This window comes from Caloenas nicobarica, chromosome 2 (genome assembly GCF_036013445.1).
Source record: "Caloenas nicobarica isolate bCalNic1 chromosome 2, bCalNic1.hap1, whole genome shotgun sequence".
NCBI lineage: Eukaryota > Metazoa > Chordata > Aves > Columbiformes > Columbidae > Caloenas > Caloenas nicobarica.
In genome coordinates, this window is record NC_088246.1 from 117,312,760 (window position 1) to 117,456,938 (window position 144,179).

A 144,179-nucleotide genomic window follows, 5' to 3' on the forward strand; every position below is an offset into this window, starting at 1 on the left:
TTCCCACTGGAGCTGAGCTGGATCCCAAGTCTGTCAACCCTGGACTTTATTAAGAGGGAGAAGAAAATGCAGAACATAAGATAGAAAAGAGTGCCTTCAACCTGCCAAACAAGGCTAAAACACAAATCTAGTGGTTATGTTAAACAGTTAAAATGAAAATTATCCAAATGTACAGGATTATAGGAGAAGAAAGAAAACAGACAACTCGAAAGAGATGATGAAAAATGGGTTAAGGGAGAAGGAAGATATAGAAGACGGGAAAACAAATGGGAAAATCCACTCTGGGATGAGGGAGAGGCCAAAGAAGATGTGAAAGCAGGTGACAAATGGAGGAACATCTGTGTGAAACACAGGAGGTCCTGGGTAGAGGGATGGACACAGGGACTTTGACATCAGAGTCTGAGCTCAACTAGTGATGCGAAGAGACTTCTCTGAAGAACACTTACACCTCCAGAGAGGCGGGAAACTGTCCGAGCTGTCTGTGGTCTCTGGGAAAAGACATCAGGGTAATGGGGCACAGAAGGAACAGAGCAAGGTCCCCTTGTCCTGCCCACCCTGCTTGGTGTGCCCGAGGGTCCAAGCCTGGGCAGGTGCTGCAGGACCCTCTGTTTTTTCCTGAGGGGCTGTGGGGCTTCCCACAGGACCAAGGAGCACAGGGCAGGGGCATGTGGCACGGCAGAAAGGGCTGGCTCAGTTCACTCCTCCACCACAACCCACCTACCCTAACACACACATGTGCAACCCTCTTTGCAGTACCCTGCTCCCTCTTTGCAGTACCCTGCTGCTCCCAGCCTCTGAGCCAGCAGCAGGAGTTTCCCCAGGTCCTGCTGTGGGTACCTCAAGCACCAAGGCGTACTTCAGGTGGCCAAGGGAATGCATGACTGCTGTGGTGTGCCACTGCTACGCATCGAAGTTCTTTAAAAAAAAAATGTCAATCCATGGGTCTATAAATAAAAGAGTGCTGAAAATTGTTTAGCCTGGAGAGAGAAGGCTCTGGGGAGACTTTATTTCAGCCTTTCAGTACTTAAAAGAGGCCCATAAGAAAGATAAGGACAAACTTTTTAGTGTTGTGATAGGACTGTTGTGATAGGACAAAGGGTAATGGTTTTAAACTAAAGGTGGGGAGATTCAGGAGATTCATAAGGAACAAATTTTTCACAGTGAGGTTGGTGAAACACTGGCCCAGGTTGCCCAGGGAGGTGGTAGATGCCCCATCTCTGGAGACATTCCAGGCCAGGCTGGACGGGGCTCTGAGCAACCTGATCTGGTTGAAGATGCCCTGCTCATTGCAGGGCGATTGGACTAGATGACCTTTGAAGGTCCCTTCTAACCCAAACTATTCTGTGATTCTACAGTGGATATTTGGGAGCCAGAGAGCTTGAGAGGTTGCTGAGTTAACTCAGGAGGGTGGCTGTCTCCACAGACCCAACCTAGCAACTGCTGGGCAGCTCAGAGATGGCTCTTTGGCCACCAGGTTTTAAACTGGGCCCGCGAATATGAAGTTTTGACCTCTCCTCCTGTTCCTGTTCCTGTCCTTCCCCCTGTGCACGGAAATTTTTGGCTACAGCTTGGCCAGGGTCCCAGCAGCAGAGCAACATATTCCCCCCACTCCCTACTTCTCCCTCTCTTTGGTGAAATACTTGCCAGCACACCACTTCAGTGAGGTGATGAGTGCCTCAGGTTCAGCAAAAACATTTTGGACTTTTAAGAAGAGCGAAATGAGGCAGCTGCCCATTGTGGGCAATTTAGCTTAATGTGATACTGAATTCAGCTGTTTAATACACCCAGATGCCCCAGCAGTGAGTGTATTAAAAAAATCTTCAATAAATAATGGAGATGTGAATAGGGGTTTTTTTTGTTTGTTTCCTTTTTTAATGAAAATGGCAAAACCAGTAATTTGCTACTGTACATCTGTATCAGTTATTTAATGTGACATCTTGCTGTAGTAATAATCCATCAACATCCAGCATTACATACAGATTCATAAAATGTTTGTGCTTGTGTTGGTGCATTTGCTGTCTGCCAAACCCGATTATGTACATTTTACAATAAATTGTACACATTGAACTGAGAACTTGCTGTGTTAATTGCTAATATTTTTATAGGGGAAAAATGTGGTCATGGAGTTATTTTTTTAAGTGTATTGAGAACATGGCAGAACAAGATGCTATGTCTTCAGTTTTTTAGAGCTTGAAAATCAATATTTGTCCCTATAATCAGTAAAACAAACAAAAGGTCAGGAAGAATGAGCTTTGAGGAAGCTTTCTCTGGTGTCTTCTGGCCCTTCTTTCCTTGAGGCATCTGTGTCTTAGCTTGGTGAGGTGTGGAAATATATGTACAATACATGCACAAATACTGTGAGCGTCCCGTTGAAATGAAGACTAAACTTCCACTGTACTGATGGCTAAGGACACCCTGAAATGCCTTCCCAAATGGGGGCCCCACAAGGGAGCTCTGAGCAGCACTGGCTCTACCTTTCTCAAAGCAGTGCTGTTCATTTGTTTGTTCTTCAGCAACAATGTCATATAATTATGAGCTGCAGCTTCACTGTTCACAGACGTTCTATGAGTAATGCTTTAAATATAGTTTATTACATCAAGCTCAGCCCTGGCACCCAATGGCTTTCAACCCCCATTAGGACTCAATCCCCATTCCATTCCCTACTGAAAAAAAAAGTTGCAAAAGCTCTGTCTCGATTGAAAAAAAATGAGAGGACAGGACGAAAACCCCTGATAGTACAACAAGGGAAGGAAAGCAGAATGATGTCTCACTTCTAAGAAAATGCAAGACAATTGTGATGCTTAGAAATAAACAGTGCTTCTTAAGAGAGACACTTGGAGGAAGAAATGCATTTGTGGCCTCTCTGGATCTCTGAGAAGAGCCAGGAAGCATGAAAGCCCTTTCCCTGCTGTTTTTTTTTATTTTTGAGGCAACGCATGCAGACTATTCTGTTTCTGATGCTGCTCAAAAGGCTCTGGTTTTATTTATGCTTGTTTAATGAGAGTTCCCAGTTGTCGTTCGGGAGAAGAGCTCTTTCTGCAAGCAAGTGTCAACTTTATCCCAATGTGTGGAGCAGAATTCTCCTTTCTTGCTCTTTCCGAAGCAAAACTTTACTCAGGCTCTGCCCTGCCCAATTAAACGCCAAGGTGGGGGAATGGACAGACACAGAGTGCATATTCATTTTTAAGGAAACAGTCATGTGTTAGTGTAAATAATGATTGCTTCTTGGAAAAAAATTACATATTGTTTCTATTTCTTTTGATGAACTTTCTTACAGTCCATAGCACAGGTCGAGCGAGACAGAAAGAACTGATGGCCAGGCAGAAGGTTGACTTTATAATTAATGTATAGATGGTGGAAGGAGAAAGTAATAAGAACATCATCTGTAACAGAACGGACTTTTTCAGTACGTCTCTTTTTTTTGCCCAGCATAAGGTGGCTGGCCTGCCTTTTTTGATGCAGTAACAGATGTAACTGTGGGTTTTCTTCTTTAAAGAATGAAACTGATAAGGGTCGCTTTCTACTCTACATGTTTTCACTGAGATTACTGTCCTTCTCTCACGCTGGCATGCTAAGGAAAAAGTATGTGCTAATCACTTCCTCACATGCATGTTTTACTTGCCCTCACCATTTATCATTCCCATGTTTTGCCACCGCTAGCCTGAATTAACAAGCAGCATACAAAATACAGACCTAATGCCAGAGTTGCCAGTGATCCTAAATGCTTCTTCTGTGACATTGCTGTTAACGATTTTTGATGACTTACAGCTTTGTTTTCCCACATTAAGACCCTTCCTTGTTTACATAGTGTTCTTCCTTTAATACACTATTTCCCGCCATGCAGAGCTGAGCTTGCACCGCAGAGCGGCAGGACTGGGACCCAGGGTGCTGAGCTCTTCATCCAGTTAACTACTCAAGCATGCACTAGTTGTCACCCAGGGACACAGCTGGCCCATCCCAGTAATGCCCTGCTCGCACCCCTACGTGCTTTGCCAGCACGCTCAGCCCCCAGGAGGCCCCAGTGCCTTCCCATGTTTCTGGGAACAACAGAAAGACAGAGTAGTTGAGGTTGGAAGGGACCTCTGCCCGCTCAAGTAGGGCCACCTAGAGCTGGTTGCCCAGAACTGTGTCCAGATGGCTTTTGAGTATCTCCAGGGGACCTGGAGGATCTGCCCTGAGGGTGGAGCAGGGATTGGGCCAGCCAGGACACTCCGCTGCCAGCAGCATCCTTCCCACCTCTGCAGCCTGGACAGTCCCTAACAGCGGGTGCAGTATCTGCCCCTTACTGCAGCCACTGCAACTTTTGGGTGGTTTCTCGTCACTGGTGCTGCTCTTGCAGCACTCACTCACACAGCAAGGCCCAGAGACCTGGGGAGGGCACTGTTAAAAGGGAGCCCTTGGTTACCCACGTCCATCACTCACCACAACTTCTGCGCAGAGCACCAGATGAGACTGGACCAGCTGAGATTGCTGCAACAAAAATAAAGCCAAGTCAAACACTGAGGACAAGTAAATGCCCTAATTTTTAATGACATGCATCAAAAGAGGTGGTTCATCTTGTGTTGCAGCTGTTACCAGGTCAATGAGAAAGACAATAACAAAAAGCAACAACCAAGGATGTGGCTAAATCTCTCCAGTTAATAAATACCTGTATATTTTAAGTGAAGGCATACTAGCTAAAAGGTGCTAGAGAAAGACAAAGAGTAGCATTTACTATGAATATATGCAGAAACATCTTTTTTCTCAGCTTCTCATCACAATATGGCCCCATATCATGTCTTTGCTAGCTCTCATGGAAGAGATTAGAAAAAGACCTATACCATGCACAACAGGGCACAGGAAAGAGGCGTTTCATAAACACTTTGAGAAATGTGGTTTTTTTCCCTACCAAAACAAACTATATCCTAGTCTGATTGATTTATTATCTCAGCAGTGCCCTTTGGGCTGCTCAGTGGATGTATTAATATTAAGCAGGTAAATACTTAAGAATAATATAACATAGAGCTTGCAGCAGCATCACCGATTAGACTGATTTCTTCTGTTGTATGGTGGAAAAAAAAAAAAAAAAAAGAAAAACATGCTCTATTAAATTCAGGGGAAAAGACAGTTGTGTTTAAGTGTGTCATTGAGAAGGCGGTGGGACTGTATGTGGCAGTTAGCTCACTGTCAAAGCCAGAGCACGACCAACATGGTGCAATTGGTTTGGTCTCACAGAGAAGGTTCTTCCTCTGAGCCCGATGTTCATTCACTTTCCAAAGAGCTACTGGAGGATTTTTTTCACTTTCAGAAAGTGGCAGATCAATCAGGAATGGACTTGAAATGCATGAAACATGTTGAGCACACCGAGTTACATGCACTGTATTTGATTTTTCTTGAGCATTGTTTCTTTGTACTTCCTCGCTAGCCTTCAAAGTACTCCAAGTACTCTGCTCATGCAATATCTGGTTTCAGGCAACCAGTGTGGCAGTTTGCCTGAGCTGAGAAAATATGCTTGAAGTCTGCATTCACAGGCGGTTTCAACATCCTAAGGAAAATGCTTTGTTTTTGTAGCCTGAAAGTATGTCACAAACACGGATAGAATTATACGCTCACTCTCCCTCGCCCTCAATCCTTTCTACCTTAGGAAAAAATTATACACTTCCAATTACAGGGCCAGTAAAAATCAATACAAAGGTGGGAGAAAACAGATCATTTCTCTTATGGAAGTAACTGTTTTCATTAATTTTTCATTAGTCCTGCTTTTGTTGTGCTATCCATCACTGAAGGAGCTGGTATGCAGTAGATTACATTTAGGTTATCTTACATGCTTCCAGGATTTAGTAGATATTGCCTGATAAAGCTGCGAGCTTTATGGCTTTAACTTACATCTATCAATAATGCATCAGAAGAGAATTTTTTCTGTGGAACAGCTGTCCCTGAGCCAAGCAGCTTTCTCCTGGAATAGCTGCACTGGTTATGGTTGAGGCGATAGTACAGCTTTTAAACTACTCATCTAAAGGCTACAACTGTGAGAAAAAGGAGCAGATGCTTAAGGAGGAAGATAATCCGTGAGGGTTTAAGACCTAGTTTCCCACTGTTGTCATTTTTATTTTGGAGGGTTTGAAGCTGGGACCCAGCTGTGCCTTGCCCCATCTCAGCAACCACATCTGAAAAATGTTCCTGCCATCGACCCGTCTGGAGTGCTTCAGGATTTTGTTGTGACCACTACATGAACGACCAAAGCTCTTTGACAAATTTCAATGAAGCTTTTTGTAGTGATTTCTCCCCCCGCCACCTCCTGTAATGCCTGAGTTCTGTGATAAGGAACTGAAACATCATAAACTGAAAATTATAGTTGCTACTGAAATGCTGAATCAGAGGAAGGAGATGAAGACATCAGTAGACCCTACTTAAAACATGAAAGGTGAAGGGAATTTTATTTCATTTGTTTTTCTCTCACTTGAGAAGGAATTGGAAGGAAAAAAAAAAAAATTCCCCAAAGTATATCAAGCCTAACATGGTTGTAGCGTTCCTTCTTAAGCTTATTCAGATATCTCAGGGATGCCCTGTATTTGCTTGAATAGATTGCAAGTCTCACCTTTAGACAACCGTATGTCACAGCAGCTCACTGACTCCAGCCTCTTTCTATTCTGCAAGAGGGGTTGTGAAAGGTGGTGGCAGCTGAGCATGACTCTTGAGGCGCAGTTTGCCACCCGGGTGGGTGGAAGCCAAACCTCTTCAACCTCCCCAGTTGCAAGATGAGCTTATTGCTACCTTCTTCCCCTTACAGGTAGAGAGATGTTTAATTGAAGGTTTGTACAATGCTTTGAAGAGACCAAGTACTGTGTTTAGGGCCAAAACTATTACTCTTGAGCTGCCCAGGCACAGCCCCAAGCAGGAGAAAAACAAACCTCCTGAACTGGAGAAAGCAAGGGAAAGAGATGCAGAGCTACTTTTGTTACTTATCTGGCAATAAATGTGAGCCACCTGGAGCTGAAGTATTTATTCAGAAGCGGCGGGGATTAGTGAAATCACAGCTACAGAGCTTCAGAACTAGTGTTCACGCTCTGGCTGTTTTATCTTTTGTTTTTGCATTGAGTGTAATTGCTTGCAGGTTAATCGAATGAAGTATCAACCATCCATTGGTGATCCCCGCTAAGCGCCCTTGTTTGAACTAAAGCCAGAATGAGTGCAGTAGATGAGATTTGGGGACTTCAGCATGTGTAGTTTTTGTTTCAAGTCAATGCCCAAAGTGAGGTACACACTCGAGAGGTCACTGCCCTGCGCTTCAGACTGCATCCTAATGGCGAGCAGGCAAGGCCAGCCAGCCCACACTACGCGCTTTCCTCGGGAAAATTAATAACAACACTGACAAGCTACATAATAGAACAGAAGCTAGAAGACAGTTTGGAGCTATAGATGAGATCATTTATCAGTCCAGACTCTGGAATACAGAGACAAATCTCTCCCTGGACCGGCAAGCCAGAGCTGTGCTCCAAGGACCAGGGCTTGCTGGGCTGGGTGAGGACACCAACACCCCACGCTCCCCAAGGAGCACAAACCCAGCCCGTTCACACCAGCAATGGGTTCTCTGGAGAGAATAGCTCATGGACATACAGTTTCAATAGGGCTGAGAGAGAAGAGTCTGATCAAACCACGTTTCCTCTGACCTGCAATGGAAAAAAATGTATTTTTTAGAAGCGACATGCAAGAGACAACGTACAATTGCTTTCAATGCAACAGTACCAACAGCCAATCACCGTGCTGCGTATTTTCTTACAATCCCCAAACTACACCAATCTGTAACCAGAATACAGAGGGCAGAAGACAGGATCTGGTCCATAAAATCTGACATCAGTTGCAAAATAATACACTCTTGATTATTTTAGGGGACTCAGTAACATACCAAGACCCTAGGCCAACACATATGTAGAAAAATCTGCACATTCAAGGAAAAGTGGACTTCTCCCCAACCATCAGAGGCCACCTTCATTTCTGGAGTTTATCCTTGTACAAAGAGAGGATGCTTCGGCAGGTTGGCACTAGAGTTTCCCCTCAGCAAGGATGCTAGAAGCCTGGTTTTGAGCTAGCAGGGATAACTCAGTTTAAAAGAGGATGAACTTCTGTGCTATGGGCCTGCACCTTTTTTTTGAAAAGGGATAGCGATGTGATTTTAGCAGTTTCAGTCTCAAATAAAGGATCCCAAATGCTATGTGAATTTTGAATAACCAGATCAATGAGATGGCAGCCAAATCCAACACAGAGACCTGATGCAACGTATTGATTTTTGGTGGTGATCATCCCTCCAGACCCTCAAGAAATAATAAACCACTCAAACTGAAGTCTGAGAAAAAGCAACTGGTCTGCAGGCCCTGAGGATGTCTTGGTTTCATTTCCACTGTAAATAAACCTCGGGCAGGAAGAATGCCTACATACAAATACCAGTCGTCCCTAGAAATAATTCATAACATAGAATTCTGCAGTCAAGCAATGACAAATGGAAATAAATGTTTTTATTTCTCTGAAAAACTGATCATTGGGCAACAAAATTGATTTTCTCACCCACCAAAATCAAACCCTTCCTTCCCCAAGTCCTCAAAAATGTGAACATTAAAGAAAAACACACTTGACAAGTCATTTGGGTGACAGTAAAAACCCTGTACTTAGTATAGCAATCAATTTTTAAAGGTTGCTGCAAAAAATTATGCTCATGAACAAAATGTTTCTCTTCAAATTGAAATCAGTGCCTGTTCAGCATACAAAAAAATAACTGAATGGGTGGCCCAACTTTCATGTTTTCAGACAGTACTAGGTTGTCCCCATTGGATTTTGTTATGGATTATATTTGGCATTAAAAAACAATGCCTCAACTATAACTGCTTGTGCTAGTCAAGCACTGAAATGAGCAGCTTGCTCCCAGACATGTAGCAACAGAGAGGAAAAACATTTGCCCGGTCAGGCTACCTGGCCAATAAATACTTAGAGAATAAATTAGCAGCACCTATTTACAAGTAGTGCTTCTGGAAAGAAAGATTAACTTAGTGACTAAGTGAGACTTCACTTTCTTTGGAGCAGGGTAAATTGACTCAGTCTTCAATGGGACACTCATGGTCTAAAGGTTCATCCAAGAGTGTCAGGATCTATATTCACATAATGTAGCTGTTTGGTATGTTGAGGCAATAGGGGAAGAACTAAACCCTGGGACAATGGTTATCACAGAAATTCAGCATTTGTGTTGCTGAAAAAAAGGGTGAAGACCCTGTTCCTCTGCCTGTGTCTCGTGGGAAGGGGTGTTATGTGGCATCGGCAATCTCTGCATGCCCACAGCAGTTCTCTGGGCAGCTGCTGAAGTACGATGTTGATAGCTACTCTTCACTGCAGCTCTTCCTCTTGTTATTAAATACAGCACCACTGATAGCACGGAGTCATACTTTTTAATAAAAAAATTAGATAAATTTGAACTACTGTACATGTCAAAATTACTAACCTCCAGAAGACAGCTGACCGTAATCTGGTCCTTCTTGGTTCCCCCCACCCTGCCCTTCCTGGATATATTGCTCATTTGTCTGTTGATTAGTTTTTTCTAAAGAACATTCTAAATACACGTGGTTACAAGCCTCAACTACAAACAGGGCCAATCTCATCTGCTCTCTGAAAATCTACATCTAGTTTACTCCTGCATACATTTTCCATTAGCCATCACTTTGTTTATTCATGACCGCTCACTCCCTGACCACATTGTAATGACAGCAACAGTTACATTCAGGGTCTCAGAGTGGTTTTTGACTCCATCAACAATGAACGTGGGCTTGGTGGGAGGGTGACCAGGTGGATGGGGATTTGGGAGGAGCACGAAGGTATCCTTGCTGTTGTTGAGTTGGACAGGTATGAGCTGAGCAAGCAAAACCACTGGCTGAGCACGACCTGTAAGCTTTGGGAGCAACGCAGTGAATAGGATCAGTGGCAAAGCTCCTCGCCTCCCACACCCGGCCTGGGAAAAGGCCACAGGCAGCGTGGATGCTGCCATAGCTGCAGCAGGCCCTGGGGGACCAATTTTGGGGCTGCTGATGCTCCTGGCCAGGCAGGCTTGGGATACCTCCTTCACCAAGCAGCAGAGAAAGGAGCTACACCTCCCTGGCTCCAACCTCCACGGGAGCATATGCCTTTATGTAAACACAGTGGCTAGCAGGACAGGTCTAGATTTGACAGTACCTTTGGGCTTAACAAACAGTGTAAACATGTCCATGGGTACACTATGGAGGCCCCAGAAAGTGATGCTCCACCTGGAAGCACAGGGATGGCTTCTGCAGCAAACAGTCTCTGAAACATCACATCATCTTGTACTGGTACTCGTGTACACTCAGCCCATGGGGATTGGCATCTTTTTTGACATGCAAATTTCATACCACTTCCAACAGTTTGAAGATCTGTTAAAAATATTTATTTCCCAGGGTTTTAGCCTTTCAACTTCTATGCAAACTAACAACCAAATTGTGGGCAGTAAGAGCAAGCATTTGTTTATTTTGTAAGAGGACTACTTGCTGCTAATTGAAAACAAACATTTTCAATGAGGCAGCTGTTTCAGTACTGTGAATAGACAAATAAGCATCACATTGAAGATCTAATAACCCGTTAACGAACCTTAATTTTTGGAGTCCCTCCCCCCCCCCACCCCACCCCATTCCACATTTCAATAATTTCAAAACCATTGATATGTGCTGCCAGAGAGTTATTTACGTGCACCCTCTGACATTTTTTAATAAAAACCAGAAAAATGGTGGCTTTTGAGTTATCAGACTATATTAAAAACCTTGTTACATGTATTTAACAAGCTCTTTTTTTCTTTTCTTAAATAAATAGCAAAGTGTCACCAAAATGAATGGAACGCCGGCAGCATTGCATCAATAGAAACTTCCGTACTAGGATGAATACACAGTCATATTCTGGAATATTGCATAAAAAGATACTTTGGAGGAAAGGTGGTGGTTGCTGGTGCATCTTAGGTGGTGAAAGCATCAATTCATGAACGGTCTTGTGCAGTGGTATCGTGACGTGGCACCTTTGCAAAAATCTCACCGGCCTGAACCAGGTAGCTGCAGAGGCGGCCTCGGTGAGACTCTGCTAGAGAACAACTCGCAGGACATCTAATGCGGGACATGGACTTACCGATGCCATCAAGAGCAACGTAGCCGATGGCATAACACGAGGGACTGACTGTCTCACTCCCTAGGCAGAACACTAGCTTTAAACGGGGGAAACAAACAACATTGAAAAGAAACAGGCTGACTAACACTCAGCAGGGCAAGGTCTTGGAGAGCTGAAGCTTCCAACTCCTTAGTCAAGGGGGAAGGATGCAGCTATTCACTGTCACATCGAAGGCTACAGAAGCAGGTATCATTTTTTGACGGTCATTTCTGGGCTGAGCTGGTGTTATTAAATCTGATCAAAAGCCTCTCTTCAAACCGGCACAAAGCTCAAAACACAGTGCTGGAGGAAGACAAGCAGCCCGCAACAGCATCTGCTGCCTTTAGCTCGCTCCGCCGTACACGGGCAGCGCTGCCTGCCCGAGCGGCCACCACTCCACATGCACAGTGAGCTAAATCCCACCTCTCTGCTTCTCTTGGCTTAAACCAGACCCTTGTTATTTTAAACAGAGTTTATTGTATTTAATACATTATAAAATTTGAAAAAATTGTAGGAAAGCAGCAGATTCAAACCAGAGCATCTCTATCAAATATTAATTATTCTGGCCCCCTTTGAAAAAAAAAAACAACCACAAAACAAAAACAACAACAAAAAAACCTCATTCAAAAGAAAAGTTAACCTTTCACATCTGTGAGGGCAGACAAAAGGTGTGCGACTTCTGTACAAACTACATTTAAAATTTCAGTTGACTAGCTTTCCAATGCAATGGATGGTCGTCTCCTGAACACCTGCCCATCCACCTCTAAAAAAGACAGACATAAACTTCCATATGCAAATAAAGTTGAGTCAAGGTGTGTACACATGAAAAAGTCGATGGCCGTTTGGCAATGGAAAGTGGGTACAGAGTAGTCTCTGAATCCCCCAATGGTAATGGCTTGTACACCGTTAAGTGGGCCCGAGTGAGGCCTAGGACACTTAATGGCAGTCACAGCACCAACCTCAGCTACCACTTTTTTGTTGTTGCATTTCCTACCCTTTAACATATACATACATATATATATGTACATACATACATATACATACATATTTTATATATGTGTGTGTGTGTTTTCTTTTACACTTTGAGGTTATTATTATTACTACTATTCCAAATGTTCCCATATGAATTCAGGTGTGGTCTCTATATTTGATATAAATGTGTCTTTTATTCAATTTTAGTTCCAGGACTTGTTTGGAGTCCAAACTGCACATGAAACGTCCCCCTTTTTTTTTTTTTTTTTCCTCTCTTTGCCTTTTTTTTTTTTTTTTTTTTTTGCATAAAGAAACATGTCCATTTTAGTCCAGAGGCTCTTGCTTTATTCGAATGACGGAGGGTGCACGAGATGTCCTTCTGAGTTCTCGTCTCAGTACGTATTCACTGAATTGGGAAGAGTCCACCCCACCTCCACATGAGCCAACGATCTCAAACCCTCTTTGCTGCAACCTCTCAAGTACCTGCAAAAAAACCGAAACAAACACTGATATATAAGTAAATAAATAGATTGTTGTCTGAGGATGATAACTTCTGTTTTTAAATGGATCCAGCTAGGAAACAAAAGTGGTTACACAGACCCACTAATGTGAGGTAACACTAATCCCCTAAGCTTCATTGTACTGGACTAATTTCTACTGACTTTGGCCACTGAGCAATAAGAAGAAAAATGAAGAAAAATACATTTTCTAGTACTGTCAACAAATCCAGTATGCTTCTAGCCACAGAAACACATCTGGGAAATCACATTCTCTGCTTAACAAAATTTACACTACAAAAGGGCAAATACAGCAGACACTGGGGGATGCTGAGCAAACATCTCAACTAAGTGGTGACAATACAGATACTGCAGTCATAATTTCAGAAAAGTTACCATCATATTTTCTGGACACTTAAAAACCAACCATGATCACAAAGATCTGTGGCTACAGTTACCTGTGGTAAAACCTGGGACTTTTTGACTTTAATTATGGGACTAACGAGTTCTGCCTCTTCACGTTCTTTTCTCCCTTTTCACAACCTGAACGTTGTTTCCAGTGGGAAATACAGCGGCAAAAAGAAAAGAAAAAAAAGGGGAAGAGTCAGGCAGGGCTCCTGGGGCAGCAGGGGGATGTACTCAAGGAGCAATGGTGCAAAGACCTCAGCTCCCAGCACCAACTCCAGGCTGCTACAAGCATGGTCTGCTTCCACGTCACTATTCCACAATTTTTTAGTTACCTGTGTTCATGATGTCTTACTGTAACTGCAGGGCTTCACCACAGGGTCAGCTGTGATGGCCACCAGTGCCAAGCGGGGACTGATGCTCCTACACCTCACAGGATGTGGGATCTTCTGTCCAGCATGACTGGACCTCACTGGGGCTGTACTGGCAGCAGGTGCCTACCAAGTCTTTCCCAGCTCTTTCACTAGTTAGCAAATTGGCTTGCATGTGTGCTGGGACAGCAAGGGCAAGCAGAGCAGCAGAAGGTTGTAGAGGACTGGGATTTGGGGAGAAGTGCGCTGTGGTTTGAAAACACCTACAACAAGACATGCCATATCTTCACACGCATTGCTTTAGGTTGGCAAATGTCTTTCCAAAATACCTGAGCATGGCTAACCACACAGCAGACAAATCTCAAAAATGAGGAGGTGGGAGAAGAGACTCTGAAGCAACCACCAAAACATCTGTGCAATTTTTGTTTATCCTGATCTTCAGCTTTTAACAACATAAGCCAAAATACCTTGGTATGTCTCAGTACAAGCCACTGAAAAATAGAGCAGGAGAACTTAGGTCCTGAGAAACAATGCAATGGTAGCAACTGGTCAGGAAACTCACCCAGTCTTGGGCAAATCATGAAGTCTCCACTTCACTCTCTAGGTCTATTGGTTGTCCCTGTCCCACTCCACGTGGTTATTAGGACTGGGAGATGCTTATGTCCCCCCAAAATAGCAGATGCAGCATTATCAACACGGGGTCACCATCCCTCTTGAAGCCTGTGCATCTTTTGTCACTCTGACTTGGGTTCTTCACATCAGTAAATATGCTTGGTAATTATTATTTGTGTGACAAAAAAGTAAACATCAGGATAAGAGATAAACTGCTAAAGGATACAACTGCTTTGACAGTTATCATATGACATATGGCTAAATAACCCTCCTTGAGAGTTCTATCCGTTTTCAGTTGTAATTTTACGTGTAGGGCTGTTCTAAATTTGCATTAGTCATTATGACAAAACAACTTTGATGTTTCAGCATGACATAAAGGCCAATAAGAGATACAACTGTTCAAGCATAACATGGGTTAACCATATCTAGAAAGGTCTATCCAGACTCCTGTGTGAAGTGCTAGCCTATCTGCTCAGCTCCTTTCCTCCGGGGAAGGAGCAGAGCAGAACTTCTCTACCTGGACAGCAGAACCTGACAGATGGAAAAATGTCAAGCTCAGCTTGCCAGTTTCTGCTGTGTAAGAACTCACTCATGAGTCTGCAGCATTTGGGAGGTGTATCTAAACAGAACAGCATCAATTGTGCTAGTGACAACTCCAGATGTGAAGAAGTGCTCTCGCTCCAAAGTGCTGGCTGAGCAGGATGTGCCAACTAGATGGAAAAAGGTGTATGAGGTTCTTTTTAACCCACAGAGGATTAAAAAAATGACACCATAACTTCTAAGTTCAGTATGATTCTTCCAGAAATTACCTGCGTTTGTCTCCCACATTTTTTCTTATCCATTTCATAACAGCTACTGATTTTAGATATTGCTACATGCTTTACTATGCACAGAAACAGATGGTTCCCTATTTGCAATAAGCAGGCACGCTTTTTGTTACCTCAGCAAGGAGGAGGACTGAACACGTCTTCATCCAAAGTAAAAAGTATATGGTGATTTATTCAAGAAGTATTAGGGAGGTCTTTATCAAATACAAGAGACCTGGGTAACACTAGAAAAATGACACGCTACCTTTTAACCACACCTGTGATAACTTCCCCCTACTGTACCCTTCACATTGAGGAGGTCAAAGCCCCTCTAGGACATCCCAGTTTGAGGGACTGCAGAGGGAGCTGAGCCAAAGCTCCCTCTCTGAAGGTAAGACTCAACAGATGCCTTCTCCTGTGGCTGCAGGCTGCTCGCTTCCCCAGAAATACCCGGTCCTGTTTCAGCAGGAAGGAGGAGGCAGCTGGCTGTGTTCTCCCTCGGTGGAAGTGTGGCTCTCCTTTCAGCAGCTGGCCAATGCTACTGTCCAGTCCTTTCATATCAACTCCCCTTTCCCATCACTTCCCCAGATTAAGAGACCGGGGCTTCACCTTTTTCCTCCTTTGCTCTTATTTAGTTTTGGAGCTCCTGTGGACTCCAGTAAATGAGAGCATCTCCACCATCTTTCTCAGGTGAAGCGACAGCCCAATACCCTCAAAACAGCTAAGTGAGGATGTGGCACCTTCCCTCCCTAGCTTGAGATGTCACTGTGCCCTCTCATCAATCCAGAAAACAATTTATAACAAGCAGCGCAAGGGACTGGAAGCAGGCTTGAATGGTTGCCTTATAATTCAAAAGTAAAAAAAATGTTTCTCCAAATATACAATGTCTTTATATTGAGGCAAACATGTACCTCCTAAAGCAGGTTTTTAACACCACTGTAGCTTGTTTTGCAAAGAGATTCAGCGATCATATGTGTGAATTGAGAAAGCAGCCCTCACCCACAGAAGTAAGTAACTCGCTCAAAGCCTCTAGCTGATTTTGTTCATCAAAATACTCCAGGGAACACGGTCAACCCACTGACACCTGGCCAGCAGGCTCCCTTCCAAAAAATGCATTTGTGACTTCCTACCTGAACTGAGTTGAGGTGACAGTATCCATTCAGTGGAAATCGGATGACATGCGTCGAGTCGTGATTCCAGCCAGCATTGACAGAATTACACATCACGTCACCGATTTCTGGAAACACTTCTTCTATCAATGACTTATCGCCACTCAGTGTAATCCTCTCTCCAAGATCTGGGGCAACTCGTACCACCAGGCACTCACAAGACTTTGAGAAGCGGCCACTCTCCCGGTCCTGTTTCCACCTTTCCATCTCTCCTAGCATGGGCTGAAGCTGGAAATACTTTGCTTCTTCATATAACAAACTGTAGTCCTGAAAGACACATATATTATTGTGCACAGTTAAGAAAGAGGCATTGCTAACGTACTGTTTAATCTATATGGTTATTCAGGCTAACGTTGCTCTAGATCTGGAACCCTTTGGACATAGTTCATAATTACTGTGTAAGAAGGTGTAATAAAATAACAGTGCAAGCAAAAAATAACCATCAGCCACTTGAAACAGACTGGGTACAGCAGCGTTTGGGAGGGGAGAGTGAAGCTATACTTGCTCAACTCCCTCCTGCTACAGAATAACCCAGGCAAAAATCCCATGTTTTCCCATATTTTATCCCCACGGTGATGTCATAGAATAATGACCTCATTGAACAGATGGAACAGAATTCAATCAGGATTCAGAAAATTCATCACTAGGATCCATCGCGTCTTACAGCAATACTAGCAGGCATTGTAACAGGTATAAGAATGTAAATGAGGGAGCCTGCGATGGTTCTAAGTGTAAAATGATTCAGATATTTGCATAATGAATTGCACATATTACTGCATTTTAAAAATTAAGTATTTTTTAATACCTCCCCATTTTGCCAACAGTATTGTTTACTACATTGCTTCAAATGCCAGAGCAGAGAGAATGCATTTCAAAGCACAGCCAATACAGAAGTAATTTAAAACTGATGATCTGGAGTCTGTCTACTGCCATTTTTTAAACAAAAACAAAAAACAAAAAACAAATAAAAATCTTGTTTTTCTAGGTTTAAGAGTGTAAGACCATTTGGAAAATATTTATACAGAGAAAAGCAATACATGAGAATTAGGAAACAGGATGACAACAAAGGAAGACTGCTAACAGTCAATACGGCTCTGAATTTGAGCTACAGACAGAATGCTTTATGAGAATGGGACACCTAAATCAGGCTCAAAATACTGCTTACGTTTATTGTGCAAGAAAAAAGCCACCTAATCTACATGTTTCTAAAACACAAGGACCTCTGTTCATTTTAAGCACCTATCTTTTGGACGCCTTAAAGCATAACTGGAAAAGACACTCCTTTTGAACATCATGTTGGTTGGGTGAACTTGCCAGGAGTTACATTTTTAATTTCAGCACAGTTACAGTATATTTATGTATTTAAAAGGCTCTGCATATATAACTTCTTAATACCGCATGGAAGGTGGCTCTTCCTTTTTTTCTGTATTTTCGATTACCCTCAGGACAAGTGCCGAGAGCAGCACAAAGCCATGCTAAGGCTTCAAAAGAGGGATGTGATGCTTATCAGCTAGTTCCAAACCCCCACATTATTCAGGTACGGCTAACCCTTGTCACGCCTGGGAGAAGTAAGGATGCGTCTATAGCAGGTGATTCAATGGTTGCTGCAATACGGCTCCTGAACTCAACCTCATGCCTATTATGCCCCAAACACCTGAAAATCTGTCCCAGATGTGATGGATAATAGATTGCACGGTGCGAACTGCTCCAACCCTCCCCTCATCACCTCTCCTGTTCAATCTGAGTTGCTGTGTTTCCTATGGTGAACTAATGGCACTGCCAGCTATGCAGCTCTGCATTCATTAGGTAACGATAAAGATCTGTTCTGTTTGCAGCTGCGGTCTCCAGCGCTCTCTTTGCTGACACCACATATACGCCCACATATCTACAAGTGGGTAAACACAGAACATCACATGGAGTCTGAAGCTCTGCCTCTGGAGGCTAATGTCTAACATGGTGAACTACCACAAATTTAATTTGTTATTAAAAAGAAAGAAAAAGAAAAAGGGCTCTTTATTCAAGTTTAAATAATAAACATGGAACTATTCATCCCTGACTTCTCTAAAACTCCAAAATTAAACTTTCAGTGTGCATACGAGAGTCTGAGGAAGAAAATATTTTATGACTTAATTCTCAAATATTACCATGTGTGCAGTTTATTTTGTCAGTACTGTGATTCCTACACCATTCTCTGAATTTCAGCGTGGGAGTGGAAGCTGGAGCTGCTGTAATCAGAGGGGAAGCATAAGAGTGGATGAGAGGACAAGTAATCAGCAAAGCTCATGAGCAGTCAGTTCCAGATAGAAACATCCTTTCTGTTTCTATCAGCATCCCACCATACTTAATTTCCCTAGGTAAAACATGGCAAGGTTGCTCCATAATGTTAGAGCCAGGAGGTGGAAATTTAGTATTGATGCCACTCTAAGAAAGGCTGATAGATGCCACTTTAGCAAGGCCATGCTTACTTTTGCCACGCACCTGAAATAAAGCAACATGCTCTACAAGCCCGCCTGTCTGGGGCTCTGTTTTGACTACATGCCAGATACTTGCTTTACCAACGTACAGGCAAAACACCCAAATCCCTTGAAATCTCACCTTGAAATCATCAGGAATGAGGAGTTTCGATGTCCTTAAAAAATTCAAGATATATCTGAACATCTGCCCATCTCTGTCGATGAAATAATGCTGCTTGAGACTGTCCAGGACAATGGGCTCCGTGCCATCGAAAAGCCGGCCGATTCTGGAGAGGAAACAAGAGGCGAGTGGCAGAGTCACACCAAGCTCAGCTCAAACAGCCCAATGCTGCAAAATCACCTCACAATGACTTCACCGAAGCAGCTCCGTGGCTTCACTTTGTAAGAAAGGAGCTGGTTTCAAACCACAATTTAAGCTGCGTGTTTTCCAGCACAGCCTCAGAAACTCCTAAGTAGCACAGCTGGGGAGGTGGTGGGGAAGCAGCCGGGGCAGGAGCCCCTCACACCAGCCTCGCTGCCCAAATCCATGTCTCATGGGATGACAGCCCCTCGATTATTTTGGACATGTCTCTTGATAGTCCACATCAGCAGGCGTCATCCCGCCAGATGCACCAACCCTCTTGGTTGATTTCATTCTGCTGTCCCGGGGACTGCATGATGAACCTGATTAGTTCGGAAGTTGCTCTTAGGAAATTGTTGTTGTTTGCTTGTTTTTGGCTTGTTTTTAAAGTCAGCTCATTTTTTGGATGCCATTTACTGCAACCAACACTCAGACAGGCACAGCTGAGGGGGCAGCACATTGTGGGAATAAGTAGCTGGGGATACAAAGGTTATAACATTTCAATGCAAGATAATGATTTCATAGCAAAAATTAACTGTTTGTGGCAGGTATGAATTAGCATACTCTAAAATAATCAGGAAAAGTGCCTCCGTTTTTAGAGTCGACCCGCCAGAACCGTGCAGACATTGCTTGCCAACAGTTCTTGCAACTTCAGTGCTGGGTGCACACAAGTTTTCTAGACATGGGCCCCACAAACCAGCTTTAGCTAGAGCAGTAGGAAGGGCTGAAAACTCCAAACAAAACCCTGGCCAGAGTAACACGAAATATACTTTGCGTTTCTGCACTGGGTTTGCAAAATGTTCCTGCGTCACTGGTGGTTTCCCAGTGAAATCAGCAGGAATGATTGATTTTATGTACGTGTTTATACTGTAGGTGCAATGTGGAAGTATTTTTTGATTCTTTCCAACATCTGAACTGTAAACAAAATGGCCTGGAAATAGCTTGCTTGCCATACGTCACATGGACACTGTGTGAGATACTACTGACAATTTCAGAGCCTTGTCACAACCTGTTACATTCTGCAATATTCTGCAGGCACTGTGTTTTCATTATTTTAATGAAAAGGCTCATTTGTATGTAGCTTTTGTTCCAAAAGAACCAATCTGTTTTGGGAACCAGCACAGTATAATGTCTGCAGGTTACTAAAGAGTGTATAGTAGTATCGCTGGACATCAGCATGGAGCTAGGGGACTGATAGGCACTTTTATGCCCTGACGACAGATGTAGGATAAGGTACAAGTCTGTTTTCTCATGAAAAGGATAGAATGAAGAGTCATGGCACACTATTTTTGTTTTAAAAAAAGTGAAGAAATGACCATTCCTCACCGCCAGCAGAAAAAAAAAACCCCTCAGAGGTGACAAGACCTCTTGGCTGCATGAAGCATCCCAGGCTGAGAGACACCCCCATCCATCAGCCAGCAGATGGGGATCTCCAGAAAAGCTTCAAGAGGCAAATGGCAGAAGTGGTTCCCAAAGAGGGGGAGAGGGCAGGGCCTGCAGTGGGGTCTTGGGGAACTGCAGAGGGATGGGGCTCCGGGTGACCACACATCGGGGTCACACCCAGAGCCAGACACCCTCTCTTTGAAAAAGGCACGGCCAACCCAAATGGGGTTTGGAGTGATGTTTGTCAGGGACCTCGGTAGTACACAAGCTGTGAACAGAACCCAAGTCTCTCACCAGTGGTAAGAGAGGAAGACCAGGAAAGAAACAAAACCCCATTAACCTCAGCTGCTCATTTACAATTCTGTAGGAAATGCCTGAATCAATTCAAGTCACATGAAATCTGTAACATGTAAGGAACTAAATATATTTTGCTGCATGGTGAGGTACAAAATATTTTTTTTCAAAAACATCCCTTAGAACTATCCAAGCTTTCTTCCTCCGATACTTGTTACTGCCTGCCCTGCTGCTCCGAATGTATGCTGTGACTGGCCATACAATAGAGGTTCCTGTTCACGAGGTGGATGAGCAATACTTATGTCTAATATGGATGCACTCAGCATTTAGAATTAATTTTCCCCTATATTTGAGCATGTCCTCTTGGAATCTGTTGTGGAATTCACACACAAAACATATATATTTGGCCAAGTCAGTCATTACTGAAATGTATAATTGTAATTGGTTTCTGCAGCATTTTCCTAGTTCTAAATTACTACTATAATTACACATTTTAAACCTCTAGGCCTTTTGTCTTCATTTTATTAATTGTTTAGGAGAAGAACAAGATAGTATCAGAGGACGGAGCCTTCTGACAAAACCGTAATGCTGACAAGAGCACACAACCATCGACGGGGACTACCTGGGACCTGAAACTCGTTGGGTCTGGGCTGCAAGAGTTAACAGAAAGCACTGCCTTAATGCACTGCTGCTTTGCAGCAGCAGAAAAAAAAAACAACAAACTAAACCAAACCAAACAAAAACCCCACAAAAATAAAAAACCAAAAAAACCCTCAAAAAACCAACAAACCACCAAACAAACAACAACCAAGGAATTGCAAAGTCCAAATTCCCTTCCCAAGATCACTTTGAAATACACAACTGCACTTTCACATGTTAAAACAGTTTTGGAAGGGTAGACCCCCAGCAGAAAGACTTCTGTAAACAGCATTAAAGCCTTTTCGCCTTTTCATATGGCAAAATGTAGATACCAGCTTCCTTCACACGGCCTCCAGGGACAGACTTGAGATGATACATGACCCAAATCCAGCAGCATGGTCCTTCTCCTAAGCTGCATTTGCTACACCCATCGGGAGAGGAGCCTGGGCCATGCCAGGATCTGGGGAGCGACCAACGCCTTCGCCCTCCAGCCTTCCCCTGTTCTCTCGGGTTCCTGGAAACACAGCGGCAAGCTCTCTGCCGTGCCTCGCTTGGCAACTTTTCTGTACAATAATATTTGAGTAACCACCCTCCCCATCACCCACAGGTCCACTGTTCGTCCCGCTTGGTCGCACACTGTAATTATAAACGCTTAAGAGGCATCAATCCGCTGGCGAGGGAAGGGATGGTTAAGTAACGTTTATTATAGTTTCACTTCCCAAGAAAACCTGAAAGATGTTTTTCCCCATCTCCCTCTTGACAACGCCGGCCGACGATTGGCAAAGACGACTTCTTTTTTTTTCTTTTTTTTTTTTTTTTAATGACAAATACATAACAACTGAATGGATTTCCAAACAGGAAAGTGCTTTGAAGGAGGCTTGCAAAATAAGCTGATAATTATATGCAGAATTAGCCAAATATCAAGGGTAAAGAATAAGTAACTGTAGTCCATTTACAAGAAAATGTATGTCTGAAATATTTAATTAAAACTAACAGGCTGGAATTTTCTGTGTATCAGGAAAATTAATGTCCCATGGGTTGAAAGTGCAACCTCCAGTGGGTAATAATTAATGTCTATGGCTTTAAGTATCATATTCCACTGTCAGAAATTGAATGCTTCAAGGGTTGAAAATATAACCAGTGGAAAACTCAGCTTCTGTCAGAGAATTTGGTTTTACTTTAAAGACACAAAACAGGTACAGCCACAAGCCTGGTTTTAGCAGGGAAAAAGCAACACGACATGGAACAGATCAGCGTTTTAACTCCAAAAAATAGTACGGAGACGGACTCTTCTCCCCACAGACCAGCACTCCCATAGCAGCATTTCTAGAACACAAATCTAGCACAGGAAGATGACGTTACTTACAGGATTTTGCAAATTCTTCTAAAACAAGTCCTGTTTGTATAAAAATATACTCAGTCTGCAGCAAAACCGTATATATAGAGGAAGCGGTTATGACCTTGCTCTCTCAGTGTATAAGTATTTATACATATTATTATACACATAAAGAAAAATATTTTCCTTTAATATTTTCTGCCTCAGTGGAGAATTTTGGAAAGCAGCAATAGTTAGGAACAAGATGGCCAATATTAATAAGTCAACTATTGCACGACTTAACAGTAAGAAAACTTACACAGTTCTGTGGATTGTTTTCACAGATTCAGTGAACAGAGCTAAAATTCTTCCCTTTTGTAATCAAAAGTATACAAGGAACATAGAAAAGCTGCAAGCCTTGATGCCTGCAAGCATGCAGAATATTGCATTACTTTCAATCTAAGGTAGGAACAGAACTTTTTTCCTGAGGAAACACAGATTCCTTATTATTTAATTTATTCAGTATATTATTTCTCATATTATTATAATTATCAGAGGACACAACCTCAAAACTGATTTTTTTTTTTCAATATAGTATTTTCAAGAGTTCTAAGCTGTCAGCTTTCCCAAAAAGGGAGAACTCTTGGTGTTCAGTAACCCAGCAGAGGGAACTGTGCAGCAGGAGAAGCACTGGTGATACCCTGGCACCCGTAATCCCCTGCTAATGCCAGGGCAAGTAACTGCCTGGGACTCCACTGAGGTCAGATATTCAGTGGCTGGCAAGGGGCAAAGCGCTCACGGAAACACATCTCTCTCCCTCCCTCCAGTAATGAATGACATGCCAAAGGAAAAGTATTTTTGTTGAAATCTTACCCACCTGGTTGGAGCCGCTGTGGCAAATTGAGTAGGGGGTTGACCCTTAAACGGACAAGTGAATGCAAGTTTTATTATAACACCATTATATTTTTGTGGCTAATGGGAATGCTTATTTAACACTCTGGGGTGTGCAGAGAGCAAGCTGGAATAAGCTTTTACTTTTTTTTTTTCTCTGTGACTTTTTAGTCCGCGTTGTCCTTATTAATTTCTTTTACTGAGTGCTCAAAGGCAATTTGCATAAGAGCCCATTATAAATTAGATCTGCCTAATGGTATGCTCATCTCATGGCTATTTAATTTTACTTCCTCGTATGTCTAAATTATATAATTTTGTACTGTCCCCTAGAACGTAGTACATTTGAAGAGGTATCCACACCAGGGAGAAATGCTGTCCTACCCAAGTGGAGAATGATGAGGTTTCTATTCTGTTTTCAGAGGACCAATTTGCAGTAACAACCTACTCTTCTCTTTTGAATATCTCACATCATTTGAATCCGCAGTGACTGAATACATAGCAACCTTTGTAAGTCTGCATAACAAAAGTTGGCTCGTAAACGTGATAGAATACATTTGCAACTTTCAGGAACATATATTATGAAAACCACATTTTAACCAAATACCCTGTTGTAATCTCTTGCTCTCAGTCCTATTATAATTTGTTCTTATCTCTTCCTCCTTACATTTAATTTAAGGTTTCATGTCCATGAGTCTCAGGAATTCCTTGGCATAGACAGTTCCTACATTATCAGAAGAGGCACGAATACAATGATTAGAAAGCAAAGGTAACAGGGGAAAAATGTATTAAAACCTAAAGTCTCATTAAACCTTCTACAGAAAAGGTATTTATATAGAAGCCAAGATGATAGAGCAAGAAAGATGTACAGGAGGAGGTATTAAAACACTTGTTCTCATGAGATTTAAAAGAAAATGTTATATGCCGTTTTAAAGAACAGATAAATCCCAGATACTGAGTAGAAGGACGTCAAAGCTTTGTGGAAATATTTGCTAAAGATTAAAAAAGTGTATCACTTACATGGAGATCATTTCAAACATCTTAAGATTGTTACTCAAGCACGGAAGCAAAAGTAAAGGTAAGGGCAAGCTCAGAGGACTAATAAAACCTTTAGAAGAAATCGAGATAGACAAGAAGTGGTGAATAGTCTTAAATGCAGAATAAAGCATGTGAGGAGCAGATGGGAAGGATCTGAAACGATGAGTGAGGTGGTATCAAAAAGCGTTTGCTATAACCTGCCTGATCAGAGGCAGCACCAGCAAAAGAGACGAAAGAAAATCAGACATTATTACAAAATGAACTCATAGTTGTTGGATCTAACCCACATGGACAAATGGACACATTAACTGGAAAAGAATAAACTGTGCAACAGCACGTAGTCATGTTGCAGGAATGCTACTTACACGAGAGCAAGCTATGGCTTTCTACACTGCAGATGAGCACAGAGATGATGAGACATGCAATTAAATGACAGCTGAACAAAAGAGGAAACATTGGGGTGAACTAAAAAATGGATGGCTACAGCTTCTGATGTCAATAGCAACATCCTAATCTCTGTTTGCCAGAAAAGGAGGTTTTTCCAAGAAAAGTTATAACTCGTATTCTCTTGCTAAACAGGTGATCTAAAACCCGTGAGATTCACACCAGAAGTAATGATTACACTACGAAATACAGCTAATTCAGGAACTCCCCCGTTGTACCTAACATACTGGTTGACAGCCTTATGGTAGGTGTTTGGTGCCCGAACGCCCAACAGAAACATGCCAAAACCCACAGGCTCTGTCACAGCCTTCTCCTGGAATGCTCTGCCTGCCCATTCCCAAATTCAAGACCATCGTTCACCCAGACCCAAATCACACTTGTAGAAGCGCTGACATTTTAAAAAAGAAAGGAATAAGTAGCTGGGATGGAATGTCAAGAGCTGGTGACTCCCGGCTAGAAAGCCATCTATGTGGGCTGATGGAAACCATCTCCCACATCGCACGACGGCAGCGAGGGTGAGGCCAGGGGAGCACAGTCCCCAGACTGCAGATGATGGGCCAGGGAGTTTCTGCTTACCAGACACCTTCTGCCTCTGCTCTGGTGCACCAAAGAGATGCAGACAGATAAGAAGAACAGGCTGCAACCCAAATCCGCATATTTTCACACAAGGCTAGGCAGGTAAGCATTTTTAAAGCAATTTCAATACCATGGCAGCCAAACCTCCTGAACCTCTTAGGTTGTGTTACAGGCTTCAGATGTGGCTGAGAGGGGCCTGTCCTCTGCTCTCCAGCTGTTTCCCCACCCCAAACCAGGATCCTCTCCTCCACAATCCACATCATTTTTGGCAAAGTGAGGTTCCTCCACCTGACATACACGGAAGTTGCTGACACTCCCCAAGACGTCCTGTCTGTCCTTGACCCTCACAGTTCTGCCTGTCTCCAGATACCGAACACTCCCTTTATTCCCTTTTTCTACCATACGGACCCATCTCCAGAAAATTTAAGTCTTGCAATCCCAAAACAGGCTGTCCCACCAGTCAAAGCACTATCTACAGAGCACTACCACGGCCCCTAGGGCCCTGAGACACCTTCCTGAGCGGCCGCTGTTCCGACGGACCCACGCCACGTGCCAAGTCAAGGAGACCCGGAGCAGGGGCTGCAGATACCTGCCACCATCCCTCTCTCATCACGAGAGGTGTTTTGCTTCAGCCAGTTGTCAGGACGTCAGGCAAAGAGCAGCGACATGCAACGTCTCACCTGCACGCCCACTGCTCCATAGCCTGACCACCAATGTCTTATGCTTTACAACGCCGTCTCTCCTTGCTATTTTCAGGCTCACTCGTGCCCTGGATCCACTGAAGAGCCTTCTGCAAGCCTTTAAGCCCCACACCTCCTACAGTGTTTGGTATCTTGCAAAATAGGTCCTTAAAAACTTTTTGTTTTCCAGCGCATTTCAAAAGCAGTTTTCCTAAAATCACTTAAGCCAATGAAATGTTAAATCAATTTTTCATGGAAATACTTTTGCCATCTCTGTTTTTTGTAACCAACTTTTCTTGGCAATGATAACATTTCACAGAAAAATTAACAAATATTCTCTTTCCTTGCCAAGATAATTTTACTAAGCTCGAATCCGATTTCATTGAGGTACGTTATTTATGTTTTATCTTGAGGGAAGCTGCCTATTAAGTTAGTAGCAACCGTGTCCTTTTGCTTATGATACGGTTATTACTAAGTTATCAGGAGTACCTTTAAGTTATTAGGGTGCAATGGCAAATTAAGTACTTTGCGTCATAATTACCTAATAACTTTTGGATTATATTTTAATCATGTTTAAGATGGTCAGGTTTGCTGTGAGTACAGATAATGGAGGATAGGAGCAGAACTGGAGTGTTTATCTTTCAATACCAAGAGCTGGAAAGTAGCTAAACCAGTGAATGCACAACATCCCAAAGGCCATGATAATCTGTATATTCAGAACACTGAACCCCCTTTGCAGGCAGCAACATAATAAAGTAGAACTTGTGTCTTGGGATCATGTTTAAGTAAAAAGCAAAAATATATTAGTTCCTACCCACTCTTCTTTAAGCCTTTCAATTTTTCTTAAAAGAGACATGTCAGCAAAACTCATCTTCAAATCCCTATTGATAAACCTGCAAATGCAGATTCCACAAAGGCAGAAACCTGCTAAAGTAACTTTAAAAAGGCTACTAGAGCCATTTCCCTTTCAAAAATCTGGATGCTGAAAAAAACAACAACAACAACAAAAACAACCAAGAACAAAAACTTCTCAGAATGGTGGAAATTCTTTGATGTAGTCCTTTGTACAATTTGCCTCTCAGCTCTCATGAATTTCATTCAAGCCACTGTTAGCCACTGTTAGCTCTCAGAATTTTCTCTGTACCCTTGAGAAGGCTCACCATCAAAATTCCACATACAAATCACTGGAAATTAGGAAGCACTCACATTCTCCATGAAATCCCTTAGAAAAATATGAGCAAAACAAGCTCTGAGTCCAAAACCAACAGATATCCCAGTTAAGCACATATATACTGTGTAAGCAGCGCTATGATACCACTAGTTCTGCCCCTTTCCAGGGTGTTACCATGGGAACCCGGCATCGTGCTTCATGTGCCCCTGTAAACAACAATCACTGCAATGGAACCATGACGAAGCAAGCTTTCCAAGATCTTCACAACTCTGCCTACTCAGCCAGAAATCCTGCCTATGTTGTTTTGTTAACTGCTGCCTCCTCTACGAGAAAGGAAAACAGGTTTCCATAGGCAGGACAAGAACACATTTGCCCTTCCCTTCACAAGAGCTGCACAAATGTTGCAGCCCATAAAGGCAAGAGATTGTACAGCCAACTTCTGCATGCTGTATGGGGGATCCTACGGGGAGTGCTTCTCAAGAGAGAAAGAGGCCACTTCTACATTACAGCCTAAGAAAACCCTTCTCATTAATGAATACAATTCCGAGAGAGGAATTTCTTCTAAAACCTTTAGCTGTTAACTATGGTGCGCATGTATCCCTAGGAAACACTGTCCTCCAGAGCCCAGAATGGAATAAAGTATTCCCAAACATCCTCTCTCCTCTGCTCTCAATAAACCCATGAAAGTCACTTGCAAAGTTCGTAACATCCTTCTCAAGTGCAGTTCACACAGAGGACAACAATGTGCTGCGGCTAGCTTCTGCAGCAGAAACCTGTGAAAGATTAACAGGTTTCAGCCCTGCTGCTGAACTTGGGCTCAGACTGTCACAAGACGAGTATGCCAGGGAAGGTGGAAAGGATGTTCAGCCTGCTTTTTTAAAGCCCTGCGAGAACAGACAAAGGAATAAAATACTCACACAAAGAACGTTATTACAGGTAGTCAAAAACAGCTTCACAAGTTATGTCAAATATTAGAGATGCTTCTGCAACTTTTCATTTGCAGACTTCCCTCTGAACTTTAGACTTGGTCTTCAATGACCTACTGTTTTCCCACAGCATCCTCCATCCGCACGATCTGGGGGGAAGCCAGGGTTGTAAAGCGTATCAGACTGCTGCCCATGGGACCCCAGCTTCACCTGTTGGAGTAGTAAGAGAAGGTCTAATGGATAAGGAAGGAGCTTCAGAAAGGGAACACAGGTAAGGCTGGGGCTGCCCTGGAGAAACGAACTGTCCAAGCATGTGCCAGACTTCCTGCACGATGCTCCCACTAAGCATGCCTGTCTGATTTTTTGAGTTCCTTTGAGTGAAGCAAGAAGGTACTGGACTAAAGAATGCTGCAAAGAAAGCATGCAAGAATAACTCTTCAGAACAGAACTTGAATAACGTGCAGAAAATACAGCCCAAGGACACATGCTGAACTGTGTGGAGGAACAGGAGCTGGTGCTGACCTGTTTATTAATTAAGCATCACATTTCTCTGTGCACAGCAGCAGGCAATCATGTATTGGAGATGGTATTACTACAAGATACACCATGAAAATGACAAACTAAGGTTTCCCTGGCTGCCTCAATGATGTTTTTTTCCCATAAAGCTGACTTAAATCGTAACAAGAAAAGCTGAAAGGTCAGCTACACAATAGCAAATTTATTACACCTCCTTTGAACACTTGTGTTTTGCTTTACCACTTAGCTCAACTGCTCATATGTTCCTCTACCTGGACTGAAAATAGTAATTCCAGGTTAACATCATAGATTATAAATTCTTTGAGAAAGGCAATCTGGATAGCATGAGAGCATACACAACAGAGGCAAACGAGATACGGGTGTTATCACCACAGAATTTAGTATGAGAAACACAAGACCATACGCTGCCCTTGTTTTGATTAACTCTAAATTTTATGCATTTACAATTACATCGCTGTGATTCCTGGTGTGGACACAGACATGTGCCTACATAGAGAGACCTGTTTATACCTGAATAACTCACTCCCATACATTTACATGTTTAACTGCTTCCATGCTAGAGGTTGAAATGATTTAAGCAGTTCAGTAACGAGGAAACTCACACTATTAACCAAATCAGTTCACACAAAACCTGTGTGCTAATCAGTTAAGAGGACAGGAAAGTCCACCTAAAACAGCTTAGACAGTGGCTCTGAGCAATAAATAATGCTTAATGCATAGGTTAGAAACACTGAAGCCACGCCTGCAACATTCTGCTGGTAGTGGAGGTGATAAAAAACACACAGATAACATTATTTCCATTGACAAACTTTACATAAACAAAACAGTGGCTTTATTGTTTATTAAATTAGATGCTGTCATGGTGTAATCATCCCTGCAGCCATACCAAAACCAACAGTGTGTCAGATGTATTTTTGTGGAGGAGGCAGAGAAAGAAGAAAGGAAGAGAACTGAGATAGAGCACAGAAGCAATACAGCCCCATAAATAGTGGCGTAAGGAATAATTAATCCACATATGTGAAAACAGACACTATAATTGCAGCCAGTGAAATCCTCAAAAATACCACATGATAAAACTGTTACATCACGGTGCCTTTAATACAACACAGCCAGGATGCAACTCAGCTGCCTAAACACAGGTGTCTGGTGCCACTCGAGATGCTCTACTCCTGCATTTATACAGTCCTAAAATTATATTCGTCCCTTTTAAGGCAACCACGAGGTTGACGTGGCCCCTGGTGAAAATGAGTTTGACGCCCCTGCTCTAGGGCATCTCTGGGACTTCCAAAGGGCTGGGAGATGGCAGGGGGACACTCTTGTGCCCTCCTGGAGCAGCCACAGGAGTCCAGGCAGGAATCCTGCACAGGTGCTACCTGCTCATGTTAAGGCAAACATATTCCACTCACAAAATGACCAGAAACCAACTGTACTGAAATCCACATATTAAACGCAGTCTAAAACTATTCTTCCTAGATACTCATTTCAATAGAAAACCAGGCCTTATTAAATAAAAAGTAACTCATTTATATGATATGAAGTTGCGAGCAACAGTTTGCAGTGCTCCTAAAATATGTAGGAATTTGTAACCTTTTAAATCTAAGTGCTGTTTTACCCTGCAGTTCAAGTTACACGGTGGAGCCGACTGTTCTCCAGCTTCTTCCAGAGACACAGCTTTACCAGAGGAAACTCTTCTGTAGAGTGCCGTCCGAAGTCATATTATACCACAAGTGTGTTAGGATCCTCAGTTCCTAAATGCAGGCAGTCTGACAGGCTCAAGTATTTCAGCAGGGTGCTGCAGTGAGCTGACTCTAGGATGGAGCTACAGCCGGCGGACAGACAGACAGACACAGACCATCCAGCCCAGCCCACCTACACAGGACTGGATCTCATTCCATGTACACCTCCTGCACCGCTTCAGTGGTGATCACACGGTTGAAAAATTATGACAGCTCTGTCACGTAGCCACTAATAAGTTCTGAATGCAGGCAAACGAGTGGGAAACAAGCTGTGGAGAGACAGTCAAATAAGCATAACTCCATCAGTCTGGAGGATTTACAATAGTGAGGATACAGATCTTACGTCTTTTGTGATCTTCCTGGTAGAAACCAGCACAGTGGCAATTCCAGGCTGCTAATCAACCAGGTTGCCTACCAAGCTGACCACTGCTTTTAAACTAGCAGAAAGATGTTGATCATTGAGCAGCCTACTGCTTGAGTTCGTACCTTTTCATTACTTTGTTGACTTAATTTTTGAAGACTTTCTCTAAAAAGACAGAATGAAATTTAACTACAGTTGGATTAAAAAACAGAACAAAAAAGCCATTGCCTAAATATCTTTCTATACTGCATCTGCACCTGTCCCCAGACACTGGTACCACCGCATGACTCTTGTATCAATAGATTTAAGTTGCAGCTTGCTCTAACTAACAACACAGGTATATATGCCAAAAGGCTATGATTCCCTTAACAAACTGATTTAAAAAACAAACAAACAAACAAACTACCAATTCAGTGAGAAAAATCCTGAATTTCAAACCTACAGTTTTTCAGAATAATGCCAGTTCCAATACAGGTATGCTCAGGAGGGAAAAAAATGTTTCAAACAGTCCCCTTCCTCTCTGTGCCTGCTGAAAATAAAATATGTTACAACAACCTTGCATTATCCCCTCCACTTGTGTAGATACTTAATGCCAATACTTTTTGCTCTATATCTGAATGTAATAAAATTTTAATTTAGCAGAAATCCAAGTGTTTTGGTAGATTTCTGATTTTTTTCTCTTGCATCACCAAAAGGCATAGATATAACTGTTTTCTACTATCTTTACAGGAGATCTACAGAACCACATTATTGAAAGGTGCAGAAGCCTGAAGATAAGTTTCGGGGTAATCAAGAGCTGCACTGTTTCATCAAAGCCCTCCACCCCCATCTCTCCACAAGCCACCACTGTTACAATATACAGTCTGGGGCTATGGGGAGATGATGATGATTTTCCATTATCTTTCTAAAAAACTACTTTTCGAGAATTTACTGGCAGGCAGAAACCAATTAACACAATGAAAGGAAGGGATATGGAAAAAGATAATGTCTTAAAACAACCAACTCTGACTATGGAGCCAGACCATGAAAGTATATTCTCTTGCTAACCATCACATGCATGAAAGTCTGTGTTCCTTTGCATTAACCAAGCAGTCCTGTGATGGAAATCTATGGTGTGGTCCTTTGCCACTCACTTTTGCATAGCTTTTCTTCCCCCAGTGTATACCACAAGACGCCTACCAAAAATATCACAGGAGGCAAAATGGCCCCAGGTGCCCAGCTGTGAAGCAGAAGGCAGAACCTGCTGCTGAGCACCAGCTTCGTGATGGGTTTTAACAGGAGGGAGAAGGTACCTGAGGTCAGATCCAGCTCTGTGGTATTACCACTGACATTGCAGCAATACAGTCAATAGAAAAGCAGCAAGAGGATTGAGATTTGCTTGCCGCTGCCCCTGTCAGATCCTTGCCCCGAGCCCAACTGGTCCATCCCTGCATCCAGCAGCCCAGGCAGAGCTCCAGATGCAGCGGGCAGCAGTGGTGCAGGCACACAAGCGATCCGTGCCACCTCTAATCGCCACTGGCCCATACCCACCTGCTTTGACGTTAAAAGACCTCTGGCAGGGATATGCCCCAGGGATTTACACTGCTGTAAGGAAGGAAGGAGTCCGCCACATCTGCACCAGTAATGCACAGGCAGCTAGCGACAGCTCTGCAGGGATCAGTGAGAGCTGTTGACGACGACTTGAACCTCATAACAGGCTGTCAAAAGGAAGGGGTATTTCTCCACTGTGCTTCAAGGGCTGGTTGATCTTTGTGGAAAATCCTCTGCCAAACAATACTGAGAGGTACAGAAACAGCCACTGTGTGACTGCAGAGAGCAGCTCAGGCTTCTTTGCAGGATGAGTCAGACAAGACACGTTCGCTCCCTAGAGTCTGTGAACACAGGCAAAATTCAATTCCACACGTACTTTCGGGAGCACATCACTAGCTTATTATTTATTACCAGTGTACACTTAGACAAGACAAAGAAGGGGGTTCATCTCAACCTGTGAAGCAGGGAAAGCCGACAGGAACACATTCCTGCCAGCTGAACCATGCGGAGTCACTTCTTACCAGGAACACCGGCTCTGCCCTACCCGCCCTCCCAGCGCGCTCCCTCGCCACCCTGCTGGCAAACGTTTCGTTACTACGGCAGAATAACATTAGGACAGCGATGGGGAAAACAAACTCTCTCTGCTATGATGGATGTGCCCTCATTTCAGATGTACATTTAGTCAGCAACGTGCCACAATAAACGATCTTTATCAGGACTAGATTTCACTGACCCTGTTTTGGTTTTTTGGTTTTGTGTGTGGTTGGTTGGTTTGTTTTGTTGTGGTTTGGTTGTTTTTTTTTTGGGGGGGGGGGGGCACACACACACACACACCTCACCTCATTTATTTTGTTCTGTCTGCAGACTCTGCAATTTCCAGTTGATAAAGCTTTCACCTTTCCCAGTGGAAGCATGCTGCAAGAAAAATATTCAGGTATGCAAAGCCGAGGGACGGAGTGGTGCTTCATAACAACAGAAAGAGCCCTTGGAAGAGATGCTCCCAGAGGAGCTGCAGCCAAGCTCTCCTGCTTGGGAATGGCCCAGCATGCCCCAGCAGAGCTTCTGCAGGCTGGAGGACAGGTGTGGAGAACAACACGACTAATTCTTCCCTCTTTGAATGAGAACTGCAATACCAGTTTTACACTTTTTGTCTGGTACAGAAGCCTGGTACATGCTCCTCATCACTCCCAGGGCCCTTTGCGTTTGTCATATTTTCAGGACTTCATTAATAAGGAAGAAGGATTCACGCCTCTGATTTAACTACTTAGCATTTTAATAGGAAATAAAGTGACCCACATGGAAGCTAAATGCAAGTTGCAGCCATATCACCTGTTTCTATTTTTAAACCAATGCTTCGTGCCTTGTAATGATACCAGACAAGCAGTAACTTCCAACAGCACCCTTTTCACCCTTCCTTTTGTTGAGCCTACTGAAGAGAGGAGCATGAAACATACTTGATTAGGGCTTTTATTTCTGCTTCCCAAGCAGGGAATTAAACGCTCACCTGGAACCAGACCTCTGTGGTCCAGAGAGCAGCATCCATTCAGTTTTGGAGAGCTACGCCATTAATCCAAAGCAGAAGCGGGAAAGCACAATTGTAGCTCTGCTGATGAGTTTATCGAGGTTAGCTACTAAGCAGGAAAAGGCCGGCATGAAAGGCATGGCCCAAGGCCCAGCTTTATGAGACAACAACATTAGAAGCCAGGAAAATGAGAATGCTTGATAAAAAGCAGAGCCTCTAAATAGCTACAAAAAAGCAGCAGTTTTTCTCCTCTCCCTTTCCCCATGAGTTAGGTCTTCCATGGGGGAAATACAAGCAGCGAGGCATCTTTCCGGCCACCATTCCCCCAGCTTACACCTTCCAAGAATAACATTTACCACCACTTCCCTCCTGGTGCATCCCCCTTGAGCCAAAAAGTTGGGCACTGTGACAGGGCTTTCCCCTGCAGCAGCACGCTGGGGCCGACATGACTCCCTGCAGCGGGGCTGGACCCTGCCCTGAGCAGGGGTATGGCACAACATCATCAGATTTTGAGAGGCCAGAGGAAAGACTAATGTTCAGGGGAGCTTACTCACAAAGTAAAGTAAAATTACACGTTAATATTCTGCAAAGGATGAGGACATTGTTTTTGAGAACTTAAGCAAGACATGACAAAAATCCATTTAAAAAGACACTGGGATACCGGGAGCCAATCACGATGGGCAGCAGAATGTTTCGAAAACACTGAAGAGGAAAATAAATACGGTCTACGTGTTTGAAAAGTATACATGCTAACTGTCTGCTTTTCATATGCTTGATGGTGACTTCAGTCATATGTGGCTGTACTCACAGCACTAGGAGAACAAACAAATCATCTCATTGTTTCAAACAGAACATGAGCAGTTTCATGTGACGAGCTCCAAGCACAAAACGCCCCCCCAAAATTCTAAACTCTGAAATGATACTGCAAGTAAATCAGAATTTAATAGCAAAAGTGAATAAACAATAGCTTTTGAGGCTGGAGAAATTACCAGCATGGTGTTATCTAGTCCCTCCCCAGAAGTCAAGAATTATGACTAAACCCTTCCAACATAGATATAGCCTGGAATTCTATGTCAGAAGTATGTCCAATTGCATTTGGCAACCCTTAGTCAGGAGAGAGGCTGACTATAATGGGATGAATATTTGATGTGCTTCATTATTCATGTAGGAAGGCTAGGTAAAAAGTGTTTTGCAGTCCCAAGACACTGGAGGGTGTGAGTTATTGGGTAATAACAAATTAGGAATGTTGACAGCACTCTGCCTTTAGGATCACCCTATCCAACAAAGGACTTGGGTGTATGTTGTTGTGCAAAAGCACACACCCACTGCCTACCACTCAGTTTATTTAAGCAAACCTTTCACCAAAGGAAATGGAGGACACCCCAAAGGATGTGTTTGACAGCTCAGCTGCATTCTAAAATACTTCTTCATTCTTCCCTTTGCCCTCCAAAATATTTTTTTAATAGCACTTCTGAATTTTTGATACTAGTCACTCTCGAAAACAAATCTGATTTCTTCTTTGTTTTATTGCACATAAGCAACAAAAGAGCAACATCCTTATTATTTGCAGTAAGGAAACACTAACAGCAAAAAAATCAGCTCCTAACCACATAATCTGGTAAGAAAACACCACTTTGCCATTAGGTAAATACCACAAACTCAGAACAGCAGAAATCAAAGATCTTTCTTTCATGGTAGTCTAAGAAAAACATACAAATCATTAATACAGGCATGCAAGAGATGTCAAAACTTCAGTGTTTAAAAACTAACAGTTGTGACACACTCACTCACAAGCACCAGAAATTCAACATGAATCTAGCTCATGATAGTGCTGCCCAGTCCTTTCACAACCTCCCCAAACAAGGCTAGAATGCACTGATGGTAAAAACACTGATTTTTCTTTCTTTTCTTATTTTATCATTATAATGCAAAAAGTCTGAAAGAAAGTTTGTATTCAGATCGAAACCAAAGCAATCATTGTAAGAGATGCCCAATAGGACTTTCATACCTACAGAATAAACATTCAAAACTTTTCCTGAACGATTTGTTTCAAACATGTAAAATATGAAATCAATTTGTTACAAGGAGCAACCTATCAGTTTTTCTGCAGCTCTCATTTTCTGGCTTGTATCCTATTTAGCCTGTCCTGTGGCACTGAGAGCACCGCAGCATTTTCTCTGAAATGCCCCGAATGCCACCTCACCCTCTCTCCCATGTATCACCAAGATGATGATGTTTTGATGAAGCATCACACACGAGCCCTCGAGATAATGCATTCAATGGAATACACTTAAAAGATCATTTTTCTCTTTTGTATTGACTGCTTGCGCTGCTCTAAGACAGGAAGGGCTTTCTCATTTTTTATGTAAGCTGGAAGACCCTGAGGGCCCTCTAAACTGTTTAAGAGGGATCAATTTTCAGATGGGTGGAAGGGGCCCAGCAGACCTTCACGGTTTGGAACACCTTCTTCCCCTCGGATCGCCGGCAAGTTCGGGCAAACCTAAAACCAGCTCCCAGCACAGCCGCTCTCTGCCATGGCAGGGTTCCTGCTGTTTAGGATTTGTGGTTAGCATTCGCACAGAACTATAATTTATAGTATGCATATGAGCAACAAAACAAGAAAAAAAAGTTTTGCAGAAGCAAAATAATCACTACTGCTGATGGAGATAAACAGTAATAGAGCTGCTAAGCAAAGCAGTTCTTGGCACTGGGGCAGTGGCAGGAAACCATTACCCTGTACCCAGGCTTAATACACTGACATTGTTGCAACTACATCCAAGCAACCTAACAAAACAAATTCATTGTAGGCCAAAAAAATATTCCAATTCAACATTGCAACATTTATTTTTTAATCACAGCACAAGGAACACTTTTGGGGTGTGGAAGGATGTAATCCATCATTTGCTCTGAAGTGACACACTTATGGCAAATGCTGTGTCTTACAACTTTCTATGCCACTATAAGTAACTACAAGCGATTTCTTAGGCAAGGAATGCAAAGGGTTTGGGTGTGGACCTGGGAGATGGTGCTTATCCCTCCATCTCCCTCCATGCCAGTGGGAGCTGAAGGCGAACCACATGTTGCTGCCCTGGGACTTCAATCACTCCTCCCGTTTCACGTGGTGTCACACAGCTTGTGACAGCTCTCTACCTGCAACGCGCCTCATGTGGAAAGAGGTTTTGCCATTCAAATATGGCCTGTGTGAGAACACAAATACAATTTTTAATTAAAAGGAATGGGATTTTAATAGGTCACTTAAAGAACAATTATGTCTACCATTTGACTGACAGGCATGTCACATTTTAACATGAAAACCCCACTGGGGTCTAAGAGGTAGAATTAATCTTTATAAATTGGCAAACTACTGAATTATACCCCATTGCATTTAACACTGCTATGCTCAACCATCTCATGAACAAAAGCCCTGCATCTTTCTATCACTCTCACCTTTCACCTTTTTTAATCCTTCACGAACAGAATTTTTTTTTTTATTTTCATGGAAACCGAACTGTCAGTGTTGCTCACCTTCACCGAGTGCCTGTTCTGCAAAACGCAGCAGCATGTAGAAATATAAAAGATAGGTCTGCAGTAATTAGCTTGGGTACCAGACGCGGCACAGCTGAGTTAGCTGGAAGCAGGATAAACGAGTCCAGGTGGAGCATTGCGCTATATCGCTTCGAGCACCTGAGCCAGCCCAAGTGTCTGCACACACGGCACTGCACAGTGGCAGGACTGGGTGGGAAGGTGACCGTGAGCTCACTGCTTTCCTCAAGGCGTGCCCCTACAAAGCGTGCCACAAGAAGTAGCTACAAGCTCAGCTTAGGTGCTTTCAAACTGTTGCAGGAGCCCCTTGGTTCCCTGAAGCAAGCACAAAGGGCCTTGAAAGTGCCTAGAAAATTGTCCAAATGAGGTGGAGAAACAATTGTGCTGGAAGAGTGCTACAGATGCAAGCTAATGTACACATCACAGCTGGAAACAGTTTATTTGATTATCAATTCAAAGACTCAAAAAAAGAGATGGATATCCACGAGCCTCAGAGCACCCTTTCAACTGATGTCACTAAGAGTGAAAGCATTATCTGAGATATCTATAAAATATGCTGGCTGCTTAACTACTCAAAGGAAGCTCAGCATTAACAGAAGCCAGAACACCAAGGACGTGTGGGGAGAAAGGGACAAGTAAGCAAGCAGCGTGCCTTGATCTGGTCAGGTAAAGATCACTTGTGATCCGTGTGATCTCTGACTCCTTCCAACAGAGATAGAAAAGCGTAGATGAAAAAAAATTTAAGACAAAGCAATGAGGGAATTCAGATGATAAAAATAGGGTGGATGCTCAGAGAAGAATGGGGACAGAACACAGATACTGAAGGGCAGGAGTTAAAGAGACAGCGACATGCAGGGAAAGAAAGACTGAGAATGAATAACAAAGGAGAAATAAAGCTTGCCAGATGACAGTTGTCTCATTAAGATATGACTACATTTGAATAAACTGCAAACCAGTTAAGTTAGAAGACACATTCACGTAACAGGAACCGGTGACATTCCCCAGGTCAACACAGCATTTATGCATTATTTGCACAAAAATCAGTGCAGATAAACATTGAGTCCTAAATAGTTTTCACCATTTCCTAGGGAAACTTTGCAAATACATCCCCAAATGGCAAACAGACTTGTACCTGTGAAACCCAGTCAGAAGGCTGATCATTACCAGAAAGAAGTAAGCCAGAAATTGGAATCTATATCCTAAAGCTCCAAACACACCCAAGAGGTAGCCGCGTGTTGACGGTAAAACTGGAAGCCAAATGTTTACTTCTGCAGTTACGTATGTACTAGATGCCAATTTGCTTAGCAACTACATTGCGATTTATGAAAGACAAATGAAGTACAAACAGTTCATGGGCGAGCAGGATGAGAACCTAGTGCTAACACACAGAGGCTCCTGAGTGCAAGGACTGAGTACAGCAAGAGGCAAAACAAACCACTGAACCTCAAGACTGGTTCAAACCTGGACCCTATCAGAAGTGATGCATAAGCAGAATACTTCGGTGACACCTCAAGTTTCTAATAGGCTTTTCCTTACCAGACCAGCAAGACCCATAGACTCAGCACTCCTTTCTTCCTCCCCAAGTATTTTCTTGGTCAGTTAGAATGAGAAATACTGCTTGGGTGCCTTCAGCTTGGTTTAATAAGCCACATGACTGAGTAGAAAAGTGCAAACACTACCACAGCAAACTATTTCTCACTGACAAATTTCCATCCATGGAGCTGATATCAAGCAGCCTTTGCAGTGAAAGGGTTTCTCGGAGCACAGACCCTTCAACTAGTTATTGACAACCTGTTACTTCACAGGACTACTAGTCTGAGAAATAAGGAGCTGAAGCCTTTAGCTTTGTAGCACTCCTGAAAGTAGAAATTTATTCCCCTGAATATTTCTTTCCACGCTGTCATAGCCACGCAGCCACAGTTAAGTGTGTCATGAACCCCTGCCACATCAAGTCTGCACAACTGCTTTCCCTGGGTCTGCATATGTGAAAGTACTCTAACAATCCACTATCTTGACTTTGCAGTCATTTTACACATTTGAGTGCAAAAGTATTGAACAAGTACAAACCCCTGCTTTTTATCCTCCAAATAAACAATACACAAAAGCACTTTTACTGACACTCAGAAGAGGAAGACACAGACTCCATGGTTCCTTTCGGTGATGACTCACCACCAGTTACTGACCACATGATGTGAGAACCTGCTAATCTGATCATGCTATTTCTTTCACCTAGTCATCAGCTACAAGCAACAGCAACGACTTGCTGAGCTTGCAAGTCAGACATATTATAGGACTAAGATTCAGAAAATATTCACTTTTACTGAGGTGAGAGTGATGACTGACCAGTGGTGGTCATTAATTGAGGCAAAATGATGTCAATATGTACCCTAAGTTCAATATGCACACCTAGAGACACAATTAATCTTGGTTCAGCCAGGACCAGACAATACCCCTCTGAGCTGTTTATTGACAGATGTGTGTTACAAAAGATTTCTCTTCACAATATCAGTTGCATAAATTCTCTGAATTTCTTGAAACAGGTATAAAGCATACTATCATTCCAACCGAAACTGCTGTACTGCCTAACTGTATTGAGAGTCTGGTCCTCACAAATCAACATTTTATTTTTTATTAATACACATTGCTGATGATACTGACATCATCAACTGTTTATATCTCAGTTACTGGCATCTATAAATATTTACAGTTGGAGATAGTAATCTTTTACACATTCAATCATCATCCCAAAGCATTTTACAAATTCCTTTTTTGTTAACCTTGGTAGGAAGCAACCAAAGCTCAAAGTAAAATCAGTTATCTTGGGTCACAGAACAGGTCAGTGAGAGCGTCAATGTATTTCCCTGTTTCAAGCCCTCCCTTTCTCTTGCCGCAAGACTATGCAGTGATCAAATGATGAAATATAAAAGGTGAATAACTAGATGAGAAAGCCATTGATAGGTAACGAAGATTAAACTGAGCTTCTGCCAACCTCTTCTGCCTATTCCCCCCTGCCAGGAATATTACAAAATGTTAAAAATCTGCAACCTGGACCATCTAATCTAACACAGCAGACTGAGCTAGTGTACAGCAGCATCGAAAACTCTCAAGGAAGCTTGATCTTTAAACACTTAAAACACAATGTTTGTTCTCAAAAAGTGCAAGCCTACTGTAGTCTAGCTACTGCAGTGTCACGGTGATTTAAGAACTACCACCTTATCAGACTTTACATGTTGCTACTCTAGAGTGATGACAAAATACCTCCACAGGTAGAGATGTGCCTTTCAGGAAGATGAATCCAAATAAGGAGAGTGGAAATAAATATACAGCAACACCCACTCTGTCAGTATTTCCTTAAAAAAAAAAAATCCTCAAATTCTGATTGTTACGAATATTTGGATTTATTTCTTCAAACAATTAGCATCGGTTGGATAGTATCTCTCAAACTGCTCTAAGGTGAGTAGGAAACGTGCGATGGGGCTGCTGTCATGGAGGTATTGCGGAGGGAGCCCCACCATAACAGATCTCCTACCAAAACAGAAGTCTCCAGCATGGTGTTGCAACCTGCAGAAGTTTAAACTAAGGGCCAGGCTGGTGTCTTATTTTGGAAACAGGCACAGTCCACAGACAACAGAAATTGCCAAAGCTCTGAAGAAGGTGGACGGTGCTAACCTGCCTAATTCATAGCATGTCCTTGGAAGTCCACCTACGTAACTTAGGAAGGGTAAGTCTTGTTCGCAAACTGTCAAAAAAGGCCAAGGACAGTCTGGGCATTCTCCTAAGTAATTCTGTGTTCTTGATGTAAAAAGAAACCTTTACCAACCCAAAAAATCCCAGTGTCCTAACTGGATCCAAGTGTGTGAAATTTAATTTCCCTGAGGGCTGAGAGTGAAGATTGGGTAAGAAAACTGGGACACGAATGGATTGGTTCATATGAAAACTGAAACAGCCCTGGGCAGAAATTTGGCAGTATTGTGAAATACTATATAAGAATCCATCTTCATACACAGGGAGTAACTCAAGATGGGAGATGTAGCAATGCAAACAGATACCCTGAAAGGTTCTACCAAGAAATATATACAAGGTTTTAAATGAAATCATCCCATTCTATGGTGGCAATACAGGATGTGGCAACCCAATGCCATGGTGTTATGCAAATATTTGTACCAGGTGACTTGGGCAGAACTAATTAAAACTCCAGATGCTTTGAACTTCCGAGATAGTCAATGCTGCTGATATTGCTGATATCATACAGCTGATGCTCATATGATCAGAGTTAAACATCTTCTCATTTTGTTCTGATAGTTGAGGTTGTCTTAGCCTGGTGCTCAGGAACTTTTGGTAGATACTATACAGGCAGCATTAAGGCTGAGAGATGTAGGAATGCTGACTCCATGCAAAGAGTTCAATGCTACTGCAAGACGATAATGCACTGAAAGAAGGAGTAGGCTGCTCAGCTTCAAATTTCAGAACTAACACACTTGTGCTTCCTCTACTCATACTCATAAATCCTAAAACCCCAACCCATTTTCCTCAGACTTTCTGGTGACCATAGGGAACAATGGGAAAGCATGCATGTGCCTCAGCTCTCAGAGGAGAAAGCCTCCTTTAGCAGATCCACATCTTGTGTCCATCTTCCCTGGAACAAAAAATATGAGGTGTTTTTTTTTTTCTTGGCAGTGGAAAGCAGACCTATTTTTAAAAAATTTTCACTTATAAAAACAAAATAATAACAAATTTAGTGCACTCAAATCTTTAACAGATAATTTAGTGTTGCCAGATAGAACCCTGCAGATCCGGTAGCTTCAAGTAAACCAGAGGTTGTTGAGGGGAGCATGTTCTAGTTAAAAACAGAACAAATTCCAAAACCATAAGACTCTTCACAGAGTAGAAACAATTTGCTTGGTCCATTCACATGGACATATGAATAACCATCAGTCATCAACTCAAAAACAGGAGGAATAATCTGTATATGGGGGAATGCATCAAGGTCTACAGTCCTGGTGAAGAGAGCTGCACAAAAGGACACCTTCCCCCTTCTCAGACATTTAAAGAAAATCACTATTTCATTCAGAAGACTGACTTTACATTAAGCCTTCTTGGTAGATATACTGATTCAAATTGCCTCTTCTTGAAGCTTAAGTCTGGCAAACTGTATTATTCAGCTACAATATTATGTCTGAGGCATGGTCTCACTGGTGGCTTGGGAGAACCTGAAGCCTGTTGGTGAGATAAAATTATCATATGGGATCTTTCTTGTGAAAACAGTAGGTTCTCTCTGGTCTGGAGTATAACTGGACTCCTTTGAATTCTATGCTACTGGATTTTAAAACTAATTTGGGTGGTTTTTAGCATTATTTCAGTTTCAGAATTTAAAATTCTAGGATTACTCAATTCAAAACATCTGTTAGACAAGCTGCTTGTCTGCTGGATTGCTTCACTGTGTCAGTCTTTGGTCAAAACACTAGCAGGCTCCGATTCCTTGGGTTTTTCCATCACAAGAACATTTGAGAGAAGCCATCAATGGTCTTTCCATACCAAAAAGCAGGGACTCAGCAACCATAGCAAGATGCTTTTATAGTCTCACCTGGGTTTCTTTGGAGGAATTAATAGATACCTGTCAGTAGGTTTTTTATATATCAAATCACAAACTAGTTTGGAGGATCTAACAAAAGAATTATGGAAAATGAGCCCTGAGAGCTACAAGTCTTTACCTGATATCATTTAAAGAATACTCTTTACAGTACTCTTTCCAATTCCTACTCTACTGTCCAAGAAGGAAAAAACAGAGGCACAAGCTGAGATGCTACTGAACCCAAATGGAGAAGGATGAGTACACCTGCTCCAAAGCAGAGACTGCTCTATCAGGATAGGTCTCCTTCACACCAGCAACTCACAGTGACTCCAAAGCTGCTGGTTTGGATATCACCCTTTCAGTCGCTCAAAGAAAGATGACTCTGGTACCTGGCCCACAGATGAAAGGTTCATTTTAGGCTTCTGGCCCTTAGACTACATGTAATACGACTCAGAAGCCTAATGACTTTCATGTCTCAACCTGTTAGATGCTGGAGCCTGCAACCGATGCCTTGACTCATCCCTGGAGCAGTGCTCTTTCAGGCAAGATAATCAAGACCTTATTTTTCATAGACAATACCTCATACAACAGTAAGCCTCAGGAGGCTTCAACTGGCCCAAAGATATCTATGAGAACCTACCTTAGTTTTGATCTCATTCGCACTCGTGATATTGGGAGAAAAACATACTAGCAATGTTGACTAAAACCTTGGATTAACTAACAAAGTTAGACTGTAGATGTAGACTGACCAGGTCAGGCTCCCATGAACAATTTCTATAAAGGTCCAAATATTACTTGATAATTTGTACCCGGCACTCACCATATATATATATGTAGATAGGTAGATACATACACACACTATCCCCTCCATTGGAAAAAAAGTAAAATCTCACAGACAAAAACCAAACCACTATGTCGTGTTTGCCAGCTTATTGCTTCATGCCATTGTCTTTACATCCAAATGAGTTTAGTAATTGCTCTTTTGAAGCTGCTAATGTTTAAAAAAAAAAATCTCAAGTTCTCGAAGTGGCTGGGAATTCCAGGTTCTAACAGCTACACTGGAAATATTCACTCATCAAGGGGTTCAAAAGACATTTACTGTCAGAACTGAAACACAAACACGTCAGAACGACTTGAAACGGAATGACTGTAACTCAGAGTTTGGGTTTTCTTTAAATTATGTTTGAAGTGCTTTAAAATGTTTAATTTATTAAACTGGCTTTGATAGTACAGCCATAGCTTTCACTTTCAAGTGCTATAATGGCTCAATTGAACACAGAATACATTAAGCTTAAATTCCACTGCCACCATACACTCTTATGAAAGACATTTTAGCGTTTCTTCACTTCAAGTAATATGCTGTCCCTGTGAATTTGACACGGAAAGAGAAGCTGCATGTATTAATAGCAGCAGGCTCTCATACTGCACACATAACATTTTCAAACACCATCACTACTCCAACTACTGAAAAAAGCTATGTAATCACAACTCTTAGTAGCTAGATACAAGCAGGTCCTAATAAAAGTTCTCCAAAACAACAGATTTGGTTTTTGAAGAACAGTTCAAGTTTTTCCAAACATTGCTTCAATGTCTCCTGGTGGGCCTGTGCTTTGGCGTGGCTTCTATTACTTCCCTCTGCCTGGCCTTCCTTGCGGAGGTTGTCACAAGAAAGGCCATGTGCCCACGTCTTTCTCTTTTGTATGCCTTTATTTACTGTTCTCTTCCTCTAGCCCTGTCTAGCACTACTCCAGTCCCACCTAAAATTACGTAGGCAACGCTGCAGGGGCAGTAGCACCAGTGAAACCCACACTACAAACAAAATCACACCCCATGAAGTATGCTTTGTATACTTTTGGAAAGTCAAGTCAGAGTTGCGGCACCAAGAAACTCACAAGCCCTCCGCGAGTGGAAAGACCACAAAGGTAACACCACCTTCCTTCTACAGCAGGATCAGGTGGTGAAGGACAAGGTACAGACTAATGCTGTAGACACAATTAAACATCTGCTAACTAATAACCTACTCTTAGAATTACAATATCACTACAGTGTTTATCTGCCATCAGCACCATGTGACATCCACACATACTGTGCTCAATGCACTGTTGTTTTCTTAAAGCTTTCTTACTTCATCTACTCTACATACACCACTTGCTCATGCATGCAGAAGCTTTCCTAACTGCTTAATACCAGTAAGCTACCAGAGTCACAAATGTTTCATTCAGAAGGCATGTGAGAGTTAAGAATCTAATTATTTGAAAAGTCCTAAGACTCTATAAAAAGTGTTCTGTTAATGCCGTTCTATATTTTGTTACATACAACCTTGCCTTTACCCCAAGTGACACATCTGAGATTACATGTTGATAGTACAGGAAAGTGGTTACTGCTCCAAAAGAAAAACAAATACCACAACACCCCCACCTTTGGACTTAAATGCAGTATTGCTACAGTTTTTGAATGTAATAAACCACAGAACGGGTGCGCTGGCATAAAACCAGAATTCTAGGTGGTAGAAAGTAACTGCTCTTTACCATTGGCTTGCTTTCAGTACAAACACATAGGGATTTGCAGAAGTGCCATTTGTCTGAAACATAGTAGAACAGGGAAAGAAAAGTCAGTCTCTAACCTCCTACGAACAAAGAAACCTAATTTAATTTTGAAACAAAAGGAACTAAGTTTATCATTCTAAGACAGCCCCAGGATGTCCAAGCATGAAATGGAAGAAAAGGAGTTGCCAAAGACATGCAGAACAAGCTTTTTAAAGTTACCTGGAATCGGGATATTTTGTAAGCGTGGCCAAGCTGCTGGTATACATGTGCCCACCCACATCAATGTGAACTGGTGCGTTGGATTTTGTGAGCTGTGCTGGAGTGGGGATGCCTTGATTGTTCAATGGAGATGCAGGGGATCTAGTGATCAGAGGTCTTGACATATTGGGCCGACTGTCCTGTGAAGAGATAGACCTGGGTTAATGATCTCCTTAAAAACCTCGCAGAAACCCACAGTCTTGAATCCATAGCACTGTCTCATAGGCTCAGCTTATGATTTTTATCTTATTAAAGCACAGACAAATATTTCGCAGTTTTTAAAATCAATCCAGCGCGAAGAGTCTTACTAGCTATGTTTTAAATAAGTGGGGCGAAATGCAGTGATAAAACCCACAGAGCAGAAATCACGTTCAATAAAACAAGTCCTTCCTGAACACTGCTCGTGACAGAAAACCCATACCAAAAAGAAAGGTCATTCTCATATTTAGGAACTGACGAAGGCTTTGACAGAAAGAGGTACAGACAGAAAGGTCAAGAGCAATTACTGTTTTTCTTAAATAAGATGACCCCAGGTAGACTTTCTGTTGCTTCCCAAGCCCACTGCCGCACAGTCAGAACAGAAATACAAACCCTCAACTCCTCCATCCTGCACACTCTTCTCTCGAACTCCCAATTCACATAGCACGGAAACAGAAGCAGAAACACCTGGACTAGTCAAGTGCTCATGGACTGCAGACCACTGGACATCGACAGCCTTTGAGAAAGACATTTTCCATTTAAAAGTTAAACGTATGGCGACAGGTGCCCCCGCGTGCCCCGCATAGGCCGGCAGGTCCGAGCGGCTTTCCCGGGGGGAGGCGGGTGGGCTCCGAGAGCCGAGTGGGAGCCGGCGCTTTGCTGATGAAACCGAGTTTTAGTCACAAAGGCAGCGATGTTAACGCCGGCGAGGAGCAGCCGCAGCCCGGGTGCGCGGCGGGCGGGGCAGGGCGGGGTAGGCCGATGTGCTGGAGCCAGTAAGGCAGGCGGCATTCAAAGTCGGGGATTAAAACAGACACGTATTCGAGAGCGGTTTTTTGAGACAACCCCGCGTTGGACTGGAGGAAAAAGCTCCATAGGCGGTGGAATCTTGCAGGGATGCCTTGAGAACTAGGAGCCTTTGCAAATCACTAGCTTTACATTTAAAAGGTAAGCAAAGCAGCGAGAAGTCAGGTACACTTCATCACAAAACTCTCTTTGTTTTTTCGACACGTCTTTCAGCCCTGAAAGGTAATGGATTCCTTGTAAACATCCCCGCAGAGCCGGGCAGCAAACCTTGCAGAAGCAGAGCACGGTCACGGGAGAGAGTTACACGGTATCTGGACTAGCAAAGTCCTTCGCTGCCGAAAATGTAATTTCTCCATTTTTCATGGCTGTTAAAAGATTCAAACCATAAAGGCAACACGAGCCAGGTAAATGTCTAACTGAAATGATTTACAGGCCGATGTTGCACAATAAATCCAAGTAATATTTAACAAAAGGCATCTATAAACCACAAGGTACTTAACTAATTTTCTTTCATACGCAAAAGCAAGCTTAGGTCAAATACTGATAAAAACGAATGGGATGGAGAAAAACAACTAGTCTAGATGTTGGGGGGAAGGTTGGGTTTTCTTCTCTTTCTTTATAAGCAGAAGTTAATATAAATCTGCAGAAATACCATACTTAATGACTACAATTGCTTGAGGAGTTGCCTGCAGCACAATGAAGACAAGTCCAGACAAAATAAGGTACACACGCTATGCAAAACTAATGTCTGCTATAAATGCTATGTGGTACAACCACCACCCAAGATGCTACTGATCTGCACCACGATATTTAGTAAAATAATGAAGAAAAAATTTAAAACAACAACTGGAAAGGTGAAAGTAAGAAGGCAAGGAGTGATACAAACTGGAGGTGGGGGGGAGCACACATTGGACGATTAGTAGGAGGAAAGCAGTGGATGTGAGGAAGGGAACACATTTCAGTGTTTAAAAGTAGACAAACAGTTCGAAAAAAATGAAATCATCAAGGAAGGCTGAAACTAAAATTCTGTAACTTGTATGAGACAGGCACTACTACCTCCCTTAGCAGGATCCTCTCTGGCAGGAAAAACACAGCCCTGTTGCAATTTAGCACACTGCAGCACCACCGAGCTTGTAATAGTTTTTCAATTGGACACATTCTCCTGTATACCCTGCCTGGGGCTGCTCAGGAGAAAATGAACAGATTTGCAGGGTTAATATTGTAGTTAGACTGGGACCTCATTCAGCATAGCTGCGATAGTGCCGGCTGCATGAAACGGTAGAAGAATGTGTAGTATAAACATCACTGCCAGGATGGGAGACAGGTCAAAGGACTGTGGACATTTTACAAGGCAATTAAAAAAAAAAAGGGAACCAGTTTCCAAAAATGAGACATAACGAAGCTGCCATTTATACAGTTTACCTACTAAAATTCCCAAGAAATAAAACCACTTTATAACAAAACCTTATTCTCTCTTATTTTACCCTCCGCCTTCTCAACACTCTCCCTTCAAGTTACCTGTGTTTATTGTGCCTCAAGAAGCAATGCCCATCTGCTCAATGTTTAAATACAATAATGGTAGCCTTGCTCCAGCCTTAGCTCACAAAGCACATTTCCCCAGATAAAACCAGTTCACTGCTGTTTTGGAGACCACTTTGAAATTAGGCAATGGTATTTCTACTGCAGTTGCCCCCGAGAAATTAAAGCAGAAATTAGATTCTGAGAAGCGAGTGCTTAAAACTCAATTTCTTTTATGTAGCACAACCACAGCACAGAAGATCACCATCCAACGGGTACCACATTAAGACCACTGATATTTGTTTAACAGATCAAAGTTAAATCATTGTATTAGTTAACTCATTGTATTGGTTCAGCTACAGAAAGGATAACACCAGGGCAGTTTCTCTGAAGAAATACGCTGCTTGCGCTGGATTACTGCAAACATGGAAGTGAACAAGCTTAGGTAAAGAGTGGCTAGAACAAGGCACTGCTGGTAAACTAAGCTTCCACTACCTAAAATAATTAGAAATATAATTCCTTAGAAACAATTACGGGAGGAAAGAAGGGAGTCATAGAAACTGAACTCAATGGGATCCAGCAAGCTATCTGGAAGAGCTGATGGCAAGAAGGATCACAAAGCTCTTTGGAAGCCTTCCTTGGTGTGCTTGGTGTCAGGCAGGTGAGACCTGCACCCTGGCAGGGTTTATAGCTCAGCCATGGCTGTTCCCACAGGGGACGTCACAGAGGTTGTAGTCTGCCTCAGGAACTGCCCTGACTTTAACCACGAGTGGGACACAGCGCACGGCGAGAGGCTGTGCAGCCTGGATGGGCAGCAACCTGTCTGATCTGTCAACAGCCTGTTTGTCACCTCGTACCTTTTCCTGCCAATTATTTGAATATTCACTCTACAAAAAATTAAGCACAGGAAATCCCAGGTTTTACAATGCTTCCCATGGACCAAAATACTTGAAATACCCTGTGAGACATTTGTCATTAATACTTAAAGGTTTCTTCCCCCAACAACTTTTCAAAAGAACAAGTTCTGATTTCAAATCAGAATAAATTTATTACTGAAACTATGTACTCAAAAGTGCTAAAATCTATGTGCTAGTCAAGTTAAAGACATTTATATCTTACAAAACATTTCAGTTTTGGTTCAGCACACAAACACACTGCTCTACTAGAGCATTTTGGTGCTCCAGCTCTAAACAGCTTGGGGCTTCTCCACTTTCTTGCTGATATTTGGAGTCTTTCAACAAGCAGTTGGTATGTCAGGTCTTTTGAGTACATCTGAACCTGCTTCTCATTTTCTGCCCTAGGCAAACCTTCCCTTAGGCTCAACAGAAGAAAAAGCAGCCCTGTCTGAACTCCTCCTCCCTGGGATTACAAAAGACTGTAGGACTTAGAAGTCTTCCTACCAAAGGAGACTGAGGATCACAGGGGACAGCTTTCAGATCTGTTCTCCTCCCTGCCTTTTTCTTCTATACCACCTTCTCCCCAACTCCATTCAAGTATATTGCTAAAGAATAAGAATTTACATCTGGGCTGAAAAAACACAATAGCTGTATGGCTGAGCTGTGCACCCATACAATTGGTCTACCAAAGAACAACACAGGAACCATGTCAATCTTCTGGTAGCAAGTGGAGGAAATAAGAGATATCTGAAGAATGTGAGTTATTACAACATGCTGCTAAGTGTACAAAAAATCAAAGAGATAGGAGGCTTCCTCCTCCCCTCAAAATGTTTGCTCATTTTTGGCTGCTATGATGAGCAGTGGTTTCAGAAGCGTTATTTACACCCTGTGGTCTTGAGTAAAGTCATTCCAGTTCCCTTCCTGAGCCAGAAACCTTGACAAAAACTATACTACTACAAGTCAAGCCAAGCTCACTTACTGGAGGACTGACATTCAAGCACAAAACATCCACTTGACTCAGGACTGTGGGGATCATTTTAGGTTGCAGGTCAAGGCACTGCTGGCTAGGGTTATTGTAGCAAATATATTCCCTGTGAGCCAGCCCAGCTTAAGCAGGAATGTATGCATGCTTCTCAATGTAGTGTACCTCTAGCCTTTGTATCAAATTCTAAAATTACCAGATGCTCCCTGTCACAGCCCAAGCAACTAGCACTGCAGAGAAACTCAAAGCTATATATTTCAAACTCTCTTGGATTTTTTGGAGGGAGGTGAGGACAAACTTGCCTTATCTAGTCTAGACATTAGAAAGTATAATCATACAGTAGTTTATTCTAAAGCATCAAATCTGCCTGTATTCATTATCTCTTTGGGTTTTTTTTCTTCACAACAGCAAGCCACGAGGGAGGTGTTGCTCCTCTCAAAAGCTTGGTGCCCAGGAACAGCTGGCAACACCAGTCAGCACACCCACATCAGCCATCTCTGGCAGAAAAGTCTCCTCTGAACACATGAACTGTATGGAGAATGATCCGAAACAGTGAACAGACTTTAGAAGCTGGAGACACAAATCCCTTTTCTTTCAGTACAAAGCAGAAATCACTCAAGTGTCATAGACAGCTATGTACCCAACTCCAAAATAAACAGCAGGCTGATGCTTAGGGGTGCCTGTGGGATGTGGCAAAGCACAGTTTAAGTCCCTCATCCTAACCAGGAACATTAAGACACCTCTCAGATTTGGCTCCTGTTCAAGTGTCCCCACTTGGAGGACGCACTTTTTCAAAACAAACATTTCATTAAAGGTTAAAAAAAAATTAATCATGATCGTGTCTCACCACAATGTTTAAACAAGTACCCCCCGCTTTTTTTCAATTCAGCAAAAACAGTCACCACAACGAAGAGGCTGGAGAAAGCATTTATTCAATATAAACAGTATCAGTACAAACAGCACTTTTGGAAGGTGTAGCAAGCAGGCAGAGATACAGAGCTACATGTCCAGGAAGCCCAGGTACTCGTCTCTGCTGGAACGGGAAAGCCTGAGCCTGGGCATCTCTGTGGGCTGGCGACGTCCTGACACCAAACTCTCTGGCTATGGCAGTGGTACGCTGCATCCACAGATGTCACCAGGTTGTGCTGACCCCTCAGACAGAGCCCTGCAAGGTGGTCAAAGATGACCACATGCAGAGCACGGAGCTTGCAAGCTGCATTTCAGTCTCTTAAGGTGTGCATGCCATTGTGGTGCCTTCTCTTCACCTTTGCTCTGAAGAGCCCATAAGCACAAAAACATTGCGCAGATCTTTGGCAAAAAAGTCTTTACACCTGAGCACATCCATGCCATTTCTTCTCCTTCTTCACCCTTAACACCAACTGTGTAGCTGTCTGAGGAGATGGTTGGACTGTACTGGTGTTACTGGGCCTGCAAAACAAAGAAATAGTGCATCATTTCCCCCACCAAAAATATGCCAATTGCACTGTCATGTTTTGCCTTTCATCAATATAATCCGATTGCTCTTTCCCTCACAGATGTGAGCTTTAGGATTGCTGACTCTGAACTTTACGAATTATGTTTATAACGCAAAACTCTAAAACAATTGTGTTTGAGTGCTGCATGAGAAACAGACCCAAAACACTATCAGCTGCAATTTAATGCCACTGTAAGCAGAGATACCAGGTCCCCTAAGACTCAGCAGTATTACCAGAATTATTATTTTAGACGTCTGGAGGAAAAGTCTCATTTTATATCCTGAATGTCTGTCAACATGTGACAGAAGGTCAAATTTTCCTGTACAAGAGTCAAATACAATGGAGAGCTTGAGAAGTCAGGAAGGCTTTCTCGAGATGCTGAAGCATCCAAGCACAGCAGAAGATGTACTGCTATACCAAGCAGCTTCTCACTCCTCCCCACTGGCAGTGCCATGTTTGCAGCACTCAGTATTATTTGCAGAAATACAAGCAGCATTGCATTTTAGAAAGGTGGATGCCAGAAGGCTTCCCAAGGGAGAGGACAGAGATACTCAGAGGGGTCCATCATAGCCAGGGCGTAAGGTATAGGCCACAATGAAACAAAGCCTTGGCTCAAACCCTCCCCTGGAGATGCCAGGACAGATTTTCAAACTGTGTTAGACTGTCTTCTGTATCCTGCAATAGCACAAATACAGATTAAGACTACAAAGGCGATGATGGACCTCCTGTGGCACCAGGGTGGCTGCAACATTGTTAATTGGAGCACTTACCTGACAGGACAGTTTTAAGTGCTACATCCTCCTCGTCCCAGAGGCACTGGCCCCGGGGTAGAGCACCGATCCTGCCCCTCGAGACGAAGCTCCGTTGCTGCACATCCCGCACGCAGGCTGCTCAGAGCTCAAAGCCTCCTCCTCGAGATGCCGGCAATGCTGAGCATGTAAGTGCTGGGGAGATTGTGATTGCCTTTCCTTGGTAAAACGAGTCTTCCAGGGATTTCGGAGCTGATCAGGACCTAGAATAAATGCCACAGGTGCAGAGAACCAAATGCAAGGCGAGGGGCGAGATGTTTGTGCCGGATGGAGAGCTGCCTCCCTGGAGACTCAGGACAGTTAAAAATGCCCTTGGACAAGAGCTCAAAGTCACTCTAAGAATCCCAGTGCCCAGCGACCGAGCCTGAAGCACACAACTAACTTCAGCAGAATGGCTCTAATCACACCTTCATCAGGAACTGGCCACTGAGAGCTTATGAAACATCTCTAATTAAGTGGAGAAAAAGGATTCCGGGATAAGTGCAGGAGTCAAATGTGCTTATACCAGTACTGCAGTAAAGGCAAGTCCAAAATCTAGTAAAGGTCAAGTTTACAGAGACAGGATATATCTTCTCAAGTGCTTATAAACTTCTCTGAAGATTCCCCTAAGCCTTGAAACTACAGACAAAAGTTTAAAAGTTTAATACCTCCCTCAAGATATTCTATAAATTCATACTCTTTATGAAAGATTAACTCAGCCCCTTGCTTGTTTAGGTAAGCACTGCTGAGGCTAGCCCAAGTGTTTTCATTTATTACATTCTTCTGCACTACCTGCCCATTTCTTGCTGTGCACACCCTCTACGCTTTGGTCAAGCAAGTGGTAAATGTGGCTGACACAGGACTTAAGCCCGTAACACAAGCAGCATCTTCTGCATATATCCAACCCACTACACTGTTGACAAAAGTTCCACATATAACTTGGGGGTCCAGCCCAGATTCACTACCCCAGACACATGCGCTTCTACTAGCCACTTTTGCTTTCATAATGGAAGTAGATGACTTCTACGGTCTTCAGACATGCTGCTGATTTGATTCTTACTCAGGAAAAGCAGCAATTTAATTTACAAGCAAAACCGGATTTGAAAGCTGCTCTCAATTACTGCACAGTGCACCATTGCCCACCTGACATTGTATAATCACAGGGTGTTTACCCCGGGATGCAGCAGGCAAAAACACCCCCTAACCATGCCAGAGGATGCAGTGTTTAGACACAGGAGGACATCTGACCAAAGGTCAATAGACCTGCTGTTCTGCTTCTAATGGCATCCTGTGAGAGAAGCAAACTGGATACCTGGTATTTCAAGCCACTTGCTCCACAAGGAGCTTGTCTGTTCTGCAACAACTTCTACTCAAACTAGCAATAAAATTGATTTAGGAGTGACCAAAAGGAAGCATAATTCCCCGTCCTGAGCCTTCTCTAAATAGAGATGCCCAAGCCGAAATACTTCACAAGGTGCATAGCGAGGCACCTCAGTGATCTTCACTCAGCCTTCTTTATGCTCACAGGCAAAGAGGGATCGTACCAGATACTGCACAAACTATTCCAAGTCAGTAAGTGCCAACAGATCACTCAGTCTCAGCAGAGGAAGGCTGCAGTCACCCTGGACACTTTAAAACAACCAACCAACCAACTCCCAAAACAAACAAAAAAGTAACCCATCCCAATGGTATTAAAAAGATGTGCACTCCCTGGGAAAGAGGCTGCCAAGTCTGCAGAGCCTTTAGCAGCCTGGCAGCCCTGCCCACAACACTACAGCTGATACTGAAGTCTCTGCTTCTGCTGCCCTGAGGCCAGTTTCATTTACTTTCCTTTAAACCTGGAAAATAGGTCGCTTTTCTTCTCTTACTTCCATCAAACCTCAGGTAGCAGAGACAATGCGAATTTACTTGTACTTCACAGGAAAGCAAGCACACAAAGGGAGTTTCACCTTTTGGCAAAGGGCAGAGACTACAGACCAGTTCTCCTCCACACAAGGCGCCATTCATTCCAGCGAGCAGCATTGATCCAAATACCTCGGACCACTTCATCCCTGCTGCAAGAGGCGTAGCCTGCCAGTGCCTTTGCAGATAACATCCCAACGTACTCCATCCAGTGTCCATATCTCCTCCCTGAAAGAGGCAGCCACTCGGGCAGCTCTCCCCAGTCCCTGGGAACAGCCCAGCATGGAGCAGCCAAGAGCTCCTGCTGCTGCCATGAGGGACGAAGCATCTCCTAGATCATCTCCTGCACCACTGAAGACAGACGTGGAACAACCACCCCCACCCCGTGCATGTACACGGGGTTTGGACAAGGGACGGACATTGGAGGGGATATGGGAGCTCTGAACACTGGAATCCATCTGCCAGCTGTTCCCAGGTGGCTGCCTCGTAGGTTGACCTACATTAATAACGTAATTTTTAGTCAGACTTCTCGCTCAACTGTCGTTGCCTTTTATCCACTTCTAGCAGGCACTCTGTGCATATTTTTTAAGAGTATTTGCATAAGAAAAGGACAAAAAACAACCCACAAACAAACCAAACAACAAAACACACTCCCTCCTGCGTTTAGATGGAAAGGACTTCTGTTTGCCAGAACCATGCTGGTACATTTGAATGCAAAGTTAAACAAATCCTTAAAGATGGTGTCAAAATTTGAGTGGGAAAGAAACCAACTGGTTACATTCTTCTCAGACCGAGTTTGCAATTTGTCCAATAATCTTCTGGTGAGAAGCAACACCAAAAACTAAGCATTGCTAAAATCTGTCTGTTTTGTTTGCAAGTTAAGATACTATCAGTAATACATGAATAAAGATTAACATCTTGAATTGCAGTTATATCTGAAGAGTTTAAAGACCCATAAAAATGCAGACTTCAGTGGGATAAATGGAAGATCATAATAAACTGTCAGAATTTGAGAAATGGGTTTTTCTGCTTTAGATTTGACTCACAAACTGAACAAAAATTAGCCCGTACTGCCTTATTTGAAGTTAATTTACACTCCAGTTTGAATAGCACCTGCCCTTGGGTATGTTCCAGAAGAACATCTACCTCTCCACAAAGGCAGGTTAACACCCATTGTAAAACTTCCAGAGGCACATTAGATGTCTGTTCACCCCCAAGCAATTTCACCCTTAGAAGTAGAAGGAACGCTGCCAGTTACAGCCTGTGCTGAGGAAACACAAGGTATAATTTTACCCTGGGAAAATTGCTGAACTAGGAGCTTCTGGTGTGGCATAGGTCTTGCCTTTGCAATCCAATGGTTCTTTTGATTCAGAGAGGCTTTGAAAGGGTGGTGATGAAAAACATAGCCTCTCCCGTTGAATCAGCCAGCTGTCTGCTTTCCTCTGCACTTTTAAAATTTAGTTTATTAATTTGCCTAGGAGCAGAAAGAGATAATATGGACCCATCTAGAAAAGATGTGGGTTTGGACATACCAATAGAACATTATCTACTTCAGACTGAACATGAAAACAGCAAAAACCCACCTTTGGACCATCTGAACAATTTAATATCTGGAATCACCTTAACAGAATTAAGAAATCCACAAAAAGCCTCTATTAACTCTTCCTGCCACATGAAGAGGAAAAAGGAAAGGGACAAATCATATGGATCCAGTAAAACCATGTGTTTGAAACGCTTGAACACACAAGAGCTCTAAGCACTCTCCAGATGTTTCTTGCAGCTACCAATAATAAAATATTCTCAGACAATCGTAATTTTGAAGACATTGCATCTACTTAGTAATTACGAGACTAGACAATAAAACAGATAGATAGCTTCATCTATAACCTCACTGCAGAAAAAAAGGCACAGAAGGGCTTTAAAGCCATACATTCATAATTATCTAATTTACGATGAAGATGTAAACAGAACTGCAATTTTGACAGTTACAGTTCAGGCTGGTAGATAATTCGAAATACGGTGTGGAATTGTAATCTTGAATTATACATTCCTCGCTTCAGTATCGATGCAACACAACCCTATGAGCAAAAAGGACCAACTTTTAGGAGTCCTGTGTCATTGCTGGGTTTTCCTCCTCTCTCCTGTCCACCTCCCCTCCCAGCAGGTCTCTGAAGCTGAACTTAGCAAAGCAATGATCCCATCTCTTAAAAAAGATAATCTACTGAAACCCCACCAGTCAGACACTGCCAAGAGGGAGGACAGTGCAAGGAAAGGATAAAAGCTGAACTTACTGAAACAAGAAGATTTTTGGGAGTCCTTGTTAAGTTGGACTGCAATAGAGAGCATTTACTCAGCTCTACAATGATTCCATGCATTTCCAGGGCTGGCTGGGACTTTTTACTCTCCTCTATAACTCCCATTAAAATTATCAGCCTACAGATTTCATAACAAGCAGGAGAATGAAAAAGCCCAAACACTATCATGATGGAAATCATATTATCATGTTATTTCAAAACGCACGTGGGTTACTTAACACCTCAGGACAGGTGGCACAATATCACCTAGGTGCTCCCAGACAGGAAACAGCCTCCCGCTAAAAATACGTGTATAAGGCAGCACGCAGTGACGGGGGCCTTCCCAGAGCTCCCAAAATAGGCTATGCACGTGGCACATGGGACCTGAACTGAAAACCATCAGTGACCCAGATACTTCTCTGCCTCCGCCTCATACTAAAATCTGTCCATCTTTGGATATTAAATCCCTCAGAGGAGTAGGTATGCTTTTTGGTGGTTGGTACAAAGGGGCTGATGTCCCAAAACAGGCTAAATACAGCTGTGGTTAAATTCAAAACGCTTCTTCAATGCAGTAGTGCATGAAGGTTTTTAGTTGGTTTTACCTCTTTTCTGGTGTTTGAAGTTTTCTTAAATGCTGGGAAAGCATTTAGGGACAAAGGGAGAAAAGGAACGGTGGGCATAAGACTATGAGGGTCAAGCAGTAATTTCTTTTGGTTGGTGTATGGGGCAGGATTTGAGGAAAGGAGAACACAGGAGTTTTCTCTGGAAAGCAGGAAGAGTGCTTGGTAAGACAATGACAATACGGCATATGAACAAAGCATATTTTAGATTTGGTTCATTTGATTCCATTATGTGTAAAAGATAATTTAGGATCCAAGGCTAAGAAATAGAATTTTGATTATTATTGGTTTTAGACTGTAGGGATTTTTCCAAGTAGTCATTGTAGCTTGTATGATAAAAACATTCATTTGGCAGCTAACTTTGGACCACAAGGATAAATTAACCCCAAATCTCTATAACCATGTGCTATATGCTAACAGAAGTCATCATTGCCCCTGCTAACCTCCACTACCTAGTTGTAGACAGAATGACCTCTGCTAACTAGCTCAGCAAACTCTTAATTTTATATTAAAAGCCTTTTACTTGACCTGAGATCACAACAGACCATGCACATAACCTTAGGATATTGAAATCTTATACACTATACATTTCTCTGGATTGCACGGCCTGCTTCTAAGTCTGCTTTTGTGCTTCTCTGGTCATTACCAACACATAAGGCACCAGCGCTTGGACAACAAAAGGATCTGAAAATGTTTAAAGAAGCAGTAAATACTATGTCTATCAACCAACAAGAAATGCCCTCTCACTTTCTCCAGCTATTGGCTTTTATTGCCTCCAACATACAATGCACATTTTAATAAAACTGAAAAGCAATAAATAAATACACATTAATATAAACTGATAGGACACGCTGCTGTGTTATGACACAGAAACCAGCACCAGAGAAGAATCACATAATTTGATAAATCTGAGGGACAGCTCAAAATTAAAAAGGCAACCAGCACCTCCACCAAGAAAATGAAAGCTAAGCAGTTATTTTTAAAACATAGAGAAGTTAAGTGAGACAACTTAAGACACACACTATCACTTGCCACAGCTGGATCAACCACCATGGGCTAAGTATGTAAGTATGAAATTTCTCTTCTGGTAGACTGTTCTGTAATGGGACTCTACTGATGAGGCAGTAACCTATATGTGAAGTTATTCTCATTCAAAATAATACTTGAAGAGTACTTATGTTGGGATGGGGGAAAGATATGTCTTGAGTGGTGATAACCACTAAGATCATGTTGATAAGGGGAAACATCCTCTATAGGTCCAAACTGACAACTCTGAACTATACGTGGCTTCTGCAATAGAGAAAAAACAACTTGAACGAAGGATCAAGAAAGACTACAAGATCTGGAAGTATCTTAAAAAAATCAAAACAACAAACAAACAAAACCCCAAAAAATTCAAACACATAACCAAAAAACAACTTTAAAAGGCTAGTTTGAGTATGAAAAGTAGGAGAAGGTGTCAGAGACAACCATCAACTACGATGAAATAATAATTTTTTTAAATGCATGCCAAAACCCCACTACATTTCAATAGAGACCTGAAAAGTGGAAGAAATGATCACAAGGGGAGGACTCAACAGGTAAGTGGGCAGATAAGGGGATAGTCACACACAGTGACACATCTTTAAAGACACATCTTTAAAAGACTAATTCCAGATAAAGTCTGGAAGACAATCTGCAAAAGATTTTATCTGGAACTAGGCACGTTTGAGGGAAACATCAGGAAGGCCTTGCAGCTTATATCTTATGTGATGCTTGCCTCCTGCCCGGAGGAGTGGTGCAGGAAACCACCAGCTCCCTCCTCAGCATGGAAAGGGAGGAAAGCAGAGAGGCTGAAGTACCAAAGCATCGCTGTTCCTGCAAGAGGCAAGGAAAAGAGGCAGAAACACAAAGCACGTGTTGGGAGTGAGGAACCGAAGCATCCCCTGTTGGAACAACAAAGCCCTGCAAGAAAAAGACAAGGGCAGGCAGAAGAAGGAGGAGGCATTTAATCAGTAAGAGGAGGGAAGAGAGTGATGAAGTTAAAAACAAACAAACAAAACACTGCACACAAAAAAATCCCAATCAAAAAAACCCCACCCCACACATTTAAGTTGACAGTCTTTCGTCTCCCCTCTGGAATAAATACTCGAAAATCTTGCCTTCAGGAACAGATGAACTGTAATGTCAGAAATAAAAGAGCATTTGAAACAAACAGGCAAGGTTCCAGGGGTCTTGGGTGATCATCTAGTAGAGGGTGACAGAAATGCAGCAACAGTTCCTAAATTACAGATTTGTCTCACGGCAGCCATTTTCTGTCCCATTAGAGATGTGCTTGACTGAGTGTTTGATTTCGGCTGACCATCACCCTGAAGAACCACAGGGGATTAGTTTGGGGAGAGGTTTTTCTGGGGGAGGAGGGAGTGAAAGGGTGTGTGGCAAGATTCTTTTGTTTTTCAGCAGAAACACTGAATCTTATGATTTCCACCTGCACCACTTTGCACAGCGAACAGAGCTTCAATCCAGAAGACAACAACTGGCGAGAGTACGTATGTGCCTTATTCCACATATTTGCCAAGCAGTGTGGAATGAGGTGTGGCGAGTGGAATTCGTAACTCCAGCCCTGGCCGGGAACAGTGTCTGGATGCCAACCACGCCATAAACGTCCCATCATTTACACTTCAAGTAAGGTCCTGAGGATCCCAATGTTTTCTCATATTGAGGTGTGCCACAGTCACAGAAAAAAAAAAAAAAATACATTGCAGCCATGGGCTTTGATAGCCACAGGAGTCTAACCTGCCGCACACTTGCTTTAACAAAACCTCTTAACCCACCTCCCCTTGACGAGCCTTATGAAGTGCTCAGCACCAAGTAGCTTCACCGAGAATAATATATTCCTGCCAAGAGCAACGTCTCTTGACCACAAGCAAGTCTGGGAGTTTCTAGGAAGCTGAATCTGTGGGAGCTCATGGAAGGCATCTAGCAATAAGGATGGAGGTTCACCTAGTTGGGGCAAAATGAAGCAAACCAGGAGATTCATCCTTGGGACTACAAAACCCAGAAGAAATGTGAACACATGGCTGACCTTAAGCAGTAGCAGTTACCTTAGAAATGGTTTTAAATACAAAAAGGGAACTGAAGACAACCATAATAACTGTAATACTCACGTGCAAATTACAATCGATGATGACAATTGATTTTTATAAAGGGCCTAATGACAGACTGCAAACTAATTCCTCCCATCCAAAGCCTGGCACCATTTGATATCTTTAATTCACAAAAACCCTGAGTGCCTTTTTTCTTCCTCTCCTTCCTCTGGCCCTTTTGCCATGCTGATGCTTGTTTGCATTACATCTATTTTGAGCTAAATTAAATAGGAGAAGCAGAGTTTGATTCAGTAGTAGCAATAAATGGGGTTAGCCTGGCATTGATCTGTGTAAAGGGGCCAAAACTAGGACTGCCAGAAGCAAAACATGGTCAGTGAACTCTACAGCACCAAGAGTGACCCTGCAGCTGAATTCCTAGCCCTGATTACAACAGAAAGAGACTTGCTTTCCTGAACAAAGAGTATTTCAGGCAGCAGATTAGCAGGAGAAAGTCTACTTTCAACAGCAGACCTAGGAAACAGACCAAAAATAAGAACCACAGCACACTTCAGACGATTTTAGAAAGCTTCTGAACAGCGCAAAACAAATGCCTTCCCTGTTCTACATTTATTGTAAGACAGCATTACGTCCAATGCTGAAGAAACGGTATTTTTCTTTTGCATCTCAGTTAAATAGCTTTAATAAGTAAGCGTGCAGCAGGAAAGATGACCCAAAACCATGTTAAGGACAGCACACTGAAAAAGTTACCTTGCAGACTAAGAACATTCGTCTCGCAGCTACACAGAAAGGGAAATCATGGTTACTATAAGAGCACAGGTCCCTTTTATAAATCACGCTTAAATTCAGCCAGCAAATTTATACAGAAGGCAGATTTCACAATCCTTAGGAAACACGGATCAAATTCGCTCGCTCTCTGGGCGTTTGTGCTGTTGTGCAATTCAAAACGGCGAGAGCACAGCAGCAAACCTGGCCTCGCGACTACTGAGTTTAGTCGGAGTGTATCTACGACGGAGAACAAAGCGCCTGTTATTCCTGCTGCACCGTGATCCCACCGGATCTCAGGCCAGGCAGGGCCTGTTTGGGCCAGCGTTCGGCTGGAGGCCAGCAGAGCACTGGAACTGGCCATTCCGAGGCCGAAGCAAGCTCACGCCTCGCTCCCAGCATGGCCACTGCACACGGTAGGAGCTCACGAGGTGCTGGGTGCTCACAGACACCTCTATCAGCACCTCCAACCACCGGTCCCACCGCTTCGGCAGCTCCGGTGGCTATTCACAAGTCCGGGACGCAACAAGAAGCTGTGGAGAAGCACAGCCCTGCCAAGAGATCCAATCTATCTTTGTTTCTTAATCCAGGACATTTGCGCGGCACCAGGCTGAGTATCCAGAGCTCGCCCTTGCTGGAAACCCTGAGACGGGCCAGTGGCCCAGCAGTGCGGCCCTGCTCCTCGTACTGGCTTCAGCAGGAGCAGTGGAGACCTCAGCCCCTTGGCGCTGAGAGAGGAAAATACGAGAATCACTCATCATCACTACTCGACTTTCAGCATATTTCTTCCCCATATCTCACAATAAACGCTCACTAATGCGTTTCCTTAAAAACGAGGATCACAAAATACCGAGCCATGTCAAATACTTATGAACAAGCCATTAAAGGTTCTCAGCCTACTTCCTCCTCCGCAAAGTCCCATAACGGATTTTTTGCTTGCTGTTTTACCAAGTAGCAAGGGGCAAGGTAGGGACACGCAGAGGAAAGGGAGGGCAATTTGAAGAGTCTGTCAGTGCACTGACAGCTTGCAAAAAATTAGGTCAGAAATCTGCAAGACAGCACCCTGTTTTGTTTTAATGCCATTCGTTTGGCTTGCCACTCTTATTAGGGGTTGATTGCACCCTTCACTTGAGTTTTGCGGTAGATGCAATGTCAGAGCATGGGACATGTGGTTGTCATGACTGGGAACTTGCTGACTGATTTATGGGAACTTACAAACCCACAAAACCAAAAGATATTTGTTATTCACTTACATTCTGAATGCTCCTTTCACCTCTTATTGAATAAATCTCAGGCAAGTGAAAGTTTATTTCTAGTTCAAAATTCAGTTTCCCTTCTGTAGAAGGGAGCCTACGCATAACATACCTTTGCTAGGGAAATCGCCCCACAATATCCCTCCTGAACAGCTTGAGGTCAATATACCTACATTGGTAACAGCATCTGGAAATTAAGCTGTCATTTTAACTGTTTAGTGGGCATTGAGACATCTCAAATAGATTGCTTCATTATTAGAAGCAGCAATTATTGTAAATTACACTCTTCACAAGAACAACTGTCTAAGCTTTAAATACATTGTGATACCTGCCTGACCATTCCCTTTAAATGAGGACAGCTGAGGGCTCAGAATCACCATCATGCAGCAAATAGCTACGCAATTTAGGACTACTCTCTTTTAACCTCTCCTCTCCCCAAGGCTACCATCCCGGGAGCAGAGCTGGCAAAACAGACCACATGCCCATGGCTCCCGTGTTCCAGTTCACAGACCCAACACGGCAACTCGAATTGCTGGTGACGATGACAGCACCCAAGAAATAATAATCCCTTGACCAAGGTTTGCTGTAGCTGCTGAAGTGCAAGCACACGGTACCTTTTGCTGACTCTGCAAGGGAGCAAAAGCCTGCAAAGCAGGAGGGCAGCCGAGGGCAGTAGCATCAAGCTAAGATTTGCCAGGGCTTGTCTGTCAGAGCATGGAGTCTTGCATTTTAACCATTTTTTGGCACATTTCACAGTCGGTGTTTTCAGGAGCTTTCTAGGATGTTTATGAAAAAACTGCAAGGTAGGCAACTAAATTGATGGTGGCACAAAGAATGCCTTCCCGCATTCCTCTCCCCTGCTCTGCTGTCAAAGTAAATGAAGATGTAGTTTATGTTTCTGTAATTACAGTTTGTTAAAAGGAGAACAGGTTAAGTTATGGTAAGGAGTCCATGAGCCCGTAACCTGCTTTAAATACCACAGCGATGTAGATTTTGCTGAACAAAAAGACCAGTCAAAACATTAGTCAGAAGGAATCCACGCTCTGATATCATCTAGCATAACTAGTCACATTAATCAAACCAATCATTGGAAATTGTTCTTATGAGAGCTATTTTAACATAGGTGACATTCAGAACACTGTCGAGTTTCAGTCATTTAATATTAAATACCAAAAAGGTAATATTACACATTTGGTTTATGACATTTTTGTACTATATATCATCTGCTGTTTGCTTTTAATCCTGCATTTCCCCCATTAAATACTTACAGTATTTATATAGCCTTGTAAAACTCCAGCACAAAAGAATAAGCAACAAGAACTTTTCCCCATACATTACTTACCAACTTAATTATGTAATGTAATGTGAAAGGTTTACGTACACCAGCTGGATCTCATTACGGCTAAGTTTTTGTCTTTTTAAAGTGTACTTTATCTGGAATACTGAAGTCACTAAGAATTTCACTTAAAAATATGCAGAAGTTTATACTGCAGGACACAAACTCATTAAATAGGTCCACAATAAGTCAAGTTTGTGGTCACTTTTCTGAAGTTTAAAATGCATTGGCCGAATTTAACTACTTAAATATTTGAAGCCAACCATAGCCAACTATTAACTGAATACCTCAGCCTAATTCAGTCTTCCCCCTCCTAAGCATCACAGCAATCAGAGAGATGCTACTCTTGGTACAATAAGAAAACTAGCAAGAAAAGCAAGAAAGGAAAAGTTTCGAGAGATCACTGGTATCACTTCCCTGCTAATCAGTACTAAGACTCAGACGTGCACCAGCTTTATATACCAAGATCCATCTAAAAAGCAGCAGTTTCAGAGCTGTGAAGAATTCAATAGTGAGATCAAAGATGTTATTAAAACACCCAGCTGAACCGAAGCAAACTTGTTACACACTTTGGTATTACCAGCTGAGAGATTCCTGTTCAATCATGAGGCAAGAATTGTGGTTTAATAAATGCAGAGAACAAAACCAAGCATAAGAAAAAATCATGTGCAGTGATTTTATTTTTGTTGTATATTTGACTGTAATTACTGTCTTAAGTACTTTAATTGCCTGGCATCTCCTCAAGTGCCTTGCCTGTGGGGAGGGAAGGCAGTGCAGTTTATAGTTTGTTATTAATGAATAAAGTACAAACAAGTTTACCTTGTCTGTAATCAACATTCCCATCAAAACAGTTTGAGAAGAAAATACAAAAGGGGTCCAATCCATCCCACAGACCCAACGTGACTGTATTAATATCTGCTCTCTAATAATTAATGTCCTTCTGCCACATCACTTACACCTCAGAGGGGGATGCAGCAAACACCTTTTTAAGACCTGCATGAGAAGCATCACCTACTCACCCATTCCTGTTCTCTTCTACAGACATCTGCTCTTGGTCACTGATCTGGGGATGAGGTACGGGAACAGACACCCTTCAGGCCTGGCCCCATATGACCTTTCTTGCATGCATGGTAGGTGAGAAAAGGGGGTGTGCACCAAGGGGAAATATGTTCTGCCTTTTCCAAGCGAATCTGTAGGGTCATTTACAATTGCTCTGGAATGACACGCATCCAGCCCCTCTCAGCTGGAAGTAATTTTTGCCTGGAGTGGAAATGGAGTGGAGGGAAACAAGAATAAGTAACAAAAAGAAGCCCATGCAGGATAAAAAAAATATACTTGCCCGCTTCATTAAGAAATGATTAAGCACAAAAAGCCATCAGTAAAAGTCAGTGCAGTTATATGAAGAAGATGGTAAAGCGAGGAGGATAGAGAAGCAAACTGCTATTTTTCATGATTAGTGAAAAGCACGGAGAGTACAAATTTAGCCGTTAGTCTAAACTGGTACAGGAGCCCGCTACTTTTAGGTAACATCACATTCACAGTCCAGCAGACCATCCAGCCAGCAAATGCACCGCTGGCAAAGCCAGCACCCTCACCCGGCCACCAGCCCATCCTGAGGGTGAGGAATTCACCTCGGGGACGAGGGCAGTGATTTCCCCACCTCACCACTCCGGCTGCCAACTGGAGTGACAGTCAGTGTCAGTTCTGATGGCCTCCACTGCAAGGACACTTGTCCGCTGGGATCCAGACCGAGACTGCTAATTTTCACACCAAAAAACGTGCTCTAAGAACAGCTAACAACTTTCCGTTTGTACAGATGAGGACTTTCTTCCCCGCCCCCGTTTTGGGCTAGATTGCTGCTGCAACTAGATTAACATCTCTTATCAACTTTCTCAGCCGTGTAGCCTGTCTCCTCCTTGGAGCCTCTAATCAGGTGAGGCACCAACACCTCCATCTCCTACCTCCTGAAGCACAACCTCTCTCTAGGACATCATCCCGCTGGCACACAGACAGAATGCTTCTCGCTCCAGGGAGGTTTTATGTTTTGGTGGTCACTTCTCATGTACTTCCACAGTAAAACACAAAGCTTCAATTTGTAAGTCGCAACAAAGCCAGCACATTTGACAGTTTCTCCAAAACACAATACTACTGCTTTTACAACAGTGCTCAAAGCATCCCCCTGCCATTGCCAACAAGTAGATATTGCTGATCACATGAACGCTTCTCCTTGAATTAGTTTCTTCTAAAGTGCATAACCATGTACCCTGATACAGCTGAATATATAAAGCAAAGAAGCAGATGCTGTAAATGCTGATCTGACATCTCCCACATATAAGATGCATAGGCAGAAAGTTGATGGGAGATCTGAAAAGAGCCTGTATAGAAGTTTAAAATATATTTACGAAAAAAGTGGAGTACAGTATGATAGCAGCTTAACTTCTTCTCAAGAATGGCTTGCTGAAAGCTAGCATCCAGCCATCTGCCACCAGAACCAACAAGAAATCCCTGACTTTTCAGAGCTATGATCCTATATCTGTTTCCTTAGGGGGGGGGAGAAAAAAACCGAGTGTACCACTAGGGCATTTAAGGTTGCTATACATAACATGAACTGACTACGCAACAACAATACAGGCATTAACACACACAGAACAGACTACCATACACAAGTCATTTTGGATGCAGACAGCTACTCATGGAAATAATTCAACAATGCTAGTATTCCACTAGGAAACTGCGCAACAGATAAACACGGGAAAACAAGGCTCTCCCACTGCCTCCTCTCCTCTAGACCCCAGCAGCCTCCCGCCTGCCCTCCCATCACACGGTGGAGCTGCTCCCTCTCTGTTCGGCATCCAGGTGGGACGAAGCTGTCTTTGAAAACAGGAACCCACCAGGGTTCTTCTCAGGAATTTTATGAAGTAGCTTAAAGAGTAATGGAGCAGATTAATAGTTTATACAGCGCTTTGATCAAATAAATGTTTTCCCAACTTCCTCGTGGAGTTTTAATAAGATGTGAATGAGAAACTGATCCGGACACTTACAAGGAGTGTTTGAAGTAGCTTGAGGAAACTAGTTTATTGTCCATTAGGCATGAACACAAACACAACACTTACAGGCCATTTTGGCACTGACAGTGGATTTCTTTTGAGATATATGCCCAAGAACTGACACTCTGACACAAAACTTTATAGGAAACCACTGATTTAAATGTCATATTTTTTGAGGTTAAGGAAAAAAAAAATTAGATTTTAGACTCTGTAAGAGGCAATAATACAATGTATTAAAATCAAGTCATACTCATTTTAACTAACTTTAAAATTGAGAAAAAGCAAGACTTCTTCCCCACTTCACTGTTGTTTCACATTTTCCTCTAGGATTTCTACTTTAAAAAAAAAAAGTACAATTCTGCTTTGCCATCCCTTTGGGTCTATCTTTTCCTGAAGCAAGATTTGACCAAGTGCACCTACATTTGTTATTTAGCATTAGGAGAGAAAGAATTTTTTTAAATTCTAGTTTATTACTCCAATTTTAGCCCCCATCCAAACAGAAGCATTATCTCCCATCCCTTGAATCCATATAAACTAATCCAGCAGAAGCACACTGGTATACAGAAATTAATCTCGTTTCCACACTGATGTGCTGCAACGAGCGGTAACATCTTCTCACCCTGCTTTTCCTCTTCTCTTTATTTTCCATTTCAACTTATTTCCAGACCTTTTTCTTCTCAAAAAATTATCATGTACTGCCTTCAAAATCTTGCTAGCACAGTTATTTAACCCCTGCTTTCTGACCTCCAGACAAGTTGCTAAGCTCATCTCTGCACGGCTCCCCTCCTAAGAAAAAACTAGTCCCTTTGGATAAAGGAGGTAACATCTATTTCAGACCACTGTCATTAACGTTAAATAGAATAAAAAGGTTTTTCAGATTGGGGCTGGGTTTGGAGCTTTTTGGTTTTACAAAGAGGCGGGGGGAGGAGGGCAGGGGGGGAAAAAAAAAAAAAAGGCGGCATTTCATTTTTTCCTTATAGTATTAGTTTCATTTTTTTTCAGGAAAGCCTGAGAAGACCCAAGGAGCCTGGAGCCACAGGCTGCCAGCAGCAGTGCCCAGCATCCCAGTGCCCAGCCCAAACTGCGTCCTCGCAGGGAGGACAGGGCCACCCCACAGGCTGGGGAAGGTGCCGCTGCTGCGACGGCTGGGCAGTCACTGTGGTTCTGTCGCTGGAAATCTTTACAGAACAATGCCAGAAAATCACCACCCCTGAGCATCTTACAGCAACTAACATTGGTAAGATCACAACCCTGTAGAAAAACAAGCAAACAAACAAAAAACAACAAAACTGTCCAGTGGAATCAGTCCAGCACTTTACAGAAACGCTTTAACGAGTTAGAGCATTCATCAGCTAGTTCACAAGCACAAAAGTAGGACGAGGGTGTTTTGCTTTTTTAGCAAAAGTTTGGACATGGGCCTTTGTGAAATCTAAAAAGAAATACATTATTTGTCAGCTATTTTATCTTTTCCTGGAAAGATATGGATTTGGCCCGATGCTTTGGTATCTCGCAACAATTGAAATACCACACATAAGCTTCTGAAAGTGTCCATTGTATGTTTTACATGACTGCAACGATTACTACCATATAATTATCCCATACTGCAAATCTAGCCTACTATTATATTCATGATCCTGAATATATCTATCAGCAGTTTGGAAATGAATATACCATACCAAGGAAAACTGACTGGTTAAAATTCCACATTAGCACAGGCGTGAGGAACCCTTTCCTAATGAATTACCATAGTAAACTTCAAAAAAGAAGTGCTGAATTATCCGCCTCTGTACCATGGGGATACTTTTACCATTTACATAGTAGTGCAGCACTACTTCCATACAGCAGTACCATGCACTAGCATCTCAATTAACACTACATTTAGCATTGGGTCACTGTACATTTTAAACTCGATACCCATTTCGACACATTTGTACTTGCTAGTTACAACGATCCTGGCTTTTCCTGAGCACTTTTTTTTTGCATTCCTTACTTTTGATACTTTTCAATGCCTAAAAGTGAAGGGAACAGCCGGTAGCTAATAGTAATTTCAGTGGAAACATTCATATCCAGGCCCTACTTAAGAAATATCAAAAAGCCTCACAATATTTTGAGACCAGCTGGCAAATGCAGGTGCATTTCTAAAATAGTACATTTTACAATCTCCCCAAAAAAGGGTAACTTGCAAAGACTTGTAAAGAGAAAAAAAAACCAGAAATAAGGCTGCTTTAGAAGTATGTCAAATACTCCAAGAAGGTGGCAAAACTACAGAGTTCTGATAGGGTATTAAAGTTGTTTCTGCTTTTGAAAAAAAAAAAAATCACACCGTAACTGTGTTACTCATCCTGCTTTGAACTGGCAGCAACTTCAGAAAGCCCGTTTTGAAGCAGTTTAAGTCTGACACTGAAACCATGTTAGTCCCAACTCTGCCTGTTGTATTTTCAAACGGTACTTGAGCAAACGAACCCGAGTCAAAGGCTGAGGGATTTGCATTGCCACCCCTGCTAAAGAACATGAAGTGTTTGTGCTGTGAAGAAATAATATTCCTACTAACATCAGTCAGTTTGAGAGAACCTAGTTCTCACATGGCTTGCATTACCTCTTTTGCCTCCAAGAACAGCTACTTTTCCAATCCCGAGCTTGCCAGTCACCGATTAGTGTGCATTTTCAGAGTCTGCGGGTTTTTTCCAGATAAACTGTATTTTCAAAGAGAGATAATCAGCAAGATACACACTTCAGCATTACCAAAATAAAATACAAGAGAAAGTGTAAAATGTAATAAAAGGCTAAACAGTTTTTTTCTGAGCTGGTTATTTGCCAAAACCCGCATGCTTAGAGCATCCTTTTTTCTTCCTCCTCTAAAAAGCATTTAAAAGAATCAGTAGAAATGTGAACATGGTCTTGCAATGGTGTAGTGGGAGCTTCCAGAAACTAATGGCATGATGACAGGAAAAAGACAACATGTTCTCTAAACCCGATAGAGAAACTAGTACTGATAAACTTGATAAAAGCCTACACAAAGCATCATCTCCCAATCACCACAAATATGATCTGTAATAATTTTATAGCTAACTCCTGTGATAAACAGCTGCAGCCAGTATCACTGTCGTGTCTGAGATGAGGAGGAAGAGCACACAAGCATCCTTTATGTGAGCACTGCTAGTCATAAAATTATCAGAAACACTGGGAAACCCTCAAAAAGGCAATCGATTCAAGCAGGTTCTCTCTTTATGTGACATTCACACATCATTCATGCTACAGCCGGTAGATTTGTCTGTTACAGCATCTGTGCTCCCATTTGTATTTTATAACTTGTCCACCTAACTCTCACACTTCGGTTCCCCTAATTTGGCATCAAAACTATATGGGTTAATTGTAGCACTTGCGATGACTTGCATACTTCTGAATGGGGTGATTTCAATACAAGGGAAGGACTTTATCAGGCATGTCACAGGTGACAGCCAGCCCTTGTAAGAGGGGAGGAAGGAAGGAAGCTTATTTAAGCCCACTTTACCTTCCTCGCTCCTCATCTTCCCCAGATTTCAGGCACAAGAAGGAAACAGTCTCGACACACCCCATGCAGAATTGAGGCGAGGAGGGCAACGCGAGCAGATTTCCCTTTCTCTTCCACACTAAACCCACATACCCCATGTTCCCACTCCCACATCGGCCAGACACGCCACATGCTTCCTCTGCTTCTTCTCCAGGGTACCTTTAAGCCACAGGACAGTGAGTAACTAACCACTGACTATTTCCTATTGCGCCCCAGAGTTTCAGTGCTGTTCCATCAGCTGCACTGCAGACACCTCACCCCTGGAACAAGAACGCACACCAGCAAGGCCAGCACAGGCTTCACAGCCAGGCACCCCGGATCAGAGTAAGAGCAGACAATCACACTGGACTTTAATAACTCAAAGTCAAAGCATCAGATGCAGTATGCTCTCCTTACTCCAGACCAACCTCTCTCTCCTGCTTTTGAAGCCTGCTAGAAACATATGGAGAAAAATCAACAGCGGCAAAAGAAGCAGCTATATATATATATATCGCTGCAGTGAGTGGAAGCTCAGGATTCAGCTGAAGGGTGTTGAGAAATCACTCTTGAATTTTAAACATATACAAATGGACACACTTAAAAAAAAAATAGAGGAGCTTAAAACACCGTGGTGTTTTAGAGAATTCATTCATCTATGCTTTACATTTCTGACAGATGGATGCAAAAGCAGTAGCAGGATACACAGGCACAACTTTACAGGGACTCCCCTTCATTAGAGCTATCAAGCACAAGAGTCCCAACCACACAGCTTCCTCTTCCTCCCATCCCCATATCAAAAACCAAACTTAAATAAATGACGGTATCATCAGACTTGGCTCCTGGGCACTTTAAGGAGGAGAGAGTGAAATGAAGCACTGTGCTAGAGATAAAACCAGCTCAGGAATCACCTCAGCATCTCCACAAGATGCCTGGGATAAGAAAACAGGAGAAAAGCCAAAATTCATCCTCACACCTTGTCTCCCATAAAGACATTTCTGCCCTCCTCTTTTGCAAGGACAAGTGCTTCAGCCTGTGTTACCTGAACAGCATCTACCAAACAACCTACCTACCCCCATGAGCTACTCCCACCACCAAAAAAGTTACACGTATATGTCCTGTCCCACCCACACCCTGGGGAAGCTTCACCAAGGGATTTATAGTCCACTCCTCCTTGCAGATCTCATCAGCTTTGTCTTCCTGGACTCCTGTTGTTCCCCAGTGGAAAACCATGAGTGTACTACAGGAGGAGCACTGGTTTCACACTGCTGGTGCCACTGTTCGAAAAGAAGCGATGACTCCTTGACAAAAGCTACACGACAACGCATTATCCAGGCTACACTACCCAGTCTGAGTACCAGAAACATGGCAAACCACATCAGCACAGTGTGTCACTCTGGCCAATACAAGAAGCAAGGCAGAAGTCCCAAGGAGGTGCTGGTGCAAGTATCTATGCACAGGACTGCATTATCTGCAGCAAATATGCCATAACCATACAGTGGGGAGAAGTGCTCTACTATGCTGGTAAAGTGAACAGGGCTTAAAAATTTCACCCAGTCTCAACGTAAGTAAAATGATCTATCCTAGCTACAGAAGAGCACAGATGCATACAATAGGTAAGCATAGCAATTAACTAAGAATTTACTGGAGATGTATATACTGCATCTGTGCACTACGACTTTTATTATTTCCCAAACTAAAAAGGCCACTAGGAACACATCAAAGCCACTTGTCATCATTAGGAATTAAGTTCTTAGCAAGTTTGAAGGTTTTCAGATGAACTAACTAAAACTGGCTCAGTGCAAAAGCATGCGAATTTTTAAACGCCAAGAAGAGCCATTTTTTATTGTGGATAATCCCCCCAAAACAACCAGAACATAATTCAATCATACATCTTCCAATGTTACTTTTAGATCAAGGTATTATGAGAAGTTCCAATCCCTTCCTTACTCCCCCCTCAAATGCCCGGAAGAGACTTAGAAAGCAATCCCTGGAAACACGATTATATATTTTTACTATCACAACACTAATAAATCTCTTCTCCATCAGATAAAATGCAGTTACCAACACTTGTCCCTTGAATCCAAAATATGATAAAATTATCTTGCACATACATATTTGGCTACATGCCCTCAACAATTTTCTTCTGAAAAGAAGGGTGCACTTATTGCTTCAGAAACAGAAAAGTAAAATAATAAGAAAAAAAGGACATGCAGAAAAAAGATGAACAGAAGGGCTTCAAAAGTGACTGAAAATCCACAACATAGCTAATTAGGTTCCAGCTTCTAACACAATAGTGGGTGTACCATGGTCTGTTATCAAGTTTATAGCCAAGGGCACAAGACAATACAACCCTACATTCAATTTAATTACAGCCTATGGCTTTTGCAGTAGTGGTGTGTTTCAAAGGGTTTAAGCACTCATTTATTTCTACACCGCACATGAAATAAGGCAGCTCACTGTCATACAGACTCACCAATTAGACTGAACAGTTTCTGATCTCTTGCTCTCTAGAAGGAGAGCAGTGGGCAATAGGAAATCTTTCACAGGATAATCACAAAAGAGTTTTTTTGGTTCGTTTTTTTTTTTTTTTTTTAAAAAAAAGCTCTCTGCTGCCTTTAAGTTTGTGCATTTTATCTTTGATGTGTACAGATGAAGAGTACCAATGTAGTTGTTTCAGATTCTATAGAATTTTTTAAAAAGTGTCAAAATACAGCAGCACTTCAGTGATACTATTTTCCTCCTAATTGTACTAAAAAGGTCATCTTCACTTGGGTTATACAAAACAGATCACCTCTTGCATTCCAACTAGCACTGAAGGCTGGACCAGGCAAATTCTCCAACTAGCTCACATGATGCAACTAAATAAAAGGAGTCTAATTTCTAAAAAGTAAAAATATTTTTAAAATTAAAGTGCTAGTGGAAGAAATCACCATCTGAAATAGTTAAAAAAATTTAATATATCCAATATTATATACTGGATATATATTTATTGTAATATTTGTTGCATTGGGATATATATTGGATATATTAAAGACATATCCAGTATATATCCCAATGTAACAAATCAAAGTACCTAATAAATTAGTCCAGCTCTTTTTAGTCTTTGGGTTTTTGGTGTGGTGTTTTGGTTTTTTTTTTTAATTATTATTTTTTTGGAGGTGGGTAAGAATCTTTCTGCATGATCTTCGGTCTGGGAACATCCTACATTTCTGCAAAATGACCAAAAAAAAAAGCCTTCTGTACAAATGTTTGTAGTACTCTGACCAGAGTCATCACTAGGCCTACAAAGAGAGTGTGACAACAGTATCGGACTTTAAACTCCGAAACCACAATTCTAGATATATGTGACAAAACACCATCCTCAGATCTTCTGTGAAATACTCTCCCAAGTCACCTTAAATCAACTCCCTCCCCAACAGCTGATCCAAAATGGACCAACTCCAGTCTAGGAAAGAAAAAACCGTTCCCTTCATTCCTTTCAGTGCATATATAGCCCCCAAAGTTGTATAGATCACTAAGCCTAAACTCTATTCTGCTTTTCTTGTAATCATCTTTGAAACATTCACATGCCTACCAAGCCTCACAGTAGTTACAAGGAACACAGCCTGGGACACGCTACGGTCTTCAAAAAAACCCCTCATCTCTGTTCAATGATATTTAAAAGCATTCAGTTACAAACAGCACTGATTTCTACCAAAGAGAGCAACAATCAGGAATCATACGTTTCGGTGAGGAGACTGAGGAGAAAACCGACTCTGGGGACCATATTAGAGACCCCTGCTGCCCTATCCTTCGTCTCTCAAGGATTTCAGAGCAATTTTGATGACTACCAGGTATAATACGTCCCTTCTAGAGTTAACTACTTCCGACATCTGTAACTTACCAGAAGATGAAAATCTTCTCCATTAAAAACAAAAACCAAACCAAACACGAACAAACACAACACCAAAACAACAACGAAAACCCAAAACAACAAACCAAAACAAACCCACAAAAACAAACCCACAAGCAACAACCAAGAAACAGTAGCCTTTGAGGCAGGTGCAGTTTTTACAGTTCCTTTAATCCTCACACACTTAAGATTTTAACCTCAGTGTTTCTTTTTAAAAAGACGCCAAGCAAAGCCTAGATTTTCCTGCAACCTGGGATAATCCATTAATCAAAGAGGCTGGCACTAACTAGGCAGTAGAGCAGCCAGTAATAACCTCTGAAACCAGATCAACAGAAATGCTGCCACAAGAACTAACAAGGTATTTAACAGTCATCAGTCTTAATAGCTGCCTTTAAGATAGGGATATTGCCCCATCTATTATCTGTGGAGAACTGAAGCCTAGCATCCTAACACCACCATCCTAAGCATCCTTCCCTGAAGCTGTCTGATAAGTTCTCCTACCCTGTATATTCAGAAAGCAACTAGTGATGACTCTGGTCAGACTACTACAAACATTTGTACAGAAGGCTTTTTTACAGAAATGTAGGATGCTCCCAGACCAAAGATCACGCAGAAATATTCTTATCCACCTCCAAAAAAAAAAACAAAAACCCAAAGACTAAAAAGAGCTGGACTAACTTATCAGGTACTTTGATTTGTTTTTCCAGTTGTGCCTGCTGCCTACTTATATTTGTCATGTGCTACTGCTTTGCCAACTTCTCCAAAACCTGCAGTCAGAACCAGATTTCTGGTTCTGGTCAAAGCAAGCCCTTCAAAGAAAGCATAAGGCAATGAAAAGACATGTGCCAGATCAAAAGAAAACAAAAACCCAGCTCTAGACTTAAGGCAGGGGGAAAAGATGTTTAAAGATTCCCCAGAACAGCCAAGACAAAATGCACATGGCTCATGTTTTAATGACCGAGTGGTTGGTAGATAGCCTAATAGCTGATAAAACTCTTTACGAGCAGCCCAGAGAATCCTGACCAAGTTGGAGAAGCAACGTAACAGAAGCATTTTCAAGTGACACGCAACTCTCCTCACCCATGGCAGAAGCCAATTTATCTTCTTAGGCCTATTTTTGGGTATTACTACTGTAGTAAGTTCAGTGTGTACCAGATCTAAAAATCTCAAGGCTACCACCACACTGTAGCATCAAAAGCTTAAACTTCAGCTATTGTTCATCTTTCAGTAACGCGAGAGATGAACAACAGCAAATTACATCCCTCTGTCATCAACTTGAACTGAAGTACTGCTGTCAGTGGCAGGAAAATTGCTACGCTTCAGAGCAAATAAGGACTGAAGAAAAAGTTGTGCCATGATGGCACAATGCTGTATGCTTAAAATATACTCTGTATAAATGCTGCTCTCAAGTCTGGAACCTCAAGCAATAGTTGGATCAAGAAGAACATTTGAAGTACCTTTCCCCAGCTCTGGAGGAGGCTCCTCCAAACCCAGCATTAAAAAGACATCTTGGGGCTAAAACAGAAGATGGGAGCAACCACAATAGAAAAGCATAAAATTAACATACTCGCTCAGATTCTTATACTAAAAGTTTGCAGGCAGTGCAAATTGAAGACATGCCATTTAGTGCCTTTGTTTAGCCCTTTCCATACCTTGCTTAATGGTATCAATGCTATATATTAAAAAAAAAAAAAAGCACGTGTGCAGACAGTATAGAGATGCTAAGAAACCCACTCATCACACCACCATTTTTTCACCAGAGTATTGCGCAAGTCCATGAGGGCAGCAGAATCTGTCCCCTGGAAGAATAATTACAAAGACGACCAATAAACCACAAACTTATGACCTTCATGTTTTCAAGGAATCAGTAATATTTGTCAACAGCGGAATTTAGTGTCACATTACTTGATGAGATGTATTCAGTAAAAAAGCCTGAAAAGTCTTTGTTTATAATTAAGCAATAACGATTGAGGGCCAGGGCATTTCCTGGGGATTAATGACCGGCTGGGAGAGTCGATGACTCGAGGCAATGCCTTGGGCCATTAACCCCAACCAGCCATTAATTTCCCCAGGAAATGCCCTGGACCTCGATTAGCGTAACTATTGTAAAAGGTAGCTCGGCAAAAAAAGTTCAGCATTAACATTCTCGCAGGGAAATCTATTCCACAGCCAGTGTTCTTTTCATTTGTCACATCCCAAAAGAAGTGCATACGTTAAAACGAGAAAAAATGGCGATTAAAAAAAAGAAAAAAAAAAAAGACACTTTTCGTTCTCCTAAAGACTTAATGAGTTTTGTAGCAGAGGCAAGATTCAGCTACAAAAGTGGCTGGGCAGCTTGTTTGGCTCATTAAATTGTGAATGGAGATGCACATTTCCATATAATTACTAAAAAACCCCACACTGTCTAGTATCCTTGCCGATTGCTCATTTTCTCTCCTGATACACTTAAGAAAACAGCACATGCCTGTGTGCTCTATCATCTATTTCAGATACTTCTCCCTTTCTCCCCATAGCCCACCACTAATGAGAATCACAGCTCCGAATGCTTCCCGTAGGAAGCGCCGCTCTGCAACAAACACTACAGCAGCTGGATTTCTCCCCGCCGAAGCTTTATGCAAGTGTGAGGAGATGTGTGGGCTGGGGCAGAGATCAAGCTCACCAGCCTGATGACTGAAGGTACCAAGACACTTCGTTTAACAGGTTAAACACATGCATACTCTGCTACCCTTAACTGGATCAGAACTGCTCTGCCCGATTCCCTCTTCTTCTCGTACTCACGTGCGCTGTTGCCCTAAAAAAAGCTAAACTGAAGTTTCAAAATTACTTTCAAGGTCATTAAAAGCGAGGGAAAGAGGAGTCTAGGGTTAAATACAGCAAAGAGCATTAGCTTATACCTGAAATAATGAGCTACAACAAAAACATTATCTGCACATAATCAAGTCTCTGAGCCATTCGGAGACACCAGATACACACAGCAGGAGATCAAACTACAGTACTCCTCAAGTGGTAAAAAAAATCGAAACCACCAACCCTGCTAGAAAAGAGGGGTCACAGGTATTTTAAAGCACATAGATACTTATGCAGGCATTCAGTGGAAGCCCCCTCTCCCTCCCTCTCCTCCCCGCGCCCCCCAATTAGCCTTCAGGCTGGTTGATTAGCTGGCAAACTCTTTGAAAGGGTCAGTCTGTCCAGAACTGGTATTTCCACTTGGGAAACGGCTCAGGCATGTCATATACCTGTGCTCACCCGGCGCTCCGGCCGACGGCTGCGAGCCCTGTTATTACTTGAAACAAGAATGTAAGAGGAGTTTTGTAATCACGCGGGGCAGCCAGCAGCGAAGTTCTTGCCCGAAACGCGGTATTTTATGGGGCACAACGTAACTGCATACACTTTATAAATTCAGTTAGAACGATTTCCAAACTTCAAGCCAATTGCAGAGGTGCAGCGAGTCTGTAACTGGAGTAATTTAGCTCCAGCGCTCAAACACCTGAAAGTAAAGTACTTTTGGGGGGGCCGGGGAGCAGGCACCGGCACACAGCGGAGGGGGCTCGCAAAGAACGCGGTACGGGACGGATCGGCAGCGGTTTTTACGAGACCGCTTCACCTCAATGAAACACATCTAATGAACTTGGGCTCGTTCCACAATTAAGCTGCACCTAAAGCCGTTTAATTGTGCTCTTGCTGTATATTTTGCCACTATGGTAACTAACACAACTAAAGCCAATTTGACTTATAAAAAAAAAAAAAGGGGGAAAAAAAGAAGAGGATCACTGCCAGGAAACAGAGCTATTTTAAATAAACAAATACAAGATGAATGCAATTGCCATATTAACCCTCTTGTTAACTTCTGAAGTTTAAAATTACACTCTCATTACTAGTGTGTAATTGAGTATTCTCCCGGCTGTTTCCTGCATTTAAGGTTATTCAAATAGTTCATTAGCACATCAAGAACACCACACACACACTAATGATACCTGATGCCCTTATCTACTATTCTGGCCCAACTTTTCATAACTTGCATCTCCCGCAAACAAAAAAAAAAAAAAGAAAAAAGGGGGGAAAGAAAGAAAAAAGAGGGAAAGAGGGAGCCCGCGGGGCTGAGCCATCAGTGCTGCTGTCAAGGGGGAGCATGGCAGCACCCGGGCACCTCTCAAGTCCAACCCACAGGCACACAGCAAGTGGCCACCAGATCAGTGGTGAGGGCTGATGAAATTGGGGGCGAGGAAGTTGCGTAACTCGCATCCAGGATTGTTGGGTGCCTGAACAGGGAGAGTCACTCCAGAAGCCACCCTGGGGCTGGCAGTGTGCATCAGTGCCCGGCCTTGGGGGAAAAAAGGAAAAAAGGAGAGGTGCAGTGGGGGCTATGTGGGACAGGGTGCAGGGTTGCCACCTTTTTTTTTTTTTTTCTTTTTCCGGTTACCTGTGTGGGGGAAACAATAGCAGGTGAAACTACTGTGGGTGAGGTGGTGCTTCTGTGCCCATTGGCTTCAGGGAGGAGGTGAGGCAGGGGGTCGTGTTTCACTGAGACCACCACCACGGCAGGCGAGGCGGCATCCAGGGGCTCAGCGGGGCGGCGGCAGAGTCTTTTGGGGGAGGCAGAAGGCCCGCAGGCATCGCCGCCAGCCGCACCCCCAGACGGGAACACTGCCTCGTAGAGGGCCCGCTTGGCCGGGGCCACTGCGGCTGCTTCTGCCTTCACTGGCGCAGCATCACTGTCTTTGGGCAGCACGTAGGGGTTGGCAGCAGGCGGCCGGGGCCGTGGCCCACCATTGAGGGCGGCAGGGGTGTAGCAGCCCCCGCCAGCGGGGTGGTGGAGGAGGTGGTGGTGGTGGGGAGGCGGGTGGTGGTGTGGTGGCTGCGGCCCCCCCAGCTTGGTGCCGATGCCAGCGATGCTGTTGAGGGTGGCAATGGAGACAGCACCAATGCAGTGGTTGGTGTAGGTCTTGGAGAGCTTGGCCGCCTTGGAGAGCATCTGCATGCGGGTGCCCAGGAGGTTCTTGCCAATGGCCTTGTTCTCATACCAGGTGATGTCACCCTCGCTGCAGTGGTCCCGCGGGCGCTGGAAGAAGGCCTTGCAGAGGGGGTTGCGCTTGGAGAGGTACTTGACGAAGCTGGCATAGGGGCAGAACTCTGTGCCAGTCTCATACATGCGGGGCAGGTTCTCCTCATCACTGGTCTCTGCCCGCTTCTTGCTCCAGGAGGATGAGCGTGACTTGTGGTAGGGCCCCAGCGCCTTGAAGTAGACGAACTTGCGTCCGTCCTCGTCCACGGCCAGCCCAAAGGAGTCCTCCTCCAGCTCCCGCTGGTTCTCCCTGCCGCGGGTGCAGAAGTACATGCAGGTCTCGAACCAGACCTTGTTGAGAAGCCCAAAGGGGCTCTGGGTGCTGAAGACGCTGCAGGTGTAGAGCTTGCGGAGGTCGGCACGGGTGATGGCCTGCTTCTGCACCACCGGCCCGGCACCCTGCTCCTCCAGCTTGCGGATGACAGCGGCCAGGGTGAGGTTGGCGGCGCGGAGCTCAGGGTCCTTGGTGAGGTCGAGGGTGCGGCAGTAGGGTGGCTCGTTGAGGTAGCGGTTGAGGGAGCTGCGGATGCTGATGAGGGACGACTTGGAGTAGAGCTGCCCGCTCTTGGAGCGCGCCTCGGCGTAGAAGGAGCGCAGGACCCGGCAGAGCGCCCCCTTGTCCATCGTCTCGAAGTCGGGGCTCTGCGCCTTCTCGCTCAGGTACTCGCGGAAGATGCGCACGGCGTAGCGGGTGGCCAGCCGCGTGTTCTCGCTCAGCCGCGCCCGCTCCGGCCGCTGCAGCAGCAGGGCCGCCTCCAGCTCTGCGTCCTCCGCCGCCCCCCCGGGGCCACCGCCGCCCCCCGGGGCAGTCGCCGCGGCGCCCCCCGGGGCAGCCCCGACGCCGCTGCTGCCGCCGCCGCCCGGCGTACGGCCCGGGGCGGGCGGCAGCGGCTCCGTCTCCTCCTCGCCGTCCCACTCCAGACCCATCTCCTCTTCCTCCTCCTCCTCCTCCTCGTCCAGCAGCAGCCCCCCATCGGCTCCGTCCTCCTCCTCGTCCCCCGTTATCTGCACCTCCTGGATCTCATCCTCCTCCTCGCCCTCCTCCTCCTCGCCGGCGCTGCAGTAGCGGTGCGGGCGGGGGGCGACGCCGCGGCCGCGGGCGGGCGGCCGGTCCTTCGCATTGTTCCCGCCGCCGCCTCCGCCTCCCCCTCCGCCGCCGCTCCACTCGCCGCCGCCGCCGCTGCCAGGCATTCTCGCCATATTGCCGTCTCCCTGCCAGTCCTCGGGCAGGGCGCATGCGCTATATTGGACCGCAGCGCTGGAGCGCTTTTGTGTTTTAATGACCTTCAGCTACCGGGAGGCAAAGCCGGGCTCTTAAAGGGGCCGCGCTCCCAGTGGTGGCGGCAGGGAAGGGGCGGGAGGGGTTGGAATGGATGGGGAGGAGGCTGAGCCGCGCTAAGGGGGTACCGCGGGGAAGGCAGCGCTACTTACCGCGCCCGTCGCTCACCTCGGGTCCGTCCCGTCGGGCAACGGAGACGGGCGCCGGGGGTGGGGGGAACCCGGGATGCCCGGGTCCGGCGGTTCCCCCCCCACTCCTTGGAGCCCGTCCCGCCTCCCCATCCCCGAAAATAACCCACTCCGTCTGTGGAGCAGCTTTTTCGGTAGCGAAGGACCGCCACTAAGCAGCAGGGACCGAGGTCGGCGCGCCTCGCACCTCCTCAACAATCGCACGTCCTCATTTCACAGTAACTCAAAAACAAACATAGAAAAAAAAAAAAGAAAAACCACACACACACAACCCAAAACGGAAAAAAAATCCATCCAAAAAACTCGGGCCGTACTTGCCCGGCAAAACGGTTCTGCCGTCGACGGGATGCTGCCGGGGTGCGGACGGACCCGAACCCCGCGGCATCACCTGCCGCCAGCCTCGCACCTTTAGCCGGGCTCCTGGATTTCGGTCGAGGGGCTCGGGAGGAGATGGACGCTCAGGGCTTTGCATCCGTGCGGCTCGGAGTCCGCCCGGGAAAAGCCGGCTGGTAGCCGCGGCGCTCGCTTAGCTTGCGGGAGCCCGGGTTGCAGAGAGGGAGAAATAAGGACTCGGAGGCTGACAGGCGCCCCGGGCAGCCCTCTAGCTCGCTGGGGCTGCAGACTTCAGGGCAGCCCTCGCCCCTCCACCCCCCACCCCGTGCCACCTAGGAAGCCCGGATCATTCCTCAGGTGCCCCTTTCAGCGACGGGGCAAAACCCGAGGGGACTCCCGCAACCCACGCCATAGAGCACAGGGGTGCGGAGCGGCGGACCCAGCGAGGCCGCTTTTGCGGGGACTTTCACAGAGGGGAGCCCCCGGGCAGCCCAGCGCGGGCGGGGAGTGGAGCCTCAGCCCTGCCCTCCGCCAGCTCGGCATCCCCCTGCCCGTGTCAGCCGGCGGGGAGCTGCTGTCCCTCTCTTCCCCGGGGTCGCCGCCACCAGCCGCCTCGCTGCACACTCCTTACCCTTCCTTTCCTGGGAAGGGTCTTTTGCCGGGCTGGGCTTAGGCAGAAGGGCACAAGCCCTCGGCCGTGGGAGCCCGTCCCAGCCGGGACGGGACGCCCGTGCTTCACCCGCTCCCCGCTGGTTGTACCTACACAACCCTGCCCATACCACCTAACCGGGCAATTTCTTCTATTTGGTACCTTGAAATAAATATTCATTACGACTACTGGCTATACCTGAAATGATAGCCTTAATTGCAGAGCTGCTGGCCTGAGTTACCACATTTGCTGCTTACTCATCCGTAGGTAATTGCACAGCGGTGGTGGTTACCTGGCGGGGCGGGGGGGTGCGGGTGTCAGTGCCGGGCAGCGCCGAGCCCAAGGGCGGAGGCTGGCGGATATGGATGGGGCGTACGGGGCAACCCCAGCCCTCGCTGTCCGGGCAAACGTGGGATCCCAACGAAGGGATGCGCAAATTGTTGAGCAAATTAGGCCAATCCAAAAGAAATAAGCACTCCAGGAAGAGAGCCTGCCACTCCCAGAAAATAATTGAAAAGAAAGCCAGCACTGTTATATTGATGTAAGCCTGGAGTAATTACACGGAGGTCAGAGCTGTTGCATGCACTAAGGAAGTTGTGCTCACTCTGTAGTTTGAGAGTGGATTATGTTCCCTCTTAGGTCAATAGCATATATATATTCTAGAGAATTTTTTCCTGTGCACATAAAGAGGATATAAATAACTTTTTTTCCCCATCATATGCCGTTTGCAACCTAGTCCTAAACCAAAGTCTCAAAGACCTTTCAATGAGATTGACCAGATGCTGCTAAAAGCAGCAAGACCTTGTAGTTAAAATCTAAATGCCCCAGACAAGCACCTTTTAGAAGCTATAGCAACCCCCCCTGAAAGACAAAGAACTGCAAGATTTGCAGCATACACCTTTTCTACAGATTTTTTTTTTAATCCTGTATTGTTCCCACAAATGCTAAAAATGACAGGATTGGCATTGACCTTTGAACTCGATTCTGTCTTAAGATCACAGAGGAGATGAAGCCGCTTTTTTCTTTTCTTTTTTTTTTAAGAAGAGCTTTTCAGAGCCACATGAGTGCAAAAGGTAATTGAACATTTGGGTTCTTTTACGTTTAAAAAAGATGAACACCAGGTTGACAGCTTCTGTACTTGGATGTTCATTTAATCACCATTTCTTGATTACAGGAGGTGAACTATGTTGACAGACTTGGAGATGAATATGGAGCCCAGTACACTACTAGTAAGTATAAAGGACACGAAGAACTTGCAGTGAGGTTGGAGGGGAAAAATATATATGGAGCATCCATATTACACACATCAATTGGAAGCATCTCAGCAGCCAGGGAGAATTCAGAGAGCATCAAGTGAGGGCTTTAGAGTGCTGCAGGCACCCATAATTGGGAAGACACCTGCATAAGGTATATAGCTGTCTAACCTATATGTGTGTGTATGTGTATATATACATGTATGTTAATCACATATATATTTTAATTTACCTATCTGCCTGCCTTCCTAAAGATAAGATTTAGCCTAGTCAGTTGTATTCCAGAAGTTTAAATCCTATTGTTCAAGCTCTCAAATAGACGAGGTAATCGAACTACATTCCAAAACTGCCTGAGTTGCACAAGGTTGTCTAATGCAAGTTGGCATAATAACATTAAACTTGCATCCACTCCACCCTTCATGTCACTACTCAGAGTTTTATCCTGCTGAGAGCTCCACACAGGCATAGACAGCGTTTTCATCCAGGACTCAGGATTTGAGACTGATTCTCATATAGGTCCTGTCCACACTTGGAGAATACATTTCATTACTGCTGTCAGTAAAGAAGATGTACCACCCACAGAACACTGAAAGTGCACCTGTCCCACTAGGGTTGCAACCCTAGACTGGATTATCCTTCCTTATGTATACTTGGAGATCAGTCCAAATGCCACAGAATTAACATGCTCGGTTAAAAACCAAAACCAAAAAACCTTCTCCATGAGTCAGTTGGTTTACAATCAAGCTAATGCTTGTAACCACGTTACCAAACAGTTTCAGGGCTTTCCTCATGTCTGTTTTAAGCTACTCTTCACCCTGGCCCCTGATCTCACTCCTGGCAAGCGCAGAGCTTGCTAGAGCCATGCTCTTTGGCAACCCAACTATTGTGCTAAAGCTCTTCACAGCCTTATTCTCCTTCAGACTAACACAGGCTACTTCTTCTGTAGCCTCCGTAAGGGGTTATTTCACTTACAGCCTTCCTCGTTCAATGGTTCTTGGCAGGTGTTTCATCATGAAGCCTCACTAGGAACTGAACCAGAATATCTCCCAAAAGCCAAGAAGCAAAGAAAATCCACTGGACTCATTTGATCCCTGGGATCCAGTCTAGGCATCTAGAAAATATTTTTTAAAAAACAGTGCTTAAACAACCTAAGGCTGACTGCATAGCATCTTTTTAAGAAAACAGCTTTTTCTCCCTGTACACTTTGACTGTTATTTAAATGCAATAAACATGCTCCTAAAATGTGTTAATGTGTTTTCTAAACACAAGATATTTTTGCTGTAGAGGCAGGATACATGGAAATTGGTTTCAGAAATCCATATTGACACTACAGAACTGGAAGGCAAATGACACTCTGGACTCTTGGAAAATTCACTTAGGGAAAAACCATGTCCCAGAAATCCTCCTCCCACTCAGAAACATACAGTTTTGAGGTAAGCTTTTCTAGCATTTCAGAACAGTCACTTAAAAACGCTAATTCCATTTTTATTTTATTATTTTATTTGTATGTATGATACTTCTAGTTGTTTCATTACTTCTTGATACTAGGGAGAGCTGATGCTGACATAACGTTCTATAATAGATTTTATTTCTCTTTTATGTTACATTTTTCTTTTTGAGATTAGGGTGTCCAGTCTGCATGGCAATGAAATGGCTTTATATAACTCAACAAAGGTGACATTGATTTAGGAAAGTAATGTTGTATCCATCAGCACCAAGTAGCAGCTGTTCTTAATGAATTTTAAAATACAAAAGCTATTTCACCTCTTAGATTGTAATATTATGAAATGTTAGTGGTAGTTGTGCATATCAAAGCACCAGCTACTACTGACACTGTGAAACGTGAAGGTCGCATCAAACCAGCCCCATCATGAAGTTCCATGGAGCCAATTGAAAGCGTGTTTCTGAAGTATGCTCGTATTTTTTTTTCCCACAAGTATTTGCCATCATTCACTTGACTTACTTTTGTTTCTTTTATAAAAGCAATATTTTTGTTGCTGAGACCACGATTTGTTTCCAATTGCTCCTCTTTCCAAACAGAAGAAAACCTGAGTCATCATCTTTGTAAGAAAGCACACATTTAGTGCTTGGCAAATTAAAAGTCAAGACTTTGTGAATCATCGTTATTTTCAGTGTCAAGCAGCTGGAGCATTTTTGCTTCCAAAAATATAGAAGAGCTACATTGTCAGACAGCTTGGAGAGAGGCAGGTAATAAATTGCATTGCACTGCATCAAGGTTTTAAAGGTCTTTTAAAATGTGCTGGAGGTGAATTGCTGGGAGATATATTAATGTTTTATTTCACCGTGTTTCGGTTTATGTTTGTCTTTGCTTCTGTGGTGATGAGGGCACTTGAAACAAATTGGCTGGTCTGTGAGGCACAGCAGTAGCTGGCGATAGTTGCTCTGGCAGTTGTCTGGTCATTTCTATGCTGACACCGAGCAACCCGGCATGTTACTGGAATAACGTTTATCCTCCATGGAAAGAAAGAGGTCTTTCCATCCAGGTTGATAATTTCAGTTAGTTTTTAGTCCTTCTCAACTGGATCACAAATTCTATGCAGAGGTGAGAGAAATTTAGGACTCAAGAAAGGAAGCTCAAAAGAGAGGTTCCCTGTGAAACCACAAAGCCTTGTTTATAGGTCTTGTAGGTCTGTGTAAGTACAAGTTTTCACTTTATACAGTGCTTTCAGTACTATGTAATAGAGTATAAATTACTGCTGTATTAGATATGGGGTTCCATTCATCATCTTCCAATAAAAATTTATTTTGAACTAAAAGTTCAGGCTGGACGTCACACTGGCCTGGATGAAGTCTAGAAATGCAGGGAGGGATGACTGGTTATATGAAAACAGGGTCTGGCTGAGAAGGCTTCTTAAACATTCCTTTAAGAAAAAGGGAATTAAAAAAAAAAAAGAGCCCTTACAATATAAGAAACAAAAAATGTAGTGTAATAAGACTCCAAAGAAACACACTCTCCACCTTGTTTCTGTACCGTATAGATTCTATCTTGCTTACTTTTTCTATCCCCATTGCATGACCCAAAGTTTCTGCACTGCCACAAGGTATGCTGAGGGCCATGATTCCCGTGCAGGGCCAGAGGTAGGGCTTCACATCCCCAAAAACTTACTCACACCAGGCTTTTCTCAGAGCTGGGAGTCCTCAAGGGACAAGGCAGCAGCTGGCCTTCGGCACAGCCTGGAAAAGGGAATCTTCCTCTGACCGTCGGCTGGTGGCTTTAATGCCTCTTTATACCATGAATTCACTGTCAATATACTTTTGTTTTGACTTAGTGACTGAAATAAACTGATTATTCCCCTTTTCCACCAGTATTATGTCTGTGTCATAGTGAATTTGGAAATTCCCTTTCAGGTATTTATGTAGCAAGAATCCCAGCACCAATGGCCTGTCTACTTGGATTTTCGTTTCTCAATTGAGTTATCTCAGCTGGGTTGACACAAACCCAGTTTAAGCAACTTTAAAACTGGGTGAGTTCAATAAAAGCCCACTGAGTGTAACCATAATGTTAAATGGTGTCAGAGCCCCGCTCAGGCTCTCACCCAGACCCACCTTTCTGTTGCTGAAACAGTAACTTACAATTAAAAACAGCTGTTTAATTTTTGTATGCCCCCTTTCGTATGCCTTCATTTTATTTGATACAATGCTGGCAAATTTTGCACCTATTTTCTTTTAGAATATTATCTGGTCACAATGTTTTCTGGCCCTAATAATAGAATGCCACATTCCCTTCTTAATGGGTGAAATGCTAAAGCATCTCTAGTTATCCTGTGAGATCTAAACACACAGGAACTTTCTAAATAAGGTCTGCATCACAGATTACACTAACTGGTAAATCAGCATTTGAATAGAGGGGAACAAATTCATAGATCCTATGGAAGAAGAATACAGGGATAAAAAAGTATAGCATATTAATCTCCAGCTCCTGTCATGTCCTTTATCAGACTATTATTTGATTCATATCAAGAAAAAAAGTTGTAGATCATGTGGCAGAATATTAATAGATAAAGAACATTTGCATGCTTATTTTGATTTGGCTAGTCCTTTATTCAAAAGCCCTTTCACAAACTAAATGTCGCTAGTGTATGCCACTTCAGGTATAAACTGGGAGAAAATCTTCAGAATATTGTCAGGACTTTCATTTGAGGCTTAAAGCCAGAGACCATAAAGTAAAAGGGACCCGAAGGTGCAGACTACAATAGAGTTCTGTATTTTAAGTTGGAAAAGTGAAAAAACTGAATTGGTTCAGAGATAAGATAAAGAAAGTTTACAAAGTTTGGTGAAAAAGACTGGATGCATTGGATGTACCTCTCTTGTTTTTTCAGTATCAGGTAATACTAAAACAGATGAAAAATACCTTCTAACAGCTGATGAGAATCAATATTTTCTTAGAGTTTGGCATTTAAAAAAAATACTTCTGCAACTGTTGAGAACGTTTAAGTGCAACGTTTTTTGTCCATCCCTGAGTTGTACCTTGCTTTGAATAGCCTTGCCTTTTTATATCCATGAAAGATTAAGCTGTGCCTGATTCAGAGTTTCCTTATTTGAGGATCAAGGCTAAAACTTAGTTTCTCTTCACAGAACTAAAGATGTCATCAAATAAATAAAAATAATTTAAAAAACCCTCAGAGCCAACACTTTGCACATCCATGGACTGAATTACTTAATTACAAGCAGGTAGGTATTTGCTAATAAAGACTCTGTTTAGCATTGTTAAAATAAGCAGGAAAAAAATGTAAGCTCTTCTTTTGCCTTGGACAAAACAAGGTCACATTTGCAATTTGCAGTGCACGATGTCTCCATTAGCAATCTTGGCAAAGGTTTATCAAGTTATTCTGAATAATTTCCTCCAAGTTATGAGTGTGTCACTTGTCCTGTTACAGACCTGTCCCTGCAGTTCACTCTGCTGTTTACCTGTGTATTGTCAGACTTGTTCTTGCTGATTGGTGTCAAAGGAAAAAAAGCAGTTTTTAAAATCAAAGCTTCGTTGTGGGAGGATATAAAGCATGAAATCCAGACCCATTGCTTTCATTCTGGCTTTAGCAATCATAGAAACCTGCTGTAGGGCAGGACTAATCTGCCAGAAAATTATTATTGAGCCCTGCAACTCAGATATATGTGCAGACTTGAAAATGTTGTTCTTTGTGCCAAGTCCAGGTCCTACAAGAACCTCACATGGTATCATCCACCTGGCTCAGAAATATGCTGCGTTCTACCATAAAGAGGAGGAAGTTTGTTAATTCCCAGGCAGCTGTGAAGAATTTAATCTCTTTCCAAACAGCCCGGCATCCTATTCCAATTGCGAAGTTGCTTGGGGGATGGATAGTTTGAAGAGCTGGTGAGAGATAATATGGCCTTTATTTCAAGGTCATTCCTGTGGATTTGGCCTTGACAGTAACATCTTGACAACAGGGTTGCCAAATCTCACAGCCTCATGATACTTGGTGGGTTTGGAGTGTCCTCCTCCCTATGGTGGAATGAAGGGGTTGAAATTTGGAAGAGAAGTTTGAAACCTTGAGTTCTGCTCTGTAAAAACTTGGCAATGAGGTGGAGAACCACAGTTCTGTAATTTTGGGAAGAAGAAATCCCTGTGATTTTTAAGATAGACTTCTTATTCTGAAGACTGGTGGCTGGTACTCCTGGAATTTCCCAGATAAACTTCCCTATGAGAACTAAGCTGGTAACTTGACTTGGTTTTCTTGACAAGTCTCTTCTAAAGATTTCTTTATCAAAAAAGTAACCATCCAAATCCTACGCAAGCCATCTTTGGCAATATGTTTAGAAGAGTCAAAGAATCATAAGGAACTACTTCAAGAAATTCATATCCAGATTTCTTCGAGTTCTCAGAACGAATAACTTTGTTCTGATTATTAGAAGGTCTCAGCATTCAGAACCTGTTGTTTAGGTATTTGAGCCAGCTGTGCTTTTAAACATGCTTGCACCTGATATGGTTTCCATGGGAGCTGCTTGGTGCTCAGCCATTTGCAAACATGGCTGCTTATGTAGATAATTACTTTAGAGCTAGTGAACACAGCATTCTTCTGAAAACCTGACCTTTGGTCTATCTGGCATACTGGTAGAACAGTGAAGAAAATACATCCTTTCTGTGCTTTACACATTCCATACCACATTTTTTTTCCCTTGAAAACTAGCTTCACTCTAAAGCTGACTTTCAGGATACTTCTACCAAAAACTCCTGCTGTTTCACTGCATTTTCAGTAGTTACAGCTGGATTGTTCTGCATAACTCCAGAGACAGCATTTAATCTGCTTGGTTCTTCTATTTTCACTGGAGTTCCCAAATATTAAAGCTTTTCTTTTGTTCAGCAAGATATATTGGGCTTTGCTTACACCGAAATGTTTAGTAATATTCTCTAACAACTAATTTTATTCCATCAGAAAGTACTCGTGTTTAAGTACTTTGGAATCTCAGTCATATGTGGAGAGGCAGAATTACAGGAGCTTTGTTTGTGAAGCTAAAGGCATCAAAGTATCTGGATTAATTTGTAATGTTTTTGGGATGGGCACCGTATTTGAAAGGAAGCTCTAGATTCAATTTGTTAACCCATCATTTCAAATGAGTTTCTCAGATCCCAAACAAGGAGGGACAGGATTCTGTCTTCTGAATTCCAGTTTGGCCTCTGTTGCATGGGCTAATTAGGCCCAGGTAGAGACAACCCCACATACTGCTGAATAAACTAAAAAAATCCCGACGTCCCAATGAGGTCAGCAGCACTAATTAGCATCCACTGACAGCAAATCTGCTTGAACTGCCTGCTGTGCTTCCTGGCTTTGGCCACATCCAAAATCTTATGAGAAAATGCTTCTGATGCTATATCATGGCAGAAACACATGGTGGGTCTCTCACAGGCTAACCTGTCCTTCTTGGACTTTTGTGACCATTTTCACCTACTGAGGTTGCTGAAAAATTGTTGTATGGAGGGTATAGGCGCAGAGTCTTCTTGGTTGCCCAAGAGAACAACAAGTTTGCCCCTTGCAGGGTACCTCTCTGCCCCCCTCTTAAGTTCTGTGAGGTCCAAGAAGCCTGGTACCATTTTGGGAAATCACGGTGAGAGTTTGAGCTCCCAGCACTACGATCAGTAACACAGAGAAGCTGCACAACCACCCCCATGCTGCTGAAATCTGTTAGGTGTCCATTTCTCCACGCTTTCTGGCCACAAGCTCTGAGCTTTCATGACAGTTCTCCCTAATGCCACGGACAAATGCCACTATCTCCCTTCCCTGTCCTGCTCAGAAGCCCACCCAAAGGACAGGCTGTTCAATTCTGGTTTTGTGCTCGCTCACTGAAGGGCTGGCCCATCTCTTAGGCTTTATCTAGAGCTGGGTGGCTGTTGTTAAAACAATGAATGTACCTAAACCCAATACTTTTTCAGTATTTTTGGATATGTTAGTGGAGTAACACCTGCAAGCTTATTTTATTTTTACTTTTTTACCTGCTGGTCAATAGGAGTATTTTGAAATAAAAAAGTAAGAAGAATTTTTACCCTCTGAAAGCTTCAGAAAAGTCAAACAATATTTTTCATCATTGAACATAAGCACTGTGATATTTGTATTAGGCAAGTTTCCTCCACAGAGTACATAAGTAATAATACATTTCTAAATGAAAGGTGGTAAATACTATCTCTAGAGTAGTTTCTCAAAGTCCTATGAATAAATGATTATTTTAATAGGCAGTAGGCAAGCTAGCACTTGCCTGTATGAAAGGTTTAACCTTCATTTTAACCTCAGAGAGAGAACCATTCCTCTCAATTTCTTCTGCTTTGCAGAAAGGACATGAAAAAACAAACAACCCCAAAACTAAAACAAAAGCCAACCACAAAACCAAAACCAAACAACAACAAAAAACCACCACCTAAGCTGAAATGTAAATAAGGAAACAAACGAAACGGGGTAATAAAACTTCTGGCTTGGCTGACACGAGAGTTTTACACAGTGCTAAAAGAGGATCTTTTTCCTCAAGTACATCTAAAATGTCACTGAGTCAACAGAGCGGTAAGCAGAAATGGGAAGTAATTGTATTGTGTTGGCATAATAGGTTTGAAGACACTCAGCTGGATAATGAAGAGGACACACTTGTTATGTGGAAATTACCCGTTACTACAAAGCACCTATTACCTACTATTTGAAAGCAAAGGACTTCAAGAGGAACCTCAAAAGCAAGAAAAGATAAAACTTTGAATATAAGACCACTGGTCGCACCTCTTTTGCATCCTACCATGAAGAGTATCCTTGTATTCTGGGCTGATGCAGTCTGGGCTGATTCTGTTGAATCTGCCAACGTGGTATGGCTTAGCAAATAGAGTGGGGAAAGGAGAACTGAGGTTCAGCTGCTTGCAGTCATCTGAAAGCTAGTGGTGATCCATACCACGCTGTCTGTGCTCGCTGCAAAATGTATACACCTTGGGGGAAAATGTCAGTAATCTGGGCACAAGAGCTAAAGACTTTCCGGTAGAATAACCTGCATCACACATTTGGCTCAGTTTCCTCATGGAAGAAATAGGAAGCTCCCTTGCTCTGTGTAGTCAACCGTCATTCAACTTACTATTGTATTTTTAAAGGACATTCTCAGTAAAGAGGAAGGTTACCGAGACTGCTCCTGTGCCCTAATAATACATGTGAGACCTTAATGTTCTCCTTTTAATACAGAGCTCAGAGTCATGAAGTTCTTCTAGCAGAGAGCAGGAACTCTAGAAAATCTCCTATCGTGTTTGCAAAACCAGCCATATCAGGGGGACCTCATCTTGGACTTAGGAAAAACAGTCTGACACATGATGACTTGCAAAGGCATAACAGATAGAAGTACAGTTTTGCCATGGACATTCCTCTTGAATAAAGAAACACGCACACACAAAAACATTCCAAAAACCCAGAAGTCCAGACCAAACAGATGGATATTTCCTCCAATAGCATCCCATCTTATTCCTTTTGAACCACTGCCATAGCTGTATCAGAGAAGATCTGATACCAGGATGTCAGGGCCAGGCTGGGCTAACCAAGGAAAATAAGCTGGAACAACAGTGAATGGCAGGAAAAAGTGGGGGGCTGCAGCTGGGCTACAAAAGATTATGAAGTGGTTCTGAAATTAATCTCACTCAGGTTGTGCTGTCCTCCAACAATCCCAGCATACCCCATAAGTCTGTTGGCAATTATCTGAACCCTCACAGTCCTAAGCCACCCTGTTGTCAAACTGTGTGCAATTCATTCTGTACTTTGCTGAGAGGAGCATTTAATAGAAGAAGATGTGGTCTGTCTGCAGTTTCTTCCCATCAGCAGTCCCAGTGGATAGAAAGAGTCAAGGTGGAGCATTTCTGTAGCCCTGCTCCATCTATGATCCTTGGGCACATACAGGCATATTAATGAGCTCTATATCCAGAACAGGTGAATGCTTCTCAGTAGCACAACTAAATTTGAACTCTGCTCTCCCAGTGAAGGTGCAGTGGTAAGCAAGGTTCAAGGCCATAGCACATTTGACGCAGAAAAGGGAGCAGACAGACGTGACAGTGCAAGAAAAAGGGCGCTGTGGAGCCAGGCTTCCTCCATCCCACAGCTGACAAGAGGTTGGGATCTGACTCTTTTCCCTCCCAGCAGTGCCTTTCCCTTGGTGAAGGCAGGAGCAGAAGCAAGCCTCATTTCCTAGGGCTCCAGCACAGGTGATGTAGAATTGGGGCTGGTTTGTTCCTCAAGGCAATCTGCTGCCCTCAGCGGCTTCTGTGTTGCTGGAGCCTCAGGTCAGCTTTGCTCAAAACCTCCAGCAACTTTCTCTCAAGTCAAACTGCTGGTGTCACAAGCAAAGCTTAAGTAAATTTGCTGTGCCTGCAGAAGCAAGAGAGGATTTCTCCTAGGACACTGAGAAGGTTTCTAGACAGGGGTGCCAAGTAGTACATGTCTTGCGCAGGTCATGCAAGTGCCATTGTCAGGCAGGGTCGCTTCACCCTGAAAGTGTCTGAAAGTGAACAAGAAGTCTGGCTTTAAAGTACACCAAGGCTTCTTGCATTTGCCTTTCTTGCAACCTTCAAAGGGATATAAAACATACTAGTTTATCACTGCTCACTCTAATTAGAAGCAAATGTGGAGAAATTTCTCATAGACCCCTTCTCTTGCTTTTCCTCTTTTGATGGCACTCTCAGCAGTCCAGCCTCATGCGGGTAAAATTGGCTGATAGATGTCCCAGGCCTGGTGCTCTTCTTTCTGCTGCTATTCTTCCATGAGAAACTCCCTGTTTTTTCCCGTCTCCCTTGTGCATCACACCCAGGTAATGGAAATGCTGCACATCAGTCCCAGCTTGGACAATGCTTCCTCTTCTCACCTGTTCTCCTCTGTCTCAAAATAACTTCGTTCTTTCTCCCATATTCTCTTCTTCACCACCTATTCTTCCTTCGGGAATGAGCAGAGGTACGTGCCCAGCTGCCTGAACTGTTTCCTAAATTTCTGTTAGTAGGGATCGGAAAGATGAAAGACAGGGAAAGGTGGGGCAGAAAATACACTGAGCTGATATGCAAAGCTGCCCTGAACATCTCTTCTCCTGTCTCCTCCTTCTGCTTTATCTCTTCTCCTTTGCAATCCCTTGAAAACTGGCAAGAAAAAACCTGCATGCTTGTCAGCTTCAATACAGGAGAAAAGCCCCTTCCCCTCTGAACTGTCGTTATATCTCAGGATGGATGACTTCCCACACTTCTCTGGGAGAATCCCTGCTTGCTCTGTCGGTCCTATGGGGGCACACAAACAGCTGAACAGACAACGCTAATATCTATGTGAAAGACAGGATGACCGTCCCTCTCTTTTTCCATGCCCCTCCATTTTTGTATAACCCTGCCTGCCTCCTCAGGAGGTTCCAACTCCTCACCTTGGCACATGACACAAAACAACTGTGATGTTCTTCTCCAGGTAGCACTAAGCATTTCAGCAGTCTGCCAGTACTGACCTCCTGAGATGTGTGCAGGGGAATGTCTGTGATTTCAGCCACGTGCCCTTGCAGGGGTTTGGGTACAGCAGTGGTCAGTCCTTGCCGATCTCAAGTATTTGTGACCACAAGATGTTCATTTTTTAAACACTGTGTTTGGGAGTATTGACTTAACTTCTGGTTTTGAGTTTTGATTGCATTTGTTTTCAAGCCCTGTTCTGCCACCTTCTTCTCCCACTGCCCTGTCTATTTACCCTCTATCTCAAACACGAGAGCTAAGGATGATTGTTTCTCCCTTTGAAATCTGAGAATCTCTTCATTCCTGGATATGAGGCACTGGGAAATATACTGGGAGGTCAGGTGAGGGAAGAGGCTTGGCAACCCAAGAAAGAATGCAATAAACCAGTCATTTCCTTTCAAAGCATTGAACTCCACACCCTAGAGTTAGAGGTCACTATGACAGCCTAGTCAAATAGCAAAGACTCAGAAAAGCAGAGCAGAAAGGTCCTATGTTTCCAAACTGATGAATGAACAAGGTGCCAAATGATTGCATTTCTTTCATTTGCCACAAACTGGGTTAGCTTTGAGCTTGTAGGAGAGAGAATAGCAGGTTTTTAAGTATTGCTTCTGGGCCTGGCATCAACGCTTCTGTTGCCATAATGAGTCAGAGGCAATACACACGAAAGGATGCAGGCCAATGCCTAGGCAAATAAAAGTGGGAAAGAAGGACTGAAAAATAAGTGCACATGGCAGGGAAGGACTCCATCCCCACAAATGTTTTGAAATTATAACCTCAATTTCCTGCATTTCAGCAAATAAAGTCACTTCAAAACAAAAACAATGAAAAAACCCCCCTCTAGGATTCTGTGCAAGGTTGATTTGCCAGGGGCAGATTTTGTTCTGTTAACTGCCATTTGCCACGTACCAAAGCCACAGTCCCCAAATGCTCTTGCACATTTCCCATCAGGCAAGCACACACACGATTAAGAACATTTCAGCAGTCACTCTTAGAACTGTGAAAAGGTAAATCCTTAAATGAAGGGAAATTAGTATTCTCAGCCACAGAAACCACGGCCTCAAACGCTCTTCCCCCTTGCCATCTACCAGGGCTCCTGAAGGGCTGATGGATGACTGGAAGTAGATAACTGGCTCTGGGGACAAACTATGGGATGGAAAGTGCAGTGATGGAAAACATATAAAACTTTGATTTGCACCCTTACTTGGTGGCTCCACGGGGAACTTGGAGCAGTCTAGAGACATGTATGAGGCACTTCTCACCTACCTCAGCTGTCACAAAACTCCCTGATTTGTTATCTTCTGCCTCAAACTTCCACTGTTTTTTCTTCCTCCTGTTTATTTTCAGACCATCCCACCTTCTCTGCCCCTCTTTCAACTTGTATCACCATGACCTGGGGAATTGATATGCATTGCCTGGTGCTCTTCTTTACTTTCCCTTGTTCTCTCCAATACTTCACCAAACATAACTGTCACAAAAAAAATATTTACTACAAGAAGTTACAGCAATTTTCTAATCAACTAATACTAAATGATCAACTTCAGAACTCTAAAAGACCTCCCAAATCCCTTCCATTCTCTGTTACTAGACTTTCTTTACCACTTCAGGACTTGTCTACCCTTGAGTTTTACTAATGTGACTGATTAATGGAAGAGTTTTCATTTTCTTTTGACCAACAATTGTACTGATAGAGTCTCATCACTGTTATCACAGTTGCATTGCTGTGAAGGTGATCAACACAAACCACCTTCCTGATGAAAACACCACCACTCAAGTACTGTGCAACTACAGGTGGGCATTACTTCTTTGATCTTGGATACATCATGGAGACTGCCTTCTATCTTAGGAATTAGAACGACACACCACAAACTTTTATCTTACAAAATTGCATGACATAAAAAGCCTCTACTAAAGCACACAGAATTCAATAACCATGTTTAAAAACCTCTGGTACCTCAAATTCCATAGCGTTGGAAAGCGCTAGCACAATACAAGCCAAAATCATCATAGAATCATAGAATGGTTTGGGTTGGAAGAGACATTAATGATCATCTAGATCAAACCCCCCCACCATGGGCAGGGACAGCTTCCACTAGACCAGGTTGCTTAAAGCCCCATCTGACCTGATCTGGAACACTTCCAGGGATGGGACATCCACAGCTTCTCTGGGCAGCCTGTTCCAGTGCCTCACCATACTTATAGAGCTGAGGTCACTGCTCCAACAGGAACATGGTAATGAGGTCCAGCATCCACAAAGAATTCGCATTCACATGCTATTGTTCTAAAGTCAGTTAGTGATTAACATGGATTAACTCCTGTGCCTTATGGACATAATATCAGGGTTTTTCTAAAACACAAGGATACGCAGATATACTGTAGGGATTTTGAAACAGATTCTATTCTTTAAGATTACATAGTGATAAAAAGAAAAAAACCTTACAGAGTATTTAAAATGTGTATAATTCCTGACTTCGCTGCCAAGGACCAGCCATTATTTTACATGTAGTGCCTTGGTATTTCAGGTCATGCCTGCCTTGTGATCCCACGCACATGCTGCAAATAAAGAGAATGAGATAAGGCAGCAGGAACGCGACTAAGCTTTGATCTGAGGATGGATCCTGACTCTCTTATGTTGCTGAGAGTTTGTGGGCACCAAAGAGATTAAGGTAAGTTTGCTCAGCAAACTAAGGGTGTGACATTCATGCAAGTCACTCAACACTGGAGTCTTCCATATAGCCACATCTACAATAAAACCATTTCCCTGTTAGTTAGATTAAAGCCAGCATGGCTATGCTGCTTCTCCTACTGCTACATTTTCTTTTGCAGTTAATGATCCAACCGCATTCTCCTTTTTTTTTTTTTTTTTCCCACAGGGCCTTTGCCTCATTCAGTGCCCAGGATGACAGTTTGTCTGCAGATTTGCCTGGAGCTGAAGATATACCCTTTGATTTAAGCCCTGGCTCTGCCACAAAGTTCCTATGTTAAGATACTGGACCAGTCACTTAAACCATGCCAAAATGGGCACCAAGAGCCTCTTTTTTATGCTGTGGGCGCCTCACTCAAATCACTTGAGATCTCATTTGTGAAAGAGCTAAGTATGCATTGCATGCAACTGGGGCAGAATGCTACAAAAATGATAAATATTCTGAAAAAGATACACTCAGCAGCTCAAACTTAAAATTAGTAGACAGTTTTAGCCATGATCGCCCTGAACTTCCTTTCCTGTATGTAAAATACTTCTTCCAGAATGCGGACAGTGTGACAGTTACAAGTATGTCTTTGGGAAATGTTGTTTTTTAGGTTTCAAATCCCCATTAGGAGAAAAAGAAAACCACTCTCAGTTCTGAGAGGAGGACATCTCATGCAGCTTCCTGGTGCTCAGGTTGTCCTATGTAGCTGCTCAAATCAGCAGACTTTGGGCATCTCTAGGTCATTTGCACACTCGGTTTAACTGAGAAACCATTCCCTGTCAGGATTCCATCAAAATTGAAAAATTCCAGCAAAAAGCCTCAGTTTTGACAGAAATTTTATTGTTAGACAACTGCTTTGTATATGTTTCCTATCTGAACTGCTGAGATCATGGCAGGACTCTCTGGGAAGAGCAAACAAGTCCCACTGTTCAAGTTTCTGTTTCCAAAGGTTGTTGCTCTGGCTGAAATCAAACTGGGCTTGCAAAGGCGCCTCTTTCATCTGAATTCCACTGTACCAACTACGGATGCTCCACAGCTCCAGGGGAGCTCACCTGGCTCAGGTCAACATGCCATGCTACAGACACACAAGTTGACCAATGTTCCCAGTAACTGGGCCATCTATCCAACCTACAGGGGCTTCAGATTTGCTCGGAAGGGTACGCTGCTTCAGACTTAAAGTAGTCAATTGGTATAATATTATACAAACCATCCAAATGAAGCTGCCACCTATGTAGATGTTTTCACACTTCATGCACTCTTCACATACATATGTCCCGGACCATGCTACATCTGAATCTCTTCATCTTTCAGGAATAGACAATCTCTTAGAAGAGAGATCACCTGTCCTTCAAGGCCAATGTCCAAGAGCAGCAAGGAGCACCTCGAGTAGCCCTATTTACTGGACGCTACAAAAGTAGGTGTAATCAAAGCTGTTCCAAGAAGAGGAGACAGTCATCCCATCCCTCTTGGACTCCAGCCAGGTATTTCTATATCCTTTTTCAGGAAAGCTTCCCACCTTTGGAAGATGATAAAATTTAGGCAAGACTATTAAAAGAGATGGAGAGATTTCAGGAGGTTGTGGCAGCAATTACAGTCTTTGCTGTCTGGGTTCTGTGCATATCACTTCTAACAGGGATCAGTGCAATCTGGCATTTAAATAATGTTACCATGGGAGCGGTTCTTTTCTGCAGCGTGCTACACTTTCTTGTGCAGTGTCAAATTTGGTATCGTGTTGACATCTGGTCTGTGGCATTCATCCATCTGTTGTAACTGAGTAGGTGTAGGTGTTGGGTGGGGTTGGCAGGAGAGGTTTGTTTAAGTGTTTGTTTTCATCCTGTAGAGGAACCACAGAGCCAGCTCAGTAATTAATTAAATACTCATCTTAAAAAAAAAAAAAAAAAAGTGTGTACTAATATTCTAAAAAAAATGGTAAACAAGGCAGATGGTGCTTCTCATTGCTGAAATGTGGAGACTTTGTTCCCATTTCTCCTTGGTTCCATGTTGGTTTAGGAAGCCTTCCCCATTGGGCTGGCACTCTAGTTTCTGTTCCTGACTCAGCCAAATGCCTCCTGGGTGAATTTGGATAGGTCACTCCATCTTCTGTGCAGTAGCTTCCCTCTCTGTAAATTGTGTCCACAGTTAAACAACTCTTTTGTTATAAATTTTGAAATCTGCTGATAAAAATGCAACAAAAGAGGTGGCCATTATCATTGCTATTATTATCTTGCTTTGTGGTTATTCTATTCAAATAATCCTTTGGCATCATCTGCTCATAGCAATAGAGATTTTCCTAAGCACAGTGGAAACATGTCCACAACTTCCATGGATGCCTCTCCAGGTAAATCTGTGTCTTTCAGGAACTTGTTTCTCTCTTTTTCAGTCAGAATAGAGCACAAAAGCATTTGTCTCTGTTTAATTGTCTACCCATAACCTTTCATAAATGCATGGTGTAACAAGCAACCCTTTCCTCCTCTATGTATGACTAGGGAATGCTCCGCTAACTCTGTTTTAACTTCTGGACAAGCTTGGGTATTCAGTTCTTTGCCTTAAGACAGTGACTCCTGCTGTTCTGTTCTCCAGTCTACTGGGACACAGCTGCACTTTCTAACTAGCAATCAGTTTTACCTTGCTCTGTGATCAGTTTACAGATTGAAGAAGTTACTGATAGCACTTATTAATGCTTTCAGCAGAACATTTATTTGCAAATGTAGTAGATAACCAAGGAAACAGGGGAACTCCCTATGCATAGCTAAATATAGCAGGTTTTGCCCAGTGTGTCTAATCTTGTGAGGTTCCGATCACCTCCACAGAAACCCTGGCACAGTGTGGGATGCTCGGAGCAGCTTGCAGATTGCTATTTTGTGGCTGGCAAACACGAATGCCAAATTCATTAATATTCAGAATATATTTAAAGATGTGCACCCACCTATGGAGATTACACAATCTGCCCTTGAGTACAGAAGAGAAAACCGTGATCTGACTGTTCTCCTTCCCCTTCTCACACACAGACTGCAATACGTGTTACCCTAGGAGTCTGTAAAAGAGTTTGTGGGAAGTTCATAGTGTATTTAATGCTTCCTATTTTCTGGTGGCCCCTGGCCTGGTATCTGAGCACTCTCACAGGTTAGCAATTTTGCACCCAAGCTTATAAGTCCTGTTAGTCAAAACCAGAAGTCAAATACTGGGCTTTCAAATGCAGTTTCTTATAAAATACTCTGTAAGAGTGAGAACAGAAGCATCCACTGGGGACACTGATTAAAAAAGACACAATGTGACCTTCCTTTATTTATTTTTTTTTTAGCTAAATAACAAAAACATTCAGTGTTGGCAATACCACCATGTAGTTGCCTACATTTTACATATTCCGTCACTCTTTACTGCCATGGAAAGGTGGAGTAATTAAATTGATTTTATTTGTAGATCAGGTTAGGCAGAGAGGTTTTGTATTATTATTTCTTAGCTTGCAAACTAAAGCATGTACTGTATGATGGAACAAAATTAATCTTCCGTTTCTCCACTGTGATTTGTGTCATAATAAAATTTTAGTTTCTTCTCTAAATTATTTCCCTCTCTGTTATTTCCTCTGGTTAACTCTTGGACCCCGAAGTGCCACTAGCCACAGAATTACAAATAGGAGTATTTTGAACTCTAGTCATTCACAAGAAACTCATAATCCTGACATCCCACAAATATTGTATTTGCTGTGAGCTCCTTCTGTGCTTTAAATGTGTCCTATTCATTTCCATACACTAGAATGTCTCCTTATTCAACCACCTCTCCATTTCTTTTTTGCCCACCCCAGGACTGACAAAATTTCAAATAACCCATACCAAACTGAACATTTTTCACCAGTAATTTTGCAGCAGAATATCATTACTGGAGGAGTAAGGGAAGAAAAATATACAAGAACAGTGAAAGGAACCTTTGGATTACAAAATTTTGTAATTTTTATAGACAAATAATATGAAGGGTCCAGTACAGTTCTCCTTAAAAATGGATCACAGCTTTGTTGTATGGCACAAAGTCCAGTCTTTACACAGCCTTGTCTCCTGTCTCTCTCTCAAGGACCAGCCCAGGTGAACCTTGGTATGCCAGTCCAGGCTGAGCTGATATTTGCTGGCAATTGTAGAATCATAGAAAAGTTTGGGTTGGAAGGAGCCTTTAAAGGCCATCTAGTCCATCCTGCATCAGAGAATTTCCATTTGGTATGAAAATATAATTCCTCTTATCAACTTTAGACTTGTTGGCTTTATGTTTTATTGCATTTCTGATCTTTGTGAGAACATTGCCCCTGCTTTTTCAGTTTGTAAAGGTAGCAAAACACACATGGAAAAAGGCAGGAGTGATGCTGCAGCCAGTTCTGGGCAAAAATTTAGAAAAGCCGAGTCTATCAGGAATAACACCAGTTTCTTTTTTACAAACTAACACTGCTACACAAACGTTTTTCTAATATTATGAGAGAGTAAAATGAAGCTTATAATTTCTTTTCCCAGCTGTATTCGTGATATCATCTACCTTTATCATATTCCCAGTCTTCTCTCTAAACAAACCAGCTCTCGCACAGCCAGGCAGTGAATTTCCGTGCCTCTGTGTTTTTGTGCATTTTGGGCCCCTTCTGTGTTTACCCTGACTTTTGTATGACAGGGTAACCAGATCAGTTCACTCGGTCAGAGGCTCTCTCCTTGCAGGCCAGGCTTTGTACCCCTCTGGTCCTGGGCAGCCCCCTAGCACAGGGAGAGGAGGCTGGCCGTGTTTTGGGAGCCCCCTCTCCCTCTCTCCCGGTGCTGCTTGGAGCCGCTGGAGCTTTGCCTTTGGCAACCGGGCACCATGGGCTGCCCCTTCCACTGCTGGTCTGTTCTCATGTGACACGTTAAGATCAGGCTTTAAGACATTCTTCATAACCTGGGAGTGTATGTGAAGAACTCAAAACATTTCTTCTCACATTTGTCACTTTCGGTGTTGGCAAGCAACAAAATTAATGCCATCTTCCTCTTCACATCTGTATTTGGGTCCCCAAGTTTTTCAGTCTTGTCTTGCCCTGGGTGACCAAGGAGCCAGACAATTTTGACAATGTTGTTACCTCCAAATGTCCCAGCTTATTGTTCTGATAATTCATCAAAGTTTTAAACATCAGCCCTAGGGTCCATCTGTGGCAGGGTTTACTGCCATCCTTGCTAACCTTTCATTCTTCATCCTTACAACACTTGCTTTCTTTCGTAAAAGAGATTCTACGGCAGATTTTTGCATCTCACCTCATGACTGCTAGATTTTCTTAAAAGCATCTTGCAAGAAAAGTTATCAAAGACTTTCTGAAATTTCCTCTAAAATCTATATTAAGTGATTCTGTGTAATCTATGACTTCACTGAGACACTTCGAAGTTTTTTTAGAAAGTTAAAAAGGCATACTTTTCTGTTACTGGATCGGTCATGCTTAGCATCAAGCTTGTGTGCAGCTTTTTTAATTCACTAACTTAAATTTCAACCTTTCTTTCTTTTTCATGTGGCTGAGATGATCTTGATTTTCAAGTGAAATACATGCTATATTCCATTGATTTGGTATAGCAGAATAGTCTATTTTTAATAGAAACGTGCATGATTTTGTTAACAGCTATCAGCCTTGATTGATGCCATCTGCTCTGGGAGGTTTGTTACTTTAGCATGTCAATCTTACAATCTCAATGTTTGACAGGCCCCCATCTTTAGTAATTAAATAAAATACGTGGAGAGTGAATATATTTCCAATCAGTAAAAGACTGACGGAAGGATATAATGTAGTCTTTGACACTTGTCATTTTATAATTGCCCCTTTGATACAGCAAATCCACTAATTCTCTTTCAGATATTTACATTGCCCATTTGTTTGCAGAAATACATCTGTTTGCACTTGAAATTTCCTCTCAGTCCTCCTGTTCCCCATCTTCATTTTTCCTTGCCAGTTTACGTTCCTTTGTTTTGGGTTAGCCAGGGCTAGATATCTGTTTCCCGAAGGTTACCTGTTTGGTTCATCACACTGTGTTTGTTTTTTCTTGCCTTCCTGCTTCCTTTTTGGTTTCGGGGTATGCATACCTTCTGTGATGCAATTATGGCATGCTTAAGTAGTTCCATGTTGAGACTAAGGATTGTAATGTCTTCACTGTTGACTGGTCTCCTCCTCTGTACCTCATTCCAGCCCTCTCCTCCCTCCAAATCCATGAAATTTAAAGGATTAAATTGCAGTGCAGTTTAAGTGTTAGCTAGCTATTAGATTTCTGTCTCCATCCTAGAAGGCTTTGTATGATGTTTTGGGTTTCTTGTGTTTTACCGGGGTGGGGGGGTATTTGCATTAGCTTCTTTATTTCAGACTGGCCCAGACCCAAGTCTCTACGCTTCTAGATACTGCATGAAATGCAGTTATGACACAAACAAGCAGCAAATGCAATTTCAAATAGAAGTCATGCCAAGGCATTTTGAAGGGAAATGACAAATTCAGATTGGTCAGACCATTTGATGCTGTAGCATGCTTCAGTAAGTTCAAGGGCACTAGCAGGGTTTTGGAAAAAAGCTGGATGTGTTATCAGGCTGGTGTTCTCCAGGAAGGGAGGAGTCGCTTTGATTTTTTTACACCATGATCCTGTTTAACCATGTTTGCTAAACAAGAAACTGGGAAAAGAGCGAGAAAATTCCTGGTTTGAAACCAACAGACACACATGCTTCATTTTAGCATCTCCCTGCCATGGCAGGACAAACTGCTTTAACCATTTTCAAAACCCACACACGGCTCTGGAACCAGGAGGAAGAGGAAATGCCAGGAGCACTGAGAAGGGGGGAAATCAAGAGAATCAGGGAGGAAAGAAGTGACCTCTTGCCTTCTGCTCACACACTGAAGGAGTATGATCCATACAGGAGATGAGAAGGGGGAAAAATGAGGGAAGGGTCAGGCAGGGCTCTGAATACGAACAAAGGGTTTGCATACAGAGGCTGGCCATAAAGGACATCACATCACTAGACCGCAAAGTTGCAACCAAATCCACACGGATCCCATTTAGAGCAGGGGATTTGGGAGGGTTTCAAATCTGGATGCCTGATCCAGTCCCATCCCAGCTCTGCTCTGGGCAAGAACCTGCTTCTCTTCCCTGCGAGCTGGCGTGGCAGCCAGGTGGGGAGCTGTGCACCCTTCAAGCCACGTCTGTGGCTTGGACATCTCGGGAGCATAGCAGGCACGAGTGCCACCATACACAGCGGAGGTCACTTCGGAAAGAGCATCATCGACTTCAGCACAGGAGTATGGGGACTACTTGGCTGTAGCTAACTGAAGTCAGTGGGAAAAGTGTCCTTCCTGATGTAAGCGCAGGACTGAGACCTTCACGGGAGAGGAAGAAGCAACCTCCAGTTTAATATAAAGTTTTCTGTGGCTTTGGCAGTAAGGCAACACTACTTTCACTTGACTTCGGCTTTAAAAGGAGATGCATAAAAGAGAAGAACAGCACCAACGTATTTTTGGGGCACAGAAAATTTTTTTAAAAAAACAACAAACCAAAACACAACACAAATCTATTTTGAAACTGACCCTTGGCAGCCTGTTTAAAAGAGCTTGAAACTATCTGAACTACACAAGGAAAAAAAGAAAAAAAAAGAAAAAAAAAAGAAAGAAAAACATGCCCACAAGGGCTGAAAAATCACTTCAGTAATAGATGACTTTTAACTTTACATCAGAAAATGTTTGGCAGGCATAATTTTAAAGTGTTAGGGAAATGTGTGTGATAACTGCTTCAGTGAAAGAGCAAACGTAGTCCACGGTGAGATTTATCAAATGTTCACATAAGCAATCAGAATCTGGCAGGGCCAGCTGCCCGTGGAGAGGGGCAATGAGGATCACAGCCTTAAACTTTGAAAATTTAATGAAGCCCACTGATTTCTCACAAGAAATTTTTCTTTGAGCGTGTTCATGTGTCATGAGAATGCTAGTGAGCAGAAGACTCTGACAAAATGCCAGCTATAAGGCATAAGGGAAACAAAACCCTCCAAGCCCCACCAAAGGCCAAACCACCCCTTTCCTCTTTTAAAGCTGTAAAGATTCTTGATGCCCCAACACCCCTGAGCATCCTCATGTGTTATCCTTAACCACACAAACAGGCCTATTGACATGACTGGGGTTATCAGGAGAGTCTTGTAGGGCTGGTCTCTTTTTAAAGAGACCAGAAGAGGACTGAATTTCCCGGGGCTTGTGTGGGAATGCGCGCAGAGGTTTGAGCCAGCTGGCAAAAGGAGCAGGCAGTGCCGTCTGGGCTGTTCATGGGAACAGTAGCTGACTACCTGCCTGCAAAAGGGAAGAGGGACGTCAAGGCAAAAAAGGAGGTACAGGGCTAGGAGCATAACAATCAGACAAAACAATGCCGTTTCAACCAGAATTTTGTTATTCTTAGTTTTACGCTGCAAATATCTAAGCAACCTGCTTTTGCTGTTCTGCTGGAGTAGCATCCTATCAAAGAAGTGTATTCTTTTAGCACCTTTTGTGACACAAGGTAATTTTCAAAATTAGGTTTTATAGTTCAGACACCTCAAAGATCTCCTGCCCCAGTGCTTGAGACATGACATGCCCATTTAGCAGAAAGCAGGGACATTTGGGAAGCATTTGCTTGTGAGATCCCTTGGAGCATAGGGCCGTGACAGCAGCGCTCACCCAGCTGCAGTGTTGCAGGCCCCTGTGTGCCAGAAACAATGAGACACCAAATGACACATCGAGGCAGTCCCATAACTGAAGTGGGCTTTTGGATAGCAATATAGGTGCTAGAAATATGTAGCAGTCAGGCCCGGCTGAAAACATCAGAGGAGGGAACCAGATGGGCCAGTCTTACGTCCTTTGTGAGAGTCTTGACAGGTTGTGGATAATTAGTTCGTTTAGACTGGAGACAAGCCAGCAGCACCTTAGTCTTGATCCCACATGTGGGAAGTATGAGTGGGAGTGAGGAGTACCCAGTACCTCTCAGGAATGGGCCACGTCCTACATGTAAAAGGTCAGAATTTTATTCTGTTTTTCACTTTCAGCAGAACTACGCTGGCTTTCCGAGACCCCAAGGATGCATGAAAGCCATGTGTCTGTTTGGCCCAAATTGTTTGTAACTCATACTTTCCATATGAAGTTCACAGAAAAATAACAAAGAGAAATGGCTTAATTGAATTTGTTTGGAACTCAATATCAGAGCGGTGTAACAAACAGAAAACAGCCAAGCACTATACAATCAAACAGTTAGGGAGAAGTTACAAATTTCAACACACATGCAGCTGCCTCGTGGAAAAACAATTGAAACTACTATATTTAACATGGCTGTGCTTCTGTAATAATTTCCATCCAGGCATAGAGAAGTACTCAATATATCTTGCTTGAAATTTCCCTATACCGTTTCCTGGGAGTGAAAGGGAAACTGCGGGTCTCCACTGCTGAGTGATTAGCCCAAGGTCATAGAGCAGGAGATCTGGAAGCAGAACTTTGGATTCTTGGTCATGTACTTTAACCGCAAGACCATCCTTCAGTCTCCTTCACGCTGATAACTTTGGAACCAGCTTTAAAAGATCCAGTGAGACGCAATGATGGGAGTGCTAGATAGCTACAATAGATAGCCAGAGGCAACAAAAATGATTAGAGACATGTGGGGGTATTTCTAAACAAAAAGATTAAGACCAGAACTATTTCATTTAGAAAGGAAAACAGTAAAAGATGATAGAATTGAGGTATATAAAATAATGAATGATGTGAAGGAGAAATCAGATGCCCTTCATAAAACAAGAGGGCACCTAATGGAATTTAAAAAGACATTAGCTTATAAATTGATAAGGATATCACTCTCCAGCTTATCTCTAAGCAACCCATGGAACTCCCAGTTGCAGGAAGTGTATGTAAATAGTTCAAGAAGATTAAGAAAAAAAGACAGGATTGCATGTAGCCAGTAATAAATACAGATTTTTGAGCTAAAGAAAATACTTCTTCAAAACTACAGTTTTCCTCTGAAAGGACCACCTCTTTCCCTGAGAAAGAGCTAACATTTTTGTTCCTGATTGAGTCTCACCTGCCTGAGTGCAGCAGAAACCACAGCTGCTTTCTTGTATGTCCCCAAACCAGCAACATTCCCACCTACATTTTTTTTTCAGGAAGCCTCTTCCTCAGAACAGCATCAACAGCCTTAGAAATTCGGTTTTCTGCTAACAGCAAAAATCATGTCCTCATTTTGCCTCCAGGAATCCCAAGCTGTCTTTGTACCACAGAAGCCACTGTAAGGAAAAGCTGGAGGATAAGGAAGGTTGCACCATCCTGTTCTTTTCCCCTCAGCTCACATTTGCAGCCACCTCCAAACTCCACTGTTTCTTTCCCTCCCTATCTCACTTTCTCCAGAGCCAAGCTGCAGACCCATGTAAGATCTCACCTGGATCTCATCAGTGACCATCTCTTGGATGCCTAGGGTAAATCCATCAGCCTTTTGTTTGTCTACACAGGATGGAGCCCGAACTGTCCAGCTCTCCCTTTTGACTCTAAATCCCTCTGTTGGTGCTGTGTCTGTCGATTTTCACCAGTCTTCAAGGCTCTCCCTAAGTTGCCCCCCATCCGTGAGCTCTCTTTGGTAATCAGAGTGTTAACTTCCCTCTGTTGTCCAGTCTGCTCGTTTCTCCTTTTCTCCTATTAAATAGTCTTCATGCTTTCACCTACAGTCACCAGCTGGTAGCTGCCTTGACATCACCCGTGAAGCCCCTCTGATACAGGTGTAAAATAACCCCTCTAACCCCTTTCCCCTTTTGCCACACTACTTTCAGTTAAAGAGGCTGCTATAGATAGATGGTGTCAAATTTGCCTGTTAATGGCAAGCTAGGAAGGTCTGTTTACCTTGTGTGAGTGGTTCATAGCCCACAGATTCCCTCTCTTCAGTGTTTAGAAGTGTTCGGTATAATGGGTATATCATGGGCTACAGAAATGATAATGATTCCCTGAATTATTCAAGACTGGTCAATGGACCATCAGTCTCTTTTAGGACAACTTAACTAAACCTCTAGGTGAGTCTTGGCGTGTTTAAAAAGCAGTACACCTTGGGGAGACAGGAATCGGTATTTTAGTTAGAGACCCTAGTTTCATTCCTTCCCCTGGGCCTGGGGACCACAGCGGCCCCCTGTCCCTCCCTCCCTGGATGGCCGTGTGATGGTGCTGATGGGCCTGTGCTCCCTTTGTAAGACGTGACATGCAGAGCTCCTCTTCCATCTAATGCCGCTGCCAGCTTCTGTTCACACAGGGAAATAAAACTGTTTTTATTTCATAAGAGCACTTTACCTTTAACTTTGAGCTACTTTAGAAGCCACTGGATACTTTGGTTTCCAACAGTTATTTAGATGCTCTCAATGTCTGCCACTCCTCTGGCAACACTGCGAGCAGGAGCTGTTATTAATTACTTGTTGAATACCTGCAGTGCTCTGCTGCAGCAAGAGAGACGGTCCTTCCCCACCATGACCTATAAGCTGGGTATACAAGTAAACTAGCATGCAGAAAGTTTGCCAGGTGACGATGAAGAGGATGTTTTTAAGTTAATGTTTGTAAGAAGGTGAGGAAAAGGGAAAAGAGGTCTTTGGTCATCTTTCCTTATTAAATCTCTCCTCTCCTTGTTACAGAATATGATGAAAGTAAAGCGGATGCCACTAAATAAATCAGAAGAAAACTGTAGGCATTAAAGGTTTAACTGGGAAAAAAATGAAGAACGATAGAAAGAGAAATAGCTTTGCAGCTGGAACTGAGAAGAAATGATGGATCCTATCTAAAGGGCAAATTAGAAATTCCTCCCACTGACAAACATTTATGCAACATTTTCACTGATCATAAAAACAGACATTGAGGATTTTTTTCCTGTGGAAAAATTCAGGCTATTAATTTTTCTGTCAGATGGTCTTTTTCAAATTTCTGTCTAATGAAAATTCAAAATAAATAGTGGTTTTCAGGTGTGAGAAAGGTCTGGTTTCAGTTTTGAAAAAGAATCTCAAATTGCTTTTTGACAGATTTTTTTAATATATATTAAAATGTATTTTTTCTTTCTTAAAAAATAAACCTTTTCTCCACTGACAGAAATGTTGATGAAAAAACTTAGTCAACCATAGCCTATTGGGACTGTGCAGGTAAGGTCACTGAGGTAAAGGGTTGGCCGTGCTTTTTTTTGTAAATATTCTCCAAGTAGCCCAGGTTTTAAAAACACGTCCAAAGCCGAGTATTACCAAATTCAAGGTCTCACTTTCAATGATGAATTTTCTAGATATTACATCAGAAAGCATTCTTGAAAACTATTACCCAAACGGGGCCAGTTTATATACATGTTTATTGTCCTTTAGCTTGAACAGTTACTTCTCGCTCAGATCTACTACCTGTGTGTATTTATATAGAGTAGTCAGATCCAGACTAGACTTTGCTAACACAGACATTCAAGCCTCTTTGAATGTCCTTTCACAAGACAGATACTCCATTCTCTGATCACCCTTCTAGCCGCAGTTCCAGCGTAAGTTCACGTTTCTCAAGGATGGATGCTCAGAGCTGCACCCTGTGCTCTAGATCAAGTTTCGCCTGTGCCTTACCCAAAAGTGCCAACATTTCCTCCCGTCTGCTGGAAATAACCTTGCCTGCAACAGCCTCCCATCATTTCTGCCTGACCAAATCGCAATGTGGCTTCACAGTTCTCGGGTGAGAACTGAAAGCTATGACAGGTGAGACCTGGCAAATCTTACTGCAGCAGCGGGAGACAGCTTTGTCCCCACACCAGGTGCCCGTTTGATAGAGATGACCACACTGACACAGCGCCAGGAGTGGGGTGCACATGCCTGAGCACTAACAGTCACAGTGCCACCTGTCAGCTATCCTGCAAATCATCCCGAATTACAGCAGAGAAAATCAAGGAAAACCCATAGAAAACCCATAGGTGCCTATACTGAGCCTGTGGTTTGAGGCAGAACTAAGTCACAAGTGCTGGCTGAGGGGGAATGATGACAATTGGGAAGGTCTCATTTGAGAATCAGAAGCAGAAAGAGCCATTAATTTAGGTGAGTTGGAACTCATTTCCCTACCATCTTGGGGCAAACTTGCTGTGCAATATTTTTGTTTGTTTGGTTTGGGTTTTTTGGTGGTTTTTTTGGTTGTTCATTTGTTTTTTGTTTGTTTGGTTGGGTTTTTTGTTTTGTTTTGTTTTAAGGCTGTTCCTTATTAATGAGTGCGTTGGGCAAGGAAAATCAGTCGAACAAAAGCCACTAAATAATTTGTCAGGATGAGCTATCCTTTGCCCCAACAAGCACTTCTAAGGTCTGTATCCCTCACCCGTAGACTTCAGCTGCACACAAACCACCTGCAAAGCCGCATTTGCGCTCACCTGCCAGCCACATCAAACCAGTAACTTCCATTGCCAGTGGGGTAGCCAGTCAGATAAAGAGCTACCAGGGAAAGGTTATCAGGTGAGCCGTTCACTTCATAAACATGAGCTTAAAACAACTGAACGTGCAACAGTACCAGCTTTCATTCAGTTGGATATGGGATGTTGTTTACTTGATTTCTGGATCAAAAGTGTGATTAAAATGCACTTTGGAGAACGCAAGATTGTTAAAGCTACAGCATACATCATCAATATGGAATGTGCTAATGGCTTTCACATACATTAAATTCTTTTTGAAGGTATTATCAGCTAGGAAGATAGTACTTACTCCCTCCTCCTGCCTGTAGACACCCTCTAAATAAATACACATGTTCAACTTAATTTACAACAGAAGTAGTGAAAGAGATACCTCTGCCTGCCCAAGTAGTAAAGTTGGACAAATTGAAAATTAAGATGTGCATTTTCTATTTTTCTCCTTCAAACAGAAAAAACTTGACACTGTATTCTGTGGAAAGTAGGACAACAGAAATCTGTATTTTAACACAGGAAGGCAAATTAATTCTTTGTGAAACAACACAGAAGTCAATGGCACTATACCAGAGATTAATTTTACCCAGGCTGTAAAAATAAAACATAAGTGCAATGCAGACCAACAGAAGAGATTCCACTTAAAGTCAGAATTATGTTTGTCAGAAAAAAAAAAAATAAACACAACAACAACCCCAAACAAAAAAACCCACCACACCAACCAACAACTAACTAAATTTGTTTCCTGGAAGGAGATCCAACTTGGCTCTGCTGCAGCTGTGTAAAAGGATCCAAAATAAGTAACAGCAGGCATCTCTGCTAAAATTTGCTTCTGATGAACATTATTTTTCCTCTGGTACCAGAGAACAGTTGAACACACATTGCAAGTCAGGCACAGCAGTTTACTGCACAGAACATGAGAAAGGGGGATAAAACTGTGGCATTTAGAACTCGGCTCAGCCAGTGGGTTAGTATATGGTCTTAAACAAACCACACACACTCTGTGGGGCTAATTCCCATCCAAACGCTTTCTATTTCAGAGATATATAAGCTAAAATTGGGACGGGGAGAATATTCTTAATTACACCCGTGTCCTATGTCTTACCCACATATTACAATAAGAGTTAGACCCTTGTTGCAAGGATCTTGGCAACATGGATGGACTATCAGCTCCCTGAAGTACCAGCATTTTACTAAATCCAGCTGATGACTAGTTACACGAAAGCAGGAACTTTACATCATGCTTTAGTGGTGACAGTGTGTATATACCAGCACACATTAATAAATGAACAGTAAAGCACCATAATGACAATCTGTGCATCTGTGTCTGTTTTATGGTACCCTGAAAATGTTTCTAAAGTAGCTGGAATACAGAAAGCAGAAATTATCGTTCCTTCCCAGCTGGGCTCATGTGAAATGCTGTCTGACTGTGATTGGCAGATTGGATATTTTGTTAATTGTGAGAGACCCCACTTTGAATAATGTATTCACATTTGTTATGATCAGTGAATATTTCTTTTCACATCACATTTTTGCCATACATAAACTTATAATCCAATAAAAAGCCTATGTGAGCAAGTCGTCTACATGCAGCCCTTCCTCTATGCATGGGAAAGGCTGGCTTTTTTGTATATGATAGTCATGCAATTTTTCATTTCTGCCTGAGTGAGATCCACAGTGAATGGAAGTCTTCCTCATGCAAAATCATTTGCTCTCAGGTTGTTCCAACCTGTAACTGAAGGCTTCATTCAGAGACATCTAGTAAGAAGCAATTCTCAGAAATCAGTAACAAAAGCTGCACTAGACATGAGGAAACTGTTCATTAAAAAAGCAATACCAAAAACCAACTAGGGAACAACACTGATGTGACAGATGAAATTGTAAGGGGAAAAAAAAAATTGAGACCAAACAGAGTCCTAAAGTTTCACAGTAATTTGTCTTTTAAAAATTCTAAATCAGTCATGTTAAAAATGGAATTTAGGTGAAGGCAGTGTTTTTAAGGAACAGAGCAACACCTAAGGTCCAAATCTGACTTAAATCCAGACGAATTCTACTGAAATCAGTGGTTACAGCAGTGCAAATCAGCAAGAGATCTAAATCTGTCCTAGCTGATTCCAGATCTATCTTTTATTTGCTATATGGCTTCAGGCAAGTCAGTGACCTTCTTTTTATTTCTCAGTTTCTCGATCCGTAAAATGGTGATAATACTGCTTGTAATACATGGAGATTGGGGGGAGTAGTTCTGTAACATGGACAAGAATGGATATGAAAATTGCTGGGGATCAATCACTTCTAGTTGCCCTCATCAGTTTTATTGATTCCTTATAATCTTAATATGTGGCTTTTTGCAAGCTTTAATATTTCTCTTTTAAAAAACATGAGCCTTAGCCTGGAATCAGTATTCGAGTTTTACACTGTTTACTTGCATAGCAGTATTCATATGAGAAAACTAAGTAAGAAATTGTCCCCGACAACAACAAACCGTGAGGATATTTCAAACAGAACTAAAAAATTACTGCATGAAATCAATCCCATTTACATTCGTTCTTTAGAGCGCAGAGGAATGTGTGTATTAACTGACCTACTGATGTCCAAACAACAAGGGCACAAACAAAAACATCGCAAATCTTCCTTCACCCTTATATTAAGCCTTGCCCTGATATTTGCAGTAAAAGTCAATGTTCAAACAGTGAAACCGGGAAAAAAAAAAAAAAAGGAAAAAAGGAACAACCCAACCTGAAAACACCCTAACGTCTAACAGCTCTGAGAGGGACCTCTAGTGTGTGCTAGAACATTTTGTGCTGTACTTCGGGCGTAATTAACACACTAAAATCACCGCAGTCATTTTGAATAGGCGAGGGGAAGTTTCACCAAGTGCCTCCGACCTGCGGGTCGAGCATCCTTCCACGGGCGCTGCTGAAGCCAACCAGCACCAATTAAACTGCCTTTTTTTTTTTTTCTTTTTCTTTTTCCGGACTCGGCCTGCACAAGGTACCAAGTTCCTGGGATCAGCCCAGAGTTTTCCCGCTGCGCCCGCCCGCCCCACGTCCCCCCCGCGGTCCCGGCCGCCTCCGCTAAGCCGCCCCCGGCGCTCGGTGGAAGATTAAGATGGAAAGTTGCGTTTCAGGCGCAGCTTTTTCCACCGCGCTTGTGACAAGAGAACAAAAATAATCGCTTAAGCCACCAGCCCCGAAGGGCCCGCACACCGGGCGCTGCCTGAGCTGCACCGGGCGCTGCTGCCCCTTCGCTCCCCCGCCGCCCGGCGGGAGGTGCCGGAGGTCTCCGAGCAGCCCCCGCCGCTGAGAAGGGAGAAGCGTTTCGCCCATTTTTAATTCGCCCGAACAATCCGAGCACGCTCGGTGCCCGCAGGGCATGCTCCAATAAACTTGTATCTCGCTGATTGGAAACAGGCAGCGAACGGCTTTTTCTCTTCTCTTTTTTTTTTCCTTTGGGTTTTTGAGACGGCCGACGCGACTTTCTCTCTTCCGGGACGCCGTTAGGACATCGGGGGACGGGGCAGCGGCGGCCGGTCCCGGGGAGGGGGAGCAACCGCCGTCCCGCCGCCGTGGGCGCCCCGGGAGCAGCGGGCAGGCGGGCGGCGCACGGAAGGGCGGCCGCTGCCCCGCGGCCCCCACGCCGCGCCCCACGGGCCGTGTGGGGGGAAGGGCCGCGGGACCGCCCTTCCCTGCGCCGCCCCGGCAACAAAGGGCGCCCCGGGGGGCTCCGGAGGGGGTGCGCCGCGGAGGGACGGCGGCGCGGGAGTGGGGTGTTGGGGTGGGGGGGTGGGAAGGTGCCTCCCGGTCGCTCGATCCGACACACAATGGCGGCCCCCTCCTGCAGCCCGGCGGAGAACAATGCCAGCCGCGCACCCCCCGCGCGAAAATACATTTGAATTAAATCAACCCCCCCCCACGCACACGCCACCCCTAAGTCGTCCGTCGTCCCCCCCCCCCACCTTGGAGAGGCGGTGGGGAAAGGAGGCGCTCACCCCCCCACACCCCCCTCCAAACCCCCCGCCCGCTGCGCGGCCCCCTCCTTCCTCCCCTCCCTCCCCGCCTCCCCGCGGCGCTGCGCGGGTTGCGCGGGGGAGCGCGGCGGGCGAGGCGGCCGCGCCGCGTCCCCGCGCGGGGTGCGAGCGCCCGGCACATGCGTGGAAGCGAGCGGCGCCCGAGTCCCTCCGCACCCTCCGCTGCAAACAACAACAATCCCGAGCAGCCCTTACCTGGAACATCGGAGCCGCAAAAAAAGTGTCCCTATTTTTTTTTTTCTTTTTTTTCTCCCCTTTCCCCCCCCCCCAACTCACACTTCCGATATTTCTCTCTCCCGGCAGCGGTCTGCTCTCCTCGCTACACCAGAGAGAAATGCAATAGCTTGGCTAAGGTAGACAGAGCAAAATACAGAGAATAGTTGCTCCAGGGCTTTGAAACCCCTCAAGGCAAGGATCAGGATACAATTAGCTCATGTCTCTACCTCCAGTCTGAATCAATCTCCGAAATAAAAGTTAAATTAAATTAACTGATCACACGGGCATAAAATTGATCTCCTTCGAAACGTGCATATAGATAGATATATATATCGCGTGTATATTTTTTTCGGATTTTTTGGTGGAAAAAACAGTCTCATTCCAGCCTCCAACTTGCTTTTTACTCTCCTCTTGCACAGAAAAGCTGATTTTAATCGTTGTGATTAGTTTTGATGTAACGTTTCCGCGGGCGATTTCTGCAAATGGATGGAGTGTTTCTTTGCCAGAAGAGGGAAAAGCAGCAGATGATGATAATTATAAGGATTGTTGTTTCTTTCTTTCTTTCTTTCTGACTCTCTCTTTCTTTTTATTTGTATTTAGATGTGTCTCTTCACTTTCCCGAGTTGACCTGACATTGCCATTGCACTGAGGTCGCACAACTTGTTGATGAGGATCATCTCCCGTTTTGATCGAGGGATATGTGATAATTTGGCAGTGGAGCAACACATTTTCTGTTCCCTTGGCTATATAACTTCCCAAATGACGTGTATAAAAATAAGCACATGGAGTCTGCTTTGCCCCAATCAAGTCTGAATCAATGCCTGGGGGTGATACACAAACTCATTTCAAATGTTCAACCATGCAGAATTGCAAAAAGATTGAAGGAGTTGCACTGCATTTTTTTAAAAGTAGCAAAATTAAAACCATGTAAGCAGATACAGGAATTTACCACTTAGGTTCATGAGACATTGCTCACAAATGCTGCTAACTTTTCTTCTCCAATTATCCAGTTGAAACGGGGCTTTGCATTTTTCCTTTTCTTCAGCCGGGAGTTTGCAGCTCCCTTCTCTTGAAGAAAACAAAACCGGGAATAACCAAATAATTGACAAATCTTAATCTTGATCAGTGTTCCCTTATTCCACTGTCCTTCACCTCCCACTCCACCGTACATTGCTTTGTTGGAAGCTACTGTGTGTAGAAGCTGTATTAATTTGTTGTAGCTGTTGTTAGAGTGGGCTATTTTGTCATAAACCCATGGGTCACCTCCCATTAGTGTCACATCGTCGCAGTATACTTTTGTGAAGCGGTATGTTTCTAAACACTTCACAGTCCATTAATTCAGAGGCTTTGCTGACATTTCTATGGAAAAGACCAGTCTGTGAGGCCAAAACTGCCTGATGAAACCCCTGAATATAACCAGACGTGTCCAGCGAATACCTACAATTAGCTTTTCATGATATGTTTTTGGTATTTTAAAGAAAGTAATACAAAATAAAACAATCGCATTATTCTCCTGAGGCAGTTGCTGCAGCCTAAGGAATGACTAATTCTCTTGTTTAAAAATACATCCAACCCGAGACACTCTTTTTGTCCTTCCTTTTCTCTTTATCTGATAAGCATAACAACGTGGTAGGACTTCTCACGTAGGAATCGCACCATTTGCGAATGCTTTGTCATTGTGATATAACGGGCATAAATATGTTGGATTAATTAACCGTAATGGCTGACAGAAATTAGAAGGAAAAACTACACACTTACATGTCTCAGGAAACACTCAACGTGGCTTCATCTTCAAATTTTATTTTTAATATTCTCCCAAAACCTAGTAGCACACAAGAGGAAAAACTCCCCTCAACCTTCTCCAGCTTGGGTTTGTGTGGAACGGGGTCATCGCAACCCTTACTAATGTTATGCAGTTTTAGCAACAGAGTCATTTTAAAGCACTTAAGTCTGGTTTAACAACATAAAGGTTCTCATGGCTTGTTAATTAAGACACAGTAAAGAAAATTTTCGAAGTTTTCCATCCAGATGAAATGAACAGTTCATAAGTTCAGTAGACTTGTGTCTTGACCTAACTTTCTTTCTGTCCTGTAGTGTGTCACTATAAAAACTTTTATGGCTCTTTGTGACTCTTTTAAATGTTTTACTGCTCTTCCCTTTCTAATACATAAATAAAGCAATGCCAGCAACCTGGCACTCATTAGTGACCTGCATAATACAGACAAAAAAATCAGTAAAGGAATAAATTTTAATTTCAAACTTGCAGGTGCCTATTATGGAGAAAGGTGAAGAAAAATAGCAATGTAGCATCTTTTAAAAATCTGAAAAATATCCTTGTGCTGTTATTTTACCTGCAGCAAAGAGTTTATAAAATGATGTCAGCACTACATAAGAAAAGGTGTATTTTCTTAAGAAGTAAGAAAATGTGTTTTTTACCTCAAGAAGGTTCATTTGATAAAACTTTCTGAGTCAGGAAATCTTGGGCTGAATTCTCACTTCACATTTGCAGCATAGGGCAAATGGCCACTGGGGCAGCTATAAACCCTTTTGAGTCGATACTGTTGCCTCCATTTTTCCACTGTCATATCATGATGGGACTGCAGCCTTTACCTCTACATGGTGGGCTTAAAATATAAATGGAGGTATTCTCGAAGAAGTCGATGTTAACTGCTACTCTGAAGTACAATCTGCACCTCTTTTTACACGTAAATGAAACCTTTCCATAGTACTTCTCCAGGAGTGGAGAGGGGAGACTCTGGCTTTGCTTGTTCTGCCTTCTCAAGGCTTTCAGCATCTCTGCCTTAACTCTTTAACCCTGCTGCCTTAACTCAGGCCTGAATTTCCTGCTGGTGTGACCGTACTCTGATCTAGGGCTGTATTTTTGAGATCGGGAGAGTTAACAAGAGATCAATATAAGCCATAAGGGTTGTCACATATATCTAAATAAGTTAGCAAGTTTACCTGTATTAACTGCTTGGAGGTAATTTGCATACAAGAACACATTAAACCAAATTCTGTTCTGTTTTACTTGGCGTTATCTTTTTTTAAACAGGTTTACATAAAACTACATTGTGTTTGTGCATGAATATTTTACCGATGCTGAGTAGCAACCTTAATGAGCTCAAACTGAGCTCAGTATTTGATTTCTGAATTTTTTCTCCAATTATCACCTGTTCATAATTAGCCTCTGGAAAACTATAGTGGTTTTGCCATATTATTGTCAATGTTAACAGTTTGGAAAGCTGCAGATTTTGAAGGGGCAGGTTTTCCAGTGGCTGCAGATCATATGTGTCCACTTGCTAAAGGGCATTATTTCTGATTTAGCTGTAATCCTGTCTGGAAACGAGTAGGAGGACTTTCCTCGGGAAGGCCCTCACGTCACCTTGACCTTTTTTTGAATGTTCCCTCTTTGCAGTTCCATAAGCTTCATGTGTATTGGAATCTTGTTTCAAAAATATTAAGAAGAGAAGCTAAACAAAAGCTAGCAACAGTTGCCTGCATTAGATATTTTCTAAGTGTCTCTTTTTTCTTTTTTGAAAAATAGGAAGGATTTTACATTGCATTTGAAGGAGGAGATTTATGAAAATGTTTTCTCTAGATTTATTTTCCCCAAGGAGTGTTAAAAATAGTGTACTTTTTCTTTATTACTAGTAAAATTTCGCTAACACTATTTGAAGAAATAGATTTTGTTATTTAACTGTGAAATGGATTGAACAGTGTGAACCATACCGAACAGTGAAGTAGCCCAAGCAATAGCATCCCTTCTGCATTCGTGAGAATAAAAGGAGATCAAGCCACACGTCTGCTATAGGAAGGTTGCTGAACTAATGCTGCAACGAGTACTTCTGCCCTATTGCTATGTAGCCCTTATGTACTGCTTGCAGTTTGTGGCAGGTGCACTCCCCCACGACACACTTACACCACTTGTGTCCTTTTGCTCTTAGTTAAAAGACAGAAGCTGAATAAAAGCATTTCCGTGTCCCACTGTAGTTCCCAGTTGTGAGGTTGTCTATGTCTTAGGCAATGCAAATGCATACAGAAACAGAAGTAGTGATGGATTTCCATGTGGATCCCTTAGCTCTGCCCTCAGCTGCCCAGATATGACAGTTCTGCCCGCCAGTCGCTGTAGGAGGAGGTGATGTCTCTCTCTGCATCACAGCACCAAAATCTCTTGAACTCCAAGCTCACAGTGTTAACCTGCTTCAGAGAATAAGACTAGAGTCTGTGGGTAGCTGATTTAAAGAGAAGCAGCATCACTGGAGTGGGAGATGAAGGTTATTTATGTAATTTCATCATTGCTGTGAAAACTCCCAGATGAACTAAGTTATTTTCTGGAAACATCAAATTTTGGTGTACCAAAATCTCCTGGGGGTTTCTGGGTCCTTTGTGAAGATACGGCTAAGCTTGCAGAGCGTAAGGGGAATCAAGGCACCACAGAGTAGTTTCACAGAAATACTCTTCAGGTTTTGGGGGCTGTTCCATGGTTGTTTTTCAGAAGCCTTCAGAGCCTCTAAATCTCTCTGCCAGCAAAGGAGCTGGAGATGCTAAAATCTTCAGCAAATCATGACACTTGTGGAAAGGTAAAAATAAGAAGGGTTTAGAAGATTGCCTTTGAGCATGCAGGATTGTAAGTGTGAATCCTGGTGTCATTGCCTCCTATGTATATATGCATTTATAATGAACTTTGAGAAATTCTCTGCATTTCTCCAAAGTTCTCTGCTTCCTTCTTCCCTCCCCAGTTATTCCCTCCAATGAGAAGGAGCCCCTCTGCTTGCTCATTGATTGCAGAGGCTTTCTGAGGGGTACAACAGGATAGTACCACACCAAGGTTTTCTTACCTTCAGACATTTGTCGCACAGAAAAGTCTGTCTGTCTTGTCTGCTGCAAAACAAGTGGGAAAGGACTAATTCTGTACAATCTGTGAAGGCAGAGAGCAAATCAGATTTTGCCTCTGCTCCTGCTACCTACTACTTTGACTGGATTTCCCCTATGCACATTTGAAACCTCTCCTCTATTGCAAGCCAGATGTTTTATTCGGATTAGTCAATACGCTTGACAAAAAGATTAATGCACCCTTATGGTCACTGTAAGCTTTTCTGGGCTGAAGCATGTGAAATACCAGCAGGGTTGAACATGGAAGGAACTTCAGTTGGTCTAACTGTTCAGACAAAGCGTGAGGAATTCATAACTGATAATGTATCTCATGAGATTTTACAAATTGCTCTAAGATCATTCCAATTTAACTGCTCAGCTCATTCGGTAATAACTAAAGACTACACTGAGGAAAAGAGAGCAGAGTGTGCCTGTATGTGTGTGCATGTTGAGGGGGGCAGAATTGGTAAGGAGAAAAATAAGCATTTGATTGGCTTGGTTTTGCTATTTTATATTCCAGTACCCTATAACAAAAAATATGGTCTCTAGAGGTTGTATAATCTGCCTTATTCTCAGTTCATCTAGTCCAGAACCACTCAGCTTTTCTTCACAGTCCTATTGCCTGAGCCAAAACTGCTCATGAGAAGCCCTGTTATACAATGGAAGAACAACCTTCAGGGCACCATAGAAATTTATGTTAGTGTATCTCTTTGCACATCCTTTGGGTGTCAGAATCTTTCAGCTTTCCTATCTAAAAAAAATATTCCCTGAGCACACTTATATATATAGAGAAAATAAGCAGAGGTGTTTGATGTTGTTAAATAACAAAACACACCAACACCCTTCCTTCACAGATTTTTAACACTAAAACCACCATTCTCAGAAGCGTTACTCAACTCTGAGTTTTCAGAGAGAAAATTGACATTGATGGTACAGTACTCTCTTTCAATATAGCTATATTTCTAAACACACTCTTCCAGAAAGTGTGAGATACTAGCATAATATGGAAATACATGGACATAGTTATTTGAAGTATGAATTTCTACCCAATAAACCATCCTGTTCAATTGAGAAAATATTTCTGGGGGATACAATAGACAGCTGCAAGAGAAACTCAGGCTGTGAAACTTGGATTTGTACCAGTGTATTGAATAGCCCAAAGGCTGGGAGTGCATATATTGGTCTGGGATTGTCACGCAGGTGATCTGGATAAAGAAGGGGCAGATCGTAGAATTTGAACAGGGCTGTTATTACATCCACCATTCAGAAACAATGCATTCCAAAGGTTTAGACCTACAAATACTGATTGTAATGAATGATCCACAGATTTTGGAACCAGACTAATTTTCCTGACTCATTTTGCAGACTCATTATAGACCAAGTGTATCTTTTCTAAAAGGTATTTGAAAGACTTAACTACCCTTTTGCTAAAGAAGCAGCAACCGTCTGGAATACACCCCAAAACAAAAGCATATTACAGTTTGTGTTATATTTCTGTGTGACAGAAATTACCCTATTCTTTCAATTCTACGCATGAGCTTTGAAAAACTGATGTTGCTAGCATCTCCCTGCTCTCTCTTTGCAGAAACCGGAATCTGCAGAAAGCAGCTGTACTTTTCTGTTTGGAATATTTTGAAGAAATCTGCTTTTAAATCAATGCTTTCCTCCTAGTCGCTTCCTGGAAAGCAGCAGTTTTTCACCTCAGACTGATTCTACATCATTGTCATTTTCCAGGTTTGCAAGGAACTATAGGAACCGGGCTACTCTGGCCAGACTTGATGGATGAGTTTATGCAAAGGAGGAAAGGTGCACAAATATTAAGTGACTATGTGCTTCGTTCTTGGTTCGGCATGTAGTGTATATATCACAGTTGCAGTTATAAGGATAATTTTCATGTTTTGGTTGTGTCCCAGTACCTTGTTTCACACAAGAAGCTTGTGAACACTGAGCAGAAATAGACAGCAGTGGGGTTTTGGGTAGCGATAGCAGTCAGGAGTATGGTCAAGGTATGAACCTCGCAGCCACATCACTATTCTTATTTGTTCATTTCTTGGTCGAAAACAGTGACTTGCCGGAAGCTCATCGATATTTTAATCAATGACCTGTTGGTCCTGTCACAGCTGCTAGGGGGACACGAAGAGACCTACAAGTGTGAAGAGGATTTTAGTTGACTGCCTGTGAAAACAGACACAGTCATCTCCCAAAAGCAGAGGATGAAAATGTCTCCCAGGGAAAAAACGCCCATCTGGCAAAACTCTCCCTGTCATGCCATAGTCACTGAAAATTGCTGTGCTAGTTCATGCAAAGGCAGTATTCCCATAAATACCTCCAGGAAACCATTTGACATCCCGACCAGCATAAGACGGATGTTGAGAGAAGTCCTACATTTTCAGCCAACCTCCTGCTAACCTGCTTCGGGTTTTGTTGTTGTGTTTCTTCCAGCCTTCAGCCTTCTTGTGAGTAACTGAACCATGGAGTGTAAATGCTAAAGGGGAATCCCTAGAAAAGAAAGGACAAGATGATAATCAAATATAGATCCAAAGACAGTTCAAGGAAGGTGGCATGAAAGAAGCATCTCACAAGGACACATGGGCAAGCGACTGTTGCTGCCAAGGCCACATCTATGCTAGGAACAATCCTCTGACGGATATAAAAGCAAACAGTGCTGGCAAAGAGTCAGTGGCTTGAGGTAGCTGGCGTAGCTGCCGGTGCAAAGAAAGGAATAGGGCTCTGTATCAAGGCAAGTGACTGCCTTCTCCTTTCTCTGCACCTGCTCTACCTGTGCACACAAATAGCTAGTCCAAAGTGAAAAACGACTACTGCAGATGCACTCACACGGGCAAAGCTGGCTTATCCCTCTGTGTCCTGCACTTCTCTTCTGCAGCAGAAAATGCAGACTTTTGCTAATGCAGCAGCAGCCACCCTTGCTCTCCTGACATCAGCCAACAGAAAAAAGCAGTATCCAAAATGATCAGAAAAGGTCACAAATACTGAGAAAACATTCTTGTCCCTTTGCCTGGTGATTTGTTGACACTTATCAATGGCTTGGTCATGATATTGTCTCTCATGACTTGATGTTTTAAAGGAAGATATTCTGAATTTGCCTTTTTAACTCAATGGTCAGCTAAACCACCCCACAGATGTCTAGCACAGGAGCGATCCTCTCACAGCTATATCCCTATGTCCACACACAGATAGATGTGGAAACACCCAAGTTGTGACTGTGGAGCAAATTCAAGCCAAACTTAAGAAAAAAATCAATGAGATCACAGAGAGAACATTGTCAATGTTTGTTACCTTATGCTCGTCCAAGATAAATTTCATTTGATCATCAATCATCCCCAAATTCAGGACACACCAATATTCTTTAATTCATCTCAGGCTTCTCGCAATCCTTTTCAACTGCATAGGACAATGAGTACCATCAGCAAGTGTCACTCATTCACTGTTTATTTTCTTCTGCCAGCTCACTAGTGCAAACATTTGTTGAGGGTGGTTTTGGTGTCCCCTTTGGGAGTGCTCCATTCTACCTCCTTTCTCACGAGCAGCTACAGCCCTAAACCTGAAGGATGCCAATCACCCCTGGGAGGCCCTGGGCTCCTTTGACAGCTGTGGCAGGGGAGTTGGTGTGTGCAACCTTTTTCAGGAACAAGCCGAACTAAACCAGGTTTAGTCGATGTCAAGGTTGGGTTCATTTTTCTTCTGGTATTTGCTTTCTGTAGCACGCCTTAGAATTTATTGGTCGTGACTTCCCGAGAAGCTGTGTGTCCCTGCCTCCCTGGGAGAATCGAGTCAATACTCTTTCAGCTGCTTTACAAACATTGACTAACTAATCCATGCAATACCCCCCAAGATAAGAAAATGAGGCAGAGAGATTATATGACTTGCCCAAAGCCACAGAAGGAATAAGTGTCAGGCTTATTATGAACAGGGCATATAGATCAAAGGAAATACAATGAGAACTCAGGAGTTCTTATCTCCCAGTGCGCTTTTTACAACAGAGAACAACACTACTTTTCTACTCTACAGCTTTTACAGGATATTTTTTTAGTAAGAGGTCTTGTCAGAAGCTTGAAGGAAATCCAAATAAATCATCTTAACTATCCTATATTGGTGCAGATGACTTATGTTTGTGAAAGGACTTGCACACTTGCCAGCTTTCAGTGAGAAATGGTGTCATAAGATCACAAAAGCACAATCTTTTTCTCAAGTAAAGTTAATACAACAACTTCCCTCTACGGCCTTAGCTATACAGCTGCAGGATTTTAGATATATGTGTGTGTGTGTTTTACATCTATTCTTAACCAATTTAGTTGCAAAACGTTACTAACTGCAAGATTTAAATTGCAAACTTCCTTGTAATGAATACTTGGCTTTTTTAATCATAGCATTTCAGGGAACGAGGAACTTGCAAATAGATGTGTACCACACACCATCCTTCTGTTTTTTTCAGGGAGTTACTTGGTGCACTTCAGTGATTTGTATGTCCTAAGAAAAAATAATTTTCATGCCAACTGTACTCCTTGTCAAACTGAAGCGAATAGCAAAGTTCCTATAAAGATCCCAGATTTGTACTTTTCCTTTCTATTTTGATCTCTAAATTCATTTTACTGATCCAAAGTATAAGCTTGTGGAAACAAACATACTGCAATTTCATATTACTTTTAGTATGGGTAACAAATGCATTGTGTTACTTTTTTTTCAGGTATTAAACATTACCTGGTTTTACGGGAACTCCTTTAAAGGAGTAGCAGTACAGAATACTCTTTTGCATGTGTCCGTATGTGTGTATATACACATACCTATCTCTATCTCTGAGCAACAGACAGAGTCAAAGCTGTGCACAAACCCCTTACTCCTGCGTTTTTAAATTATGAGCTATACAATCAGTGCTCTTATTCAGAATGGCTTTCTCCTACTGAGTTTCCTAAAATAATTTATTTTTTAGAGAAAAAAGGGAAAAGAGGGAAGATTGCTGAGCAGACTGTGGAATGAATTGCAGGACGATATCGAAATGCCATGCTCTGAAATGGCTGGGTTAGGTCACAGACTACCCAAGGGCTGTCTTGAGGTCTAGGTGCCTGTCCCCCTGCTCAGCCGTCAGGTGTTTCTGGGTGACTGCAGCCACCCCTGTATGCAGTGGGATCTCCAGTGACGGAAAGTGACCTGTTTCCTGACTGCCATTTGGAGAGGTTCTCATCTTCTCAAAGGGTGTTTTCTTAATTTGACTTGCTGGATTCTGCCCTGTGATCGTGTTTGATTACTTTCTACCATTTTGTGTGGGATTACTTTCTACTGTTTTGTCTGGGAGTATGCCAATCAGCTCCTCCTTTGAGTGACTGCTCATAATAGTGACAAGTTCATTCATTTTCATAGAACAGACATTCATAGAATGTCCTGAGTTGGAAGGGACCCACAAGGATTATAGAGTCCCGCTCCTTTACCTGCACAGGACAACCCCACGGTTCACACCATGTGTCTGAGGATGTTGTCCAGTCTCTTCTTGAACACTGTCAGGCTTGGGCCCGTAACACCTCCCTGGGGAGCCTGTTCCAGTTTTGAGAGTTTTATTTTGCCTTTCACCCTGTTAATTCCCCTGCACTCCTAAACTTTACACTCAGAAGTTTCTATTCAGACTATATTTTCTGAAATCATATTATCAGTGGTCTGACTTAAGCAGTGGACATTTACTAGTCAGTTCCTGTATCAAGTCACTCAACTAGCTAAACACTTAGACACAGACTTCTCATTAAGTGCAATGACACTTAAGCACATATTTAAATGCTTTGATGAACTAAGGCCTAAAGCCTCCATATTGTTATTACACTAGATTAAACTGGCAATTAAAACTTGCCTTTTCGAAAAATGAGTTATTTCTGACATTATTATTAGGATAAGCATTCCTTTGAGCATGCTTGCTACCATATGACTTGACAGAAATGCATGTTATATTCCCCCGACATAAAGTGAAAATAAACAGCAGCAAAAGGGGAAAGCTCTTGCTTGTGGGCATGCGGGTGTTTCCAGAATGTCTGGATCACAAGGGTTTGGAAAAATATCTCTGCCAATCTGTCATGTATGAATGGGCAAAATAAGCCGGGAGTAGGTAAAATAGTTGCTGATGCCGCCATATTGAATGTTCTAGGTCATTCTGTACCAGATTACCTTTGACTGTATAGAAAGCAAAAGCATTTCTCCTAATGTCACTTACTACATCATTTGAGTGCGGGGCTTGTAACACACCTAGATTAATAAATGTCTAAGCTGTGGCATTTGAATAAAGTCCCTACCTGTTTTGTGTGTTTTCTCCTTTTTGATTTTTTTCAGTTTCTTAGTGCCTGGTTATACCTTGTGCATTCAGAGGACAAATGCCTAAACCTTCTGGTTTTATTTAGTTTTGGTTCAGCTGAGCTTCACTTCAGATTTGAGAGGAATCCAAAAGGCAGGCAACGCTGTGCTGCCCCAGGCACGTTTTGGAAGGTGTTGGCACAATTTCAAGGACTTGGGGGCCCTCAGATCCCCCACAGACCTGGGCAGACCTTTCAATCCCTCCCACCTCCCTGAGATTGAAGGTTAGTTGGCTCACCTTTTCACCTGCGCTAATGTAATTCTTTGCTTTTCTGCTGTGCTTCCTATCTGGAGAGTGCTGTTTTTTCATTATTTGACTGAGTATCCTGACTGGAAGTCATTGCCTGCTTATGTTTACCTTCCCCTCTGCTTACAAATGCCATGAGCTGAAAACAGCTGAAAGGTGGACAAATAGATCCCAACCATGTGGATACAGAAAGTCAGAGAGAAAAGAAAGAAAAAACTTGCTCATCTCGGATGAATTTGGTCAATATCTCTTGGTGTGCCTTTTGATTTGTTACCTTGATGCCAAAGCCTCTAAGACAGAAAAGAGGTCTCATCTGATTACATCCACCTGACTTCTGTGGCAATTTGTTTACTAAGTCAACAATATCTTTGTACTTTGGATAATGTTTCCTATGTAAATCAAATTAGTACACCCGATGTGAATGTCTAAGTGTTGCCTGGTTCCTCACTCCCTCTCTGTCACAACTGCTCTCTGATGACATCTTCCAGGGGTCACCAAAATCATCATGAACTCACTGTGAAGATTGACGTGGCAGAGAGCGAACGCAGTGAAAGGGACAGCAGCATTAGTTGAACTCAAGGCCAATATATGTCCACAGACACTTTGCTTCCATGGAAATGTATAAATAATGCTAAGATGATTTTGTTTTTCAGGATGCCAAAAATAACACTAAGATCTAGCTACCTGGTAAATGCTCCAGGGTAATGTCGAGAGCGGGATACAGCCCTGCTGAATGGAATAACCTCATGCCTGGCTCATGTCAATGACAGCACAAGGTTATCAGCACCATCAGCTGTCACTCAGCACTGGTATGATCAAGCTGAAAAAGAAGGGATTCTTCTCCTGATGTAAGAAAACAGCTCAGTGTGCATCGTAGAAGCTTGTCCCTGTCAGATGCCTGCCACTTTTGATTATCCATTTGCCTCTTTGCAGAGATTAAGGTTCAAATATGAATTCTCATTTGAGAGTGACCGTGTGAAATGACCAGGAGAAACTCCCAGTGTCACAGTTATCTCACTGAACAGGGACTACAGCATCAGAAATGCAGGTTTATGGTTCGCTTTGGAACAGAGTGGCAAGAGAAACCAGACTGGAAGTAAAAATCTTGTAAACACAGAAAAACGCATTAAGTGCAAACATTGGTTTGAGTTGAGCTGAAATCTTCATTCCAAAGGTTTAAAATCTTTTAATATAGGCCTGTTTGAATACTTAGTCCTGAATAATCTTTTGTGTTTTTAGCACTGGACTGGATGAAGTAGCTCACAACAAATTAAATCAAAAGTGCTATATACCAACGCAGTTTCCATAATCTGCTCCTGCTTTTCTGGGGCACAACCTTAGGAGGCATCAGGCACCCTCTGTAAATTAATCATTCATCATGGAGCTTGCTCTTACTTTTATTTTTGGCATTCTAATAAATAAAATCAATTGATCATTATTTACACAGGTACACTGTAAATGAAATGGTGTGGGCTGTTTTATTTAATCTAAAGATCTGGCCCATTATTTTTTTGTTAAAAAAATCAATGTGGAAAGAATTCTCACAATTCCTGTAATTTTCCCAAATTAACTTAAATTATGAAGTGTGTGTGTGTGACAGGAATTACAGAAAAAAAGGAAGAATGAGTATCCTGATAATTAGTCTTGTCCCCCTCCCTCCAACTGGACTATTCTTAACATTACTTTTTTTAGAAGATGCAATATTAAAAATCCCCCAAACCAGCCTGCCCTAATCCTTCAGTGGAATTTATTGTACTGCGACTGTATAGTTTTATAGTGGAATCTACAGCGTGATCATAAACCAGCCTTGTTGTGTCCTAAATTTTACGGCACAAAAATTGCTTGAAGGAATAACCCCTTTTGTTTGGCACATTGGAGCCCAGATTGCCATGACTGTGGCTCATGTTTTGTTCATGTGTATACATATGTATATATTTTCACTTTCCGCTCTTTTTCATTTCTCTTGGAGCACTGAGGCTTGTGTATTCGCTAGTTTAAATTTCTGCAGCAGGGGAACTGAGGAGTTTGCTTTTTGATTTTTTCTTTCATTTGTTCCCCGAACTCTTCTTGCAGTTTAACAAGTCAAACACAAAACACGGAGGGAATAAACATCCACATGATGGTACCGTGCGTGATATCACATCATTGATTGGATATACTGCATTGGAACATCACACAAAAGAGCCTGCAACGAAAAAAATTCAGTTGCCTGGAGCTTTGAGCTTTCAAATTAGGCTAAAGAGGTTCCCCTGATAACCAGCAGTGCTGAAGATTTCAGTATTGTTTAGCTGCCCAGGCATCAGACACGGTTTTCAGTTAGAAGGGCCCGGAGACCCAGCACACCGGTAAGATAACCCACCTGCCCACTCAATATTTTGGGATCAAAAAGCCTATCTAAAAATCTTCAGTTTACCAAGCATAACTGAGAGCAAATGTGACTCTCCCTTCTTCAACACTATCTCCGTCTGTGCAGCCTATTTTGCATCAAAAGATCCATTTGAAAGTAGAGATCCCTTAGAGCTAAATATTCTAAACTGACAGAAGAATTTCTAGTGGCACACCAGCCTAAAGCCATATTTTTATGAGGACATCACTTTCTATTTCTAAGCTTCAGTATGCACTCATGCTTCCCCATCGCCAGGAGCCATGCCACATCAAGTTGCCTCCTCCCAGCTTTTATGTTTTTTTAATGGAGTCCGGTTTTCTGCCTAACTTATGGCTATCTCCCTGACAAATTGTCAGACACCTATGTCACTAGGATGGAGGTGTCCTGGTACGGTGCAAGCCAGAAAGGACATTGTAGGTGTCGTTAAAAAAACACGAGACATCTATTTGTAAATCTGATTATTCTTGAAAGTTGGGAGGGATTTAAAAAAAAAAAAAAAAGACAATATGCAGTATTTAGTCCTTAAGACATGAACTAGCAATAGACAAGAGCTTTAAGCTCATGGGCCTGATCCTGACTTGATTACCACCTCCCAGCATTGCTGTGAAGGGGAGCTGTGCTGGACCCTTGGCACCAGCAATGCTTTGCACGACTGCCCTTGGGTTGCAGCCTCCTTGGGGCAAGGCCCCCGACTCCTTGTACATCTTATTCAGTGCTGAGCAGACTGCTTGCACCTAAATAAACTGCAATCCCTTTTGGTGTCTGGCTAGAGCCTGACAAGTCATACTGCTGGGTTTAGAGAAACAATAATGGACCTTCCTCAATTTCATACCACGGGAAGGCATTGCTTTTACAGCAATGAAGCTCATTTTTTTCCCCAATGAAAAGGCATCAGGGTTCAGCTGCTACCTCACAGTGCTGGGAGTTTAACATTCACTAAAATATTCTAAAGGACTAGCACAGGATTTCAGTCCTAAAAATTCGGTATCCATCAAAGAAGGTAGGAATTTTTATGTTAAAAGAAGAAAGATGTGCTGTTATAAGTCAGCAACTTAAATGCCTTTATCTATACAGCCTGCAAGACATCTGCAGAACATTCAGCAATTAAATATGCCCCCAGCTGAACAATAATGTTGCTGCTTGGTCTGCATATAAATTAGAGTGAGTTAAGGGTGGGTGTTCAAGCTGGGCTCTGTTGTTGTCAATACCCTATGTCAGAAGCTGCCCTTGAAATCACCCTGGGGTCTGCCAAGGACACTTGTAAAGGTCCCAGCCACACATCTCTTCCCCCCTCACCCCAGTAAAATAAGAGCACGGATCCTTGAAAGAGGGATAAATACTAATCATTCATCTTCTTAGATAGATTAGATTGTCTCTCAGCCTGCCAAAATATGCCTGTTTGGGAGGGACAGAGGAAAAAGAAAGAGAACACAGAGTATTTTGCCTTCAGGTGCCTGCTCCACGTGAGTACCAAGCCAGGCTGGGAGTGCCTGGAGAATTTTACCTCTCACCCCAGCACCAGGGTTTTCCCAGAGGTGCCACCACATGTGGAGGTTGGTTTTTAGGCTGATGAACTCAGTGCAGCTTCCCCTGCTTGGCAATTTTGACTGAAGAGCCAACAGACTGTTTTCTCTCCCCCAGCAAATGGCCTGTCCAGCTGAGGTTTGGAGCTCCCAGGCATGTGTGTCTGTATGTGTGTGTGTGCATGCTGGAGAGGTTGGAGAAAGGTGGCCAGAGCGATGCTGCTTCTCTTCCACTGCATCGCGTCTGAGGGTGGCTAGAGGACGTTGGCACACCTGGCTACCTGTCAAGTTTTTATTTACAATTATGTCTTTTCTCTAGTGCCTGCTGTGTGAGGATCCCAAAGTATTGTAAAGATATTAAGGTATTTCATGAAGCTGCTGTATTGCTCTAGTGAGGCAGACAACCTGGGGAAGGAACTGTAGGTGCCCACTCCCATGCATAGCAGCAACTGCTGCAGTTGCTCAAGGGATAACAGCCCTTGCTCTGGTTGCTGGCCCCTCTCCTCTGCAAGAAATCACCCCTTGCGGGAACAGAGGTAGTGAGACAGACACCTGTCCATGCTTCTGTGGCTCCTCTGGGGGCTGGTGCAATGGTGCACATCCATCCTTGTCCCCCAGGGAAGCACAGGGAGATAGAGAGGAGAGGGCACTGGCACATTATGCTTTCTGTGCCCCTGCTCGGAGGCAGGGACAGGGAGCACGGACGGAGAGCTGAGGACACGGACATCTGCAGCAGCAGGGATGAGATTTGCCAGAGCTCATCTTTCAGGACCCCAAGGCATAAACTTCTGCAATGACTTACACCTTTCTTACGACTGTAGCATCTTTTTGCTCACATTAAATTGCCTTGAGATTAAAAAAGGAGGAAAAAAAAAAAAGAGCATTATTTAGCTTTGCCTGTTGGGGCTTATCCTCCCACAGAGCAACAAAGGCCACATATGTATCTGAGAAAGAGAAACACTGGCTTGCTCATTGCTCACAGTAGTAAGTTTGTGCGGGTAACCTGGAGAGCACAAGAAAACACATAGTGACTTGGCACAGCACCTTGCACATTAACTGGGCTTGGGCACATGTGGTTTTATAGTAAAAAATCCAGTTGGAGCTCTGTCTTCTGGGTAGAGCTTTCCATGTCACTTCTCAGCAGGAAAGAGCTACTTATTCTGTGCCTTGAATCTAATTTTAACAGCATCTTTCCTTATAAGTACTACAGAGGATCTGTTTTATTTCAGCAATTTTATGGCAGCAAACAGCTTACACCTCTCTTTCCTTGTCAGCTTTTTTTTTTTTCCCATTCCTCTTTTTTTTTTTTTGGCTATTAGAAAAGAAGCCCTGAATTTAGCCTGGTACAAACAGCACTTGACTTGTTAGAGGGGATATAATGGGATAAAGGGACTTACAATATGCAGGGTAACAGCCCTGCATGTCTTGGTAACCATATAAACTTCTGGGAGAAAGGTACAGAAATATCCAGAAGCAGTAAGTGTAGTAAGGTATGCATAGGGCAACTACAGACCATTAGCTAGGGACCCATAATGGAACATTGCCATCTTTAAAGGCATTTTTGTTTCTACAATTTTTATGACAGTTTTATGGCAATTCTGTTACTACTGTACTTCACTGCTTCACAGTGATTCTTTTTTATCTCTTGAGATTATTCCAGGATGTTAGAATGTAATATATGGAGAGAAGAGCAATCATTGCCTAGCAAGTTACACATAAAAGAGTCATATAATCAATTGCTCTGATGTCATAAAAGTCACAGTCCACTGATCTGATGTCACTGTGATGGATTGGGACTTTTAATGCTTCATTTATGGCATTTTAAAAAAGTAGGAAGGGTTCTTATGTCAAAACACATGCCATTCTTAATGTGGCATTAACAGAGCTAAATGGGATGCAGTGATATTTATTTATTTGACTGCAGAAGTGTGATCCAAGTTCAGTGTTAACAGCATAAATGTGGCTACTTGTGAGTGCTTTCAGAAACCAGTGGGTGAGGGCCAGGAGCAATGACTATTTACTCCAGCTGAGGATCTCCTCCAATGTGTTAATTAATAATAAGGGAACTAAGGGCTCAGCCATGACTTTGCCCCAGGTCAGGGGCAGCACATGGCTGCGCTACCCGAGGAGCAGTCTGGGAGGCTGTGGCTGGTGGTGTTGCTGTCTGCTCCTGCTTCCCACATGCTTTGGCAAAGGAAATACCCCTGACTTGCCCTTCCCTTACTTGTAGTAAGCAGCACTTCGGGAGAGGAAGAGGAACAGGGGCCGAAACAAGGGTCTGCAAGTGTTTTCATGGACAGAGCTGAATGGACACAGCAGTCACGCAGAGGTGGCTCTCCTTCCTTCACTGTGGTCCACGACCAAGGAAAGCTGTTTGAAGGGGAATATGTCATGGCCCTTCGTTTTCGGGTGAGACCGTGCACAATGGGTCAAGTGGGGCCATAAGATACAAGACATCCATAGGTCACAGACTGTTAGGATTTAGGGCTAGAAAACTATTCTGTTTCAGTTTTTATAGTCCTGAGACAACAAGGCCTTTGGAAGGGTGTGGGCTGGTGCCATTTTCATGGTCATTGTGTGGTGAGAGAAGGAAGTGTATTAGTTTTTCAAGGGAGAAGCTTGATGCTGGCATTTCCCATCCTGGCAGTCAGCCACGGCCCTCTACTGAAACACATCAGGTGGCTGTTTCTGCTCAGACTTTTATTGTCTTGGTCTTTGAAACTGTCACTGACAGGTTTCAGGGTCTGTGCATGCTTTGGACAGGCACATGTGCATGGCTAGGGACAGCTTGTGAGTCCCAGAAACTGTCCCGCGCCTGCAGGACTCGGTTTAATTTTGACTCATGTTAAGAAGTTTTTCTTTGCAACCTAGAGGACGGCAAAAATGAAGTTTTTCTTTAACAAATACCACAGCCATGAAATCACCACATACATGGTGAAATCACCACAACTACCTCAGTTTGTGATAGGCATTTGAGTGTTTGCACCTGGCCAGGCTTATGTCTGGAAAAAAAAAAACAAAACAAACCAACTTCAGTCATTCCTGAGCAACAATCCTCCTCGTCCTGGCTGCAGATAAAAGATGATCCTTGTCACACTGCCAGACAGAGACATTATCACTCTTCTGCCAATGCTGCTCTTAGCTCCCTCCTCCCTCCCCTCACCTCTCCTGCTCTCCAGCCTCTGCTTTGCTTTTATTTCTTTGCCCATAAAGTCCCCTCAGCTTAAGACTGTCCCTCTTGGCTCAGGAAAAGCAAACAGCATGCCCTTGGGAGCATTTCAGGCAGGCTCTCTGGGGCATATCAGCCTGTGGGGTCACAGCCAGGTACCACCAGGCTTCCCCTCTGCACCCAACGCCTGCCAGCCTGGGAGCAGAAGATCTTACAGAGTGGGATCCTCTGACTTCACTCAGAAACCTACTGCAGGTTTGCTGGACAAAAGCAAAGTGGTTTATGTTTGTGTTTCTGGCACTGTGAATCCTCTGAGGCTCGGGAGCAGGGCTTTCGCTGCCACCAGAAACCCCTGATGGAACCACTGCCCTGCACTGCTCTGCATCTTCCCCATTATCCAGCATATTTTCTGCTCCTCGAAGGCAAGGTTGGATGAGAAGCCAAGGGATCCATTCCAGATATCTGTACTGGTGCATATTTTTTTTCACCATCATTTTTAAAGTGTCATACAGTCCTCTTCCTTCATGTTGAAAGCAGAGTAAGAGAACTCCAATTTCACGCCCTGAGGCCTGAATAGAATAATAAAAACAACACAACATTTGCATCTGTTTAACAGGCTCTGTTCTAGAAGTCTCCATGCAGAAAAATATATGGGGGGAAAAGCCCCATCACTCAAGGTTAAATGGAGCTGTTCAGAGAGTACTGCGGGAAGGAAAGGCAGAGAAGAAAATTATTGTCATAAATGACCTAAGAATTCATGGCCTTACGATTGCAAACACAAAGTCTAAAAAGGTTACATTCTCTTGCTTCTCTGCCTACCCCCGATATCAATGAACATCAGCTAAAGGTGGCTGAAGAACCAATTTCATGCATCTACTGTAGAAGGAAATGAACTGAGCCAAGGGCAAAAATAAAATTATACAAATGTTATTATAGACTAGCCTGCTTCTGTCCTAGTTTAATTCAAATTTCAGTGCTGCAGGCTTTGCTGCTGGCAGTAGCCTTCCTGAATAAATCAACATTTGCTTACATCTAAATTATTAGAGAAACATGTGACTTTGTTTATTGTATAAATTATACGCAAGGTTAAAGCATTAACTGTTCAACTGGCTTTGTGCAGCCACACAATCGCTCCCATCCCCCCGAAACCTTTCTCCCCCCAACACCATTTTGAGGAAAAGCCATTCAGGGAGGGCTCTGTGGGGGCTGCCCAAAAGGAGTGCAGCTAAAGGCACATTTTCAGGACTTTTTCTCCATTGTGCTGCCCTGGGGGAAATAATTTACTACGGTGCAGGGCACACAGGGGATGAAAAGCACCCTCGTGCTGACTGGGTAGTGCTTCAGACCTACTTTTCAGGAGAGTTTGTGGCTGCAGGAGGTGATGAGGAGAGCCCAGCTCACTGCTGCTACTGGGACCACAGCAACCCAGGGGCTCCAGCAAGCTTGTGTGTGTGAGCCCCAGACCCTCAGTGGGTTTTCCAAGCTTCACAGTGACTCCTGCTGAATTTCAGCTGAGAAGATGCTGATTGAGAAACCCAAGGGGCTTTGTCCTTTGTTGCTGTCACCACACATGTCCCAGCCCTGACAGCCAGCGACACTGTGGCCAGAGCCCTGTGCCCCGGCTGCCAGCTCTGGGTCTGTGTAGTAACAACTGGTGTGTTGCCTCCCAACTGGTCTCATTTTCCATAGCTGCTTTCCTTACTGCTCCCCGCTTGGTAAAAAAAGGAGTTTGCTTCCCCTTGGAGATACAATCCTATTGCAAAGAGAAGCACCTCAGTAACGGTTCTGCAGCAATATAGCTTCAAACTGCAATATCTGAGATTATTGCTACAAAGTACTGAAAGATCCTCTTTTCAAAAGAAAGCAAGCAAAAAACCCCAAGGAGCCCTTCTGCCCCAAAGCCAGTACCATCTGACAGTTGTTACTGTGCTTTTTGTCACAAGTATATCGCCACATAGCAGCTGAGTAAATCTTTTGCACAAAGGTATCAGATGCTGCTAGCTCAGGGTCTAGGTTATGGAATCCAAACATATATCTCCTGGGTTCCTGCACTGAAATACTATCAGGAGGTTTCTATGTCCAGACTGAACTGAATATTTTATTTACATTTCATTTACACTTTCAAATTAATATATACTTTCAATGCTGTTAAAGGGCCATTGAACAGAGCTGTAGTTTTATATTCAGAAACAGGATGTAATTTCCCTATCAATAAAATTGTTGTTTGTTCTTCTCTGCACTCGATTATTATGGAAATTTCACAGTTCCTCAGATATAGTCATGTCTAGTGAAATGAGCCGGCCACTTATGTGGAATTTTTTTCAAGCGTCCTGACTCTTTTCCATTTATGCTAATGTTATTTCATGCTAATAGCAGACTATATTTTGCTTTGATACTATTAAAACCTGGCTGGCTTGAGTAAAGGCAACATTTTTTTAATGCTTTCTGAAACACAGTAAAGCCATCTCCATTATAGTATGGTTTTGGAGGAGACTCTGCTTCCCCACCCTTCAATTCAAAAACTGAGAAATCTTTTAGACATAAATTAATTTTGCTGACTCCTTTTTCTATTTTCGTTCTTTGTAAATGATAACTTACTGTGTAATTTAGCTATGCTGCAAGGAGCTCTTCTTCCAAGAGGAATTTGGGAAGCATATATTGTTTATCTCAGCCTGTGAACATGAGGTTTACAAATCCCATTACCAAATAATGGGATTGGAATTTCTATTTCAATTTTTATGCATCCTCTTGCAAAACCATTGCCTCCTTCTCTCTCCTGAATAGCTGAGATCTTCCTTCTCCATTAGATGAGGATCTGCATTGTGATAACCTGTCCTGGTTTCCTTCCTGAGTGTTGCCACAAAACTCAGAGGGGCTGTGCCCACAGAGCCAGACCAGGAACTTTATACACGAGAAATTCACTTTCAGCCTGAAATGTAAAGTGAACTCTAGCTCCATCGCCTGAAATGTATGTCAGATCCATGAGAGGGGACTGATTGGAAAGACTCAGTGCAGAAAGTGTAATTAATACTTAGGCATTTCTAACTACGGAGTAAAGCTGTCTTCTATAATTGCTCAGTTCGCGCCTGCCTTTGGAGCCCCCACCCCAGTGGCACTGAAAACAGCGCTGGGGAAAACGGCTTCAGGTTCCCCACACGCACCCCACGGGGGAAGGTGCCCACAATGGGTCATTTTGGGGAAGATGTCCCCATGCAAGCTGAGTCTTCCTCGGCCTTGCGCTGCTGCCTCCGAGCTCCCACACCGGGGATAAATCTGGTGCAGCGATGTCTTCCCTCAGTTGGAAAATTTGCTTTGTCTGACTGACAAGCCCGGGCACCGAGGTCAGCTGGGAGGCCTGGCTGAACAGAAGGCTGTAATGAAGACGTTTTCTCTCTCCTGGCTGACCTCCTACAGCCGACAGATTTGAATAGCCTCTTCTCCAGCTGACAAAATGAAATACAGTCTAGCAGAGATCAAAAGCACTTACCATTTATCTATCTAGTTATTCATAAAGTCCCCCATCACCATGGTATCTGAAAGCCTCCAGTGAACTGGGGAGAGTTCCCTGGGGCGAAGAGCCTCCAGCGCTTCCTCATAGCAATCAAAATTGCTTCCTGAGGGTCTTTTTTCTTTTTTCCTTCTTTCTCCTGCTCAGAATTTTTATCCATTGCTGCAGATCATTGTGGGGATTAAAGGGAAGATTGAATCAACGTGGCAAACGCTTCGGCTGAATTTGCATACACTCTAGGCCAGCTCCAGTGTTCTAGCTTCTGATCAAAACGTTTATTTTAAGAGTAAAAAAGTGGCTGAAGAGAGGAACTAAAAGTTCCCAACCGCAAAGTCCTATGTAAGAAGAAGCTAACAGAGCCAAAACTACCATTTTAAGACTGAGACTAGATGTGTTTTCTGCACTGAAAAGACAGGCAAGTGCACAGATCAAATACTTTTACAAAAAGATCCAGGATTTCCCAGTGGGATTTTTCACCTTCCTTGCTTTTTTACAGTGCTTTGACTATCGGTCACACAAAGCGAATAACTCAATGCCCTTAGTATCAGGGAAACAAAGCGCATGTTAGGTGAGTGATTTGCTGAGTGAGTCTCACTAGAGATGGAGGCAGTGGCAGGTGGATGTTAGTAGAGAGAGGCGGAAAGATCATCTGTTGTAACAAAGGATTTTAAACATTTTGGTTAGGAAAAAACTATTTCTGAACATGTTTCTACTTGTTTAGATACTGTCCTGTTCGGTGCTCGTTCAGCTCTCCCGAGTATGTTGGACCAAACAAGAGCTGTGTGTCATGGTGCAGACAGATACTGCTGAGCTTAACACAGTTGTCTGAACACCGTGTTCTTGTGCCACGGGAAGCGTGGAGAGCATCGCAAGGGCCTCCAGCGGCCACTCCAGGATCCTGCTGGCCATACCCACTGGTGGCCCCAGCCTCGTCTAACCCACCAGCATGTCGAGGGCATCAGTTCACTCAGTGCAGGCAACTGCACCATGCCACTGCCTCAGCAACTCCTCTCTCACCCAGCTTCGGTGCCAGATACGGTGAGCAAAACACACAGATGTGAGCATCTGGGTGCTTGCCCACAGCATCAGTAAATCCTGACCTTCTCCTCTTATTCTGGACACTGGGTTTATAGCTGGAGAAGACCTGACAAGGCCAATAACACATCTTTGGAATCCAATGCTCTGCCTGAGCTCAAAAGCCGACAACTTGATATTATTGAAATTCTGTCTAAAATTTTCATGTTCGTCTGCCACCAGTCTCTATAGGCATAACCCTTTAAGTTGCTAGAATTAATCCCCCTGCATAGTCAATGCTATTCACAGTACCACTAGCAATTTTTTACACAAGTTTTACAACATTGAGCATTTATCTTAAAAACGCAGCTCCTGAAGGCATTGTTGCATACAAATTTCAAGACTTTTTTAGAGCAAGAGTGAATAGAGAAAAAAATGAAACAAAAAAAGAATATTTCTTTAAAAACATTCCCATAATTTTTACAAAAATCTCATGATTTCTCAAAATCTGAGTAATGATTTCTGAACCCTTACTGCTAGCATTACTAAAAATATCCATGGTGTAGATTTTTCCAAGCAGGGATTCCAGCTCTACACAAAAGCCAATACATGTTTGGTATCTGAAATCAAAAGCCAAACTGCAAGCAAATTTGGGGTTTGATTTCAATCTGTAGCTTGTTCTTCTTTCTATAGACTTCAAATCTAAACAAAAACTAAACTCAGGACTGTTGAGGGACTATAAAATGGTCATCAGATAAGACCAACTGATAAACAGCCCACTATGCCTTGGCATTGATGCTACTAGTTTCTTCTGAGACTGCAAGCAAGCTTTTTTAATTGGTCTTTGCTCTGTTCCCTACTTGCTCTCCTCTTTTTATATCACACTTCCACTTCTCATCACTATCATGAGAACAAATCCTTTATTGTTTGAGAGATGCTAGGATACTTCAGTAATGAACATCCTAGGGTTTCTATTAGCAAACTATGAAAAAATTTAGTCAAGGGATGCCAGTGTTTGCCTCTTCTGATTCACACTAAACAGTCAATGATTTATTAAGAACTTGTTAATTAGTAATGTGGCTAACCTGATGGCTGAAAAGAAACCCAAAGCAACAGAGAGGAGAACCTCTTCTGGATTATTTTATGGAAAACACAATCAGACTATAAAAGCAAGCTAAAAATAAAACTAATATCTTCTTCACTGACCCCAGGCACTTGCAATTGGATAAAATACTCTTCGGTTTGTTCCCAGCAGTTTTGTGCGGTGTTGCTCTATGATAGGACTAGCAAGTGCATTCTGCTTGAAGGAAGATTCATCTTGGCTCTGTGTATGGGGGAATTTTGAGTTCAAATGCAGCCGTAGAAGAGTCATATTTCAAGAGCCTACAATTTTATAAACACAAAGTCAGAGAGAAGTGGTTGCTGTCATGGAAGTACCTACTTATCCCTTTATTTAAACATTTGAATAGCATGAGCTATGGTGCAGGTCATTAATGTGACAGTGTAGAAAAACCTGGTTTAAAATAAATCTGTTCTTTATTGCCCAGACAGTAGAAAGCATCTCTTTATTTTATAATTTGGCTGTATAGGAGACCATGGTAGCAGAGTTCCATTTCAGCAGACTAGTTCGGGTTTTTACCACAGAATTTATTTTGTCCTTATAAATATATTAAACTATTTTAAGTATAAGTTTACATGGAGGATCACTGCAGTAGACGCATCAAAACTATACTACACCTGTCAGGGAAACTAATCTAATGTCTGGTGAAGTATCATTTGCTGGCTTACCTGATGGTCTTTAGTCTCATAGTTGTTAATTTGCAAAATTCAGTCTTTCATAGTAGCTTTTCCACTAGCTAGTGCTAATTAACCAAATTCTGTCATACGTTTAAAAGCTTATTAGAATGGTATTCTGAGCTCCAAACTGTTCTGCCCAAATTGGATATCCCATAAATCACGCACAGAGTGGTACAAAGGGTAAAAAGCTCCAGTGTCCTGTATATATAAACAGTCTTGATTTTTTTGGTTAGGAGCATAATGTTCTATCACATGAGAAACCTGGGCTGTGGTGTTAACCTCACCTAGCTCAGAGTTTTGGAGCATCGCAGAGGTGATATTTTCAGCCTTGGAGGGATAATGTATCATACTTGAACACCTTGTTCACAGCACTGCTGCAGTCCCAAAATAGGCTATCATCACTTCTCGGGGCTGATGGCTTTGTGCTGCAAGGTAGCAGTGGCCCCTAATACTGTAAGGCAAAGGGACGTGGGTGTGGAAGGACAGAATTTAATGAGGAACTTTGCAGTAGTGCTTAAAATTCCTCAGGCTTTGTGTCCCAGTATGCTCTAGGTAAGTGAAGCTAGGCACAAATAGCTTGGACTTTCACAAAAGCAAAAAAAAAAGGAAAAAAAAAAGTGTTTATATAAGTTACAACTATGCAGGGGTCATTCAGGGAGCTTTATTTATTAGTGTTGTCTGCAGTGATTTCTTCAGCTCTACGCAGCTGCACACAGCCACCTGTAAAGCAAGGCCTGTGTTTTGCTCAAGCTGACACTCAAGCCTAAACCCCACCTCACCCAGGGCAGAGGAGACCAAGCGGCAGTGCCGTGGGATGTGTGCCTTGAAGTCTGCAGTTCTCTGCCCTCTGTCCAAGTGGATTCAACCTCGCCTATCGTTCCCAGCTGAAGGGAGCATGAAGTATGAGAGTCGTTGAACTGGCTCTCCTTCTTGCTGAGTCCCCCATCCAGGGGCAGCTCCGGCTTGGGAAATGTCTTGCTCCTTTTTTGGCCAGCTGTTAAAAAAGGACTGCCATGATCCATTTTGGGACAGGATTCCAGGCAGTGAATCCTAAACTTACGTTAACTGTGTCTTGCAACAGATTAAATACCTCAGCCCCTGAAAGAGGCAAAACTGAAGATGTACCTGTTTGCCCAGAGTTTCATGCCATGTTGCACTAAGCCTGAGGAGACTGCAATTACATTGCAAAGTATATTAACTGTTCTGGCTTCTGTTATGAGATGCTTAGCTTTTGTCAAGCACTGCGTAGCCTGTTTTGACACTAACTTTTGCAGTGATCAGTCATTCAAAAGTTTACCAATAGCAAATAGCATCACGCTGTCGGGAGAAATTCAAGATATCTTTTGTACTTCTAGATGTCAAGCCTGAAGCAATCCATAAGCACCTGTTAACAAATTGGTTCGGCACCAACAGAGAAGTGTGGTACCTGATATTCTGGTCCTGCAAGCTCAGGCATGATGCTGCAGTAACACAACCACAGCTTTCAGTCAAACCAACTTGCAGGAGGGTACCGTGTCTGTGCCCACTGATGAATCTTTGCCATTTCAGTGGGGGATTCTACCCCAGGTGTTCAGGCTTGATTTTGCCTAACTGGGAAAAATGACAAAACTCAAATATGAGTCATTATGATGGTGAGAAAAAAATATTGCATGGCTCCTATGATGGTCCACTTTAAGGGCTTGGCATCCCTTTTCAACATCCATAAAACTAGAAACAGCAGAAGTGGATGCCAAATCTAGACATATCCATTCTTCTTGTAGCCACAGAGCTTCTGAGATGTCCACAGGACGCAGTGATAGAGGTATGTATCAGAAGCACAGGTGGTAGATGTGATTAGGAAACAGAATACACATGCAAGGATGGTCTTGTGCCTGCCGCTTGTGCTGCAGGGTGGAGCTGTAGGTGCATGTTCTTTCTGCGCTGAACAGCACAGGTTGAAGCCGTGCCTGTCCTAGCTGCTGGAAGTTACTTCTGCCAGAAGACATGATCCAGTGAGAGCTCATGGGCAAGGCGGCTGGGTGAGGTTACACAGCTGAGGAAGGCAGTTTTGCTAACTGTCTGGCTTGAAGTAGATGAGGAAGGGCTTGTGTGCCCTTTTCTTGGCAGAACTGAGGTGACAATGCTTTCTGGTAGGGACATGGTAACCCACAGTTAGGAATGATAGTCTTTGACAGGCACAGCTGTTTGCAGAATCCATGACCTAGTATGAAAATTTCAAGTGTCGCTGGAAAATTAGCTAGACAGTGGCAAACATACTATTTACAGATGGGAAAAATCTAGCTAGGCTTTTAAGCATTAGAAACCTATGGCACATGGTACTGTGGCAGCCACAGGGTTGCAGGACTCTTGGCTCACATCTCTCTCCTGCAGTCTCTCCCCAGTTCTGCCTTCCAGCATCCCCCAGAGGCAGGGTCAGCTGTAGGGGTGACCCAAGGGTTGTCCTCCCCCATGCTGGCATCCAGCATGGTCTGCCCAGCAGCAGAGCTCAGCAGCTCCTATATGAAAGAAGGCACACACACAGCCTGCAGTTCTGGCTGCCTGCAAAAGCAAGTGCTGGCCCTCGGCCCTGGCAGCTGGAATGCAGAAGTGCAAAGCAAAAGGAACAAAAGGACTGCTTCCTTTCTCTCCTCTTTATCTATTTATTCAGTTAGTTAATCTAGTTTGGGATGCTCTCTGTTCTGTGGGAAGCCTGTGTCATCCCCAAGCTGCTGTAACCTTGATTAAATCCAAGTACTTTAATAAGGAGAGAGCTATAGCTCTGCATGGTGGTCCCACACTGTACAAACAGCAGTAGGGCAGTACAATTACACATAGTGACAGATGCTGAGCACTAACATAGGTGTTAATCCCACAAACCAATAGGGCTGGCTTAGCCCCACCGCTTTTCAAGGTGAATGGGCTGAAGAGTTGGAAGTTGGCAGAGTGTGTGAGTCTTTCATGATAAGTCTAAAACCTGAAGTCACAGCACCTTTTGTCTGAGTAGAAGTGTGCTTGGGCATATTCAAAAGTTATTTTCCTTTCCTTTGTGGTCCTTCTTCCCAAAGGTGAGTCCTGGTTTTGTCATATTTTGGGCAAATTGTGCAAAAGGGATTTTGATAAGAGCCCGCTTCAGATAGGTAAACAAAACAAAATTAAATGTGGCTTTAGCACTCAACTTTGTACATCATCGTGTTAAAACCCCTTGTAAGAGTGGAAGAGCTACCTTCCTGGTTTCAGCTCTCCTTTTTTATAGCATCTTCATTCTGAGTGGATCCCTCACCATCAGCAAGTCTGAGATCCATGAACTTGAAAAGGATGGCAAGAGGGAGTGAGAGGTGAAGAGGGAGAGAAAATAAGCTCAGAGGTAATTTTTTTTATTTCTTGATCAGAGTCTTTCCAAGAGAGGCATACACAGGAGTTTCCACCGCACTGACCACAGTTAATGAGGCTGCAAGGGACTTCTCCGCAGCAGGTGGCAAGTCCACTTTTGAGTCCTCAGCAGATGACAGTAGTAGCATCATGTACTATTTCCAGCCTCAGCTACCTGCCTCCCTTTTGGAAGCTGAGCTCTGCAGCACACTCCAGGATGGCAGCTATGGCACGTGTTCCAGTGACTGTCTTGTCATCATAGAAACATAGAATCATATTGTTCAGAAGAGACCCTCAAGATCATTGAGTCCAACCATTAACCTTAAAGGGCTATTGAAATAAGGGTCACCGTAAGTGAACAAGCCGGGTTTTTCTCTGAGAATCTCTGGTATGCACACAAGGAGAATAGGGAGAGGAGTGGGAGCTTTTAAACTATGAGTGGTACTAAGACTTTTACTGGCATAAGTACAGCTGTGGAAAAGAGGGGGTTTATTGTTTAGCATGCCCATGTTTCACACACAGCCAGGGAAGTGCTGATGAAGCAGTCCCACTTGGAAGAAGGAGAGGAAAGAAAATTGTTTATTCGGTAGGGAAATTATAGAGCCACAGACAAACATTGCTCATGCTCTTCAAAAACTCACCACCACTCAAAAGGCAACATCTGAGGTCATCTATTTATAAGATTTATACTACTAAGCAAGCTGTTTGGAGAATACAATAGAAATTAGTTCCAGGGCACCTTTGCTTCCTGATACTTTTGCAATCCAAACAACAAACAAAAAATCAAGATTACTATCTATATTTCTTTGAATGCATAAACTTCTGTCTGAAATTTGGCTGAGGGTAGGCAAATATCATCCAGCTGCGTTTTTTCTTTCAGTCTGCTTAAAAATCAGCATGAAGAATTCCTCACTGGCTGTAATAAGGGTAGAGGGAAGGGTGTAGAGGAAGGAGGAAGCAGCCTCCCAGCTGCCTCAGCCAAGCAGCTGGCTGCTGCCCAGGGCTGTGAGGTGTAGGCGCAGTAGGCAAAGCCGAGCTGGTGGGGTTCCCAGGATGCAGCACTCTCTGTGACCCATCACTCAAATTGCCTACGCTGCCTGGAATGCTGCAGCTCCCGAGCTGGAGTCAGGACATTCCTCCTCGCCGTCCCTGCCCTTTTCACTCCCTACAGAAAAATGCTTCTGTATAGACCTTTGCTACAGTTAAAGAGCTGCCGGGCACATCTCTTTGCCTTTTTATTTTTTTTCCCCTCATCTGCTTAAGTGCATAAATTCTGGATTTCTACTTGACTGTCTCAGTGTGTGCTGGGGGGAAGGGGAGGCCACATGAAACAGCTCTGCTGTTTGTGCCCCAGGGGTATGTCTCCAGTGGGCAGATGTGGGTTTGCTTTGCCTATTTTCTGAGATCAACCAAAAGCCACACACTAATGTTACCCTCCTGCGTGTCTCGGCTGCCTCCAGCTACACAGCTTCCTGTGAAGAACCCAGAGCTTGAACCCTTGATGAGACCCAAGGTGTGGTACCTCCAACAGGTTAATTCTCTCTTGGTGGTACCGCTGTGTAAGAAGAACTCATCACTGACACTCTGAGTGGGTGAACAGAAGTTCTGAGGGAGATTTTAGGGCTGATTATTTCCACACAGGTGTAAGGAATTGGCAGGTAGCAGAAGGAACAGCTTCTGGACCTGCTGTAGATGTGTTATTTTTGCCAAAGGACAGTAAAGATTCCTGAATCACAGCCTGAAGGATCATGGCAAAGGTGCAAAATTTGAAATACAAATTG

General features: G+C 43.1%; 1 protein-coding gene across 6 annotated transcripts; it reads right to left on the reverse strand.

The window, feature by feature from the left end:
* Positions 1-10,738: 10,738 nt before the first annotated feature.
* Positions 10,739-114,308, reverse strand: KCTD1 (potassium channel tetramerization domain containing 1). Of its 6 annotated transcripts, none has more exons than XM_065628266.1 (5): positions 114,247-114,308; positions 45,730-45,908; positions 18,591-18,735; positions 15,957-16,262; positions 10,739-12,618 (listed from the first exon to the last, which is right to left on the reverse strand). In XM_065628266.1, exons 2-5 carry the CDS (start codon positions 45,891-45,893, stop codon positions 12,460-12,462), a joined length of 774 nt encoding a protein of 257 aa, XP_065484338.1. In that variant the 5' UTR covers positions 45,894-45,908; positions 114,247-114,308; the 3' UTR covers positions 10,739-12,459. The 6 variants fall into 6 exon arrangements, with proteins under 6 accessions (XP_065484338.1, XP_065484337.1, XP_065484335.1 ...); XM_065628265.1 differs by lacking the exon at positions 114,247-114,308 and adding an exon at positions 114,166-114,213; XM_065628263.1 differs by lacking the exon at positions 114,247-114,308 and adding an exon at positions 81,089-81,151.
* Positions 114,309-144,179: the final 29,871 nt, after the last annotated feature.

Coding starts and splice junctions, on each gene's coding strand:
- KCTD1 (XM_065628262.1), bottom strand. CDS start 80,142: ATGGGTCTGGAGTGGGACGGCGAGGAGGAGACGGAGCCGCTGCCGCCC. Junction 45,909..78,573: donor CTATTGTTTCCCCCACACAG/GTAACCGGAAAA, acceptor ATCTCTTCACAG/GACAGTCGGCCCAATATGTC. Junction 16,263..18,590: donor TCATTCCTGATGATTTCAAG/GTGAGATTTCAA, acceptor TGTGTCTTTCAG/GACTACAGTTTGTTATATGA.